We start from the raw sequence: 126,280 nt of genomic DNA on the forward strand, positions 1-126,280 counted from the left end.
AAGAACCAAAAAGTACAAATAGGGAAACAAAGATGATCTCATAAAAAGTTTTTCCCACCTTTTTTTTTAAATCGAAGGATGAAATAAATTTCGTTTCCTTTCCGTAGAACTGAATTCAAGGAGAGCGAGGCGAGCCCCCCCCCCCCTTTGCTCTGGTTATAGTTTCCGTTCCCATTCCGTGATATGATTTAGGGGCGTAATTAAATATCTAATTGTCTACTGAATGTGTTTTTATTACAATTTGAATCATTCATATTTGATAATTACTTTTTGACAAATTTAATAGCAAAACTACGTTAATGCCCTAAGCGAAATCTACAGTGAACAGCATAAAAAATAACACTCCCGGCATTTTATAATTATGTTTGAATTACATTAAAAAATAACTTTATGACTGACAAAGAATAATGAAATGCACTTGAAATAACAAAGATTCACTAAAGTGTTGTTTTTTTCTCAAATATTATCCAGACGACTCTTGCGAAATCATACCAGCAGACTAATTTTGAACCGAGTGCGATACATTAATAAAAGAAACCTTATGAAATATGCATTTCTAATGAGGTTGTCTTTGATAATCACAATCTTTCACTACATGGAGATCAATTGTATCGCAAGATCATATCTTGAATTTAAAGACTGATTCAAAGAAGATTATAAGTCTTAACAGCGAAATAGTTTTCTGAATAGTCATAGGTGTTTCTCGGAGATAGTGAATATGACATAATTGCACTTAATCTTCTCCGTTTCTACGACCAGTCAAAATGTTTAATTGGTAATTATGGAGTTCTCCTTTAAATGCGAGTCAATAAGTTTAAGAACAGGACAGCGATATGTTTTCATCATAAACAAAGTAAAGTTTATAAACATAATTTGAAGAAACATGATATAGATTTATATTTCTCATGATAAACATACATAGTCAGTATAGGCTAATCTTAATTGCACATATTCATTTTCAACAAAATATCAATATCAGTATCTGAGTATGGTTCCATAGTCAAACCCAAATATAAATAAAATATTTACATTGTAAAGGCGACTGATAATTGTTTATTTTGATTAAATGGGGGTAAACTTATCCTGTACTGTTGATCAGTATATCTTATTTACATGTATCGTGTGTTTTTTCTATAATAAAATTTCATTTTTCATGTCACCATGAAGCACTCTGGCAAGCGAGTGGAACGCTACTTTTGTCGACCTGCAATTAAGAAAAAGGAAACGGGCAAAAATAGAATGTTAAATAAATAAAAAGAAACAGACAAATTAAACAAAATTTCTCAGAAGAGCTTTCACTCGTACGATGGTACAAAATAATGAACTATGCATATTTCTAGTTTAATCGTGTTTTTAATTTGGAGCCATTTGCTAAAAGCACCCTTTCGTTATTGGACTTTTATAAGTGTACGCGATGGACATAGGCGCAATTATAATAAAAATATGCATGAATTATGGGTCTGTACTATTTTGCAACTGACACCACTTTCGAAAACACGGGCCAATGTTTAGATTATCCATGCGCAAACAAGACGCGTATCCGGATGCGCGCCGATTTTTCATAAAGCTTCGTCACAATGGACACAAAACCAAAGTGGGTTACGATGCGCGTAAATATCAGTTGGGGTCGTGTTTACCCACATTTCATTGAAGACGGAATTACAGGTCGATGTTTATAGCTAGTATTGTAAAAAAAAAACAGAAGTGAGCAATGCGTATTGACAACATAGGCTGAACCAGCACAACAAGTTAACGATGTACCATCTGCGATTCGAGATGATTTTGATTAATAGACTGAATTGTAGACTTTCAACTTACGACAAAGCATGATAATTCATTTACATGCATTTTTGGTGAGCAGAATATAACAACTTTCTAATCAAATCATCTGTCTGCAAGGGGCCTATCTACTGAAATTGGACGCCAGTCCCACATCAGCACTTTCATGTGAGTAATTCTCCAGCATGTCTTTTTGCCTTTCACACTTGACAGCCCTTCAACTGATTGATTGCTGTCATTATCATTGTCCTATTGCACTTTTAATCGAACTACTAAGTAGTGCAATGAACCTTGTCAACAATCGAATACCAATTCATTTTCACCTGGAACAATAAAAAGTTGATAAAAGAACTACTTGAAAACGGGGATATTTAAATGCGATCACTACGCTCAATGGACTGTAGACAAAATAGTTCTTGGAATTAAAACTCATTGGGGATAAAATGTGACCAGCCAGCCCACAATCAACGATAATTCGCCCCCCAAAAGAACTTTGAGATTTGTATTGACCATCATAAAAAGCACAACACAAGCATTTAAAATGATTGCAACGTGTCAACAATAGCCCACTCGAATGCTTGATTTAATGTGGAAACAAGGAAAAGAAAAGCGGATAAGAGTTGAAGGAATACGGAGAAAACAAGAATTAAAGTTCGGAGTTCACTCAAGCATGAGATGTGTGCAATGTGATATACTACAATGCCGTCCCCCCAAAACAGTGGTGTCAACATTTATATCCAATTCTATTAAAGTTTACGGCTTATCTTTTTTGACAGTATGAAGAATAATTACTCTTATATTTTCTTTTTTTGTGCGGATGTGGGGAGGCAGAACCTACAAATATCCTTTGTCATTCCATGGTGTTTTCACATCTTCATCTGATTTCATAATGATTAGACGACCATGGTGTGGTTTCCGGGGGTGGTTTAATATATTCATATATAAAAAAAAATCATAGGTAGTTTAGAATTATCAGAATAAAATATTGCTATTTCATTGTTTACCTTCTGTTGCAATTTGATGCAATATTAAAACCGGACGTTGATAAAATATTATCAAACTTTCGTTTATAGCTGGCGCAATTTAGATCAGCACAAATCTGGAAAAGAGTTTTAACTTCATCACGCATAATACCTCGTTTTTTCGCCTTGTCATGGTTTATATTCGAATAAATTACAATGTCCAGGGAAAGTGCATCATTTCAGATAGAACAAGGGATGCTTAAATGTGCTCAGAGGAGATGAATTTCAATATTTGACGTCTTTTGGGGACTACGTCGTAAACGTATCACGTGATATTTACCATCACATGATAATTATTGATCTGATATATTGTAGTACCGGTCGTTATAATCCACTATCGCAGACAACTTCTTTCCTTTCTTCCTTTTTTTTCTTTTCTTTTTTTTCTCTCTTTATTTTCCTTTTCCGTCTGCTTTTCTTAATTTGTTTTTGTATTTTTTTGTTGTACTGTCTAATTGTTTTATGTCTCTTCTGTGTGAGTCTGTGGGGGGGCACTCGAACCCTTTTCCATTATTTTTATTGTAAATTTCATTGAGTTTAATCAATGTTGAGTAATAAATTTTCTACATAACTACTGTATGATTTTGTGAATTTATATTGGTTATAAGTGGTTCAGTTTTGTTACTGAATTTATCCATTGTATATGATTATGTTAATACCATGAGTATTTGTACGATGATTTGTATTGAACTGAATGATTAATAAATACTATTACAAAACAAAAAAATATCGCCAATATACATGATATAGCCGAGTCTGCAAATTCAATATTTACATTATAAGGGAAGTGACCACTAGCGTACCTACCGGGGGGGGGGGCAGGGGGCAGTCTACCCCCCTGACGAGTCACAACCCATGCAAGTGATGGCGCATCCCTGCCCCCAGCCCTGACGACCTTGAAGACTTTTTTTTTCATTCTTTTGAAATTTTGGGGCGGACGAATTTGCCCAACACCCCCCCTGTGAAAAATCCTAGGTACGCCACTGGAAGTGACTGGGATGAAAGCCAAACTTTTATCAGTGCTCGTCCATGAAAAGCAGGAACAAAGCATTATCAGTCAACGGATAATGATGATTATTTTGTTTATAATTGACAATATTTCTGTCATTTCGTGTTACCGCGTTGTATCATCATATCCCATAATTTCAATTATGTTGAAATATTGCCTATCACTAATCTGATATCATACCTTCGCGTTTGACGTAATCCATTATTTCTCTCAATACATCGTCATTTTCACCGGGATGTAAATCTAAGGCGGCATCATCTATAAGCTGCTCGTCCTCAAAGGCATCGTTGATTTCTGAAGAAAAAAAAATATAGATATCAAATTAAAATGTATCGTAAGGGGCGCTCTTTGTGAAGTAGAATGACGGGTGAAGAGCACAGACATGAAGAAAATCCTTGGTATAAGTGTTTTTACTAACTACCTTTTGCCGTTTGATGTTCAAAATGATCATTCAAAGGTCAAGTCCACCCCAGAAAATGTTGATTTGAATGAATAGAGAAAAATCAAATTAGCATAATACTGAATATTTCATCAAAATCGGATGTTAAATAAGAAAGTTATTGGGTTTTAAAGTTTCGCTATTTTTCACAAAACAGTTATATGCACAACTGAGTGGCAAGCAAATGACAGAGAGTCGATGATTTCCATCACTTACTATTTCTTTTCATTTTTACAGATTCGACAATAAGGACTTGACTGAACCATATCGTATTAAACAATGCTAATTCCATATGTTCATGGAGGAATTAATCATTGTTTCACTTGACAATGAGGAGAAAAAATTAGAATATTTGATATATCATATAATAAAATACAAAAGAAATAGTGAGTTGGTGACGTCATCAATCTCCTCATTTGCATACCCACCAGAATGCACATATAGCTGTGTTGTGAAATTAAGCGAAACTTTAAAATGTCATGACTTTCTTATTTTACATCCGATTTGGATGAAATTTTCAGTGTTATGCTTGTTGGATTTTTCTCTTTTTATTCAAACCAACTTTTTGTTGGGGTGGACTTGTCCTTTAAGAAACAGTTACACAATCATTTGGAACTTACAATTAATAAAATTATTTTTGTGGGAGATGGCCTTGTTTTGCATTGGTATACTTATTCTCTTTTCCTAAATTTCACAATTAAATCATTTAAATTTAGTTCTTTGAAATCATGTAAAGATACATTCCTTTCTCTTTTATTCAGCTTGCTTCGAAAATACATGCCTCAGGCAAATATGACCTTAAAATGATACACAACATAAAGGATATGTAACATAACCGTGTTTATTTTTTTTTTGTTTAACATATCACTGATACACTAAACAGCGCCATCTGTAAACACAATACGAATTGAGCGTTTGAACTTGTTTTGGCGAGCACTTGACGATTGCAGGAATCTAATCCAATTGTAACATTTTGGAGTTCACGAATAGATCCTGTAGATACAGAGTTCGAGCCATGGTCATACCTTTCCCATGGTGTCAGAAAAAGTCTGCCCCAGATGTAAATAATCATGTCTGGTGGAAAGATAACTGTCGTCATTTTGTTCACTAATAAGGTTTAGATTTATGCATTATTGTGGCATTTTGCAAAGTTACAAAAAAAAATCCAATAAAAAAAATGGTACACCACGGGAATTGAACAAAGATAGAAGTTGCATCAATCAATTATTTAATGAGAAAGCCATTGAAATCAAGGTTGATTGACACTATATTTTCATATAGCTAGAACTGTAATATTTTATGTAAACTTGTTTTTTTAGTGAAGTCATGAAATCTTTGCTCAAAACCAATAATTTTGATGATCACTAACACAGAAAAGCATACGTGGGACAGTGTATCAAATATTGCTCTGACAAAAATACCCGACATTGACGGAGTTCCGTGCTTGATTTGACTAATTTCTCAGGAATTACGCATTTTCTTTCAGAAACACTTGACACATATTTTGTATTCATACATACAAACACTTGGGGGCAATTTAATTGGATTCTGTTCGAACTCTCAATATGGGTTGAAATGCAATCTGATGAAATGACCACGAAAGTGGTTGTATGTAAATTAAAACACTAAAATGCGCCGACTTAAAATATTATGCCAGAATCTGTAGGCATGGCAATAAGGTCAGATGACGGGTATTTTACAAGCAGCAATAACGCTCGTTCCCAAATGCCTCTTTGTTTTTTCTTGTTTTTTGGGGGGCAAAATAAAATTTTGTTCGTTTTTCAGCTAAGTAAATTTGTCTTCAGTCTTTTTTCAGCTGAGTAGATATCATTAATTTTGTTTTCGTTTTTTTTTCAGCTGAGTAGATTTCAGTCATTAGGGAAATTTACGTTAATGACCGAAGTAGATTTATGAGGATGTAACGGTTTTCTCCCGAGAGCATTGCCTGCTGCATTTTCGACTTTTCATTCTCTGCAATGTTGTATGTTGTTTCTTCATAATTTTTCAACTAGAAAATATACTTTGCCGTGGCTTCATGAGCCACGCAATTATTATGGACGGGTCTTTTTTTAGTACATATTACGGCACAGGGTTGATTTCATGCGCATCCGATCCTCCGTTGAAGCCAAAATATGTGTATTGTCATCTGATCGTTCCCCCGACTCAATCTATCGTTCAGATGACGAGTTTATACTTTCAAAAGACCCATTAGACTTTCAATGAGGTATCCTCGTTTTCGCAGGTCCCTGAGAAAGTGTGCTTAGTGAATTTTTAATGATGTAAGGAATGGTGTTACTTGCCTTCTGGGCTCAGCACAAAGCCCCAGTCCCTCTTCGCAACCCCTGTGGACGGGAATAGATTTGGTGGGAGAGAGATCGGAAATAAACGTTAAAGAAAATCGCACGGTTGATACAAAAATAAACATACAGACGCAGTAATTGGCGTACAGATGTGGGGGGGGGGGGTGGGGGTGCTCTTGCACGACCAATACAAACAAAAGTGAAAATGAATGGAATTGAGGTGAAGTATGATATTGTTAACTGAATACAATGCTAAAATCTTTCAAAACTTGCATTGTAATGAAAATGTCGAAATTTTTGCTCGCTCGCTTCGCTGGCTTACAACCTTTTATTTATTTATATTTTTATTTATTTTACACGATACACCAGATTTTCGGAGTTCTTATATTTGTAAAACGGGGCCCAGGGGAGCGTTTCATCAATATTTTCATTCGACATGATGTCAGATCTTACATCTTTCCTTGATTTTGATTGGCTGGGAGGAGCTGTTTCTATGGTAACTGTCGGATAAAATGGTACTTGTCGGATAAAACGTCCGACAAGTCCTTTCATGAAACGCCCCCCCCCCAGGAGTCTGATCGGTGTGATTGTAGCGCACATTCTAAAAACAGAGAGTAACAAATATACGCTATATGGGGTAGAAAGGGAACATGATGCATGTTTGCTGTGTGATTTCTCCCCCAATATTGGACAAAATGCGTTTTAACGCAACATTGCGTAAAATTTACAAAACATTTGGTATCTTTGTTAACCCCAAAACATTCATGTTCCCAATTTACCCAATATTGGGTAGACTTTTTATAGTGTATAGGGTGACACGACCACTCCTCCGACATTTTGGTCCGTTCTTGATATCTCAGAGGGCAGTACGTAGGTATGAGGGGGCCGGGTTGTATTATACATGTAGTTTTTGGTTCAGAACAATGTAAATAAATTACTTGTGGAAGTTAGGGTTGCTGTCGCCGGAGCAAATGTCATGGAACCGCTGCATAACCCTAGACCCCCCCCCCCCCTCATTTACGGCACAGTTTAAAGTTTCCCATTCTAGCGTGCAAAAAATCTGATTCCCAACATGCACAAATATATGGTGATATACAGGGTGTTTCTGAAAAAAATGTAAAAAGATCAAAGGTCAGCTGAATCAAGTATACATGGTCTATATTCTTGTGATTTCTATACCTACAATACAAGGTAACTCATCAACTTTAATTTGACACCTTGCTGCCATCACCACCGTCCCCGATTACGAAGGCAGAGTCCTTCGAAGCAGTGAATGATGCAAAACCTACCAGTTCCAGGTTTTGGGGTTGTGAAGTACAAAAGGATTTTATCTACAGGTTTTGGATTTCATGAATGCTGCCCCCTGTGTTAACATTTTTTTCTGAGTGACTGTCATTTGCAGTGTGGCTTCGTTCTCTGTTGGACACGTCATTCATACCGACCTTTTGTGCCAACACCTTAAAGGGGAATGAAACCTTTGGAACAAATAGGCTTGTGTCGGAACAGAAAATAAAAGAATAATAACAAAACAAATTGAGAAAAATCTGACAAATAAAGAGAAAATTATGAGCATTTGAATATTGCAATCACTTGCGCCATGGAGATCCTCCTATTGGCAATGCGACAAGGATGTGTGATGTCACATGTGAACAACTTTCCCTTTGATGGACTATAAAATACCTTGAAAATGTTTCTTTTTGCTTTTTCTTATGGTGATACAAACTCTTTATCCATGATGTATTCTTTAAAAATCTGTATTACATGCCCTCCTTTGACCTTAAGAAAGAACACATGCTCTACTGATAGATGTGATAAAAGAGGCAATTTAAGTGAAATATATATATACTAAAGAAATGGGGAGAGTTGTTCACAAGTTACACCTCACACCTTTCTCGCATTGTCAATTTGAAGATCTCCATAGCATTAGTGATCGCAATATTAAAATTTTCATAACTTTCTCGTTATTTGTCCGATTTTTCTCAAACTTTCGTTATCTGTTTCTTTGATTTATTTTTTGTTTTCACACATGCTTTCTCATCCCAAAGGTTTCATTCTCCTTTAAGCATGTTCAACATTTCAATAGTGTCTCCCTTGTCTTGCGCTACTCTTCTGACCATTGCCACGATTGTTGGATCATAATGGGCGAAGAACATCAATATCGGTGCATGTGACTGCAAGTCAGCAAGCACGTGCCCAACCAAAATCGCAGCCAGACACCAATTATGTAACATTGCATTCGTTGACAGAAAAGATAACATTTCACTGAAACTTGCTCGGGGAAAACTCCCCGGGGGGGGGGGACAGTCAAATATATTGCTGTACACACGCGTGACCAAAAAACACCCCCTACACGAGTTTTTCTCTGTGTGCCAAATGACCTCCTAAACAAGTTTTTGCGGGCTTTAATTACTTACACATTTTGGCATCTAAACAAGATGTCGCCAATAAATGACCTTGGGGGGAAAAAATTATACCCTAAACACGATTGGCTATATTCTTTATTATTTATTTATTTTGGGGGGAAACATGCCCTAAATACGTTTGACCCCGCGATTGGCAATTGACCAGTCTCTCGAAACCACCCTTTTTCTTTTCTTTGTCTTTGATACCCTTAACGAGTCCACGCGCGGACCGCGTCCAAAACTGAAAAAGCACCCCTATTTAAACGCGTGTTTTTGTGTGGTTTTTTTTTGGTTACGCGTGTGTATAGCGATATATTTGACTGCCCCCCCCCCCTCTGATGATACCAATAACTTATTACCCAAGTTGATTTCGTGCGTGCATACATTAAAACCCCAAAACTTGGAAAATAAATCATACCGGGTACCCATTCACCTCACCTGGGTCGAGTGCGGCACAATGTGGATAAATTTCTTGCCGAAGAGGAAAGCTACAAGTATAATCCAGTGTAGCATATAATTTACAAGAATAAACCTTTTACTCTTGATATAGATGGCCTTTGAGCTTCAGATACCATCGCGGTGCTTTTTTTTCAACTTTTCAACATACCCTCTGCACAGCAAAAACTGCGGTGTTAACCGGTGTACATAGAGGACCATGCCAGTTATTTTACACCGGTGTTAAATTGGTGGTGTTAATTTTACACCTATAGGTGTTATTACAACACATTTTGTTACATGTACACTCTTTGGTATTATGTTTTATCTCTAGGGTGTAGTTTAACAACTCAGGGTGTGGTCCTCTATCAACACCAATTGGTGTCAGTTTTAACACCGCAGTTTTTACAGTGTGTATGTTAACTTGTAGCTATGACACTTACCGCCTACTGGGGGGCGAGGCGACCAAGCAGGCCTTTTGACGAATGAATCAAGTTCAGGAACTGCAAGAGATTGAATGAAATTGAGAGTTCGATTGTTAGCTAGAGCTGGACTATTGGCCACGATTGGGTGAGGGTGCACAAGACCTTAGCTACTCTCTTGCCTTTTTTTTTTACATTATTGCAAAGTTTTTAGGAATCAACTCGAAAGTCGTCATTCGATGATTATTATTAACCAGTACGAATCTGAGTACGCATTCATTACCATTACCGAAATCTTTCATATCACAAATAATATAATCATTGACGTTATTGCTATTTATAACAATAATAATATGAAGTATAGTAGATAAACAAACGAATGAAAAATGAAGTCAAATGTTCGTACAACTATTCACAATATAAACGCAAACGATGGAATAAGAGGACCATATTCATTACTTTCCTGAGGTTGGGGGCACATAGCCCCTACTTTTTCAACAAAAGTGTGCAAAAGAGTGAAAAATACGATCTGATTGTGATATTCTACATGCTCAGCCCCCAGTTCTGGTTCGCCCCTCCCCCTTGCCCCCCCCCCCCCCGCCACTCTATTTTTCTACTTCACAAACCGTTCGTGTTCCCTGTGAATGAACGGCATGGATGGGGGGGGGGGGGGGGGGATATCCCTCGGTAACTTACCAAATCTCTTCCCTACTCTTGTTCGTGAGTTCCATGCTCTCGTCTGAATATTTGATTGACCATTGTCTCTTACTGTAGGCCCGTCTGTTGTTTTTATCAAAAGATAAAAAAAGGGTTGCATGATCAACCATAGAGGAACAATGTTTTCTTTTCAAGGTCAAGTACACCCCAGAATGATGTTAATTTGAATCAATAGACAAGAAAATCAAACAAACAAGCATTACGCTGAGAGTTTCATCAAAATCTGATGTCAAATAAGAAAGTTATGAGATTCAAAAGTTTCACTTATTTTGCACAAAATAGTTATGCACAACTCAGTTACATGCAAATGAGACAGTCGGTGCTGACATTCACACATTATTAATTTTGTTTTCCTTTTTTTAATTATTCAATGTTTCAATTTTTACAGATTTGACAATATGGACCAACCTCAGACTTAACCATATTAAAACAATCGCAATTGTACATTATATATTTCTTAATAATAATATACAACATAAATGAAGGATAGCTGACGTCATCAGTCCCCTCATTTGCATACCGACTAGAAACTGCTTTGTGAAATTAAAGAGAAAAATCAAGGATGTCATAAACTATCATTTTACAACCGATTTTCCAGTGTTATGCTCGTTTCACTGTCTCCCTTTATCATAATTAACTTCAACCGATCTATTCACAGGTTCCCATTCACCATACACCCATGTCGTATTTAGTACCTAATGGATGATAAACATATGACATAATAAAAGCATTTATGAGATTTCTTTACTGATCACAAGTTAAAGATCGCATCATACTTATTGCTTTTTAACATTAACTTTAATAGTGTTTCTGTACCTCATTTGGAACCTGTATTTGGTACCCAGTGGATATTGAAACATGTGACATATTATTGTTAGAGTGGACATGCGCTTTAAGAAACACCTTTTTTTAAATACAATATATATGTTTAATTGTTATGTTATATAACAATCTATGTATGTTGCATGCACCACTACATTATTTTTTTTCCATCCAATGAAAATAAAAAAGAAATAAACTGGAATTCAGAAAAAATATGTTACTAAATACTTACATCTACTTTCTGTCATTTTCGTCCATCCTCGATACTGAAATAAAAAAAGAGTTGATGACCATTATATCATTTTAACAGTAAGTTGACGAAAGTACAACAAAGATTCCCGAAATAATGTTTTTTCCTGCCGAAAAATATAGAATAAAAGTGTTAAACAAATGATGTTCAAGGATCACAAAAATGCACATAAGTTTGATACTCATACCTTTAGAAATTCATCGTTTTATCAATTCGACTAATGCCAGCAAGCAATAAGCAACTCAAAGAAAGAAATTGTCAGAGTATTATGAGTTAAATTTTATATATCCGAAATTTATATGCCATTAGCAATAAATGAGGTTTTCGTAAAATACACACACACATTACAATGCCAGCGGTAAAAGAATAATGAATCTAAAACACTATTGAATACCGAAATGTATTTCTTTGAACACATGCAAGATCATCTGAAATTTCAATATTTGTGATCTTAGGTGAACTCCAACCTAATTCTAAAATAGTATCAATGTTAATGATGGTGTATTTAGCTTTCACCTATAGAAATTGACGCCAGGCCTACCGGCGTGTGAAAAATAAGGTTTCCGACGAACGGATGGATTTTTTTTTTAGATACTTGAAAAACACTATTGGGCTTCCCATGCAGCCGTGCTTCATCGGAGCTGTGGGGCTGGGAAAAACCAAAATTGATTAAAAAAAAGAAGAACAATGAATAACCAAATAATGTAATTGAAAGCAAATATAAAGGACAACAAAAAATGCACATTAAATCCTGATATGCTCATTAAAAAAATCTAAACCAAACGAATAATCGGCAACACAATTAAACACTGCATATGGGTTGGGCAAAACCCATGTTAAATGTACGATCTGCTTTGAATCTACACACTAAGAAATAAAGGTACAAAATTGAACCCCGAAAGGTTGATGCAAAATCAGCACCCTATGGGTTCAAAAATTGAACCCCTGATTTGGGGTTCAAAAATTGAATCCTACGGTTGGGGTTCATTTTTGCACCCTGCGGGTTCAAAACTGCACCCCTAAATTTTAAAATCCCTGGGGTGCAGTTTTGAGCCCGCAGGGTGCAAAAATGAACCCCAACTGCAGGGTTCAATTTTTGAACCCCAAATCAGGGGTTCAATTTTTATCTATTTTATCTATCTATCTATCTATCTAGGCCTATCTATCTGTCTATCTTTTTTAACATTCCGACCAAAATACTGGTCATTCTAAGCACTTTTTTAATCATGAAGAGGAAAGGTAAATGACTATACACTCGATATCTATTTGTCCTTATAATCTTTGATTACCCACTATCTTTTATTCCCAATGAACATGTCTTCGATTCAATCACAAGTTTACATATACTTATATGTACCCTGTCAAATATTTACCGACCTATACAAATTAAGATCAATTAGGTTATCCTGTGTTCTAAAAGTTTGCAAAATCGTTGCAACCTCCTTAAACAATTAAAAACTCGTTGCTAGCAAATAAACCCCCATTTATCACCAAACTTCAAATTAAAAACTGTATTTATTTGGTAGCAATTAACGTAACCCAGGGTGGTCTGTAAATATTATGACACGTGTTGCTTTTTGCTGTAGTGATCTCCAAAACAATGTGACAACAAGGAGTTACGAAAAGGCTCGTTAATCTACCATTTTGTAAGTTGTATTTACAAAGGCGTGATTATCGACATGTATCCATTTGTAGAATTGATACCTTTGTTTGAATTGTCAGTTCGATTGTTAAGCCACCCTCCCAATCACGTTTAAAATTTTGTGGATTTTTCATCCCCAAATTGCTTTGCAATGCTATTCCTGTCAAGTGTGTGTATTTGAGTTTTGTCAGACGTGTATCAATCAGATATGATTATTTACGTCTGGGACCGACCTTTAACGTCACCATCCGAAAGACGTGACCAGGGCTCGAACCTCGAACCTCTGCATCAATTTGTAACTTCCCCAAAGCTTGGATTACAGGCGCACGCCACAATGCCCAGTTTTACAATTTACGGTTTATTACTGGCCTCATTTCTCCGCTTCGTAGTTAAACATGTAATTTTCACTCAATAGAACGTGCTAATTGCCAATATTAATTCTGAAAAGAGGTTATTTTTGTTTGTTTGTTTTCTTCCCTTAACGTTATTAAAATCGGAAAGTCAACATGTTATTATTTCAGTATCTAAATTGGGTTATGTAATGAGTCGAAAATGAAAGGGGCGTTTTCTGTATACGTTTCAAAAATTTCATTTTGGGCATTCTTTTGTAAGACATTGGGTCACGTGTGTATAGTGACGATAGCTCATTGGCTCACAAATGATGATGGTTTCACACTACAGACCGAATTCGTGTTTTTTATACTAGTTCTTTTTTCATTATGGTGACGTCACTAACACTCTTAACCATGAGAGATAGTCGACCAAAGTGTGCTTAGCACCATGTATTATCAATAATATTTGTCTCCTTTTTTTAAAGTTATTACAACACATACACTCAAAAAAAATTGTGTAAAATGGGAACATGCATGTTTGTTTGCTAAAATGATACCAAGTATTGTGCAGATTTTACGCAATGTTGCGTTGAAATTTACCCTACATGCATTTTGCCCAATATTGGGGGAAATATCGAGCAAACATGCACGTTCTCTTTCTGCCCAATATTGGGCAAATTTTTACTCTCTGTTCTTAGAGTGTAAGGTTTATATTATTTTGTGTTCTCTCATAATTAATATATTATTCATCCATGTGGTTAGGAATCATCATTCACTGTAATATTTTTTTTCGAATTCTCATTCGCGGTCGGGTACATTGTCACTCGATTTTTTTAAAATTTCCATTGGCACTCTACGGGGACCATCTCTTGTTTTAGAGGTGTGGCTCAGTGGATAAGTCTCCGGACTGTGAACCACAAGGACCGGGGTTCAAATCCCACCACAGCACTAGCGTCCTTTGGCAAGGCGTTTATCTACATTTGCCACACTCCACCCAGGTGTAGTAAATGGGTACCCGGTAGGAAGAAATTCCTTGGAATGATCGATGCACCCGATCACGGTAGCCGTGCTTAAGCCGGGGTAATAGTATGCAGCGCTTAGAAAAATTTGTATTAAGCGCTATATAAATGTTGCATACTATTTTCATTATTATTATTTTAAATTTTGGTGGCGCCTGTCTTCAAATTTGAACCCTATAGGGGTTGGTACAATTATCCCTAGGGGTGCTTTTGTGTGAAATTACAGGGGCCGCGGAAGCGGGGGGGGGGGTGGCTGGGGGAGGGGGGTTAGGCTTTAGCCCCCACTTTTTTTTCCAAAACCGTGTACAAAATGTAAAAATGACCATATGATTGTGATTTTTCGCATGGTTAGCCCCCCCCCTTCCCCCCACTTTGAAAAACCGTTCCGCGGCCCCTGAAATGTGTTATTTTTCATCGTTTTCTAAAGGGTGTAATATTACTATATTAACACCCTATAGGGTGCAAAGTTGAACCATGTAATTGAGGTCCAAATTTGGCCATTTCTTAATGTTTGGTATTATGCACCTTAAAAGGTGAACAGTTGAACTTTTAGGGTGCAAATAATAATGAATAGGTACATTTTTGCACCGGTGTTCTACTTAGGGTGCAAGATTACACCCACAAAGTTTGGTAAAAGTGTTACATTTAGGTTTCAAATTTGTTTTGGGCCGGGTGTATGAAAGGCACGAATATAAATTCACGTTTCCGTCACTCACCATTGGCTTTTTCTGTACCTGTCTTGGGTTGTCTGCAAAGGCCAGAGCGATGATCACAGCCAGCAATGTGATGCCGACTGCCTTTAAACTGAAACCCAAATTCATCTTTGATCTAAAAATAAGAGAGAAGTAGAGTAAAAATGATAATAAGATAAGAATATAGGATATTTTTATACCGCACATATCCACCTTGTAGGATGCTCAAGGCGCTCCTATATCATACCGGCTTAAGCTAGTTAACGGATTCAGGTACTCGTAACTTTTTGAGGAATTTCTGCCGATATCCATATACCTCACCAGGGTTGAGTGCAGAACTTTGTGGATGAATTTCTTGCTGATGGAAATTACGCCATGGCTAGGATTTGAACCCACGACCCTTGGATTCAAAGTCCGGGGTATACTACGCAGGGAGTAAAACGGGGTTGAGGGGGGGGGTGTGAGATGAAGAGAAGAAGGGGGTCGAGTGGAATGTGTGTGTGCAATAGAAAATGTCATCTTTATCATTAACGAACAGGATAGTGGTGATAGTTTCAGGATCGTTTATAATTATACTTTATTCCCAATGTCATGGTCTTCCGACAACTAATATTGATGTTCAACCATCAAGGACCCTTCGCAAAAAAGAGCTGTGTTGACGCATGCACAAAGGTTGCGTCAGTCATGCACTCAAGTTGGACCTACTTTAGCAAAAAAAAAACGCATGAATCCATTGCCTTTTAAATTAAATTTCCATTAATACACTAATTTTTTTATCTCAATGTGTAAGTATTGTGCTCGTTACTTAACGATAGATCCACAAATAACTTCCTCGCAACAGGTTCACCTATTTCAAACAATTGTCTAATTTTACAATTTGCCCTGAAATTTCTACCAAAAAAATGCTTCTGTCAGATAGTGTTAGAGAACGAATTAAAAGATGATGTCATGAAAATAATACACCATACTTTTGTAATGTCATGCAGGACGAATTGGTAATGTATTATATTACATGACTGTCAATAACGGAGAGAGGATACGAACATAGGTGATTCCTTAAACTTCACTTATCTCTCCTATTCGTTTCCCTCCCATTGTCTCCCTCTCCCAGTCTATACCTCCATAGTGATATCTATTTAAAGAGCTCAATTGCAAAAGGGGATAGATCCATTTTTCATAACATTGTATTGTTTCTTTGTCGCACACTTGCACTGATGATACAAAATACAGTTTGAAATTTCCATTAAAACGTTAATAAAAGTGGCAAAGAAAAACCACCTTTTTTATTCAAAAGGATTGGATGTATCAAAGTTGGCTTGCAAAAGAGATTAGATCCACAATGGACATTTTTGTTAAAAATATTTTTGAAATTGAAGACAGGTAGATTTCTTGTATACCCAATTATAAGTTCACACGACAGGGTAATACATGATGGAAATTTAGTTTCCCGTAAGAATAATGCAATATGACTGTATAGGAGAATAAAAAGCATGATTTTTCTCGGAATGGTCCAAACTGGATTTAACCCCCTTTGTAACCAAACTGTTAATTTCTAAATCTTCCTTTCTTCTCTCCTCTCTTCCCTCTTTTCTCACTCCCCTCTCTGTTCACAATGTTCGGTAACACACCTCTCGTATACCAATGGGGCACAACGGTGATACCACGTTATGCAGAATATGAAAACGAAAATGTAACTTTGGAAAATTGGGGCTCCTCCCTATTATCCCCACCTCCCTCTGCCCATATCTGTCAATTTCCATCTCTCTATCTGTTGTTCTACCTCCCCTCATCAACCAGTCTCTTTCTCTCCCTCCCTCTTTCTTTACCTATATCTGCATCACTTCACGAATAGGTATTAATGATGTAAACGAGCGTATCTCGTTTCTTTTCTCAAGTTTCTCTCATGGTCTTCATGTATGAAATCCAAACAATTGAATAATTGATCACTTTTCATCACGCTATTGAAAGCGATAGAGGTAAATTTACAGTCATTTGTAGAAAGGATAGAAAGGTAAAAAAGTTACAAGACAAAAGCAGCAGAATCAATTTTACGGTGCCTTAAAAATATGGTGAAATAAGCAACAATTTCAAACATACTAATTACTAAGACAACTGATTATCTTTATTTTTGTTTCTTCAAAAGTTTTTTTCAAAATATAATGCACACGAGGAGTTTAATTCCAAATTGATTAAGGAAAAAATAGATGTATCAAATAAACAGTCATTAAATTAAAGTCATGTGTTGGGTTTGAAATCATTTTCCCCAATTATCCGGTTAGAACTAAAGTACACTAAAAATATTGGGTGATTTATCATCACGGTGAAATTTACGTGATTTTTGTCGATTTTAGATTAATTGATGAGGTACGATAATTTTGTTCACTGTATCTTTTTATTTTTGTACGAAAGTCTACGGAGTATCAGTGCGATGGAAATTACCAATGCATCTGACATCTTTCCATATAATCCATGAATTAGGAAATAAATAAGGATTAACATAATGTCCCAAAGAGCAAAATATGCGAATATTACTTAAATTTCCCGAGGGAAAGAGCATTGTGAATCATCTAATTCATTCAAAGCCGCTTGCTCATATATGGAATCTGTTCAGGTCTTGACCCTAAATTACAAAATGCACTCAATCCTAATGAAAATGTCTCACTACTACCAAGAAATTCGGATTATATTACTAAGAAAATACATTATGCGATCTAAATCTGTCAATGAATAATGGATGGCATTCGAATATTGCATTGAAAAAAGCTTATAACCAACATTTTCGGAAGAAAGAAAAAAATGGAACACAATAATCAAGATCATTCACAATTTGTGTTCTTACTAGTATGTTATATTGTTTTTACTTTGATATTTTGTCTGCATGACCCCCCCCCCCCCACACACACACACACACGGATTTTAGATTAATTTTGAATAATATCCGAGCCTCACGTGTTTGTTCCGTGTTTTCGGCTTTTTTAATAAGAATCGTTTTCCACAATAAATTTTGAGATAGTTCTCATTATATTCAGTACATTGTAAGTGCAATTGATATCATTGAGTTTGAATTAAAGGGCAAAACAGTTTCAATAGACATGATAGATATAGGCTTTACAACCTCTCTTCTTCCAAAGGAAGGATGAAATCGGTAGGGTGCTCCCACACCGCAAATAAAATTAAGATGGCTGACTATACCTAGAGGATTAGGAATTAAAACTGTAGGATAATCCCATGTCTGATATAATTGCACTTGTATATAAATATAGTGGATGCCACAAAGCCATAGGAGTACCAAGGCGATTATGCAGTCCCTTTTCTATGTAAATGCGATTATGTGATTATCTGTTTGATGAAAAAAAAATCTTAGAATAATATTTTTCTTTAATGAGGATTTAAGATGAAATAAGAATATGAGCTGGATATTTTGTTCTTTACATTCATAAAATCAGAAATTTACGACTTTTCTTATTTTTGGTCTCGGATTATTATCTTTTAAAGTTTGTCATTAACGTAAGATCTAAAAAAAATGAAATGTGTGTTTATGAAGTCAGTGGCGTACAGACAGGGAGGCTTGGGGCGCTTGCTCCCGCCCCGACCCCCCCCCCCCCAAAAAAAAAAATAAAATAAAATAAATAGATGAATTAATGAAAAACGGGACCAAGGCAAACAAAAAAAGAGAAAAGGAGAAAAAAGAGTCAAGTAAAAAAAAATATGCCAAAATCTATCACAAAATGGATTCTTTGTAATAAAGACTGTCGAAACTTTTGCTCCCTCGCTTCGATCGCTCTGTTTTTCAAATGAAATTTGCGCGATAAAGCCCCTGCTCCTTCATTTTTGATGGTTTGTTGTGGTTTAGATGGTGATGGTTCTGTGAGATAACATGGTTCGAATCCTGGTTTGAAATACCCAAGCATGTCTGTTATGTGTTTTCTTGTGCAGAGGTGTGTTTGATTCCATGTTAATAAGGTTAATAAGGTGTATGTAAACCCACTCATCGCCACGGGAAAAAAGGCAGAGAAACAGGGACTTTCAAAATTGTGTCATTTCGCAGCTTTTGAATTTTGACCTTGCCTCACATTTCAGGGAACTGCACCTCCATGTGAACCATAATCATATCACATATGGTATCATTTTTATGATGATTAAATGATATATTCATTAGCATCAATTGCACATTAATATTCACTAAAACCGAGGAGGGATTATCGCTCAAAGTCAGATTTTCAAACTTCTTTTGAGGAATTTATCTCCCATGCGTAAATTCTGTCTCTGATCTTAGATAATTAAGTACGAATTCTAATCATCACCAGATTTCGGTAGTAAAGAATATGAGGTAAAACAAAGACGGATCAGGAAGGCCGCCATCGATAAACAACTTTGGGCTGTTCTACTTGACTCCTGTTCCTTATAACCCCATTTCATTACTAATAAAATATCAGAAACAAAGAAATAGATATATTTCGATTAAATTTTTGATCAGTAGTGCTGACCTTTGTTGAGAGCCGGAAGCCATTCGTCAGGGTAATGGACAATGAGAGTTGATTTTGTTTATTAAGTATTCAACACAAATTATTAAGTATTTAACACAAAATTATTAAGTATTTACCACAAAATTGAGATGACAATACCGTCTCGGGTATCTAAATGATCTACTTCTTCAAGGCGAGACACCTTGCCGCAAGTTACTTACTGAATCATAAATGTATATTCCATTTTCTTTTGACCTTCTCAACGTTGGAACTTCATAGGGTTTAAATAGCATGGGGTGCGAGAAATAAGGCAAACACATATTCATTCTCGGGAGCTTTGCAACGCACTATGACAGAAATATCCGAATAATACAAGAATAGTATAATTGTGTAAAAATAAATATATGACTTATCAGATTCTGACACAATTGATTTTAAGTTACAATTTATAAAATGTAATGTTTGATACATGATATTAATTTGAAGGGAGGGTATATCCCCCCCCCCCCCCCGTCACCACTTATGATTTTCAATCCGCCATAAATGAATGAAGTTCTAGTTATAGGGAGAAAAAGAATGCGTTTATTAGTCATAAAAGGGTCGGACAGCGCCCTCACTTTTAAATCAAAATGTTTGAGAACCAAAGGTGTCAGATTTCGTCAGATACAATTTACCACTGTACATCTTCCATGCATTTATATTTTGATAAAGATGTTTGCTATTGATCTATCAATTTTGTCATGTTTTCCATGTATTTTGTATAACATTCATGCATTACTAGGGACTTTGACGGCGCCTGTGGAGAAATCCATTTACTTAATCTAATTGGATTACATGTTTGCCTAAAATCAATTTAGTATGACTGATAATAATCATCATTTTTGTGAAAAGGGTAACTTGATATTTTGTTTCTAATATCGTGTTGTAATGCTAATGGCATTTGAGCAGTGGTCCCAATATACTAAATGTAATTCGAAACCTTTGGAGGATCTCTGAATTTTACATTCTATTAAAACATTATGATTGACAGCATTTCGTTGCGATTAAATTCTAGAACTCATTTAACAATTCACCATTATGTCAATCGAAATCATGGCGTATGTACATTTCGTACTCATAGAGTGGTGGGAGGCAAAAACGATTATACATTTTTGAATAAACTCGAAAACGAGTGAACAAAGCGACCGAGCAAGTCATGTGAGTGCGTTGCATTTACTAAAGTGGCATTAACAGATTGCATGCATATATTTGATAAATTTTGTGAACAGTTTCAGTAAAAAAAGGAAGCATACCCCCCCCCCCCGCTACGTAAGACCATGTTTGAAATACGAGTTTCTTCTTTGTCTTTTCAAAAAAACTTGACTTGGGGGTCAAATGAGGTGAGGGAAACGTGTTTCGTTGACATTCGTCGTGGAATGAGCATGTAAGATCATATCACTGGGGAATAAAAGAAATATATGTATTCAGAGCTTATTCTTATCTGAAGACTTATTGACAATTAACATGATAAATCTGGTATAACTGTAATTAAACGACTGAATATGTATATGTACTTCAGTGTTGATTGTGTGCACTCAATGTTTTCGGAACATTACGTTCAATTATTGTAGAGGTCAATAGTTATCGAATTTGACAGTGTTCACAATGACAGTTACATAACCTCTGTCGATTTCAAAGTATTACTGTGTATATATTTGTTTAAATAAACGGTCGCTTACATAATATATCTGTCAAAAATTGTGGATTAAGTTGGTGAAAATAATATGGAAGTCTTATATTAGTTAATAAGAAATTGAATATAGCTCAGCAATCATTTCCAGGGAAAAAAGATCGATATAAGAAGGATGGGGAGTCTCCAAGATGAAAATAAAGAAAATAACGGAAGACTTTAACACCAACCCACAAAGTATATTCTAGACCGAAATTTATTTTTTTAATGGTTCCATGAGACTTGCTCCGGCGACAGATCTATATTCCAATTACTAATCGAATGACGAGCTTCAACCCTGGGTTTAACACTATACCCTACACTGCAAAAACTGCGGTGTTGATTTATATCTGTCCACACCTGTCCAGAGAAGTATTGAAATAACACCAGTTTGGAATCAAACCGATGCTGTTTTAATACTAATTGGTGTTGTATAAACACATATCTGGTGTTAGACCCAAACCAAACTGGTGTTGTTTAACACTTCTCTGGTGTGGACAGATATATATTCCGGGCTGGTGTTAAATCAACACCGGAGTTTTTGCAGTGTATACCCTAAACCTATATCCCACTGCCACCCCAATCCTAAACCTACATCTTAGATGAAATTAAACCCTGAGCAACGTTGCAGGGGCATATGTCGTGTCACCAAAAAGGTTTTAAATAACGATAAGTCAAATTTCTTGCAACTCCTAGATGGTATTCAGGGAACTTAAGAAAAAAAAGCTATGATTAAAGATAACGATAGGGTTGAACTTACCCTTGCGTAGTACTGTTAGATGGTCACTGGTATCTAGTGTCGTCGCCGGGAACAAATATAATTCGTTGAATCAAATTTATTCTTGTAATTAACAATCTTCTCTCTTTTAAATCGAATCCAGTGACTCCCTCTCCGCCCGATCATCTAATGCCAAATTAAGAAGTAGGTTTTAGTTTATAATCTTTTCCTTGGTTTGTTCTTGTGACGTCAGCATGAGCCGAACCAATCAGAGGCTATGATCTGCATGTTTGCTCGGGGCGGAGGAAGAGGAGCATGCAAGTAGTTCGACGGTGTTCGGAAGTTGTTCACAACGACTTAGTGGGCACTGACGAGGGCGACAATGAAGGCTTAACATGGGGTCTTTCCTGTAGAACACCCCCCTTCTCTCTCTCTCTCTAACCACTTTCCTCTTATTGTGTTAAACTGATCCGTCCATGAATTAAGTGTGTTTAAACGTCTTGCACTCTGTCTCAAACGCTCTCCTCCCATCTCTCTATAAATCCCATCTACTTATTCTCATCCTTTTGAAACCGTCATCCAACATGATAATTTCATATCCTTGTATGCATAGGGAAGATATGGGTGCGGGTTGTGGCTCAGTATATAAGTCTTCGGACTTTGAACGTTAAGACTCGGGGTTCGAATCCCGCCGCTGCACTCGCGTCCTTTAGCAAGCCGTTTATCTACATTTGCCACTCTCCCCCCAGGTGTAGTAAATTGGTAAATGGTTAGATGTACTTCCTTTAATGCTCGAGCGTCCGATCGGGATATTCGGGAATAATGTATACAGCGGTTAGAATATGATATTAAGCGCTAGAAATATGTTTGATATAGAACTGGAAACATATTACATTAAGGTGGGGGAGGTGATGACTACGGAGCCTTTAAAGTGACATCGACTTGACGACTTGTCGAGATACTTTATCTTGCCGTGTCGACATAAAAACCTTGCTATGTATCTCGCCAAGTCGACTTATAAAAGGTTATGTGTAGACATGGCGAGATACGTTTTCTTGCCAAGTTGACTTATACAGATTATGTCAACATGGCGAGATATTTTATCTTGCCAAGTAGACTTATATAAAAAGTCATGTGTCAACTTTTCGAAATATATGAAGTCTCACCGAGCCTTTGATATTTCATATCTTGCCATGTCGACATAAAATGTTTTATAAGTCGACTTGGCAAGATAAAATATTTCGCTATGTTGACATACATGTATAACGTTTTATAAGTCAACTTGGCAAGAATCCGTATCTCGCCATGTCGACATATAACTTTCTATAAGTCTTCTTGGCGGGATAATACAGCTGGCCATGTCGACCTAATTAATGTGATTATGTTAACATGGCAAGATAAAGTATCTCGCCACGTCGTCAAGTCGATTGCACTTTAAAGACCCCGTAGGTGACAAACCAGCCCATAAGCTAATTTTAAACTCAATTAGAGATTAAATTATTACAACATGGGACTTCCGGGGAAAAAATAAATAGTTAAAATCGCCTTCCTTTCAATGCGAAAATTGTTTATTTAGGATCTTAATCACACTCCCTTTAGGGTGATTTAACATCTCCTGAGAGTAGATTTCAGTTATTTTTTTATCAACTAGCATTTCTTTTAAAAAATGCGAATTTCGCATAATAAACCTAATAACAAACCCAATCATATGTATGAGGATATATGCCTACAGTTAATGTGATTAATGATAGATTAATTATTTCCAATAGTAGATTCATCTTAGTTTTGTCCACTTTACTTTGGTTGGCTTTCTTGTCTACTCTCTCTTTGGAAATGGGGGTATAAGAACACATAAATAAATACACTTGATACAGCTAATTGACCCCAGTCCCTTTTCTAAGTGAATAAACATGGTCACGCGAACTCAAGGGTTAAGGGATAGAAATACATGTACATCATTCTCCTCCACTATACATCATTAGATCACCCAGGCACAATGCAGGCATATATAACCCCCGCGAATACGGCTCAATTGCTTATATTCGCTTAATAACTAAAATACCAGATGAATAACAATGTGTATAAGTGTAAAAATATTTTCTGAAATCATATGTAGGTATTAAGATTCCGTTATGGCTATTTATGTGGTCAGTGAACTCGAATCAGATAGTCGAGCTGTTGTTCCTCTCCCTTAGATAATAAGAATCATAGACACGATATAGATTTTAATGGATTAGTAATCGAATCACTTTCCTAAGATTTATATACGAAAAAAAACCCAAGGCAGGCAAAAATTAGGTCGGGGTATTATATGACCACAGTTTTATATTTGTAGCGTTTTTGAACGAAGGTTCTCATCCGCCTTATTTTACTCAAATTAATTTAATGTTAAATAGTAGAACTATATACTATGTCAAAATGTAATTTTTACTGTTGAATTGTTCATACAGGTATGAAATTCTGGAGGGGATTTCAGATAGTGTTCCCAGCTGTGAGCTTACTGTGAACACACTATGAATACAATGTGAGCAAATTGTGATCCCACTGTGAAAACACTGGGAACATACTGTGAACACACTTTGAACGCACATCGAACATCCTGTGGGTGCACGCACTATGGGCAAACTGTGAACGCACTGTGACCGCAATGTGAACACACTGTACAAACCGTGAACGCACTGTGACTGCACTGTGAAGACACTATGATTACAAAGTGACTACATTATGAACACTCTGTGAATACACTGAGACACTGTGCACACAGAACATACTGTGTCACATACTATTGGACCAGTGGCGTACCGTGGGTCACGGCATTGGGGGGGCACCAGCAAATTTTTTTAGGCACTTAGGGACCGCGCGAAGCGCGCTCAGTTGTCAGGTATACTGACCCATAGGCGGCGGAAGCGGGGGGGACAGGGGGGACTTGTCCCCCCTAAATTTGGGGAGGGGGGACGGTCCCCCCCCCCTAAATTTTTAGTTGATGACCTTTTTTTTTTCTTTTTTTTTTTTCTTTTTTTTTTTTTTTTGCTTGTCAATTTATTTTCCTACACCCTCCCTGAAATTTTTGGGTTGAGACTCTTTTTTTTTTTTTTTTTGCTTGTCAAAAAAATTTTGGTTGTCCCCTCCTAAAATTTTTTGCTTCCGCCGCCAATGTACTGACCTAACAAGATATTTTATGGACATGCAGTGCCATTAAACGGATATGTATCTCACTGATTAAATAATGCGAGCGCGAAGCGCGAGCTGAAAATTTTTGATATTCAGAGCTAAAAAGGGACATTATAAGCAATTTGGTTTAAATCACGATACGTTACTGTCTCGCTAAACAAACAGTGCGAGCGCGAAGCGCGAGCTAAAATTTTTGTGTATATATTGACCCTAAACAGGGAAATTTTAAGGACTATATGCCAGAATCCATTAGGAGTATAAATATCTCACCATAGTCATCTAATGCTAGTGCCATCCTTTGCTGATTTTGTTAGAAAACACATGAAGTACTTTTTGAAGTAATTGTAATCATGATTATCATACGCATCTCACTAATCAAATACTGCGAGCGCGAAGCGCGAGCTGAAAAATTATGTAGGAAATTCAGACCTGAAGAGGGGCATTCTAAGGCTTATTTGTGGACATTCACTAAGACACTACGTATTTCACTAACCAAGTGATGCGAGCGCGAAGCGCGAGCTGAACATTTTTTATATTCAGATGAGAAAAATCAGACGTTTTAAGGACTGATTTAAGTTCATGAAGAGCAGAAATCTCACCAATCTACTTATGCGAACGTTAGCACGGACAGGAAATGTTTTATATTAAGACCTTAAATTAGGGCAATCACAAGAAGTCATAGAAAAGAAGAATATGTCACTACGTAAAACAATAATAACTCGAATTACGAGGAAATATATTTGTTGTATATTAATTTGAAAACGGGATGTTTTAGTACAACAGGATTATTTATATAGTTAAACAGTCTATGCTTGCACCAGGAACAACACGAACAATGAAGACATGCACAATGAAGCAAATAATGTTTTATAAAGTTATGAAAAAATGCTTTTATAACATAACATTATAATGAACAATAATTTCTTCTTTCCCAACTACGTTTCTTTTCCCTTTTCCCTCTTTTTCTCCTTTTCCCCGTTTTTTTTTTTTGGCCAGCCGATGGGGGGGCACGATGGGGGGGGGGGGGGCACGTGCCCCCCCCCATGCCCCCCGTAGTTACGCCACTGTATTGGACCCTTTGTTATTACCAGCAAGGATAATAAGGCCACCTTTACTGAATAGCGTTTATCTATTCCCATAAGTCACTGTCGAGTAAATGCGTAAATTTGAAAATCTCTCGACGTACACTCCTGGGCGATACAGGCATTGATGTTTGTCCAATTTATAAAAAAAAGATCTTCATATCAACTGCCAGGATGCCATTCGAGTCACATAAATTTCATTTGTTTCGAGCCATTAATGGGATAACGGGGCGTCTTTTGCAATCAGAAAATATCTTCGAAAGCAGCATGCCTCGAATATTTTTAGCTGAATTAATTCTGATATTTAGCATCGGGCTTTCCCTTTCAGCTTGATTGTCTATAAGTGTCGGTTCCGTCCATGGCCAGAATAATTAATGTCATTATTTCACGCCTATTTTTGTTTTAAATGAACATATATCGTATTTTGTACATAATCACCTTCATAATCATCACGCCACGCTTCGTAAGTTCGATCATACTCCATTGCTTATTGATGAACAAGGAAAGATATATGTACATTATAATTTTGAAAAAGAGACTTGGATGGGGCCGACAATAGGTGTCAAAGAGAAAGAGAAAGCATTTTGCAAAACAAAAAAAATCCAGAATGACGCCACTTTTAACGCTATTTTGTTAGAATTACCTTTTCTCAAAATATTTTTTGCTTTTCCACAATAACTCACACCATGAATTATATTTCAAGTAGGATATAGTGTTATTTTTTTTAAATCACATTTTCATATTTCCCTTTATAATCTGCATGTATTTTCTCAAACAATAAATAAGAAAATCGAACTTAACAGTGAAATATGGGTTGCTCTTTTTATATCGGAAACGTTTGTTCCGGATAAACCATAAAAAAGTGTGGTCGGATAACGTTGATTTATATTCACTTTTGTAACTTTGTTTTATAACAATTTGGTTAAAGAATATCTGTCCATATGATGTCCCCAATATGACACAGTATTTTTGTTTCATTACATTTATTTGAATTTATTCCAGTACTATGCATTGATAAGTTCTCACATGGGACATAACAAAAGTTTCCATTAAACATGATAACATCTGATATATGCTCTAGTTGTGAATGAGCATTGTTGACGATCTCGAAAAAAAACATTAGTTCGCTCTTTAAATCATATAAAAGAAAACGTAGTGTAACTGTTTAAAAGTGGTGTAAAAGAAGTAGTGTAAAAGAAAGTACATTGGGGCGTTTACAATCGATCAAGCGCCCCGAAAGCATCAGAATAACATGTATGACTAACATCTACAAAGCAATTATATTGAAGCATCTATTCAGAAAAAAATATTAACATACAATGATACTGATATACATTGCTTTTATTTCATTGATGTACATGGTAATTTTGGCAGGCCAGACAATACGGATCCCCTAAATGCATCGAAATGTTGTAACGTTTTTATTTTTGGAACATTAATTTTAGTGAGGATCAAACCAAATGGTGATATTAGAACCCTTTCAAACGTGGTTTCGGAATCAGGTAAAATCCGCATTCTCCCAGAACAATGTAACGTTATACAACGAAATCATTTTGAGCATCGAAACGATCCGTTTTAAGAATCGCAAACATCGCTGAAGAGTCAATCAGTGAGGCCCGCTGATTCATAACACCCCAGTGAGACGGTCATTGTCAAAATTGATATTTTTTCGAGCTGTTCTGGATGAACAATTCGGTAATTATCGGATTCAGATTGTAAGAGAGGATAGACAAACACGGGGTTGGAGGAGCGAGGCTTTCATTGGCGATTCCGGGGAGATTTCAGCTGTAGTCTGGTTACGCGACTTGACGGGAGGGATCCCTGGAGGGGGTCACCCACACCCCTTGCATTACCCATCAGAGAACTCAGCGTGACTCGAATGATAGATTATCATGAAGAAAGAGTGTGCAGCATTTTCACCTTCGTTTCCTTATTTCGTCATATCCATCTTTTCTAACCCTCCTTTCCCGTTTTTATTCTTGTTTCGTCTTCTTCCCCTCCTTCGCCTCAGTTTCGTTCTTATTCATGTTCTTTTTGTATCTGTTGCACCCAGGGTTGTAACAGCAACAGTCAAACGCAACTCAAATTTTAAGCTAATGAAAATCATGCATTTGGGGTATAATTGGACCTGAATTCGATTTTCTTTTTTTCGAGTTGCATTTACCGGAACTATTTCTTCGAACGTACACTGAATGACGTTACTGTTCCCAGCCAACATGATCGATCCTCGTTCACGTCTAAGTGGTAAATTCCTCACTTAAAATCTTAATCGTAGAGGTTAAGACTGCATTCATCATTATTATCGTCACCATGATCATTATCGTCGCCGTGGTGGAGGTGCCGTGGCCGAATGATCTAAGGCGCCTGGCTATACACGAAAAAGTCCAAGGTTCGATCCCGGTCGCGGCAGCTATGCCCGTGAGCAAGGCATTTAATCTACAATGCTCTTTTATCCTGCTTTCAAATAAATGGAAATGCTATATGCATTATTGGTAACTAGGTGTGAACTTGTTTTTTTTATATCTTCATCTTCATCAATAGAATGTATAAATAGATTTTGAAAAAAATATATATGAATAAATAAATGAATAAAAAAATTAACAAGTGATGATCAGATAATCATGATAAGAATAATAGTAATAACATTAATAATGTCCAATAATTACACTAATCCATGAATTTATAACATCTACACTATGCTTTTACTCCATTGTGCTAAATACTTGGTATCATAACGTGTCTTACCAATACATTTTTACCAATCATGGTGCCAGTAGATGGTGCAAGCATAACATTATCTTTTTTTTCTTCAAAATAAAAACAAAATTACGTAAAAACGTGTATTATGACGGATGGATGAATTGTTCTCTTCTGTTTTATCAACACAATGTACGCCTAAACCGCTTACCAGAAGGACTGTACGACCATGATACAATGTCACCCAGTTCTATGTCTGAACCAGAGGTCAAATCAGATATATATAATTCACAAAGCAATCTTAGAAGTGACTCCTTGATTAATAGTGTATACCGTTACATCCATTGTCTGTTTTGCATTGGTCATCCGCGGTGTTCTCTCTTAGAAACTTTTTCCATGAAACATTTACAAGTCGAATAGTGTCCCCGGTTTCATTAATATATTTCAATTCATGAATTTCAGGGGAGCCCTCGGTAGAGGGATATGAGATGCGCGTTTCCTCCTTCAATTTGGCGTTTTCCCACTGTTTTAAATGACTGATACTGTACATAAGGGGAATATTTTTAGGAAAGAACTACAGACATCAACGCCCGTCATTATTCATAATGTTATTGTTGTTCTGGTATTTATTGTTTTTATTATTCCCAATATAATTGTCATTCTCATTATCGTATAGTAACACGTAGTATCATTACTATCATTATCTCATTCGTATAATCATCGTTATCATAATGACCACCCCCTTTAACACCAAATATGTATTTTAATTTTTGTAATCATTATTAGAAGCAGTATAAAGTAGATCGTAGGTGTATGATATGAACAAAAATAGTTTTAGTTGCCCTCTTCCTTCCTCCACGATCTATATTCTTCATGCAATTAATATTCATTTCCAAAGGTTTATATATCATGATATACTACATTAATGTAATTCTAAGTATACATTCGATACTTGAGTCCACATAAGCTTTCGTCGGACCTCGACGGAATTCCCCTCACGATTCGTGTAGCGCCACCCAAAATAGATTAGATAATATCTGGTTTCGGCAAAACCTTATCCGTTTTTGACGCCTTCTTCATTTCATTATCCTCTTGAGGATTGGGTAGCAGAAACACCTGAAATGCTCGATTCCTCACCGTTGGTGTAGGCATAGAATACTTGTAACAAATGTCCGAAAGTCGGCCATACTGCCGTTTGAGTGACCGTAATGTCGCCTCTGAGGTGGAAGGCTAGTGGGGATATGATGAATTTAGTTTTAAACTCATTTTGTGCGCTGAAATAAAAAAAAAATAATTTCACAATTGTACTGACGTTTATTTATCATTTCATTTCAGGTTTGAATGAATTTTTTTCGTTCAGAAAGAATAAGCTCAATAATGCAAATCCTATTAAATGTTAGTCAAAAGCTAGCCGATAAAAATAACATTTTGAAAATTTAGCCGTCTGCAGTTAGGTTCTAGGTATGGTAGGGTGTCACTTTAGTGGTTGACAATAGCAAATTAAGTTTTCAACCTAATGTCGTTTACTGCAATGAAAATAACTGCTTGATTACTTATGCTCCTATTTATATAGAGAATTGGCATAAAGTACCAAAGAAAGATATGGTAAGTTGTGGCTCTCTGCCTCTAAGCCACTGGAGGATCCGTGCCCCCTCCCCCATTGAGAAGCATGATACAAATTATAATGTAAATATGCCGTTCTAACACCAGTGTGCCCCCCCCCCCTGCTTGAAAGCAAGGGGTTTTTTTCGTCTTTCTTTTTTGCTTGTTAATATTTCTCGTCAACGAAATTGTAATTTATGGATAAAAAGACCCTTTTTTGTTTTGCTTGTCCAAGTTTCCTCGGGGGAAAATGTGCCCCCCCCCTTTTTTTTAATTAGAAAATCCAGGGTCCGCCCTGTTACAAGACGTTAATCAAGTCAGCTAGATTGTCTTTCGTGTGATTGTATTGTAAAGTAAGGCCTTGGAAATTACATCAGCAATGGGCTACGCTGTTAGTGTTCAACGAATGGTGCCAGCGGAAAGAGATAACGGCATGATTTTACTTTGCATTTATCGTTTCAAAGCAGTAATTTCATATCATTTCCAGTTAGTATTTTCTATGTATATTCCAAATGAACTTGAATAAACATATCTATCAATAAATACTTGAATAATTAATGAGAATGCGTGTGTTAAAATAAACCTAAAAGCTACTATACAGGCCTTTTGCCCCCCCCCCCACCCCTCCTGCAGGTCAATTGGTTTTTATTAGGTTTACAATCACATTCGATCAAAATGCCCTATACTTTGTGAACGCTATATTGTCCTTAAGATAAATTATAATGTTCCTTTACTTACAAATGACATTTCTTTTGTTTTTCGGTGTCGGATTGTTATTTTGCAATGCAATTAGTAAGGTGTACGCGTTTCTATGGCAACGCCTTGCCCGCTACGCAAGGTGTGAAATTGGGGGCAATAGTGAGAAGAACTTGAGCATTTAACATTTTCGTTTAGCACGTAAAAGATGTAAAAAGGGAGTTTCGATGGCGTTTTGAAAATGATCAACGGTAATGGAGAAACGTTTCGACCTTCTTCGGTTTACTTCTCTCACCGATCGAGGTCACAATATTTGCAGACATAGGATCAGATGGCCGTTTAGAAATGAAAATTAATGAATGTTTGAGATAGGACGTTTCGTTATTATAAAATCAAACATTGCGACCGACATCATGATCAACCTGCTACAATCACTTCATTTTGTCTCAAACCTTTCATTCTTTTTTTTCCTACAGAAAACATTTAAAGGCAACTTTTTCTGCAATTTTAGGGGTTGTTTTTCGAGTATGCGTTGGTCTACAATTATTTTTTTTTCCTTCTGACACCAATGCGTCGATGTAAAATTGCAAGTGCCAAATGGCACATTGTCAAATCTCATGCGCGTGCGCAGAACCTAATGTCAGACCGGCTACCTTGGTTATTTTAAGAAAGGCGCGACCGGTTCAGTAATCCACCTCCTTATCTCTTCATATACATATATTTGTGGTTATTTATCGTTGTATCTTGCATCATTAAGCTAAATGACGTAATAGGCAGTATATTATTATACGAGTGAATAAAGTTCGATTTCTTTATCCTTTTGGCTCAATGCACATGCTGGCTTGTTTGTTATAGCTAAAATAATGAATCAGTCATTATTGCAGTACAAAATGATTTACAACCATATTGCGCAAATGACCAGAACGTGTACCGAAATATAATTGATGAATAATTGAGTATTCAAGTACCATTTTGCGAATATACATGGTCGTTTGTTTAAGGAACTCTTATCGTACTTAAAGTCCTTTCTTTTAAGCAACTGATAAGTATTCAATAATTGATTTCTGTGAAAATGTATCATTGTATAGAAATATTGATTGTTTCCTCACACGATCAAATTGTTTACGCTGTATTCACAGTTCGTGGGCCATTAAGAGATGATAATATATGGCTGAAGGGTGCCTTCATAATGATGAACATCACTCACTTAATCCTGGTCACACAAGCGAAAGTGACCCAAAAGCGATCGATAGCATGTCATTGGGAATAACGTATTGTGTTTGGGTCGATCTCGAGTTGGTGTATTCAGTGTGACCGCAGCATGTGAAGATCGAAGCGCTCCCACATCATTGAACAGTTCTCGAATATCGGTCATAGTGGTCTACAACGGTAACGTAGTCCTGCCGTAGTACTGCCGCAATGCAGTCATGGTAGACCGTAATTTAGCCATTGTAGACGTTAGTAGCCAGTAGAAGAAACCGTTTTCTGCCCAGAACTATCTAGGGCGTTCACCGTTACTGTTTAGCATTTTAATGCTAAGATCTATTATAGCTTGGACGTTTGGATTTTAATAAATAAGGCATGTGTCTCATTTTTCTTTTATTGAAATGAGTTTTGAATAAAAGGAAACGGAAGGAGCTGAAATTAAATCAGTAGACAGTGTAAGTGTTCTTGAATGTTACCTCTCATTACCACCTTTTTGAAACGCATCATTTTCTATTTCCCTCTGCCATATTATTACACCTGAAGGCGACAGATTTTTTTTTGTTCTCAATCGAAATATAGGTGGATTATAATATCAAATAACCACAAAAGGTATTTTTTATATACACTCTCCTTTCTTCTTTTCCCCACTTTTTAAAACAAGTTGCCCCTCTGCCCATCGGTCGGTTCCACCCCTTGGATCCCCCTGTATCCCCCTTATCTTTGCACATTCTCTATCTTATTTGACACTTGGATTATTATTAAAGTTTAACCATTATTCGTTATAATCTGTAAAATTATAATATTGAAATCTCATTATTTTTTTCTGATTTGTCTTTATAAATTTTAAAAGATTTCCACATTACCCTTCATCTGTTTATTATGACTACTATTCGTCGTATTCTATTTTCGTTAGGTTTATATAAATTTTCTTGTCTTCAATGCCCTCTTAATGGCTTTAGAGTCCCGAATCCTTCCTACCAACCCTCCTTTCCCCCCCCCCCCTCGCTCTCTCTCTCTCTCTCTCACACACACAAACTCACCCACACACACCCATCCCCACCATTACGCACCCCTCGCACACTTTTTTTTCAACACCCCCTCTCTTACACACACACACACACACACTCTTTTTTTCAACACCCCCTCTCTCTCACACACGCACATCCACACGCGCATCCTCACACGCACACCCCCTCCACACACACACACACACGTCTGCAAGTCAAGCCTGTACCATTTCCCGGGCGCCAATTCAAACATCTCCTCCCCTTCAACAAACACGGGCGCTCTTAATTTTGTCGCCTCTCCCCCTCCTTGACTTCTCGCTGCAGCCGCTGGCTTGGAGCTGTCATCATCACGTCCCTACACAGTCACGGTAGCGGGGCAGCCAAGCGAAAACCTGTAAAATTTCGCGCGCTCTGTTATCGAATAATACACTTGATCGGGCCGAATTAGCATCAGAAATCACTATGACGCGAGCCCCGTTGGCGAAGCCGAGGAAAATCTAGATGCTCTATAATCTTGGAAAGGTAAAAATAGGTTTGAAGCCAGGACGTGACCATACTTTGTTCTGGATATAGTGACATGTATATAGCTTTGGAAGGTATATCGAAAGCAAAGCGTGGCGGGATTTAAAATTAACAGAGACACAAATAGTCATATTTGATTACTCCCTCTCGATATAAACTCTCCAATCTATTTGATATCCGGCTTAATGTGATGGTCTAGTGGTTAGATAACTTACACATTTTGTTCTATTTTTATTTAGAGCTCATATGTCATTGTATTTCAGTAATAAAAAATATATATATCATTTTTTTCTTGTTAAAATATTGATGACAAAGATCATTAAACGTTATTAATTGCCTAACCTTTAAATTTGTTTGGAGCAGGGTGCTACATATCTTTTTAGAAGCGCTTGCCCGGTCGGGCAAGTAAATTTTTAAATAGCTGGAATATAGGCTTCCATGAAAATGTATTTCACTTGCCCGAAAAATTCCTTGAAAAAAAAGGTTTACCTATTCGAAAGAAAGTTTTGCTTTTGTTTTTAAACCATTGACCCTTTTTTTGGTCATTAATCTACTGTCAGAATTTTGCTTTCTACTGTGTGAATTTTGCTTGCCCAATTAGGGCCAGTAGTTTTGGTCTTTACTTCGAATTACTTGCCTGACTCTAACTTTTACTTGCCCTGGGCAATCGGGTAAGTGCTTATGTAGCACCCTGTTTGGGGGCTTGATTTTCGTTATGTGTGTGTGTGTGTGTGTATATATATATATATATATGTATATATATATATATATATATGTAGCACTTCAACACATTTTTATTTTTTTTTAGAATAAGGCCCTATTGTTCAATTCAGTATTTGTTTAAATTCAATTTCTTTAAAACGTATACAAATTAATATGAATCAGAACAGCACCCATACAAAACGAAACAGTGGGGAATATCATGGAAAATAGTTGACTGTCCACTACAAGCAGTGGCTAATTTAAGCGAGGACGCCCGCCCACCCCCCCCCCCGGGTATTTTATCCGAGTGTGTATGAACGACAGGAAGTAGAAAAGAAAAAGGTTGAGATGGGACTGGGTAATCAGTGTTTTGAATTGCAGTAATGTCAGGCATAACCATTATACAGCAATATCAGAAATACATATATGTGCACTGAAAAAAAGGAAGTGCTAATTTAGCACTCGTAGTGCTTTCACTATACAAGCACTGAAAGTGCCTAATTAGCACTTCATTTTTTACAGTGCGTGTATGTTTTGTAAACGGTGAGAGTGTGCGTTTTTGGTGTGGGTAAGTGATGAGTGCGCATTGTAGCTGCGTGTGTGCCAATGATATATTTTTCAATGCATATGGTTGGCATATTTTCCAGGACTTTTTCTCTGTCTCTCAAATCGGATAAAGTATTATTCTTCTTCTTCTTTCCCTTTTTCCAGTTTTTCCCTTTTTCCTTATTTTTCCCTTCTTTTCAATCGCCGTATACCGTTGTAATATTTCAATTCACTCATTTTATTCATTAAATGATGATCAATGATCCTCTCTTTGTCAAAACAAGCGTTAACAGCGAGATATGCAAATGCCGTATGTTATTCCACCATTCATAAGATCCCAATGGCGCTTCCGGTCTAATCATATACCACGAAATCCACCAGAGAGTAACAATCTGATAACATTAAAAATATGTCATGAATTATGCATCAAAATCGGAATTGTCTATATGAATTGCATCATGGCACCGATTGGCGCACACTTCATTTCCTTGATTGGCTTTCATCCCCAATGCATAGATGAAAGAATCACGGAATATATATATATTTTTTTTCTCGTCACCAGCAGCTCAACTAAAACGCAAAAATTGGGTTACCATATTAACCTTTTGTGTCAAGATTTCAAATAAGTCCTCAAATCTCGAGTACTGCCCGTAAGTGCATTGTATCACAATAATACAGAATATGGCTATGTGGCAGTCGTTGTAATGTTACTACTTCTACTTCTACTACTACTACTACTACTACTACTACTACTACTACTACTACTACTACTACTACTACTACTACTACTACTACTACTACTACTACTACTACTACTGCTACTACTATACTACTACTACTACTACTGCTACTACTATACTACTACTACTGCTGCTGCTACTACTACTACTACTACTACTACTGCTACTACTACTACTACTTCTACTTTTACTACTACTAGGTTACTAGTGGTAATCATTACTCCTATTATCATAATTTATTATTGTTATTATTATTGTTGTTTTTATCATTATTATTATCAATATTATTCGTAGTATTAGAAGAAGTATTGTTGTTATTATAATTAATATATTTGAATTAGCAGTAACGTTTTCATCACTACATGTTTTATAATTGTAATCAGTTTCATTTTCATTGTTGCCGTTATATACTACAGTGAAATCGGTATTGCTGGTAAGAGAATATTCAAAGATCATTCTTAATACCTGGCCAAATATAATCTTACACATGTTCACGCTATATGACTCCAATATATATATTTTGATAAAAAGATCCTAATTATTATCTAAACATTATTAAATGCACACTTTGAAGATGCAATTGCTTAGGGCACCTGTATGACCATTTAAATGTTTATGAATGGCCATTTCGATTGTGACGTCATGAAATGAAATATAGTACTTTCTATTGCACCTCCCCCCACGAAAAAAAATGTGCATTGATACGTCCCTTCCTTATTTTGTCAACCTATTAAAACCATTTTAATACCAATGTTGACTATCCTCTTTAAAGGGATGATGCAGGCTAGATCCACAGAGCAAAATGCTAAAAATATTGATCAAAATCGGATAACAAATAACGAAGTTATTTAATTTTAAAGATTTGTATTATTCCGATGAAACAGTTCTTGGCATGTCTTCATGAATATTCATTAGGTGGACTGATGTCATATCCCCACTTGTTGTTTTGTATTTTATCATAAGAAATTAAGTTTATTAAAAAAATATCTGCCAAAACTAACACAATTTGATTGAAAAATTATTGAGTGCATTAGTTATTTATTACCACAACTTATTTCATCATTTACACATGTATGAACAGATGAAAAAACTATGATTTCATGTAATAACATAAGAAAAGGAAAGTGGGGTATGATATCATCATCAGCCCACCTAATGAATATTCATGATGATGTGTATATACCTGTTTTCACAAAATATTGATATATTCTAAAATTCTATAACTTTGTTTTTTGTTTTCCGATTTTAATGAAATTTTCAGTATTTTGCTCTGTGAATATGACTCTATTTATTTAAATATAAATATTTTCAGTCCGGACCACTGCTTTAACGGACAAGTCCACCCCAACAAAAACTTGATTTGAATAAAAAGAGAACAATTTCAACAAACATAACATTATAAATTTCATCAAAATCGGATGGCATTTTAAAGTTTCGCTTCAATTCACAAAACAGTTATATGCATATCTCGGTCAGTATGAAAATGAAAAACTGTTTACATCACTCACTCACTATTTCTTTTGTATTTTATTGCATGAAATATTTTCATTTTCTCGTCATTGTCATGTGAAATGAAGTTTCATTCCTCCTTGAACACGTGGAATTCCATTATTTTAATATTTTGTGCTTCAATTCGTAAAAATTGAAATATTCTATAATTCAAATAATAAAATACAAAAGAAATAGTGAGGGAGTGACATCATCGACTCACTCATTTGTATGTAACTGGCTCGTTCATATAACTATTTTGTTAAAAATAAGCGAAACTTTGAAATGTCACAACTTTCTTATTTAAAACCCGATTTTGATGAAATTTCCAGCATTGTGCTTGTCTGATTTTTTCTCTATTGTTTCAAATCAACATCTTTCTGAGGTGGACTTGACCTTTAATTAAACTGATTAACTGTTGTCAAAGATACACCCCATTCCGGAGGGATGCACGTGAAGTCTTGATGGCATTTTTCGCAATATCTTTCCGAGAGAGTCGGAATAGTCGTAAGATGACACTGGAATTAATCCCATGCGGATTTCGCAATCAAAACAAGTGATCCAATGCCATTGCACCATACCCATCTTATTGAATGGATTAAGTTATGAATATTTGATGTGACCCATTTTTATAGCAAGAACAAGACCTCCCATCGAAGACGGTCGTAATAATCTACGATAAAGTTCTCGACAACCATGACAAGTGCGAGATGTGTCGTTAAAATCTTTTGAAAAAGAGGCGTCATTTCGGAATTTTTGCAACTGCAACGGAGACGAATTTAAGAACAGGGTAAAGGTATTGAAAATGCCCATCAGATGACAAAGAACAGCTGAGAGCCGGTGATTGTCGAAAATCGGTGATTACGCACAGAAGTTTCGTTACGCACAGAAGTGTCGAAGCTCACGAAAAAATTGCAAATACGTCTCTTGTCAGTAGTCTAGGACGAAACTGCTGTTCTGGGGAGCGTTTCATGAAAGGACTTGTCGGACGTTTTATCCGACAAGTCCCATTTTATCCGACAGTTACTATTGTAACAGTGCCTCTCAGCCAATCAGAATCAAGGAAAGATGTCAGATCTGACAACTTGTCGGACAAAAATGTTGATGAAACGGTCCCCTGATTCACCGAATTTCGACAAAGACTTCTTGGTAGTCCCTTTTCATGTACTTAAAGATAAATTTCATTTCTGGTAACGATCTCAAAATGCCTTTTTGCAGAATCTGATATAATGACCACCCAAGTGTCTGTTTGTATGGATAAAAAAATATGTGCCAAAGGATTCTGAAAGAAATTGTGTAATTGCTGAGAAATAAGCAAAATATTAAAGCGCGGATTCGGTCACTATCGTCGGGTCTTTTTTCCAACAATAATAATACACTGTCCCGCGTGTGCCTATCTGTGTTGGTGATACTCAGTGTGAGCATTTTTCAGCGTAGATTTCAAGATTTCACTAAGTTTAGTTTATGTAACTGTACCAGATCTAGATCCTCGATGATAAACTGACAATTAAGCCTGCATGGTTTTACAGACTTTCTCATGAAATCAGTGTTTACTGCAACTACTGGCATTTCTCTTTAAAATCCGGTGTGTCATGGAAAAGAAAACCCCCTATTGCATATTACTACATGCGATCTATGTGCGTTGCAATACTCCAATGCACCAGATTGAAATAAATACTTATTTTTAGACTTGGTGATAAATTGTTTAAATTTAAATTTTAAATGGGTGTCGGCAATTTGGTACACTGGTTACAGGACACAGTGCGTCATTATTTTGAGGCGCAAATGGGAGTGATGCATCTGTACATTGTTTGCTATTCGTTATACACAAATGTGCGTTTGTAGGCCTTACATCACTTTCACACGGTGAAAAAAATAGTAATTTGAATGATGATTCCGGTGAAAAATAAGGCTTATGACAAATTTTAGCACATGTGAAACAAATTTTGAATCACGAATTGAAATTCTACTCCAACTATGAATTAGAGTTAATTTTCTCCCTAATTACAGTACGAATATTTCGTGTGGAATGTCGATTATTCTATAGACGAATTACAATCATCAGTAGGACCTATATTCCGTTTGCCATTTTCAAGTACGATTCGGAGCCCGTCTAATAAAGAATTAAGATTGATTATATCACTTGTACCGGTCGTAACTGAGTTACGATTGATGTAATCAATCATAACTGAGTTACGATTGATGTAATCAATCGAAAATCTATGAAAATCCATCAGCGTCATATTTTTTTACAGGAAATTCCCAAAATGTCCTTTGTAAACAAAGGCGAACACACCAAATTGACAAGAAAACAATGAATTTATGTATATCATTATATTAGAACACGCGTTTTTAGATGTAGGCGTTGCTGGCTTGCCACACTTGGTTAATCAAAGCAATCGAAACTCTTTCTAAGACGAGGCCCAGGTCACATTCACCCACTTGATATTAGTAATTATTAAGACCTCGGACAGCTTTCAACTTTCGAAACTTTTCGAATTTTTATACTGCGGTTGTAGGATCAATCTGAACAACAAAATGTGTCTTAACAGCGCCATCTGACGGTGATTTTTTGTTATTTTCTCCATTGGTCACGTCTTTCGGATGGTGACGTTAACGGTCGGTCCCAGACGTAAATAATCATTTCTGATTGATACACGTCTGACAAAACACACACATTGGGCACACCCACACACTCACAAATCTAAACACAGCTCTTAAACACAAAAATATTCAAACATACAACATCTTTAAATATTCTCTGTATAAACAGGCCCTGATCAATCCAAAATGTCCATCAGCGGACAGAGGAAAAACAGATTTTACTACATCTTTTTTTAAGATTGGAATGTTGGGTAGTGTAAAGCTCTCGGTACACATTAAATTGTTACCAAAGCTTCAGAAAAGTGTACGTAAAGTTATGTCTTTCATTGCGTCTAATAGACATATAAATTCATATTATATACTGTAGTAATTAAAGAAAATGCTTGCCAGATAAAAATTGGTTCATTGATGGCTTACCTAATCGTTAGGTCATTAGGCAAAATGGATAAAGCCTGAATTAAAACTAAATGACATGAGAACAAAACCTTATCGCGTTAACTCCTTGTTGATTAAGAGCTTGAAGACTTACCGAGGATTTACCTACATTTTAATCAACCCCCCCTGCCATGTGCATCTCTCATCCCCCATCCCCTCTCCCACCCTCTCTCTCTCTCCCCCTCTCTCACTTTCTATCCAAATACCCCTCTTTTTCATCCATCTATCATGTCTATGTTCATCCCTCCCCCTCTCCCCCCCTCCCCCCCTCTCCCCCCCCCCCTCTCCCCCCCCCCCCCCCCTCTCCCCCCTCCCCTCTCCCACGCTGACTCCTCTCCCTCTCTCTCCCCTCTACCCTCCCTCTACTCTCTCTCCATTTTACACGTCAATTATCAAAAACATTATCAAGATATTAACATTCTTCAATCATTCTCATTGGTTTTCGTCGAAACTGAGATTGAATAATTGTTAACACAAGTTATATTTCAAAAGTAGGGTTTATTACATTATTTTTTTTCAGTTTTTACAATATTGGCACGGTGTGTACAATTCTGCATAAAGATATTTAACTTTCTTTTCGTTACAGTTGCCCAAGTGATATATTTTTTTTTCTTAAATAGAATTTCACCCTTTATCCATTTAAATGGATGGGATTAATGCAACCTGAATCATATTGTACCTTTTTCATCGGATCATAACATTATCTTTTAATTAATGGTTTCGGATTTAAAGATTTTTTTAAAGTCCATTATGTGAAAGTACATCCCATAATTAACTGATAGTTGTGTCTTTTAAGAAGAAAGCAGGCAATACGTTTTCCACGCGTTTTCGAGAGAACCCGTAAATATGTTGTTTACTTCACCCATTTGACCACCGTCTTTCAAGAACTAAATGATACATTCTTGACATCATTTTTCGTACACAGGTGTTTCATTAATCTGGTAATCGATTACATCGTATCTCCATTCATTTAAAAACACCCTTAATTTCTTAAGTATTGGTCTTTTTTAATCAAATGTCTATATTCTCATATACTTCAGACTACGTTTAAATAATTTCGAAACAGTTTAAGCTTTAGGCCCAAAATCCCAAAGGTGGTTTTAAAAACCCACGGTTTGAGTCCATGGTTTATGCAGATTTTCTGTATATATTACGCTTAATTTGGTGCCTATCGGGTACGAGTTAAAAAAAATGTCCAATGCTGATGCGGGCTTTTGTCACAGTGCGCCAAATTGACGCCGTTACCATGGTTAGATAAGCTATTTTATTCATGAGTCTACTGTTTCAAGAGTGGACTCATTAATTAAAAACGTTAGACCATGAATAAAATAGCGTGGATAACCACGGCAACAGGCGTCAATTTGGCGCACTGTGACAAAGGCGCATTGGGCATTTTTTTAATATACGCGGTAAAATAAGCGTAATTTATGCAGGAAATCTACATTAACCATGGACTCAACCGTGGGTTTTCAAAACCACTTTTGTGAATTCGGGCAATAGCGTTTCCTTTTGCTTTTCTTCACAGCCTTGTTTTTTTTTGTATTCGACATCTTGTAATAGACTTGAGATCAATAAAACATTAACAAAATATAACGTATACATCAAAATAAACATGAAATTGAAATGAATTTCATTCCTATCTTTAAATATATTTGTTCTATTGATATTACCCAGCAATGTATTAGAATAGGGCATTTTTAGTTGTAACCATAACCGTTATGAAATTATCATTAGTATAAACTTCTGATGTAATGTGCAGAGCAATCGCATTGTTTCCACAATAAGATAGGCATTGGAAAATAAGTGTAATACCATGATATCCATTGTTACCTAAATGACAGAGGGCATTTTTTTTCCTCCAAAGGCTGCTTAGTGCTTTACAACATTCCGAGCCAAGTTAATTAGAATTTAACACACACTCAACATATATTTATATTTGTATACGTTCTAATAAAGCTGCATCTATATTTCAGAGAAAGTGCACTTTGTACAAATAGCCACACCTAATGCAAAATATTAGAGAAACAATTCGAGCCTATTTAATATATATATTTTTTAGTACTTCACAATAAAATAGATAACCATCTGTCATGCAATTAAATATGAATATCTTTCATGTCTTTAGTCAAAGTAAATATTACAGATTTACATACAGTAGAACATTACTGCGCATGAAGGATTGTCGTTTCGCTGAAATCTAACTTAAATTTTTAAAGGGGAGTAATGCACAATGCATATCTAAATTTATACCAATATTGGTGAAAAGGTGGTCCTTACAGTATTATGTATAATAATTTTGAATATTTGTTCCTAATTCACATAGCAACTGTGAATAACATATAACGTCATTATTTCCTTTGAAATGAATTTAAAATTGTGTTGATATCGTAAGGAAAAGATACAGGCTTAGATATTTTCTTATATATATATATTTTTTTTTAACCATTTAGTAGCGTGATCACAATATGATGATTTTATAACAGAATGAAAAAAAAATGGACCAATCATACTCATCAATAGTTTTTCTACTCGACGTATTAAAGAATTTATATCTTTTCATTCATAATTGAAAATTTATAGGATTAAGCTTAATAAAGCAATATTTAACACATTTAGAGAAAAAATTACGGTCTTGATTGGAAAAGTGGTGTAACACCAGAAAGTTTTTTTAATTGATTTAATATCTTTTTTTTTACCATGACCTCTTTTGTAATCAAGATCCCGAAAATTATGAAATATCAAGGGAAACTAAAAAAACGCATGAAAAGCCTATCTTTTCTGCAAGAAACGTTAAAAATTAAATGAAGCAGGTTTGGAGATATTTGTTGTAGGCTTCACACTGGGCAGTCACATTTCATACAACTCAGAATGTTCATTTTCTCAAAAATGGGCCTTTATATTTCTGATTAGAAATCACAATGATTTATTACATGCTTATAACATGACACGTTTTACCATAAGCCAACCATTTTAGACAACACAAAAACAGTCTGAATTCCAAGGATTTTGAATTAATCCAGATCGGCGATAAATTGTGACCGGACGAGTATTAGATTTGAATTTTAATCTAAAGCTGATAGATTTACATTTGAATATTTTGAGACATGAAAGTTCATTCTTAAGATTAAAAATATATCCAACAATTAGCTGGTCATTACAGCCGATTTATTATAAATTCTTGAAATTTAGAGTGTATGCATTTGTGTTGAATGATTTTTATTTCTTAACAAATGAAGCATTCTCTACAAACTGATATCATGAAAATATACATGTATGGGGAAAGTAAACGTGATAAATCCGTCACAAACTTATCGACCAATATTACAATATAGATTTCGAGGATGAAAATAATTCCATATCGGCTTGTAATAGTGACCAGCCCAATATTGGATTTAGATTGAAATATAATGCTAACAGATCGGAATTCAAATTTTTTTTTAGAGTTAAAAGTGAATCCTAATGATTGAGAAATTATTTCAATATTCGGCTGGTCCCTATTCAAAACCGATTTAGATATATTTTAAATTCTTGAAATTTAAAGTAAACGTTTGCATTAATTCCAAAGGTACACCCTAGTGCTCTTATTATCTCACAATGTTTCCATAAAAGGGCAATTACTAGAACTCGGACAAATTTGACCAGATAGCTTTTTTTAATAATGGCGTTCTAAAGCAGACGGCAAACTAAATAATGTTAACATGGTTAACGCACGTAAAACAATTCCAAAGCATTTATTTTACAATTATACGAAACATTATAGAAGTTCCCGAGTTACTAAACATATGTGAGGGAAAATGAGTGTTCAGATTAAACATTTTGTGCTTACTTATCGTATCCATTTTTGCAGGCTCGGCTGGTCGTTGAGGAATGGGAATTTAATCGTAGATTCTTAATTTGAACAAAAGAATAATGTGAAAAACTACTACAAAACTGATAATCTTAGCTTTAAATTTAGAGGCCTTAAATATATGGGAAAATTTAAAGCCCATTACAGCTTTGGTATATACACTAATGAAGATTTTTTTTATTATTATTATAATCCGTTATGGTATAATTCCAAGTTTGAATTAAGTGATGTTTCTTCAGCCATTGATTTTCTTTTAAAATTCAAATTTGGATCTATTCCTTTTTTGTAATTTTCATTCACCGCCTCCTCTCATTTATTATTTTTTCTTTGAAATGGACTATTTCAATACCTATCTTGCAAGTAACTGTATATCGCACGGCTACATACGGTACGGTAAGGAACCGAACTATGATACTACTTTTAAGAATTTAAGGCCTACACAATGCATTCATTTATGTATACAAGCATAACGTGCTTATTATGAGTATTTACAGTAAACATGGTACAATTTATAACCAATGCGCATGCGCATTTTGTCATGTGCATAAACTATAGTACCAGCATTTATGCTAAAGTAATGATGATTTTACAAATATGGATCAAAATCAACCTTTGACGAACTTCAAGCAAGAAAGTACAATATAAGAGAATCATGAAATGAATATAAAAAAAGACGGTCCTATCAAATAGGCTAACACTTTCCGAATGTTTCATGAAACCATGATTGGCTAATTTATTCACTCCCTATTCTATCTGATTTCTATGGGATAGTCACCGGTTTAGGTTGTTTTGATTTATTTTTTAAATATCATTTTTCTTTTTCCCATCTTACCATGCAAGCTCAAGATGGAATTAACTGTTTTTAACTTAGTTTCAAAATGAGTCTCAAACTCATTCTGTGTCCAGATTAAAAATGGTTCAAAAAGAAGCAGAATCTGGCGGGACTGACATTTACTCGAAACTGTTTCTTTCCTTGTAACTGAATCTCGGTTCACCATCACATCCTAAATATATAGCTACAGCTTTGGTATATATTAGACTATAGCTATGAAAATAGCGAAACGTGTCAGTCTGACGTGCTTGTCTAAGACAGAGTTGCAATTCAATCAAAGCGATCGTAAGATTTCAAAAAGTCTCAACTTATAGTTAAGATCAATTTAGGGGTTTCAATTGATTTTAAATGATCGCTTTAATGCGAACATGATACTTTATCCTGAATACTAGAAGATACCAAGTTGTAAAACAAGGCGATTGACTTAATCTTGTCAGTTAAACTTCATCTTTACCGAGTAGCTCTCATTCTCCAGCTTCTTTTAAAACTATTTTAGTACATGCTAAATTACTTTGAGTAACCGCCATACGGAACGCACACTTTTTTTGTTTTGTTATGTTTAGCGATATTGCGATCTCAACTGAGATCATAAATGGGTGTCCCAAATAAGTTTCAAATGGGCCTTAAGCGATTCGCATCCATTGATGCCACATGGTTGCCATGACTACACGTCATCGAAATGTTCATTATCAAGATCGTCTAGCATCGCCCTGATTAGAAGCAGTTCCAGTTCTTTCGTCCTCAGGTCCTCAATCTCTTGCTCTCTCGTGTCCAGAAAGGCTTGCGTGTCCTCATCTAAACCCTGCCAGTCGTTAGCGGGCGCCCTGTCAGCGAAGAGTTGTTCTTCTTTGAGTTCTGGCTCGTCTTCCGTTTGTAATTCCCTTTCCCAGTCTTCTTGTGTGTTTGCTCCGTTGGTTTCCGTTCTATGAAATGGAGAGAAAGTGGGGGAAAAACGAAAGACAGAATGATGGACTGTACAACAAAATGCAGCGCTTAGAAGCGTTGTATGAAGCCCTATATGCAAGTTGTTTACTATTATTATGTTTATTATAGATATCATTATTATCATTATTAGTACTGTTATTATCATTATTATTAGTCGTATTAGTAGTAGTAGTGTAGTAGTAGAACTAGTAGTAGTAGTAGTAGTAGTAGTAGTAGTAGTAGTAGTAGTAGTAGTAGTAGTAGTAGTAGTAGTAGTAATACATTATCATTATTATTATTATTGTTGTTGTTATTATTATTAATAATATTACTAGAATCACTATTAAAAGATGAAAATGACAACCATGAATTATTCATATGAAAGTGATAGGTTTTTTCCCCTATTATTAGACATTATGACTGTTGTTTGATTCTGGTTGGACAATATAATTTGTGGAAAAAAACGACTGAATACAAAAATTTGATAATGCTTATTTTTGCTGATCTAGTGTTGAAAAACCTCCTCATTGAAGTGTCTAAAATAGTTATTTATGTCGACCAGCAAAAACGAAGGCAGAGAGAAGGTCCGAAGGAAAAATGATGGATGAAGTTTGAAAGGAATACATCATGAATAGTTTCTTTGCCTTACCTTTTCATAATTTCATCGAATAACCTTTTTGAAAGTCCAATGTTGTTGTACTTGCAGCCTTTTTGCTTGATAAGACCCCTTGTGAGAAGGAAAGGAAAAAATACATACTTGAGATAAAATAAGGACAATCGAGATGAATATTAAACATTGGTAATCATCACGTATTCCAATTTATCCTCATATTTATAACAAAACTACAGCTCGGCTATGATTCCATCAAAATATCTTATTTGTCCGAACCCATCTCATCTATTCTTAATACAGTTCATAAACTGTCCAATCCATGATATATTGAAAGCAGCAGCATGACTTTTCGACATGTTGGGAGCTGGAAGTACATATTCTAAAATCAAAATGTTTGCACCCCTCCCCCTTATATAAATAGCGCCCTCTATGATTGTCGTTCCATCCCTACATCTGAAACTCCGCTGATTTATCGGTGCAATGTGATCGGGAGGCCAAGCACTAAAATCACGCCCTTCCCATAAATACATATTCTAATTTAAAGAGCGTTTTGTAAGCGTAAATTTGGCATCTATATTATATACATGTATATAGCAATTTCACCGTCTGGAAAGTGCCCTTTTTGTTTAATTCTTTTAACTTTTTTTGAACTCATGAATGAGGAATCATTGCAGCTAAACAATTATGGAGGAAAGTGTCCAAAGCTTTTAAAATGGCAGACCGTTTGTCCATTGTATTATGATGAAGTTAATTTATTGATAATTCTCGCTTATTTTTTTCATGGGGGGGGGCGCGTACCTAATATTATCACATAAAGATGTACACGTATATACTTACATACAATTTCTCGGTTTAGGCCTGCCTTCACATATTTGACAGTAGTTCATCAATATGCATATAATAGAAAGAGATGCCCAGAACTTTAAATCCATCTTATAAGTACCTGCACAGTGAAAATGGGATAGGGGAGGATGTAGATAATCAGAAGAAGAAGTTCGTTAGACAACCAAACATATCGAAGGATGAAGAGAGTATAAGGTTAACCAGATGGGTAGGGGTACATGGGGAAGCGAAAGATGATGGGGGGAGGGAAACAAAGAAATATTGGTTATTTCTAGGTGGTAATGATTACTCATTACATTTGACAATAAAAATACTTTAAGAAGGTAATTTAATGCCTCATAATTGATGCATAGGCAGGTGGATGTATGATGTTGGATCTCACTGACAAAATACTGGTATACAAAAGGAAAGCACGAAATCATCCGTCACTCGTTGTACATGGTTTCTTTTGTTACGTCATGGACGAATATCGTTATCGTTGGGGTGAATATTATGAAACCACTCTCAAATACATAACGAATTCTCTTCGGAATGGGGGAGCAATTTCCATGGAAAATAAATGCCGTTGTGTCCCAACTCGAATATTGAAAAAGGCCTCGACAAACAAGGATGAAGTGATGAAAAGATTTGAATTAGCATCCCATTTTCCGATTACGCGTGTAGCTACCGATCCTCCAAATATCGTATTTCCAATTTTACTTCCCATGTGACCGCCGCGTTGAAGAAAGACTAGACAGGGGTTAGCCTTGCCCCAGGCGCAGGTGTCAAACAATTACATTGAGAAGTGGGTTAGCAAAACTAAATTGAAATTGCTATTTTCTATTCTCTTGCGTGGACCGTGGGTAGCGCTCGGGACATCATGAATAATGAACGCAGAGGGCGCCAAACAATTGTTACAATACCGCCTCCAGTTTTAATACTTGTCAGCACCATGGTTTTGAATGTCTCCCTGGTAGGATTCTACGTCTGTTTGCCAGGAGACAGTATAAATATGATATTCAAGTCAAACGGCAAGTAGAATCCTTGGGGCACTTCCTAAGACTTGAAATTTGAATTTCATATTTTGATAGGAATATGAAATATCTCGGGGGAAACGGACAAAATACGTCTTGAAAAAATCATTCTTTCTAAAATATTTTTCCACATTGACTTCGAAGACCCGCAGATATTGTAATTTAATCATTATTCTTTAAAATAAGCTTGTAACAATGTGATATGTTACTTATTAAATACATTGCACTTAGTTGGGATAATAATAACGATAGTCACTATTCGAAGTATTTGAAAAAGGGTGTTAAATATGTATTTATTTATATCATCATTACTCTTTTTTGTTATTATTTTTTCTGTTATAACATTTAGTATTTGTCACTATTTTAATCCTAGGTTATTCTTGATCTTTTTCTTTAAATATATATTAAAGATGTTTAATATTATTGTTTTTGTTTTGATTCTAGGTATTCTAATATTTTGATTGCACATTGTTTAATAATTCGCCATAAACCCGGTCAGTTTTCAATCTGCTTATCTAAACGAGTTATGACTTTATAGATGCCTGAGAACATACTAAGCAAACCAGCATATAACTATAAACCATCATATTCACATAACAAATCTTAAGAAACAAAAATGTTTGCAACACAATTGATCAACCTTAAACAAATTGTATTTTGGATGTCTAACAAATCATACACATGAGGACTGTGCAGCACTCGACCCAGGTGACGTATATGGGCACCATGTAGGGTGCCCTGAGCGCTGCTGATAAAGTGGTGGCTCGAGCTAAAGCCCAGGTAATAATAGGGTAGACTAGACTGGTATTAAAAAATATCATATGGACACTCAAAACCAATCAGAAGTAGGATAATACACATTGCCGTTGGGTTGGAGAGAAACTCTAAATCTCTAACGTGTATGACCATGTAGCAAGCGTGGTAAGCGCCGGTCGTTATTACGTATTATTGACTCAGCCTTTAAGAAACATAATTCAATATGATCAGGGAATGATGAGGGACAGATGTGTATAGAACAGGTCAGTGGTCTTCGATGTTTTGTGAAACGTATTACGGGTTCCCCTTGACCGTCGAGAGCATTATCTAGCCCAAACATTGAAGGGTAGAATGGATATATGAGAGATGATGATGAAGATGAAGAAGTAAACACATCGCGAGAAAGTAGAGCGTCTTTGGAGAGGTTTTGCGGACGTTTTGTCCGATATGACCCGTCTTATCCAACATACATGTATACCAGCAATAGTGCTTTTCAGCATAACAAAATCAAGAAAAGTTGTTAGATCTACATATTTGATAAGACCATGCAGATGGTATATTTTAGAAGAAGAAGACATGGTTACGATGAAGAAGAAAAAGAAGAAGCGGAAGAAGTTGGTGTTGGTGGTAATGGTAGTGCTTATGTTGATCGTGCTGGTGGCAGTGATAGGTCAGGTTCTGGTCGATGTGACTGACCACTGATGATGATAACAGTTGAAGTGATGATGACGAAGACGACCTAGATGAATAGGGTAATGATGATGATGATGATTATGGCGACGACGACGACGAAGACGACGATGATGATGATAATGATGATGACAATGAAGATGATGATGATGATGATGACGACGACGAAGATGATGATGATGATAATGATGATGACAATGATGATGATGACGATGGTGGTGGTGATGATGATGATGATGACGACGACGAAGGTGATGATGGTGTTAATTCGGAGAATAGGGATGGGAATGGAGATTATAGAGGAACACATTTTGTTCGTACTGAAAAATGCCTCAGAAGCCTAAACTCTACACATATTTACAAACAAATCAATTATGATCGGTATTAACCTTTTCATACCTCATTCACAGACCTGACTTTCCACTTTCTTTTATCATGCTAATTGCCAATCAACGCATTGACTAAAAATCTCTGCTCTCTTACATAGATGATAGTGTGATAGTACCACCTCGTTCTGATTCTTCTCTGAAAGAAATTTATTAGACTGGCGATAATAACAATTATTTTGTGTCATCATGCAGTAATGACATAGCATGCCTCATTCTGCGAAGTGCCCTGCAAAAGCTATCCATTCTAATTCACCCCTCCTTAATGGCGATATCATTTTCTATATAAAGCTTTCCTCAGTGACGCGCTTGATTCATAATTGCAAAGGGGAAATTTAAGCAAATTGGATTTTCTGTCCTTATTGTGCGCCTTGTGTGAGGAAGGTTTGGTCCGTGTCTAGTCCGACATGCGTGATGAGCTTCGGAGTAAAAATCTTTTGGTAACCAGCTTTTTTTTCATAAAGAATGACCTGATCGTGCTTCGTGATTAGATTTAACATACGGGATATAAAGCAGTAGCCAAAAACATGCTCGGTACCTGAAACTCCTGGATGAGATGAAAATGAAATACTTTAAAATATAGTTACAACAAATTGCGTCTTTAATCCTTCAGTAACGATATTCGGTGGGGGTGCCAAATTTCTGATAATTTTCATTGAATGATATATGTCGAAACTCATTGCTATGTCATTTAAGTTATTTGTTCAAGGAATAATTGCTCGTTCTGTGAAGTAAGTTAAACTTTCATTGCATTTTTGTCAACATTTTCAGCATGGCGCCCTCTTTTAATGTTGCCTGTTGATGACTGAACGATGTGAATCATGGAAAGATAAGTGCACTATCTCTTTAGGCGATATGACCCACTGAACTCGGAATGGGTTTTAAACTGTTAAGGTTTAGAGATGTCATCCATGTTTTCTCCAAAGTACAATCACAATTATAACTGTTATAATGAATGTTTGACAAACTCCCAATGTATCATAAAATTTGTTATTGCTTTGCCATTGCAATTGTCGAATACTTTATAGTCATTTTTTTAAGCGAACTTTTTTATGAATCGTTTTTATAGCAGTTTTCAATTAAAAGTTCATTCAAAAGAATTCAAGGGGAGCGGAAAACTATTCCTCGTTTTATGATTGTAAGAAATTTCAGGTCTGTTGGAGAATGGTTTACCAACGGATGAACATTCGGTCGAAAGCGATCAATTGTGTACAAAAGAACACTGGCTTTACTTCACGAGATCTTTATTTCTCCTTTACTTCACGAGAAGTACTTTTGCTGTTTCTATCTTTTACTACGTTTGTTTCAAATACATTGTTTCATCCTTTTCCCAATTAATCTTCAAATGATATGTGTCCATTTCTGTTCGTATTCTTTCAAGAAAGGTTGTCCTTGGTCTTTTCCCAAAACTGTCGAAGGTTTCCTCGGACATCCTACTGTAACTTGTTTATGAAACCTGTATCTGGTTACTAGAAGTGCGTAAACATTTTCTTTTCATTATCGCAAATGGTTCACAACCGAGTGTGTGCGCGCCCGTTTGTGCGTGGGCTTGCAGATTGAGGTGGGTGTGGAAATGTAGAAGATATCACATCAGTCTCAATGTGTGTCTCAGTCTCAGTGTGTGCGCGCCCGTTTGTGCGTGGGTTTGCAGATTGAGGTGGGTGTGGAAATGTAGAAGATATCACATCAGTCACAATAGACATGATGGTGGGAACAGGCGTTTATTATTCAAACCAAAGAATTTTTCCACTAAACTCAAAATGAATCCTGGGTATAGTGGTCAGCAAAGAGTCATTTTCATTTAAGATTAATCGCACCTTTGAGATGAGTCAATCAGTAATAATCAACCATCCCGGGCCAATTGAAATATTTGTCGAACAGAACACATGTACTCTATTTTTGGCGATTTCAAAGGTAAATTATTATCATTAAAACTATCATTAGTATCATAATCATTTAATATTATTATTTTTGTTACCATTCTTATTACTATTATAATTTTTATTATTATTATTATTATTATCAATATTATTATCATTATTATTATTAGTAGTAGTATTAGTAGTAGTGGTAGTAGAAGTAGTAGTAGTAGTAGTAGTAGCAGTAGTAGTAGTAGTAGTAGTAGTAGTAGTAGTAGTAGTAGTAGTAGTAAAAGTAGCAGCAGCAGCAGTAGTAGTAGTAATAGTAACAGTAGCAGCCGTAGTAGTAGTAGTAGTAGCAGTAGTAGCAGTAGTAGTAGTAGTAGTAGTAGTAGTAGTAGTAGTAGTAGTAGTAGTAGTAGTAGTAGTAGAAGAAAAAGTAGTATCATTATTATTATCATTTTTATCACATCATTTTTATTACAGGAATAACTGTTTAATAAAAAGATGTAGACAGGTGTAGAGAATATGAAGAGGGGAAAATGATCGCCTGGACGTGAACGATGAACTAATATCAACAGAAAAAGAGGAGAATACGAAGAGCAAAAATGAGAGAAAAAACAATGGGTATTTGAGGAGATGAGATAAAGAGAAAGGAAGAAACATCCTTGCAACATCCACAAAAGCATGAACAGAGAAGACGTGAAATTATGTCACATAGGGTAACGTACAATTTACCTTTAATCAATGATAACCGCAAACAAAAGCCAGGTATCAAAATCCTTCTTAATACGGAATAACCGAAGGACCATCCTCCTATGACAAAGGAAGAGCAAGCCAAATTCGGGCATTGAGCAGCACGAACGTTAAATATCGAGAAGTTTCGATGTCCCCGAGATTTCATTTTCTTGTCTTGAAGACGCCGAATCTCCTGAATCTGAAGGCATCGGATTTCGTGAAGTACGTTGCCTTATGACAATCAGATTCAGACAGGGGGGCCCATGTGTTCTCGTCATTCGCCAAGGAATAACCTCTCATTTGTTTTGCTTTTTATTTCATAAAAGAAAAAGAACAAGACCAAAATAAACGGAAGAGATTAATGCTAAAAGAAGTGAACTTAACAAATTGAAAGAGTCCGAAGGGTAATTAACCCACTGACTACTGAATTTTGAAATTCACATAGGTTTTGTACAAGGAGTACCCTGTTCCAGTAGGCAAATGGTTGACATTGATTACACTAAAAGGACAATGACGATGATGATGACACCAATGACATGGATGTTAGTATCACCTTTCCTACTAGCAGTAATTGAAAAAGTAGAAGCTGTTATAGAAGCCATGTTTGTATTAAGTAGGATTAGGAGTAGAAGTAGCAACAGCAACAACCACAGCAGCAGCAGCAGCAGCAGCAGTAGTAGTAGTAGTAGCAGTAGTAGTAGTAGTAGTAGTAGTAGTAGTAGTAGTAGTAGTAGCAGTAGCAGTAGTAGTAGTAGCAGCAGTAGTAGTAGTAGTAGTAGTAGTAGTAGTAGTAGCAGCAGCGGTAGTAGTAGTAGTAGTAGTAGTAGTAGTAGTAGCAGTAGTAGTAGTAGTAGTAGTAGTAGTAGCAGTAGTAGTAGTAGTAGTAGTAGTAGTAGTAGTAGTAGTAGTAGTAGTAGTAGCAGTAGTAGTAGTAGTAGTAGTAGTAGTAGTAGTAGTAGTAGCAGTAGTAGCAGTAGTAGTAGTAGTAGTAGTAGTAGTAGTAGTAGTAGCAGTAGTAGTAGTAGTAGTAGTAGTAGTAGTAGTAGTAGTAGTAGTAGTAGTAGCAGTAGTAGTAGTAGTAGTAGCAGTAGCAGTAGTAGCAGTAGTAGTAGTACTAGTAGTAGTAAAATTGAGAATAAGAATAATTATTCAAAATTAGTGTTTGATACCACTAAATCGTAAAAGAATCAGAAATTAGTTTGTCCGTTTTAGGGCTTTTTTTATAATTATTTTAAAAGGAATATTCATGACGGTTGGTGACGGAATAAAACAAATAAAACCATAAAGAAATGTTACTTCAACGAAAAAAAAAAAATAAATTATCCAGGAAAAAAACTATAGGGGGTAAGCAATTTTCGCATCCAAATATGCAGATTAGATGTGTCGATCTGTTTAGTCGAGAGAAACACCCATCTGTACCTAAAAAATATGATTCTAAAAATAATATTAAAAGGAACAAGAACGAAAATATGTATATCCACGCACTCCAATATTTATTCACTATATGACTGACCAAGGTGATACATTAATTCCCAAAAGCTGAACCAATATTGGATCAAATCAGTGTGCACATAATAACCTGGTATACCGATTCACTTTGATCACTCCCCCAGTGGGTCGCACGTGGGAAAAGTGACTGGACTTCGGCTACTTCAATTATGGTAATTATAATGAAAGAAGTGAGAAGAGAAGGGCAACATTTTGGAAGCGATTTAGACAAAAAGGTGAATGAAACTTTTAAACGTGTAACTCGCATCAGCAGTGATATCAAGCCCCTGTAATTGTGTGAGGATACACAGAATCGCCGACGAAATAAGGATTAAAATTTACATTTCATGTTTAAATAATTACAACAATAGTCATTGTCCTTACCACGATTATTACACTCTAAAAATTCGAATTCGTTACATCCAACCTTGTATAAAGCTGAATCCAACATTTTAAGTGTTGGGAATAACCATTTAAAGTGGTATATGCAACATTTAGAAAATGTTGTCACTCCTCCAACCTTTCAAATGTTCAGTTAACGTTTCGTTTTTTTTTAGAGTGTATCACTCAACGAGGAATTACCAGTAGTAGTCGTTGTGCGGTCTGAATTTTAATAATTTCAATAATATTTTCTATATTTTTTTTACTATTACACTTATGATTTTTCGACAAAAATACATGTTTTGAGGTATCATTATTATAATCATATTATAATGTCGGTAAAATATTTTTTGATAGATCTAAATGCAGTCTCAACTCATGATGATACAAAGAAAAATTGCTCGTAAAACGTGATGAGTTCAGTATCATATCCATTGTAATTATCAAGAGTCCGATCACTCTCAATAGACGGAATATCACATGAGGAAACCATAATGCACTGCCCTTGAGAAAGACATTGTTAAGCATGATTGATGGATGTGATCATTTAGAGGTTAAACGAAAATGATTGCCGAGTGACAACCTGGATCAAATAGAATATAAAACCCTCCTAGTAGTATTATGCGTATTGCAGCAATCTTTTTTACATTGAGTACTGCCACGATAGCACAAGCGACGTTTTGAAGTCCAACGAAGCGATTTGAAACAATGGCCTTTTAACTTCATTGTCATCCATGATGTATTTTCAGACTTTCAGTTTAATACATTCAGAGTGAAATTTTACTGTCTAAATGACATGTTAAGGGGTGGGAAATGTTACGATAACTTATTTCAGGCATAAGAAAGAATGTAGGAAATTTCAAGATGTCGAATTTCAGTTTCTCAATTTTTAAAATAATAAAGAATCTCGGTCCAAATGTATTTATTGAAATAGGTGCATGTTGAGAATAGAGAACTTGAGACATTGGAGGGAGTGTGTGTGGGTGGATTTGTTTATATGGGTGTGCGTGCATTTGGGTGTGTGTATGAGAGTAGTTAGAAATAGAAGTAGATAGCACACAGAGATATATAGTGTGTGTGTGTGTGTGTGTGTGTGAGAGAGAGAGCTTGTTTTAAGTTAGAGAGATCATACAGAGATCGAATAAGGAGACGGGAAAAAATATGGGATGAGAGAGAGAGGGAGAGAGAAAGATGAAGAGAGAAAAAGGGAGTTCATGGATGAAAAGAGGAACTTAGTTTCAATATGCCCTTGAATGCCCAGAGGGGTTGGTCAAGCGAGAACCCGTCCAGTGTGGCGTTTCCGGTCTTCAAGTAAATTTCAACCATCTCATGTCCCGCCAAGAAATCAACCATGAAATCTACCTTAGATTGTGACATGCCGTGAACCGATGTAATTCTATCACACCGTACATGAACCGGAAATAGAATTATAGATTCAGGATGCGTTCGAAAATGACATATTAGTGGGGTGTGAACTATAGCCGAAGAGATCTGTAATAAAATGCCGGAAGGCTTGCGAGAAGTAGTACAATGTGCGCCATTCATTAACTGAAGTGATAATTTGTGTAAATACCACTTGCAGGGCAGGGTTCCTCGGTATTAGCTTGTAAAAACACACGTCCGTCATACTTGTAAATGAAGTAGAGTTTTACTCATTATGGGGAATAAGTTTTTTTAAGCTTTCGTCCTAAGTCCTTCTTTAAAGGCATACACAGAAGAAAACAAATCAGCACTTTGTTCAAGCCCGTCTCTCAAGCAATAAGTTGATTTAAACAACTTTTAAACAGCATGTCAAAGCATTTAAACAAGTTCCTTAAAACTTTAAGCAATCAATGTAATAGTAACAAGCTTAAACAACGAGCTTAATTTTTTTTACAGCATTGTGACAGTAATATGCTGAAAATGACTTCACATCTAATAAAGATCTACTCCCGATTTATCAGGTTCTTTGCCAATCAGAGACCACATATCACTCTCTGTATGATCGATTTGCAAATTTACCTGACTGCAAGAATGATTTCTTATACAATATTCAGATAGCCTGATGTTCTTAGCAGCTTTTGTGATCTTCAAGCAGAATTGCCCGTTCGAAGGTTACGGTATACAAAAACAGTTAAGCCTTAACCCCCATAGAGATCTCAAACGGTGCTTAGATTATCGCGTATGCTACTTTTCAAAACTCTCTAAAGATCGTTATTTACCAGTTTTCAACTTCGTGAAAGATCATTATCAGCGGATCGACTGCAGTGGAATTAGATATCGAGTCACAATGATGGAGTGGCATAACAGCAAATTGATATTTGCATACTGTTCGATCCGTGGTACAGAGAGCCAACAGATCCGAGAACCGAATAACCCAACACCATGGTTGAAGGGCAGTGCGAACAGACTTCCGAGTAAACCCCGGAGGCTATCAGGATCATTAGGAAGTATGGTGATCGAATTATGATTCGTCAGGTCCCTTGTTTGTCAATAGTGGAGGGTTTGCTACACAACCCTGATCCTGAACAGGGGTGTGATGGCCAGTGAATATTATGAACTATTATGCCATCCTCTGGGCTTGTTGGTAAATATAATTATAAACCATGTAAACATATTGATCTTTAGTCCACTGGGGAACATTTCATGAAAGGACTTGTCAGACGCTTTCACCGACAAGGACAGTTTCATCAGGCAGTTACTAAGGTAACAGTGCCTTTCAGCCAATCATAATCAAGGAAAGATGTCAGACCTGACAACTCGTCGGACAAAATTGCTGATGAAACGGTCTTCTGATCAAGGGCTTACACGGGGAAGTTGCGCAGTGGTTCATAAACCATGTCCCTTACGTCCACCGCACACATTACGACCCGACTGGTCACCGACTGGCTTGCGACTGAGTGAGGAGAAATGAATCGCAAGCAGTCATAAGCCTCGACACCGCACACCTTGCGATCCGATCTGCGACTCACGCATGCGCTTTTTGCTTTTTGGCATATATTTTGAGAAATTGCGCTTACTACTGCGTATGCGCGTTGTTTATCATAATACGCGTTATGCAACTGTTTGATTGGCTGGGGTTTGATTGAGCTTGCGATCCAGTCATAAGGATTCGACATGTCAAATCCTTCCGATTTTCCTTGCGACTTGTCTATGACCGGTCTGCGACTCTCAAGCTGACAAGAGCTGTGACGTCACATCTCCCCTCACCCAGTCGCAAGCCAGTCGGCGACCGGTCCGGTCGTAAGGTGTGCGGTGGCCTTGACGGTAAATGACGAAAGAACACACCTTCAACATGTTTAACACTGTCAAGGCTAAAGCTTATGCTACAGTAGGATCAGGTTTAACTGTCAACTAACTGTCACATCGACGAAAGTAACTCCAGTCCGACCAAAGTTATTACTTTTTTCTCTAACATGTTCAATGACATACCAACGGTTGGTTTTTTAGTAAGTTCTATTTGTGTGACTGCAACCATCTCCTGAGTTGAACCAGTGGAGCACTTGTAGCAGCAGATGTTTTTTGTTTGTTTTTTTATATTCCCACATTTATGATTTTTGATTTATCTTTCTCATCAATCTAAACATACTGATTAGGATGAACGGTCATTTTTTTTACCTGATTGCTAAGAAAGCATGAATGCTTGTAAGCAAGTAACCAGATGACCGACGAATTAAGGTCTTCTCCGAGGGACCTGTAATGAGGATTGATGTCTTACAAAAGCAGCCCACCAAGTGGGAATCAAGTCCGAGTCGCTGGAATCCGAAACACCCGCTCTACCTACTGAGCTATTGCGCCCCCCACGCCCACACCTAGCATGCCTATCAACAATCATTTTAAAGGCAACTTCTATCAACAAAGACTTTTAGATATACTTGTACACCAATATTCGTAACCTTTTATTCTTAGGTCGTGTGCAATCTTGATAAGTAATAAGTTCATGCAAAGGAAATCTAACAACTACTCGTGATCTTACAATGGCTTGGACACCCTACATTACAATCCATTTTAAAGATCCATGAGAAAGTATTCATCGAATTCCTTCTTAAAGGTCAAGTCCACCTCAGAAAAATGTTGATTGAAATCGATAGAGAAAAATCAGACAAGGACAATGCTGAAAATTTCATCGAAATCGAATGTAAAATAAGAAAAATATGACATTTCAAAGTTTCGCTTATTTTTCACAAAATAGTTATATGAACGAGCCAGTTAAATCCAAATGAGAGAGTCGATGATGTCACTCACTCACTATTTCTTTTGTTTTTTATTGTTTGAATTATACAATATTTAAATTTTTACGAATTTGACGATTAGGACCTCTTTGCCTGAAGTACAAAATGTTAGAATAATGGAATTCCACGTGTTGTGGGAGGAATGAAACTTCATTTCACATGACAATGACGAGAAAATAAAATTATTTCATTATTTCGTATAATAAAATACAAAAGAAATAGTGAGTGATGTCATCAGTTCCCTCATTTGCTTACCGACCGAGATGTGCAGATAACTCTTTTGTGAAGCAAAAATGAAGCAAAACTTTAAAATGCCATAACTTTCTTTTTTTACATCCGATTTTGATGAAATTTCCAGTGTTATGCTTGTTGAATTTTTCTCTTTTTATTCAAATCAAGTTTTTGTTGGGGTGGACTTGTCCTTCTTAACCATCGCAGTCTGGTTCGAAATACACACCATGGCGTCTGTTCTGCTCTAGCCGGTAGAGACGTTTGAAGATAATTTCCAAAGACAAATGCGAAACTCTTTATACGAAAGGGCAAAATAACCGTCTTATTCACGCTATAACTTTCACCTCATCATCATCTTCCAATGATATCATACCTGAGAATAGCGGAAAAACTCGGTCATAAGTTGAGAATATCACCGATAATATACCATTAGCATATTGGGGGAAGTAGAGAATTTGGTTCTAATAACTCCCCATTCCCCGGTGAATATAAGCCCCTTGAATAATGAATGAAACTGTAGTAGAATCCTCCAGGCTTCGTCTACCTTTTGCATCCTGGAATACGCCAAGGATATCGTTATTTTTCATAATTTTTGCCGATTTATTTCAAAGTGGGAAGAACATTGAAATATTTCCTTTTCACTGTCATACAGAGGAAAAGAAAGGGTCCCTGCCAGGCAAAGCTTCGTCGGATGTCATGTTGAAAATGAAGAACACTAAAAATAGACGATAAACAAAATTCAGTAAATGAGGCGAGAATCGAACGCCGAGACGTCGTTATATGGTCACTGATATTTTCGTTGTATTTTGAGAAACCATTAGCATTGACGTTGCTTTGGAATACACTCTGTTTCTTAAGTTATACACACTACATAACATTTGATTCTCGAATCACTAATTAATTTCCGAGCTGATTTCCTAAACTTCGTTCCCCTTCAGGAATTGTGTGTGTTGGCATTTTCTAAGATGTTTTCAATGTTACTTTTATGTGTCTCCACTCTGCGGGTTTCGTTACATAACCTCGACCTTAGGACGATTCGGTTGTAGGATGATGTTACACTCGGCCTAATGGATTGCAGGCATATCAATCTCAATTCTCTTATACACCCACTGCTGTTGCACCTGCCGCTTTAAAACAGTTTAAAGCCTTACCGCCGTCACTATTGACACAATTGGTGTGTCTTACATCAACAAAACATGTTATTTGAACATTTCGTTACTTTCTTTTTAGGATATGTGCTGTTATTTGGCGCCCAAAATGTAGTTTCGTCACATTAACGAATTGAATGCCTTGTTGATCATTAGTATGCAGATTAACCCAGCTCAATGATATCACGGAGTAAAGAAACCTGATAGAGTGCAGCATAAATCAATGGTTCCAAAGGCGCTGTCTTATAGCTTCTTCTCAACATTCTCTTTCAAATCTAGGTCCAACATTCTTTTTTTCATATAATTTATTTAACATTACGTTGGGATTTTCGTTACAAGCCTCCGACTTTTGGCTGATTTCCTGGTCAAAATAGTTCATTTGAGTAGACTTAAAAAATAATGTTCGCTTTTTTAGTACGTCGATCCATTCCCTTTCTCCAAAGAGCAGTCTTTGACCATTTTACGTCAGTGCGGCTTTGACCGGTTATATAGGACACAGGTTATCATTAGAAGGGTAAATAGATAAAGATCTGAAGAGCAACCTCACCCCTCCCCTTCCCTCGAATCGCTTTCATTTGTCGCTTCCAGAAACACAGGTGCTTTCTAGACAACTTCTCTCTAGTCTCCGAAACTAGACCCATTCTACAACGCCTGTTGTTACAAACTTTTTTTCTCATTCTCTTGAAGACGACAAGAACACTCTTTTCGAGACATCGAGCATGGACAGTTCTTTTTTCATGACCAGCACATGCCCACGGAACGATACATGGTGTACCGTGAAATCAACTACACTCTTCGTCTTCGTCTTCTTCTTCATCTTCTTCTTCGCCATGGAAACCTTCGCCATGGAAATCTTCAGAAGTTAAAGCCACTTCCGCTTAAGAAAGCCGTCCAATACCAATTTGTCAATTTAATGTAAAATTGATGTAATTTCATGTCATTTATGTTTATACGACGATCATTTGGAACGTCGTGGTGCAGTGGTCCTGACCATCGGCTTTCAAGCTGAGGGTCGGGGTTTCAAACCCTCCTCCAGGCTTGAGGTTCCTTCAGCAATGTATTTATGCATATCATGCTGCACTCAACCCAGGTTATGCACGCACTGAGATCAACTGAATGCGTATTTTTGGAGACCAAGCTGCAGCCGGGGTAATACTACACCAAGAGTAGCTTACCATTTTCGGCATATTATCATGATTTTTATCGTTACTGTTTTTTTAGCCATGGTAGCCAAAGAAATTTTTTGCCATAAGCCAGTTCGTAGTTCCTTTGTGCGCATTATCAAACGATTCTACGCATGATCAGAGGGAGGTCATTTGTACTAAAGTGACATGGTGGTTTAAAATCTAATGGGATAAGCACCAATTTTGATGTCTTGATTATTCATATATTATTTGGAATAGTGGTTTTCATTTACATCAACAAAAACAACAATGCGTCCACGAACGACTGGTATTTCACAGTTTGCCAAGTACATTGTGCAACATGCTATGATATGCTTTCAAAGTAGGAATGCAACAAATACCTTCATAAAGTGTTCATTGGTGTGCTATTCTACTCACCTGGTCTATTCAATTTCTTTATCCTGCTATGTAAGGCAAGCTTACGTAATATCTTGCTTTGAAATCTGCCTATCATAATGAAAGGAAAGAAAGGTCATTTGACCAAACTTGTCACTGAAGTAACTACGAACTGATCTATTCCATAATCTAGATTCCTGTTATGACCTAATGACCATGATGTCTTAGATTAATTTGTTAGTACAATGGTTCTCCTATTACCATCATAACCGTTTACTCTGTATATTTCGGATACATTTAATTTGTATGCTTATTTTGGTTATGGCGGGATAAACACTGGAATTAAATGGAACATTAAAATAGATGCCATTACTGATCACCTAGAAGGACACCTCGGGTGTTTATTCAAATACGTCTTTAACAAACAAAAATTGTCAAAGGAAAAATTGATTGACATTCAAACGTGTTATATGTCCATTTTCTAAACTGTTAAAACCCTGTTTAAAATGTGTATACATCGCTGTTTTCCATATGAGCATTACAATAGTTCTTTAAACAGTCCAAAAATGTAAAACATCGATGTTTAAACAGTAAATATTAATTCTTAATATTCAATTCCCATGAATTAATCATGGTTGTTATAATTAGAACTTCCTTAGTTTCATATAGCGAACATCGTCGTTACTGTGTAAAAGTACACCAAGCCGAAGTAGTGAACGTATGAACAGATACTGATCCTCTGAGGGAGATAATTAAATTTTGACTGTTTATTTACAACGGTTATACATTACTATTCACGCATATGACATCGTTACAACCAACGGCCTCTATTTTTACAAAAGGCGCGAGCAATAATGGCAATTATGCAATAAGTAATCATTCCTAAATACGGTTACTATCGGTTGTTAGGGTGAATATGACTACATCCTTGCTCTAACAAACAGTTCTAACGGAATTTGAGTGGATGATTCGGGGCAGCTTTCAAAAGCAGAATGAAAATATCCCCACTACAGCAAGCTGTCATCGCTTTTAATGGAAAAATAACCCTTTCAATCGAAATTTATGAAATAGAAAATTTCCCCTGACCATCGATTTCTCCGAACCTATATTCAGTCATGGATGACTTTTTAGAAATCTCAACAACAACAAAATGAGTTGGTCAGTTTGCTCCACAACATTTGCTCTGGTGACAATTGCTCCGGAAATACCACACGGTAATGGAATGACAGACTTCAACCTTGGATATATACCCTATCCTAAACCGAACCCTAAACCTAACATAAAACCCTATTGCAACCCTAACACTATATATATCTTAGATGAAAATAAAATCTGGAGAAATTGTCGCCGGAGCAGATTTCGTGGCACCTGTTAAGTAATAAATCAGAGGGGCTACCCTTCGTTCAATAAAAGTTTAAATAAAAAAGAATATATATTTATACACTGTAAAAACTGTGGTGTTAAAACTGACACCAATTGGTGTTAATAGATGACCACACCCTGAGGTGTTAAAATAACACCCTGGAGATTGAACATAACACCAAAGAGTGTAAATGTAACAACCATAGGTGTTGTAATAACACCTATAGGTGTAAAACTAACACCACCAATTTAACACCGGTGTAAAATAACTGGTGTGGTCCTCTATGTACACACCACAGTTTTTGCTGTGTATCAATTTTATGGGCAGTGATATCAGCGATTTCAAGGGGAAAAGGTTTGTGAAACAGAACTACAGCAGAAAACAAACGAGAGGCAAGCCTTTGGCAAGACGGGCGTGTCGGCTTACAGACGATAAGATACCGGGATTCTAGGAGCACAACCTAACGATATCTCCCGCCTTGAGCGTGAATTCACAAAGAATAGCCCTCGACGAGAAGGCGCAAAGGGACTGATACAAGCAAGAAAAAAAAAGAAGCGATCCTTTCCTATGTAAGGTCTCAAACCTTTAGTATTATTTTGTTTTAACAATTTCCTTCCGTCATTTGCGATCTCAGAACCGTCAATTTTATACTCCCTATATCACACTCTGTAGTTCTGAAAAGTTGTGCTTTCAACCCAATATTTTGTTTGACGAAATTTCTATATCCCTTTTGAAAATGTGATCTAATTATTCATGTTTACATGATCAGTATAAGAAATGTTTGGTCATTACGGAGAAAAAATGTAAAACTTGTCCGAACAAATGAATTACCTTTATAGTATATCGATAGTCTTACTATTCAGTTAAATTTCCAACCTTGAATGCAACGCCCGTATTTTTGTAAACTCATTGATCTTAGTAGATAAGTGTTTGTATCTATGTTGAGACAGACACATATTACCTAATATGATGAGAGTGCGATTAATCGCCACCCCCCCCCCCCCATCCCAGTTAATCGGGAACTACAGGCGCATGCGCACCAGATTCATAGAGGTAAAACTTACAAAATCGGCGCAAGTCTTCTGTCCATATAATACCTTTTTCCTTGAATAAAAAAATCTCTTCTGTCTTGTATGTACGGGTAATTAATTTTCCACTTTTCTAAGAACACTTACGTACTTCCTTGCAGTCGCGTGAAACGGCATTGAACGCACATAGGTCTTACGAGGTCCGTACGATGTAATCAAGACTTTAAAGTGTTGCGCTGCGGTTGATAGGCAAGTGGTTCGGGTTTCTACTGCCACGCGATACCGGTGCGCGATTTGTGTTCGACCAGTGTTTTAGAAACCGGCATTTCGTGATTACTTCGCGAAAGCGCGTGATTGCAAATCTAACAGCAAAATCTCTGCCCGGCACTCGCTTCAAGTACAATAACTCATGGCATTGTTTCTTCTATACATAGAATATTATATTAATAATACACTACTCTGGTCAGGTGTGAGAGACGTGAGGGACAGGTAAATAATTTATAGCAATTTTGTCGCCTTAACCCTGACGGTTTGTTGGACAGTTCGTCGGGGAAAAAGCAGGACCCTGGAAACGATTTTCCTTATTGGGGGTGCTGTTGTAAATTTGGAAAGCAAAAAAAAAAGGGGGGTCACAACAAAAATAGAGGTTAAATTGGTCCCAAGATATTTGAACAGCAAAAAAAAAATGATCACTACAAAATGACGGTCATTTTGGGTTATATTTTTTCACATCCTCAAGAAAACCTGGGTTGATGTCTATGGACATTAATACACTCAGCCTCCCGGCCCAGAACCCCTGCTCCCCAGGGCCATGTGTGAAAGGGTTATGCCGTGTATACATGCGTTGCTTTCGATAGAAAATAAAGCATGTAAAGAAAAGTTTGTACTATTTCATATACAACATAATGTCAAATCGCTAACTACATTCACAGTAATATGAGAACCAACTGATCACGGTCTATTTGATTGGTGTGTAGGAAACAAATAACGCTCATGTCGTAAAGAGAATGTAGGAATTGTTAAAGCTGTGGCAGGGGATGAGAAGTCAGATAAGAGGTAGAAAGGTAGTAGTAGAAGTAGAATTTGAAGTGAAAGCAGTATTCTAAGGAGAAGCAGTAAAAGAAGTATGTTATTCAGTAAGTTGTAACGCCAATGGTGGTGGTGGTGGTGGTGGTGGTAGGAGAAAGACTAACAGCTGTAGCAGTAGTAGCAGATGCAGTAGTAGTAGCATTATTAGACAGTAAGTAGTCTTAGTAACAGAAGTAGTAGTAGTAGTAGTAGTAGTAGTAGTAGTAGTAGTAGTAGTAGTAGTAGTAGTAGTAGTATAGTAGTAGTAGTAGTAGTAGTAGTAGTAGTAGTAGTAGTAGTAGTAGTAGTAGTAGTAGTAGTAGTAGTAATAGTAGTAGTAGTAGTAGTAGTAGTAGTAGTAGTAGTAGTAGTAGTAGTAGTAGTAGTAGTAGTAGTAGTAGTAGTAGTAGTAGTAGTAGTAGTAGTAGTAGTAGTAGTATGTCGTTGTTGTTGTAGTAGAAGTAGAAGAAGAAGAAGAAGAAGAAGTAGTAGTAGTAGTAGTTAGTAGTAGTAGTTAGTAGTAGTAGTAGTAGTAGTAGTAGTAGTAGTAGTAGTAGTAGTAGTAGTAGTAGTAGTAGTAGTAGTAGTAGTAGTAGTAGTAGTAGTAGTAGTAGTAGTAGTAGTAGTAGTAGTAGTAGTAACAATAGTAGTATTTCGGTTTTACCAGCAGAAAGAGTGGAATATTTCATTATTGTAATATTTATATAAAAAGAGTGTTAAAGGTACGCGTCAACATCTTAAAAATATGCATGATACGCCTGATCACGATTTTAAAAATCAAGTGAAATTTTACGGGGAAATAAGGTCAAAAGCAGGTTCCGTGTAAGAAATACGGAATATACCAGGTAGGAAGGAATTATTTCAAAGAGTTGGATACGTACCTTCACCGCAATGATGAAATGTGCGTTGGCAAGCGCGCACGCAAATGTTTGATATGCGTTAAAGTACCGGACAAACACAAGAGCAAATAAGGCATTTTTGTGAGTAAATTGTTGGTATTAAGGTGAGGTAGTACTAGTAGAACAGGAGGAATAAGAAGAAAGGAATTTATGTTGTCCTTGCCTTAACTGGCCACTTTCAATTTGTCTATCGGCTATAGGGTGATGAGTGCGGTCAAATCGATCTCTCTTTCCTTTTTCTATTTCCACTCACATTTATACCTTTCAAATGGCGTCGTTGAAATGCCCCCCTTTTCCCCACTCACTCGCAGCGTGTCGAAGGTGCGTCGAATTAGCACCTGATTCGATGTGACACGATCTTATAATGTTATTAAAATGTTTGTTGGTTCGCTTTCGGGTGCGCGCCTTTTTTCCGCCCCAAACCGAAACCTCTTCCTCAAATAAAGAACATCTCAACAGAATTACTGGAAGTGAAGTGAAAAAGGGGAATTTGAAAGTGAAAAAACAGAATTGTGCACGTTCACTTTTCTTTTCACGTGTTCAAGTCGCAAGTACGTTATAGCGACCGCCTTTTTAGCGAGATTCCTAGATACACTTTTATCTCATTCATAATTAGGAATAAAAGCATTGATCTAAATATATTCCGTCTCCGCACATAAATGACTTGCAAATTCCTATTCCTCACTACCAGCGCCAATCAATACATTGTGCCCATTGTCTAATTTCTTTTATGTCATTTTACTCTCCTATTGTTTACAATGTGAGAATGGTTAGTTCTGTAAATGATGGAAATCTGTAAATGCCTTCTTTGGCGCTCTGCTCCCCTTCCCTCCCCCCCCCCCCCCCCTAGCTCTGTCGTTCTTTATTTGTTTATGTTTCATTTTACTCCTCGGGGTATTTATTTTAACTATTTTAACCTACACTTGTAACAAATATCAAATATAACTGTCACTTTGCACATCTTAGTCTGAGATAAAAACATCTGCGGTTTTTTTTTCATTCTTCTTAATTTTGATTGGCATGCATGTGCCAAATGAATTCTATAGTCTGGCTTGAATATTATCTCTGTACCATTCTGCTTAGGTTTCAAGTACAGATAAACCTTATAAAGATAGAACTGGAACACGTAGACAATGTTATGGAAAGAGAAAATTGTGGGGCCCTCAAGCCCCCCCCCCCCCTGTACGCCTGTGATATGCAGGGTATATTGGAATATGATTAATGGAGAAGGGGTATTCAATAATAAGAACCGCCTTATTGTTTTGAATGGATGTGTGTTTTATTGAAATACCTGGGGTCTGTTGCAGAAAGAGTTGCGTTTAAACGCAAGTCAAAAAATCAATCGCAAGTCCCAAATGCGCGCTGTTGATTGATTGAAAATCAAGTTGTGCATGATTTTTCGAGTTGCGATTGATTGCAACTCTTTCTGCAACGGAGCCCTGATCGCCTAGACCAATTTTCGTAGTGACAGAAATTTTTTTAATTGCTTAAAAACTCCATGACTTCATATATATTCATATCAGCTATTTGATTAATACTTCCAGGTAAGCATATAATTGAATTTGTACATGTATAGGTATTTCACCCGTATCTTTATATTTTATTATACGTTTTAACACATTAAATTTCAAATGTATGTAAGATTGTAAGCGTGTTTGCTTGTGACGAAGAAAGGGTTGGTACATTTCTACTTGCACTAAAATGACTTTCGCAGATTAATAAAATCACTACCTCAATATAGCTGACTGCTTATTATTGAAATTGTTTCATCCATCATAAAGGACGTGACTGCCAAGGGAGCTAAACAGAATTAGAATGCAGAGTCACATTTTGAGACATTGGTGCATTTTGGGGTTCTTTCAAAATCCATTACGTATGCCCCATTTTGAACGTAGTTTGAACACAACACACACGCGCGCGCGCACACACACACCGAGCCCACCCTCATCTACACACTCACACACTCGCCGCCATGCGCTTCCTATAATCGTAAACTGGCATAGTTATTAGGTGTACATTTAAGACAAATACCAGTAATTTTATGGTAACGATCTCAAAATGAGATCAAACAGAATCCAATGAAAATTCCACCAAAGTTTTTGTATTTATAAATAAAAAATAAGGGGCAAATAGCTCTGGAAGAAAATGCGTAATTGCTGAGAAACGAGCAAAATAAGCACGGAATTCTATGAAATACCGGGTATTTTTCAAAGCAATATTTATACCCTGTCATACATAAAATGCTTTTCTGTGTTAGTGATCATCAGAATCATCGATTTTGAGCTCAGATTTCATGATTTTACAAAGGTAAGATTAAATGGATGTACCAGATGTAGATGTATAATATTTTGACAACTAACCTTCATTTAAAAGACTTTCTCATGAAATTAATGTTTACTGCAACTACTGTCTTTTACTTTGAAGTGTTATTAATAATCAGATGGTGGGGACAAAATCATATATAGTAATGATAGCAAAAATGATAATCATCAGCAATAGTAGTATTACCAATAGTGTACTTATATGGATATTCCGTATTTACATACCGCAATGGACATGAACAATACTTATAATCGCTTTAAAAATAATCGCGTTACTTATGTCATCATATCAGCCGCATATAAATAAAACGCTCTTATAAAGGACGGTGAGGATAACAAAACCATTATTACGCAAATCAATAAAAATGCCTTCTTCAAGCATATAGAACTACTTTATCAATAAAAATTAATATCATCTTTATTCAATCCACTTTATTACCAGGAGGCATTTTTGAAGCTGATTGATGATAGTAATTCCCATACTACTTACACTTGAACGAAATCGTGTTTATGATAAGATATTTCAATTTCTTTCATTTTCAATTCATTTTAGTTGCTTGATGTGTTTTTAATGTTTTTTTTAAATTCTAATCTAGCAAAATATTAATCTTTACACAAAGAAAAAAAATGTATTAATAGTAAGTAATAATTCAATCGTACTAATATAATGATAAGAATCGCGATAATAACATCAATGAAGGCAAACGTCTGAAAAAGCTCCTAGAACATAATTAAGTTAAAAAAAATGTTTTGCCTAATTCGTAATATTTATAAACTTTATAGATACAATTTAAAAGGGCACAGTGACCATGTATTGATTGTACAAATTGTTCAATTATGAGTATTATATACCAAGGTCATTTAAAAAAAATCAAAATCACTGTGTTATGGTTATCACTGCCACAACAAAACGTGCATTTGTCGCTTGGCCGGTTAACCAAAATAAAACATTCGGTATGCAAATATGAATATCTATTATTTAACCTTCTCCGTGAATGCCTATAGAATTACACTGTGAGGAGTATGGGAAGTGGGTCTTTGGCTATATTGTGTATGACCTAGAAACAAAATAAAGTTTAACTAGTCTAAAACAGTCCTAAGTGTACCTTTTAAGTGCATGTGCAAGCCTGTTAAGAACTAACCGGTTGCTTAAATCCAAACCAACCTTTGATTTTCTGTTCTTGCTATCTTGGTAAAATCAACCAACTAAACCGACGATTGCCCACCCCCCCCCCCCTCTAAGAAATGTATCAATACGATGTTAACGTTAATAGGAGCAGTGTGCTAAATAACACAATTAAAATCTTATATCTAAAGCAAATGCTGCTACCTTACAAACTGTTAGCTTGCTTGCAGTGACAATTTCGATGCAAAGCAATTGAATCATTCGAAGGTAAAGGCATAAGTTTCTGTTCCTTCAGGCCTTCAGAGGTAAGACATTTTAAATCTACAACAGCATAACAGACTTTTGTCTGTCATATAGCTCACTTGAGTGTGGTTAACTTTGTACTGGCCATGAGGAGACCAATTTTCTGGGTCACCTGGTATATGTAATTGGTACATGCAGTGTCTCCACAGTGTGTCCCGCGGTATGCTCAGTGTTGAACACAGTGCGTTCACATTGTGGGGTACAGTGTGTTCACAACGTGGGACACCGTGTGTTTACCATGTGAGATACAGTGTGTTCACATTGGTGGAAACAGTGCGCTCACATTGTGTGGCACAGTGCGTTCACATTGTTTGACACAGTGTGTTCACAGTGTGCCTCTCTGTGTGTACACTGCGTCCCCCGTAGTGTGTCCACATTATGGAACACACAGTGTTCACAATATGTAATAGTCCTCACTAGTAGGGAACACAAGGTGAAATCACCTTCACCGTGTTAAATTCTAATAGTCTCAATGACATTTCGCATATCCCACTAAATCCATGGTTTTGTGGGCACTATCATTGTTGACATGTACATAGTGTGTAGTTTTGTCCATCCAGTTGAATTTGAGAATCAGCGGGAATCACGTCTTCGCATAGTAAAGGTGCCGTTGCAGAAAGAGATGCGTTTAAACGCAAGCCAAAAATCAATCCGCAAGTCCCAAAATGCGCGCTTTTGATTGGTTGAAAATCAAGTTGCGCATGATTTTAGAGTTGCGATTGATTCTCTCTCTGCAACAGGCCCCACGTTATGCTTTATCATGCATGAGAATCATCAATTAAGTTGATATTGCTCGTAAAAAAATGTAAAAAGTTGCTTTAACGACAAACTAATAAGTCACTTAACCTTACAATATTAATGTGAAACGATAACCTATTATCATTTTCTAGTTTAACGCTTCTCCTGTACTCCAACCATGCCAACTCTCCCCTCTTAAGGAAGGAAATTAAATAACGATATCATCATCATGATCATTGACAGTGCAACTCATTAAGTTTAAGAAATAATGGTCTGAATTTTCACTCTAAAGGACTTGACTTGAATTTTCACCTGGGCCCCGCTGCATAAAATTTACCAATATCGATTTTAGTAAATTTGACATGGTACACTGTTAGAAAAAACAGAAGATTTTACAAAAGAAAAAAATAACAGATTCTACAGAGAGAAAAACCAAAATCATTCTGTAAATTGTTATTACAGGAAATATTTTGTACATTTCTTCTACAATTTTACAGAACAGCTCTGTTTAAAAAAAAGGGAAAGCAGTTATATTACAATAAATTTGCAAGGTTACAATGCACCAAATACAAATTTTCTGTAATTTTACACAAATGCATGTAACGTTACACAGTGCAGTAAGATTACTAATGTTCTCGAGACTCTGCTGCAGGATTTTTTTTTTAAGGTAAAGTCCACCTCAGAAAAATGTTGATTTGAATGAATAGACAAAAATCAAACAAGCACAATGCTGAAAATTTCATCAAAATCGGATGTAAAATAAGAAAGTTATGATATTTCAAAGTTACGCTTATTTTTAATAAAATAGTTATATGAACGAGCAGGTACATCCAAATGAGAGAATTGATGATGTCACTCACTCACTATTTCTTTTGATTTTTATTGTTAGAATTATACAATGTTTCAATTTTTACGAATTTGACGATTAGGACCTCCTTGCCTAAAGCGCAAAATGTTAAAATAATGGAATTCCACGTGTTCAGGGAGGTATGAAACTTCATTTCACATGACAATGAATAGAAAATCAAAATATTTCCTATTTCAAACAATAAAAAACAAAAGAAATAGTGAGTGAATGACATCATCGACTCTCTCATTTGGATGTAGCTGGCTCGTTCATATGACTGTTTTTGTGAAATGAAGCGAAACTTTGAAATGTCATAACTTTCTTATTTTACATCCGATTTTGATGAAATTTTCAGTGTTATGCTTGTTGAATTTTTCTCTTTTTATTCAAATTAAGTTTTTGTTGGGGTGGACTTGTCCTTTAAGTAGAGATTTTCTAACAGTGTAACTTGCATGAAATCTTTGTTTTTGATGGTCTGTTGATCATCGTATCCATGGTAATTACCATTGGATGACAATATTACCACAATAGTAACTTTTATACAACGGGGCCCTGACGTGCACTGAAGGCTCCTCTTCCAAACGTGGAAACAAATTGTTGCTAGGCTTGTGTCAAGACCCATCTGTTGACCAGATTTAAACCAGGGTCTGGACCTGCAGACTACTAACGACCCTTGGACCAATTGAACGCTGGACAGCGACCACTAACTCGATTGACCAACATACGAGACAATGTGTTATGCCATTTCTACCCGACTGGAGTGGGCCAAAGTGTAACAATAGATTTCTAAAAAGTAGGTCGGTTTGCCTAATTTAATCACCTTTATAGTATACCTTTGCGAAGCACCTATTGAGGTTGTACAATAATTTGTCATATGAATGCAGAAGGAAAAATATATTTTATTATGACAAATGGGTAAATGGTTCTAGCCAATGATACTTACGTATATATTTTCTACCAATCTAAAAGAAATATTGTGGAAAAAATGGCATGTCTTTGGTAACAGTATACACTTTATACCGACGCGTCGGTACATCTACAATACGTTACCATACGTTCGAAAATTGAATCAGTTGACCCTAAGTAGAAAACCGTTTTACAATGGTTTTCATTTTCCCCGTACATAATGAGATAGATCAACTAAACTTTGAAAAAAATATTTGTTTTTGCTTATTCATGTGTTCACACGAGTTTAAAATTAAGGTTTCCAAAAGGTTACATTTAATTGATGCAAGAACCACCTGACATCGTGGCGTTGGCAAAAACAACTGAAACTGCTATTGTATTTGTATGATATTGTGCGTAATTTATTAAATGTTACTATATTGATATCAGTTTTAAAATTAAATGAGTTTAAGGTGCCACATAAATAATAAATAATGAACAAATCAATAGTACAATGTTCCGCGCAAATCCGACTCTCAATTTGTAGCCAACACCAAGGCGACACAGAGTAAGGACAACACCAAGATGAATAGAAGAAGTTTACTGTTTTCATTTTCGATAAGTAGATATAGCATACATAAGCCTAGCCCAATTTCGTTTGACAAAATCCGTACATAGGATTATACCATTAATACGAACGCAGTATCATGATCATCATGATCATGTAGGGTCCACAGCGGCTTTACTCTTTTGCCCCACACCCAAATCACGTCACCTCAGAGGGACGCCCCGACTTAATGCCTTGCACAGATTCCCGGCCCCTGTGTATATTTCCCCTCCTGATCGATCCGAAATAGCACCAGGAATTAAGCAGTCGATAATGCTTATTATTTATTGTCATATAGCACGGTGTACAAAGAATGACTGGCCCAACGCGTCACGTGGCGGTAATGAGGTTATTTCTTATTGATTTGCCATCACCGGCAATGTCCACTATAACGTAATAACATCGTCATGAGTCAAGGGATCATCATAAAGCTTAAGTACATGTATGAGGCGGGCAACAGCGAATTCATTTCTAAAGTAATGTTTATCCAAATATAACCTTTATCATGGCTTCAGGACCAATTTCGGTTAGTATTTGAAAAATGATTATTTTTTCTACTAAAAAAAAGAAATCTGACTCCTCGAAGGGATGTTTGGCCTACTGCACAATGAAAAAATATCAATTACTGTCTTTTAAAAAAAAATGTTAACCTGTAAACTATTGTACCTTTTGCGGAACGTTTTCGCTTTACTCTTTACTTACTCCAATAACTATTTTACCTTTTGAGGAACGTTTTCGCTTTACTCTTTACTTACTCGAATACAATGGGGTGAAAATAAGGTAAACGTGTGATGTCACATATTTCGGTAGAATTAAGGGGTTGCTTAGGTCCTGGATAAACTGTTTTCTTTAGGTCCCTCAGATAGGAGTTGATATCCCCTCCCCACTCCACCACTTTCACTATTTCTAAAACTATCAAAAAGAACAAGTATATGTTCATTCGGCTGTCACAGAACAATTTAGTAAAAGGAAAAAAAAACGGGAAAATACTATTTTAAAAAACCCATCACATCAGAGCTTCCTTCTCTGACGAATGAGGTCATATTGATTTGATTTAAATATACCATATTACATAATACCTGTATGACGTCACAATTCATCGACAGTCAAGTCTGAGTACAACGAATTGGTTTTTAAAATAGACTTGTCATGACAAGTAAACATATGGCATTCAATATTTGTTTTTTGGTCTATTTGGAAAACAGTCATTGATTCAAACTATAAATATAATCCGCCTCAATTTGAAAATAAACCTTTCATTGAATGAAGGTGATGGCGATATGCAAATTCATATAAGCATTCGCGAGGTTACAATGATCTTATTGTAGAAAAATCATTGAGACATTTTCTGATATGACTAACGTCATTAATACGTTTGCAACATAGTGAGTCGATATACAGTGCGTCCCAGAAAAAACGAAACCGAGATTTAGCGATCATTTATCATTACTTAATCATAAACAAAATAGACAAATGACCTACCAATTTAAAGCTTAGAATCTCCTCTTTTATCTGATATCACTTACATTATTTCTCATTCACGCATGAGTGAGCAAATACAATTTGAAGAAAGGATATCAAAAACTCATTTGGCGGGGGTATCTGGGTTTCAAAAAGAAAACCACATTTTTTAAAAGTTCAATATCTGCTCTTTAATTTGGTACCTAAATTACAGAAAATGGTCAAGAAATAACAAAGTTCTGGTCATTTGAAATGAGGCTTGATTTTCAATAATTTCATAAAATGAAGAGGTTCTCCAGGCTGGCTTTCAAACTCACTCATCACTCCGTTTTGTTGACGATCAGCCATGCATTAAATCTTTTGTTCACCATGCGAAAGCTTCTGTGGGAAACCGGTGAAAACACGTTTATCTCATGAAATTATGGAAATACAAGCCTTATTTCAAATGACCAGAACTTTTTTATTTCTTGACCATTTTCTGTAATTGAGGTACCAAATTAAAGAGCAGATATTGAACTTTTCATAAATGTGGTTTTCTTTTTTAAACCAAGATACCCCTCGCCAAATGAGTTTTTGGTATCCTTTCTTCAAATTGTTTTTGCTCACTCATGCGTGAATAAAAAATAAGCTAAGTAATATCAGATGAAAGAGGAGATTCTAAGCTTTAAAATGGTAGGTCATTTGTCTATTTTATTTATGATTAAGTAATGATAAATGATCGCTAAATCTCAGTTTCGTTTATTCTGGGACGCACTGTATATATAGTAAAATGTATATATAACAAAGAAATAAATAGATCGAGAGGAACAGAAATCTGTAATTTTACAAGCAAATTATTAACATGATTAATAAATAAATAAACATCACAGACAAATGAAGAGGAATGCTTAGCTAAATGCATATGTCAACTGAGACGCATATTGCTTGATGAAGGATAAATAGGAATAAATAGGCCCATAACTATACTGTACGTCTTTCGACTCTTTGAATAGATTAATATGACTTATGCAAGATCAATTTTCTTTTCATAATTTCAAATACGTCATTAGATTCGTATCATTCTGGTCCCTAGATTGATAAGCGATTTACTCGTTACCTGGAATAAACCAGCATGCTACACATGTATATCAAAAAAAAAACATCGCCACAGGCCTTTAGCATCTATGTATAACTATCACATAGCTCGTCGAATGATGACAACATCACAACACATGAACATCTTCATTTAGTAAATGAAGTCACCACCCCCCAAGCCCAATCTACAGCATCCGGTGACTTTTGCTTTTAAAAATATTGAAGATATCTTTTTTGATTGACATCGACAACACTTACCCTTTTGCAGACGACGTTGCAGACCTCATAAACAGCTTTTTCTGCGATTCTTAAATCTTATCAGTCCTCCCTTTCTTGATGTCTTTAATGTGCTGACCGTCCTCGATTGTAATGTACGATCCCCAGACACCTATGCAACAGAATGTTGTTGTTTGGATACATGTCAGTTTATTTTGCAATGAAAGAATAATAACATAAATGGTAAATATATATAATGTCAACGGTCGTTTAAACGATTTTGCAATGACGTAACAATGGAAATGTTTCGATTTATTAACATGCAGACATCCCAATTTGACCTTTAATATTTCATCATACATAGTCTATAGAGCTAACTGGTTATTTTAAAAGGTTTAAATCAATTAAATTTCTCTGTTCAACTTGAAAGTAATAAGTAATCAGCTATCCTCCCATACGATTATTATATTACCGTTTGTATAAATTTGAATGGAATTTATCTGTTCCACTTTGACAACAAATAACATGTCTTTACGTGAGAAATATATTCTTAAACATAGTGTTTCAAGATTTAAATAGTTTTTGACATACATGTAAGGTACACTATCCTGATTAAAGTATTAATAAAATTCATAATCATTGATTTCATCCATGAATAATTCATGGTTGAAATTAATGATACTCATGGAATTCAATAACAAAATGTCATTTTGGAATCTGCATTCAAGACCCCCCCCCCCCCTCCATGACCGGACAGCAGAACAGCAGATAAGACAGACTTCCGAGTCCTGAAAAAAAATCACAAATTCGCGATTTTCATAAAATCTTCGGTCTGTCGATCAAGTCTCGGGTAAGACTTTGTTTTGTAAAAAAAATCTAGCTGTCAGATATATCAAGATGGCAAGTATAAACTCATTTCAAAATATGTGTAAAATGTTTATTTGATAGCGCATACCATTGGCATGCCATTGTCTATAAAATTCAAACTGAAAAAAAAAACAGTCACGTGTTCCCGAGCTGTAGGCGTAAGCTATTCCATCAACATTTGGAATTTCTTTTCTTTTTTTGATGGAGAAAGCAAAAGTATTGAAAATTTGTTTTCACATACACATTGCACTACATTTCTGCGCATGACTGGTCCGTCAATACGCATTTAGAACTAACTCTATGCGAGTATATCATCAGATCAAAACATATTCCATCATGTCAATTCAAAAGAAGATGAGCCGTGTCTTTCAATAGATACTTGACTTTCTGACATATTGAAAATGATTTATGAGCATTGCCAGTCCCGTTGTCGTTCCACAAGAGTGACATGTTCAATTGTTTTTTTTTTTGTTCATTGAGCGCCATTAAAGTCATGAGAGTGGAACTATGACCTAATGGAGGCATCGAAATATAAGTGAAACAGTTCTAAACAAACACACTCATGTTAGTCCTGCCAACCAACGACGAATGAGACTTCCGGTAGACTAAAGTAGACGTCACCTGATAAGTGTATAATTATGATGAGTGCCATCATATCGTATTCATACTATAAATGGTAACAAAGATGATAAATTAAAAGTAATTTCAAAATAATTAATGCAGGATTTGTAGAGCGCACGCATCCACCTTGCAAGGTGCTAAAGACGCTCACTGCATAACCCGAGCTAAGCTAGACGACCTATTCCAGTGCTCACATCTTTTTGATGAAATGCTTCCTGCCTGTACCCATTTACCACTCCTGGGTTTAGTGCAGCAAAACGTGGGTAGAAAAATACTTGGGAGTCGAACCCACGTCCTTCAGGTTGAAGGAGAGTCTTAACCACTAGACCACGATGTCCCAAAAGCAATTGAAGGAGACAAATTGTGCTCTAAAATACTGCAATATCTGATTAATGAAATACGAACAGGAATCGCGACAGCTTCATCATACTTCATTTGGTCAAGGGTTTCTGCAAGTCATAGTGGATGTCATGTTCTAATCACCATCATCTCTCTCTCTCGGAAGGAGCTTAAAAATCCTTTTCTGCGAAATGAATAGGAAACCCCATATAGATCGATTTATCCCTATACCACACATCAGCATTCGTTATCAATACTGAATAAATTTATCGAGACGCTCCTCTCCCTAATTAATTACTGATGCCATCGAACCGTGGTAGTAAGATTAATTCAAAAGCAAAAAAAACGCCAGTTCATTATGATCAAGGATGAAGATATATTGCCTTTAGGAATGTGATTTTCCTAAAGGAAGGGGAGTAAGCAAAATGGTAAAATCCATGCCCCCTCCCCCTTATGACCAAGAGGACCTAATTAAACGAAACGTATCATTTTCTTCCTTCTTATAGATGCTCTTGTCTTATCGTGCACCGCAGTTGAGAACAAGAGTTGTCACTAAACCGGTAAAATTACATGAAACGATAAAAATTTGCATGGATGTTTTAGAATTTGATTTACTTGGCCAAAGTTACGTTACCTTAGAGCGACAAAATCTGTAAACCTATAATCCTTTCTCCAATTCCAGTAACGATATTACTGTCCTGTATTGACACTGAACGTTGTCAGAGTTCTTGGAAGTTCTTCATGTGCGTCATGCAGCATGAAGAATCACCATTGAAAAGGCACATGCGGAACCGAACCAAAAGTCTCAATGAAAGTTGGGGTAATATCATTCATCAACTAGATAACCAAACTGTCCCCTCCATCAACTCATCTTAGGAAATGAAACCTCCTTTGCAGAATGTAGGTTCGAAAAAAAACCAGGAGAGGTAGTCCAATCGCGTTTAATGGCGCGCTCGTAACTTAATGAAGAGCCGATGTTACGTCGGTACTAACTTTAGACAATGTCCTGACAACAATGTGTTAATGAGCGTTCAATCAATTAGCATCTCTTAGATCAAATAACGAGCAAGTGCAATACTGCTCATAGTATCCTGACACAGGCAAGTGTCTTAGTCAGGCAGTTAGGACGGCAGTATCATCCGACGAGCCGTTGCACAAATGAAGAAGCATGGGCTAATTCGCCTTGTCATATCCCTATTGGTGTGAGCATCGTCAGTTGCATTGATATTTAAAGGTAAATGCCCAACCTTTTGCAGTATTATCGTAATGTAATTATTTTTATGCTAAGTCACCCAAGAATAACTTTTGAAATCAGCAATAGGACTTGCAACTAAAGCAAGAAACATATTCAGTGTAACGGCCATCGTACACTGTAAAAACTGTGGTGTTAAAACTGACACCAATTGATGTTAATAGACGATCACACCCTGAGGTGTTAAAATAACACCCTAGAGATTGAACATAACACCAAAGAGTGTAAATATAACAACCATAGGTGTTGTAATAACACCTATACGTGTAAAACTAACACCGCCAATTTAACACCGGTGTAAAATAACTGGTGTGGTCCTCTATGTACACCGGTTAACACCACAGTTTATGCCGTGTAATAAAATAATTATTTTATATTAGTATTAATTGTATTGACGTTGATAAATGTAACAATATGGTATTGTATGTCCAGTACTCATGATAATAATAATGATCTCCAACAGCCTTTGAATATTAGTTAACACATCCATTATACATTGTTTAACCTATAAGATGAATACCATTATTTCTTTAAATCAATAAGAAAAGTTCGTTTCTAACGCAGGGGTGATACAAGGGTCACCTTGATGTATATTTTGGAGAAAAAAAATCAACTTATGATTGAAATATAGATAAGTAAGCAGTTCCAATTGGTCTAATGCCACTTCGCCCAGTTAATAACTCGTCTACTATCATTTGGTCTACCGTCAGTTCGTCCACTATCCACATGGTCTACTTTCCATTTCGTCTACTCCTAATTTCATCTAATAACCAGTTGGTCCAATAGTCATTTAGTCCATGTACCATTTGGTCTAATTGGAATGTTTTGATTGTGCAAAATGACTGAAAAAAGTGGATATTAGACCAACTGGTTATGCGACGAAATGGTCATTGGCAAACTGGTTATTAGACTGAGTGATTACTGGACCAAATGGTTATTGAACCAAATGTTAATAGACCAAATGGCACTAGACTAAGAGAAGGTAGACCATGTGAAGAGTGGACGAGATGGCAATAAAAAAATCGACAGTCTAACGTTTAAACGGGGGTCCGTTGACGTTACGGTTATTATGACAATAAAAATAATAACAACAATAATACTAATAGATATAAAAGTAAATAATGATAGTTGTAATTATTACAAATAATTTTCAAGCTCAAACAGGAGTAATGATACAGCATTATCATAATAACAACAATTATAATAATAATGATGAAAAGAAAAGTATTATGTAGACAAATTATTATTATGAAATATCAAATATTAGTCAATTCAACCATCATTGTAAAAGAAAGAAAAAGAAAACGAGATGAGCTAATGAAACACACATGTTTACTCCAATCAAAATGATACCAATTTGTATAGAGGATAGTCAACCCTTTAAGCAGTGATTTTCCACCTTCCTGCTTTTAACGCGCCTCCAGATGAATACACACATATTCCATGTATTCACACATAGCTGGCGTCAGAAATTCCTTTGTGGCAATCAAAATACAGCCCCAAAAAGCCATCCGCTGGTTTCATTCTCATATCATACTAATGACGAAGAGACTTACTTTTTGACTCAAATTAATCGATTTCTTGCGTTTTTATTTCGATCCAATGATGATCACTGTCTTGTTAATAGTTGCGAAGAAATGGGTTATTCTATCCTTTCTGAGTTGGTGGCCATGAAGTCCGACAAAATAAGATGGACGCGCTTCTTTCAGCAGTAAAAACTTGAGGACTAAACATTTCCCACACCACTCAACGTGCAATGCATTCATTTTTTTTCTTTTTTCTTTTTTTGTACAGTTAGTGATGCATAGTTTCTTCCTTAGCCACGTATAATACATAGCCATGATAGCGAGAATTGAAGTGACTAGGTAATACTGGGTACATCTGATTAAAAAAAATTGAAAGCCAAATCCTATACATTTTCCGGAGAAAAATATGGAATCATTGCCAAAAGAAAGCAAACCATAAAAAAGATTCTCTTGCAGCATTTTGTCGGTACAGTGATGATGCTTTTTATGACCACGCGTCATTGAACACCATTGTTCTGAAAATATCATCGGATGCAGCATGTGCAATGAGAAAGGAAATAAGCTCGGAACAAGTATACAAAAACATCGTCACTTCACTTCTTTCCATCTCATATTTTCTTATTATCATCATTATTGTCATTGAGGGGTTTATGCAGAGATCGTTCGTCGACTGTGGATGTTCAAGATAAAAGGAAAATCAGCTTCTACCAACCAATTTTGTGTGCGACTAGTACAATGCATCGGTAAATTGCCAATTCGTCTACTGCCAACTCGTCCACTCATCATGTGGTCTACCTTCACTCCGCCCATCAACATTTCATCTAACAACCATTTGGTCCAATCATCACTTCGTCTGATCACCAATTCATCTATAACCATTTCCTCTCATAACCAGTAGGTCTAATTTCCATTTCCTGTCCATTCATTTCACCCAATAAACTCTTAGTCCAATTAGACCAAATAGTATATGGACTAAATGGCTACTTAACCAACTGGTTATTAGACGAAACGGTCATAGACGTATACTGGTGACTAGACGAACTGTTCGGAGACCAAAATGACAGTAGATGAGTTGGTAATTGGACGAATTCGCATTAGACCAACTGAAAATATACCAAGGCAATGTCCACTCGAGCCGATCATATATATTTTTCTCTATATATTATATCCTTCGTGTTCTCTCTTATATTTGCACCAAATGCATGGAATATTTTTCAATGCATTAATTATTTCAATTATCTATTATTATTTTCATTTCTTAATTACCATGAACATACCGAGCACTCCTATAAGGCATTGGATAATATATTTGAGTTTGTCAACATTTGGAACTCTACGCCTACTTATTTCAATAATGTTTTGGCTCATATGGGCCTACATACAGTAACTGTCCAATTATATCTATGTCTACCTGTCCTTTAGGGGGATCATTGGCTCCATACGACGAAAGGTGAATCAGAATTGCTGTAAAAGTACATGATTATTCATAGCAATGGATGAGTACTATGTACAATCTCACCTATGACCACAATGATAATGTCACGAAGAGTTGTCAAGTCGAAATTCGAATTTGCATTTATGATGTTCATTTTGCCTGATGCCTTCAAGTTTAATTGAGATATCTTATCCTTAGTAATTGTCATTCCATTCTGGGAGTGTTTCATGAAACAAAGAGCCAGTGGGTTTCAACAGCTACTTTGCTCTGAGCCAATCAGATGCAAGAATTTCGGTAGCTTATAACAACAGCAACTGAAAATCACTGGCTATCTATTTCATGAAACACTCCCCCACATCATACGCGTCACGTTGATATTTACCGGAGAGAGATTATCAAACTATCAAACTCAAGAGGCGGTTCTCAAATTATTTTAGGATCGTCACATCGACTAAATGTAAAGAAGCCGAGAGAGAAATGTCGTCATTTTCCCGGTGATACCTTGCCGATCCTGTTTACATGTGCTAAACACTCAACGGGGTTTGATAAGGTGCAGTGCATGACACCTTTTGGTGGAAGAGGTGGTATTTGCGGAGGTAAGTATGCTGAAGTACCCGGTACTCCGGCGGGATAAGGGCCTCAGACAACATTCCGGAAGGGCCACTCCAAAAAGGACAGTTTCATATTTACTGCGAACGCATCGTTAAAGGAACAATTCAACTTTTATATATGTTTGAAATATGAAAAATAATAATAGAAATATGTTTGTAGAATATTTCTAATCACCGGATTTGAAAAATGAAATTCGAGGAACCTCGTAAAATGGGATCGGACAGGAAAGGTCAATATCCATGACCATGCACATACTCAAGTATTTAACATGATTAACTCATTCGTAGTTAAGATACAACTTTGCAACGGCATGGTTTCGAGTGATATCGCTATCAACAGGATTAAAGATATAATCAACAACTTTTTTAATAAGATTTATTTTACTATATCAGTATATGGATAGAATAAGTAGGTATCGCTTTTCGACAACCAAAGAAATATAAATTTCAGAATTAAAGTAAGCTCTTTCCCCCCACCCCCCCCCCAAAAAAAAGATTATATATAGTAATAAAACACTAGAATAAATATGTATGTGTTCGTGTTCAAGTACAGGGATCGTGTCATTGTGATGCTATCAAGAAAAATCCACTTTCTAAAGGATTGCATAAACAACACACATTATGTGATTAAAGATAAGTGAGATCGTGCCAAACGCTGTTTTTATTAATACTACCATCATGGCAACTTTGGTAAACAAAAATCAAGATGGTGCATTCTTTCCTGTAACTACGTAGGATTTTCATAAAAGGCGAAGCTACCACGCTCTATTATAATATTAAAGTTACGAATAACAGCATAAGGCTTGCTGTTGCTATGGGTCCCATATCTTTTTGTCAGCGAAAAAAAAATAATCATGCTAAGTGGCTTTTCCTTGTTCAACGGGTTAATCAGAAAACAACAGATTTTTTTTTCATTTTGAATAAATGGGTTTTTCAAGGTCCAGCATTGTCCCTGCAGGATAATGCGATGGCCAACTTTACAAGTGCGATGGTTAGAATTTCATTCACGATCTGGGGACCGTTTCTTGAATCAAAGTTGCAGTGACAGTTAAAAGCTACTGAAATACTCCAATCTGATTGGCTGATACTAAATTTGTGATAGAAATTGTGCATTTCGTTTATAATAACATGTCTTTATAAAACGGGACCCAGGAATATCATCGGAATCCACATCAAGAAGCCACTCCTTTTTAAAATCCAAATTATCTAACGTTTGTTTATATAAAATTAAATATTCATTACACAAACAATATACATATATATATATAAAGCACAGTGTGTTTTTTATTTTTTATTTTGCGCGCGCGGGAGTGCGTGGGTGGTGTGTATGAGTGTTGGGTCTATACGCGTGTTATGATGTAAGAGTGTGTGCTAAAACACGTGGGTGTGAGGTATGGTGTGTGCGTGTGAGTAGAGGTGTTGTAGATGATGCGTTACTATATCTTAACATGCTGCTGTCGTAAACTAGCACGCAACAAATGGTACGCGTAAATCACACAGAGCTCCAACCAGTGTGGTTATACAAAGAGTCCTTGGTTCGAATCTCAGCACGGTATTTATGTCATAGAGCACAATTTCTACATTTCTCTTTCGCTATACATCGAATAGTAACAAAAATGCTATATGCAATATTTTGTTCAATCTTGTTTACATGAGGATGGGTGTGTATGGCACACAGGTATGTGCATTGTGATTGTCTTGGTATTCACATTGTCTATGCTCCCGAACGTCCCCTCCTGCAAAAACGGTTGCTTCGAGGCAGTCAGGCTTGTTTACAAAATTTAAGAAATAATTGCATTTCGTTGAATGGGGCGTCAAGAGGCATTATGCCCCCAACCTACACCCACCCCATCCGATAAATGTTCACCATACCAACAAATACACTTCATGAGAACACGATTTACATGAATCAATTGTCATGCCCTCTCCGTCCAACCATGACATCAAACGAGTAAGAGACACAAATTCAGAATGCTCGATTAAAGAATCAATCGCTTGGAAAAACACAGAAATCGTCTAACATTCCAAACCGTTTCCGCCGGCCATTTACTTAAACAGGCATCTCGATAGCCTCTTTCCCCTTGCCCGACCATTGGGCTAATTGACGACCCTACATGGGGAAATGTCGGAGAGGTGATTTTAGGTAATTAAGGCGGCGATATTCAAGCCAATTTGGGCGGGAAATGATCGCGTGATGACCCCTTTGCAAGGGGGCGAGTTAAGACAGAGGTAAGTGGAGATGTACCAACGATCGAATTGCTGAAGAGAAAAATCGAAAGTAATTTGATTCATCGTATCATGTGCATCCGAGTCCCCTTCTTCCGACGTGTGACTTTTTTTTACTAATATATATATTTTTTTTATCCTGGTAGCGGTTGGATAGTGTGATAATCAGTTTGTATAATCTTTTTAACAATTGCACATTTTTTTAAATAAACAAATCTCTAATAGTGAAGACGGCGACTTATTTAAATTTCAAAAAAAATCTAGAGGGGGGTAAGAACGTCGCCTGTGACAAATTTTCTTTGCAGTCCTGAGCAAACAGCGCGAGCGAGCTGAAATCTTGCTTTTGAAGCACTCATGTCAACGCACACATTCACCCCCCCCCCTCACCCACATGAAAAGTATCTTCTTAACATGAATTATAGAATAGTACCTCACTTCTTTGATGGCATACATTTACCCTTCCACCCCACCCCGCCCGCACACACACACGCATACTGACACCCACACCCCACATCCACAATCAATCTCACACTTTCAATCAGATTTGGTGACAACTTTCCAATATGAAAAGTGAGAACTACAATTATTCAACTATTCTTAATGGCTTTTTGTAATAGTTTGTTTTCTTGTGACTAAATTTTGAAGCAAAATAGTTTTTTTATTTTGCAAAGCATTTGGTGTAATCTTCTGAATGTAGATCGAATATAGGGTTATTTCATTTATTTGTGACAAAGCCATTGTCTCTTTTGCCTTATGTAAGTCTCTTTCATCTCGCTCCATCGACATTCATCTTTATTCATCTATTCTTCACTGCCACTGTTTAATCTTCTTCTATCCGGACTGCTCTGGCCGTATCAAGTAAATCAGTTAGGGTCATGTCCCGGCATTTCGGATGTTCAGGAGAACAGATCATCATTCGAGGTAATCAATCCCGGTTTCAACCCTCTCCGCGAGTTATCTTGATCTTGAATAAGGAAGTGTCATTGCGATAGATGGGGGTAACGGGGGGACTGTTTTAGAATTCAGTTTAAGTTTGATTTGCGAAAATTTTAGATTACAGTTCGTTTAAGTTATATTGATATCCATTAACTAAATTTACAAGAAATTGTATTTTGATACTTCTAAGAAATCCATCGAGCTTAGCTCAGATCAATTCATATATTTTCTCAGCATAAAATATATATAAGAATGAAAATGGCTTGTATATGAGAAAAACGGAAACTACTGAAAAGTTTGTAAATAAAGTTGTATCTCCCAGTAAGTTAAGGTAACATACATATTAATAAAAACACTCTATATAATGAAGTATATTCAGCATAACGTTAGTAATGCCTTGAAAATAATTAACAATTTTTACTTTTCTACAATTTTTTGTCATTTTGACATACTTTACAAATTGCTTACATCAAGCGCCAATAAACAGGAGCACCTCGTATGCTTTTTTAATCTAAAAAGAGGTCCCGATGAAGCCTAAGTTTGGGGCACCTGCAGCCTATTACGCAATTATTCATGTATATCGCAAAATAATTTTTTCCGATTGCTGGCTTAGACGGATGTCGATGCCATTTCAATAAACAGGCATTCTTAAGATTGCCTTCTACATAAAGATGAGTTTGAAATGCTCTCTTTGCGTATGTATACGATAACACCACTTCAATATGCCTTCAACTTCAGTGACAGAGTATGAACTCTGACTTTCCGGTTTTCAGTCTATATCATTAACGGACTTTGCGTTTAGGATGAAGAGCAAAGAGGCCACTGACCTGTCATGCCATGTTAAATATTGAATTCATGGACCCTGTAACCATGGTAACAGTGTAATTGTGTCTATCAGCGGCCGCAGAACAGAGTTTCTGCCCCCTCCCCTTATCTTTTTTTATTGAGGAAAGTGTAAAACGTAAAATAAACTTTCAAACGTAAAAAAAATGACGGTCTGATTACGATTTTCTCAATTTTCAGCCCCACCCCCAAACATAAAAAATCAACACCTTTCTGCAACCCCTGAATTTGTGACCATGCAAAAGACGTATCCCTGCCCCCCCCCCCCCCTTGACAAACTTGAAGACCTTTTTTTGGCTTATCAAATTTTTGGGCGCACGAAATTGACCACCCCTGTGGAAAATCTTAGGTACGCCACTGAAGAAGACATAGTATGGACGTTGATATTAATGCAGTATCATCATGATTGCACTTACTAGATGGTAAAAATTTTCACCTCACATATTTCTTTAAGAAATGGGAACACCGGTACAATTCTTTTGAAAATATGAATACGAAGTTTCCGAAAAGCGGGCATTTCAAAGGTTAAATAAATGCCAGTTTGATACTTTGATACTCTTTTCTCCAGTTCCAGCATATAGTGAGTTTTGACCCATTTCATTGTAAAATTGTGTCAAACTATTCTTTTATCAAACTATATAGATTATTTGTTGTTATTTCCTCTACATTTTCAGGGGATCAGCATTCTTTTTACTTACGCTTTTAGGATATTTCATTTTTGATTTATTACTTGTTGGTCGGTCTTAATAAGTTTTGTCACTGCAGATCCAACTATGTCATTCGCCATTTATAACTCCGGGTGTTATTTTACGAGTAATTATCATCGATACAGTGGTAAATAAAGATAATATTAATTATAATAGTTATGACAATAATAATAACGATAATAAGAAATGATACAATAAACATACAAATTATATAATTCATTATAATAGTAAATAATAATTCCGAAATATAAGAGAAGGACGATAGCACAATGTTCAAGGACAAAGAAAATATACATTGCTTATCAGGGCCCATCTTACAAAGAGTTACGATTGATCCAATCCACCATAACCTCGGAAAGCCAACATCTACACTAAAATACATGTTTCCTCAATGTGTTTCTTAGATATACTGTATATTCATACATTCGTAGTTTTCTTGAAATGTCATTGTACTTCTTTTTGTTTTCAACAGACAATTTTAAAATGTCCTTAAGAAGAAATTAGGACGTAGATGGATTTCCATATACTTGAGACTGATTGGATCAATCGTAATTCTTTGTAAGACGGGGTCCTGATCGCCAACCCCCCCCCCCCCCAAAAAAAAGGAATAGAAAATGAATGAGATTCTGATAAAGTGAATGCACGTCGGAAAGATATCTCCGCTCCTCAATCACTTCCTCGCCGTCAAATGTCGTTATACTTCCGATAATTTTGGGGACCTCTCTTTTCTTCAGCTGCTTCGTTGTTTTTTGTCCTAGATATAATATTTATGTAGGGCACGCCCGGTCCCTTGACAATGATGATGGGAGATAACAAGCGACCTATCGCGTCCTGACACTGCTTTTTATTGAGTTTGAGAATATTGAGTTTAGAGTTCATTAACATTGTCAATGCATTTTTTTTCTTCCTAGGCAGTCAACTGCACCCCTCCCCCTTTGATTTTACATTATGGTAAGAAAGAATCATGCCTTCGTCCTCTATCCTTCGCTCTTTCAACCTCGTCATTTCGCCTTCTCTTTTTCTATTCAGTTTGAGAATGTTCGAGTTGAGAGCTCATTAAAACTAGCAATGTATCGCTTAAATTGCCTAGGTGGTCAAAGGCATTATACTTTTGCCATTTTGCATTATTGTAAGAAGATAAAATTTCTCCCTTTCAGCTTATCTGTCATCCTCGCCCTTTCACTCTCGCCTTTATATGGAGGAAAATGTTCATTAACATTTGTAATATATCGGGAAGCATAACTTTACTTTTTTGGGGGGTGGTCAACTGCATGCCTCTTACTATTTTGCATTAGGGTAAGGAAATGAATATGCTTTTGCCCTAGCACCTCATCAATTTACCTTCGCACTTTTTATCTAATTTGAGAATATCGATCGAAATGAGCAATATATCGAGATGCATTTTTTTTTTCTTGGCGGTCAACTGCAACCCTCTCCCCTTTATTTGCATGACGCGAATTTCTTTTTTCTACGTGGTCAACTGCAAGAATTGTCTTTTTTGTATGAAACAGATAATGTCTTCGCCCTTTCCCATCCGTCTTTCTGTAGAGTTTTTATTGGGTTGAGAGCTTATTAACATTTGAAATTATATATCGAGAAGCATTTTTTCTAGGACATGAAGGAGACCAACTGCACGTTTGTCTTTTTGTATTTCTGCCCCCCCCCCCCCGTTTGTTTCCATTATAGAAAGAATATGATAGGGTTTTCACCTTTTAAATTGAAAGGAGTGATATGTGTCATGTGTATGATAATTGAGGGATAGAACTCCATCTAAATCTATATCTATCTTAAGGGTGGAATGGTGACTTCTATGTATGCGTCCTATGCATATTATGTCTCGATTGAGTCTTACATCCTTTAAAACATTCAAAACAAAATGCAACACGGTCTTGCTGGTCACAGAAGACAAACTTAAAATTTTAACCAACAAATATGAGGCAGTATTTTACCCAATGCGGGAAGCATATTATTCAGGAATGTTGAAAAATAACCAGCAATTACTTAAAGTTCAAGTCCACCTCAGAAAAATGTTGATTTGAGTCAATAGAGAAAAATCAGACAAGCATAATGCTGAAAATTTCATCAAAATCGAATGTAAAATGAGAAAGTTATGACATTTTAAAGTTTCGCTTATTTTTCACAAAATAGTTATATGCACAATTTACTCACATGCAAATTAGACAATCGATGATGTCCCTCACTCCCTATTTCTTTTTTTTTATTGTTTGAATTATGCAATATTTCAATTTTTACAGATTTGACAATAAAGACCAACTTGACTGAAACATAATGTTAAACAATAGTAATTCCACATGTTCAGGGCGAAATAAAACTTTGTTTCACAGGACAATGAGGATAAAATTAGAATATTTCATATTAAAATACAAAAGAAATAGTGAGTGTGTGATGTCATCAGTTCCCTCATTTGCATACCAACCAGGATGTAAATATAACTATTTTGTGAAAATAAGCAAAATTAAAAATTGTCATAACTTTCTTATTTTCCATCCGATTTTGATGAAATTTTCAGTCTTGTGCTTGTTGGATCTTTCTTTTTTTATTCAAATCCACTTTTAGTTGGGGTGGACTTGTCCTTTAAGAATGGGCAAAACTTTAATCACAATGGATAACAAAAAATACCCAAATGAAATGTCCAATGTTGGTTGGACACATAATTACCCTCATGGAGCATTTTTACCCAATATTTGTTTTAGAGTGTACGCATTCTACGGATTATGATAAATTCTTAAATTGTGGACAATTTTGGGGATTATCTTTTTGTTTTTTTAGAAACACATATACTACACACAACGTTATATTGATGTATTTATATTGTTATATTCAGTGCATGATTCTAAAAGGAAAGTTTAAGTCTTTAAAGCTCGTATTAGTCAACCAACCCTGCAAACGGAAACAGGTTTAGGACGATCACACAAAGATTTCCGGGAATATTACTGATAAATGAGGATTAGTTTTAGTGAATTCGGTTGTTTTAACAGGTTTATTGCTGCTCCACCTAACCACATGCGCGTAGCATTAGTAGACAAATAGATGTAATATATTATCATGATTATACTCAAGATCCTTCCAGCGCAATTGGATAAAGTTAGCCTTAGCTACAATGGAATTCATTCGGAGCTTGAAGAAACCTTTTAATAGATCGGCTCGCGTTGTATGTAGTGACTCCCAATTAACTTACTGATAGTTAAAATGGCGGCTGTCATACATCCTCCTCTTTTATCTTCATATTTATAGCCATATTCTTGATAGTATATTCACGGATGAATTCTTATTGTTACATATTGGCTCTTGGCGCGTTCTGACACTTAGTTTCCGTCACTGTGTCCGCACCACGTACGTATATAGGTCATGAACCGCACTATCTTCTGTCTGCCTTTAGATCATCACTTGTCCCACGCATGACTTTTTGTGTTGGTCTTCCCGACCCTCTTCCGGGTGAGTTCATAATCGAAATTGAATTAAGCCTATTAGCGATTAAATCTAGTTCTAATGATATGAGTAGTTAGCATGACATCCATGGTCTAGATTGGTAGTTTTTTTTCGTAGGTGATTCGAAAGACAATGAAGGAATAATGATATGGTTTGGGATCATTTTTTTAAAATAGGATTTGGCTCGATCGCCTCCAAATATGCATGATAAGTCAATCGTAACAAGTTGATGATGATTCTACTATTCTTTTATCTTTGGAAATTCCATGGTAAAAATGCCTACATTCTGGAATACGTTCCTTTCTAGGCAACAAGTTGATCTCAATACAACTGTCCATTGTATATAGGACTACTGAAACGTGTCTACGGATATGCGTTTTATTCTGATTTTTTTTTTGGGGGGGTGATTTGTTTTAGGAGTGAGTGGAGCAACATTGGGTTCATCTCCGTGTTTATATTAACATGATTGTAATGTTGAATAAACACACATTATTTGAAATACCGAAGGCCTATACTTGCATAAAACTAAATCGATTTAATGCAAGGATTTCGCTAATGAAATCAACGCCAATGTCATCTTTACAAAATGTTAAAAGACTAATGAAACATTAAAAGACTGATTTTTACCTGAGATTTTCTATATTCAAAGAAAAAGAAATGCACCCAATAGTCCCACCCTACTTTAAGTCGTGTTCAAGCCAACAAAAGAAATATTCCCCAAATGACCAATGTTATGTCACTTGCAAAAAATGTAATCGGTAATAGCTCTTGGATTGGTCTGAGTCAGTTTTGTTGATGTGATTTAACTATCACTTCGGTCAGGTAGAGAATTGCAGGTAAAAGTGAGAATATTATGACTCTTGAAAAGGTACGTTGGTAGTTACATTTTTGTTGCTGATGTTGCATGTTTATTTTATTTTTTGTTTACTCTGTGAGTTTTGTTCCGTGACCAATATAACGCAATAATCAATCACAGTTTAAAACAAATCTACAGATTAAGGAAAAATCTAAAAGGAATATATGATGAGCATGAAACTTTTTGGGGGCGGGAGCGTTGTATATGCAAAATTATCTCTTTTTTCAGGGTGTTTGTTTTTCCGTGGTTGTGGTGGTGAAGGTGGTGTTTTACAACTGAATAACCCTCGGTTCTGTTGAATTTCATTTCTGTTTCTGTTTTTTGTTTATGGCAACTCTCGCAGGAACTCGACATGACAGTATTTTAGCATTTAACATTATGATACTCAACAGTTGATTTGATATTGTTTGTCCTACAAGTATTCACCAAACATTTAGACAAATAGATGTATTTAATAAGAAATAAAAGGGGAATCATAGAAATTTCTATCTACAAAATGCCAAAATAAACATACCCGTGCATTCTTATTCTCATCCAAATTAGATCGTGTAAATATCCAGGCATAATCAATGGTTTGATGTTGAAGAGGGACACAAAACACTTGCAGGGACTCAAGGTTCGTGGGAGGGACTACGAAAATTAGCCAATTTGTAAATGTTTAACGTCTAATTGCAATACGGAGGTCACGGCCCATTTACATTCCTCGTAACATACCATGGAAAACAGGGCGAAGGCATGGTGATTACATTACCCCAAATCACTCATTCGAGGCTTTGGAAAGGTAAAACAAAAAACTGCGGAAGATTGAGGGAGAAACGAGGATCCGACTCTCTGTCTCAAAATTATCAAGTCTTGGAATAAGGAGATGAGAGAAAGAGGCAAGAAAGTGATCACTTTTCCTGTATCGAGATCTAATTCAATTAGACGGCGAATTTGCCATCATGCCACTTGTATATTCCAGCACAATTCTTTTGTTCAAGTGTTATTGGGAATGTGTCTGATGTTGCAGATGACGATATAAATTTTCTAATATTATCTTTCTTGAAGATACTGAATACGGGTTCGATCATTATCACCTCTCTCACATTCACTTCATGTCATTCGTGTATTGGATGAGTATAAATGTACATACAAACTGAATTACAGTTATGAAGTATGGAGAAGCAAAATGATGATGAATTTAATCGTACGATATTATTGTAAAGGAAAATAAATTGAAATGTTTCTCCTTGGATGAAAAAATACTTGTCATTTGATTTCGCGATTATCATTTCCAGTGTTCTCATTATGGTATGAAATATCGTGATATTTTGAATGAAATTCATTAATTGCCAATGACATGATGTTGCCACAAATTTTCATTAAGCCCTTGGTATTATTTTATAGTCCGAGACTTGAAATGGCACAAGATTAATAGAAATTTTGTTTTAATACAAACTCGGACAATGCCCTTTTGACTTTTTGAACTGGCACCGTGGCGCCGTTTTGGTGGCGCCAATTTCGATCTCCCCTATTAAGTTATTTATTGTAGATCTCTTACAGTGTAGTCTTGGCTAATGGAAACTTTTAATTTTCAGCACATTAACCCGCTATGAATTAATACCATTTTTTACAGAGAACTATCCTAGCTCTAAAAAAAGAAGAGATTTAAAATCATGCTGCAAAATAAGTAAAATGGCGACAAGGAATACTACAAAGTCAGTTTGTACACGTAAGACAAAAATGTGTTTCGTTTGTATAAGTTATTATTACACTCTAAAAAATGAAGTGCTAATTTAGCTCTTAAAGAGCGTGTATAGTGACTGCACTTCATTTTTAGAGTGTATTATTATTATATTTAAACCTAAATCTAATCAATACTTGAAATAGAAGATGACTTTTTGTTTTGAAACTATATACAATTAATGTGAATTCAATGGCAGTGCTATAAAGATATAGAGAGTTTTGGGTGGAGATCCTTGTGGATTTAGACACGTTTTGTTGAAGAACATCATGTAAGTTTTAAATTGCATGATGAAATGACCTCATGTGGAGCAAATTCAATAGGTTAACCGAGAATTTATCAGCAGGTGAAACATGAAAATAGAAATGCACGGACAGAAGTCATGTTGCAGAAAATGTGTATATTGCAATAAATGACAGGGGAAAAGGCGGGTAGTAAATTGTAGGCAAACGATGATAAATGAAATCTAGGAAAGGGAAATTCGCAAGAACTGAAGCGAATAAGTAGAACGAAGCCACGATAAAGTGATTTATCAACTTTTTTTGCCGCAGAAGAGGCCATGGGATGTGTCAATTTGCATTTACTTCTGTAGATGGCCTTGTTACCGCGTAGTTTTGAAAGGTTTTCAGATACATTTTTACTATACTCATATGGACCTGATTCTGTTTCCCCCTTTTATTTGCAGTGCATTTTCAATCTTTAAATGCACTCCCCTCTTCGCCTACATCCAGCTCGTCTCTTATCCCATCCCACCCATCCCCCTTCTCTGTCACCCCACCCCCCCCCCTCCTCCCCTCCCCTCCCCCACCCGTTTCTTTGACATCCAGGTCGACATTTTCTTCAAACACGGGACTGCATGCAATGGAACCTAATAACACCTGGAACCAAGAACACACGTCTGTAATCCAATGACGCCTTCGTTTGGAGACCAACGCAAAATGAGCCCAGATTCATGTCCACGGTTGTATGGTAACACATTATATGGTCCTCGGTTTGACAAACCAATTGCTATACTGGAAAAGAATACAATCGTATAAACATGCATATTATATACATGTATGAACCTATAGAGTAAATTTTATATGTTGTATATAAATTTATATTGTGTTTGTACATGTTGTATGTATGTGCATATACATGTATTATTTACGCTCTATTCATCATGCTCATTATATTTACGTTTCTATAAAATAATTGTTCCCCTGTTTAACCACCCCCCCCCCCCCTCTCCCTAAAAGAAAATCTGGCCTACACTGTGATCATCCCCATGTATATCAAATGGTTAATATGGCGATGCACCCGCTATCTTCATATCTTTCTTACGAATCAGACTTCATGATCGGCAGATCAGTGTCGGGAAGGACATGTTTTATGAGGTGATCACGTTTACAGGAACATCAAAGTGAAAAGATGGTACAGAACTACTGGCCCTCTACATGCAAATTCAAGATGCCCTTCCAACATACAGTTTGGTATTCATGTTACCTGAATGAAATATATAGAATATCATACATGGACTTTTGCCTTAATTTGAAAATTAATGTTGGTTTATTTGCTGTCGAACAATTTTCGAATGATCAAATCATCAATCCTGATAACACAAGATAATGAAATCGAAGATGATGACGTGAATGGCCATGAAAAATGATGATATTAATATCCAACTTCATAAAACAATGATGTAAATAATAATAATTATCATTTTTTCATTAACAACAGACAAAACAACAGTGATTACCGTCATGGCAGTCATGGTAATAATGATATGAAAATCGGTTGTTAATTATTTGAATGAAGAAGGTTGCAAACATTGCCACTTACCACTACTCTACAAAAGGTTTTAACCAATATTGTGTAAAATGGGAAGATGTACGTAAAAAGATTGAAAAGATTTAAAAAATTATTCTTCAAACATGCAGTTTGCTCAATATTTAGGGTAAAAAAATACAAAGCAAAAATGCATGTTCCCTATCTACCAAATATAGGGTCAATTTTACTCTCTGTTTTTAGAGTGCATATTTACTAATTTTTTATGGGTTCTGTGATACAGTTTGCGATAAATCTTTCAAAATTGATCCCTTTTATTAACTGTGTTTATTCTATCAACCTTTGCAAAGAATCGACAAAATACAATGTAGGGCGATGCAAGTCCGATTCGACAAATATACAAAATTAGATTATGACATTTAATCAAATCCGCCTACCTGAAAAGTGAACTACATTGTTTGGGCACTTTTTTCAGAATTGCTCAACTTCAGTTGACTTGAACTTCCGTCATTTATATTGACTACTTTTAACTATTATAATTACTTGTTCTTATTATTATACAATATTCTCCTCACTATATATCTATCTATTTGCATATATGTATTTATATATTTATTTAATTTCATTTTTGTAATGTATTTCGTTTCGGCGATATTAGGTATTAGGTAGCACCTCCAGCGGGCAAGATCTTATGGCGCCACTATTAAAATAGATTTGAAATAATAGCGTGAAAATGTACTTGAAACATAAAATTAGCAAACGCTAATCAATTGCCAGGACGATGGAATGACGACACAATCATTGCATACTCTAATGGTAAAAAAAAAACAGTTCAAGAAAGGGTCATAAGACCGTTTCTATAACAAGTTCAATTATGGTTCGTACTATAGGATCCATCGTTGGATTCATGATTTTTTAATGTAATTCTGAAGAGTTTCTAGCCTTGGGAGCTATGGCAAACCATGGATCCTGTTCTAGTAAGATCCATGGGCAAACTAAAGGCTGTTGCTTTTATCAATAGATTTAATTACCCTGATTAAACGTTTACCCTCAACTTTGAAGACCGACAGTGAATGGGGGACTAGTAAATGCGAATGGAATATTGATGCGCTATAATTAGCGTGAAAGACAACTGTTACCTTGATCATAATCATGAGATATTAATTATCAACAGTCAATTTACGTGTAAAGGCCGTTGGCTTTTGTCATCCCAGTTGTCAATGTCGCAATTTCAGCGGACAATTGAACTGGTGACATCGCCTGATTACATGATACAATGCAGTATCTTCCGAATGAAAGCAATAAATTGATGAGCCTATAAGCTTTAAAGCATCGATTATTGATCCAGAGCATGCAGAGCTAAACGAGTTTCAATTGTCCATCACCAAGAGGCGGCTGGATTCATTACACTAATTAAACCCTTAAACTTTATCAAACGTGTCTGCAATCGTATGCACGTTCCACATTAAGCTATTTTTCGAATCATAATTAGATCACGCTTAACATTTTCCTCTTCTTTTCCGTCAAGCAGGACAGAAATTAACGTTCGAAATTCTCCTTTACGACATTTATGACTCATCAATTAATCAATAAATGTATCTGTTTAACTATATAAATGTCTTTATGATCTTGCATATGATCTGTTCCATCAATATTCATGTTCACTTATATACATAAATCGTGTTTCGAAATCTTTAAACAAAAATGCTAACTTTAGATTTATAAAGTCGTGGTAATATTATGTTTAACTTTATCGTCCTTGAATTGACAAATTATCATATGACAAAATTTGGTTCCTTATAAAAATCTTATTTGGATGATGAGCATCTTTACGATGAGTACATAAGAAAATATAAAAAATCAAATGAATCCATTCGTGGATGGTACTTCATCCTAAAAGAGACCAAAGTTTCCTAATTCCGAAGGTGAGTTCGTCAGCTACGTCACAAGATAATTCGAAGGAGCAAACCTTTCCCATCACCATCATGATTGAAGGGTATATAATAACAGACATGGCCCGATTGGACAGTCTGTATAGTACACCCACGCATTTCTAAGAAGTCTTCCTTCAATCCATTGTCCGATGTAGTTTGTCATTTATATTTAAAGATTTCTTAAAAGTCATGAAGAGTCTTGAGACGGCCATTGTCAACGGTGGTAATGACTTTTTACATTTTTTTTCGAGAGTGGACATCTTGGCAAAAGCGAAGCATAACCGATTTTCATGATTTTGGTTGATGTTCCCCCCCCCCCCTCCTTTTTGGTTATAATTCTTCACTTATACTTTGAGTGTATTAATCATTATTGAATTTTCTCCTATTTGAAAAATAAAATACTCTCTTGGCCAGGTTTCTTCTGGGTGGAGTATCAGAGGAATGAAGAACTTCCTCCGTGGGTGGGGTTTAACGCGTGCGCATACATTCGTAATTCCGAAGGTTCGTTAGTCCGAAAACGGAATGATTAACGAACCTTATTTCGTTTTTGGATTAACGAACCTTCGGAACAACGAACCTTATTTCGTTTTCGGATTAACGAACCTTCGGAACAACGAACCTTATTTCGTTTTCGGATTCACGAACCTTCGGAACATCGAACCTTATTTCGTTTTTGGATTATCGAACATTCGAAATAACGTCACAAATGTTCGGATTAACGAACCCTTTTAGGTTTTCAGATTAACGAACATCGAGGTATAGGCAATTTACGTGTTTCGGAATAACGAACCTTCGGAATAAAGAACTTTCGGAATTACGAAGCGTAACCAACGCGTGGGCGCCCAACACATAGGGCGTGGTATGTTAAAAAGATCAAAAGCATAAAGACAGAAGAAAATAGAAAAAAAAATGTTCATTGAGAGACTGGAACGTACACTAAACTTTGTTCACATGAAAGTGGTGTCACATTAATGCTGCATTCCCTAGCCATCAGAATACGATACGCCATTCTTGACAGGGCTATAGACAAATTTGATCAGATGATACGAACATGTTGGATGGTAAAAAATATTGCACCTTCGTATGGAAATGTTGGCAAACTTATACCACAAGTAACGCATCAAGTACGAAAGTAATATTATCTTCTCAGGTCATGGTATCAATATAAACTATTTCCAGTATGTTTGTACAGTCACTATGTAAACATATCTCAATGCAAAGTACAATTTGCTGTCGGAATTGAAACACCGCGTCTAGGCCTTGTGCCTGCTTTGTACACAATAATAATTAAATCAATTATCAAAGTTTCATAGCAATCACAGTAGTACAAACATGCCCAGCGGAACTAGGTTTATAAACGATTATAAAACATGTTAGGTTTCCGTTTCGTTTCGATCAATGCATGGGTGAAAACGTTCGGAAAATGTTGAATCACGGGCGTGTCTCTTTATACATGTTATATTCTATTTGTTCGAACACTCTTAAGTGGATCGTCAATGTTACCTACGGAAGTTAATGGAACGTGTGTCCCTATAATTTAGAAGAAAGAGTTTATTAAAGTAAAGAACTGTTCGTGACAATTACAGCGTACTGCTTGAATGGCACTGACGAAAACTGCACACACAATAAAAGAATATAATGTAGTATAATAGATGTTGGATATTATGAGCTAATTCCAAGCACAATATACATTAAAGGACAAGTCCACCCCAACAAAAACTTGATTTGAATAAAAAGAGAAAAATTCATCAAGCATAACACTGAAAATTTCATCAAAATCGGATGTAAAATAAGAAAGTTATAGCATTTTAAAGTTTCGCTTATTTTCAACAAAATAGTTATATGAACGAGCCAGTTACATTCAAATGAGAGAGTTGATGACATCACTCACTCACTATTTCTTTTGTATTTTATTATATGAAATATTTCGATTTTCTCGCCATTGTCATGTGAAATGAAGTTTCATTCCTCCCTGAACAGGTGAAATTCCATTATCTTAACGTTTTTTGCTTCAGGCAAGGAGGTCCTAATCGTCAAATTCGTAAAAATTGAAATATTGTATAATTCAAACAATAAAAAACAAAAGAAATAGTGAATGAGTGACATCATCGACTCTCTCATTTGGATGTAACTGGCTCGTTCGTATAACTATTTTGTTGAAAATAAGCGAAACTTTGAAATGTCATAACTTTCTTATTTTACATTCGATTTTGATGAAATTTTCAGCATTGTGCTTGTCTGATTTTTCACTATTGATTCAAATCAAATTTTTTTTTGAGGTGGACTTGACCTTTAAGCAAACATTATTGGTAATCTGCAATACCTTACTCCCTTTAACTTTTTTATCACTCTGTGCCTTAAAATAATTTCATAAATGAATAACGCATGGTAATTGCTAAATATTTGAAATATCACAATTGCAGGTTTCACACGCCTATTTACAGAAAGAAGTTAAATTGTGTTGACCAATGCGTATGAAAATGATTAGCCATCTAATACTGATATAATTATAGGAAATCACTGAATATCACTCAGCTTTTGGACAGTTTGATAGAGGAAAATTAGGGCTATTTTTTTGTTTCAGGTGACGAATGAGACCTCGCCAAGACTTATTTTCATGTGTGTTGATTTATTTCAAAAAATGAAATGATCAAAATACCCTTTTTGTGGGCGCGTTGTGGCCTGGTGGTTCTGAGTTTCGCCTTTCAACTGAGGGTCGTGGGTTTGAATCTCAGCCATGGCTTGTTTTCCTTCAGCAGGAAATTCATCCTAACTATGCTGCACTCGACCCAGGTGAGGTGAATGAGTTCAATGCAGTATCAATTCCTTGAATGCACTTAACGCCGGTGATGGTAGCTTGAGCTAAGGCCGGGGAAATAATAGCAACGCAGCGGCTTTGTGTCCCTAAGCATGCTACAGGCAACTGTTACTATTATTTGTATGAAATTTCGGATGTATTTGTGTACTAGTAGGAATGATTAGTATCCCTAATCAATTCCTACTTAATATGATTTTTGTTTATTTGCTGCTATTTCACACACGTGTCTGTGGAAAATGTTTAGAGGTGTAACACCTATAATGTACACTGCAAAAACACCGGTGTCAATTTAACATCAGCACGGTAGCTATATCAGTCCACATCAGAAAAGCGTTGAAACAACACCAGTTAATAATCAAACCGACGTTGGTTTAACACTAATCGGTGTTGCTTACATGCCTTATTGGTGTTAACCTAACACCATCCGGTGTTGTTTCAACACCTCTCTGATGTGGACCGATATACATACCAGGGTGGTGTTAAATCAAGACCGGTGTTTTTTGCAGTGTAGTCACGTAATACCGTCGGCAATATAGAAGAGTGACGTCACCAATTAACATGTTAACCTACAATGATAAAACGATCAGTATAATGAGATTAGCGAAATGGTTTGAAACTATGTTAATGTTAACTCTTTCTAGGCTGCATCGAAAATCGTACTGCAAACGATTTTGATCACGTGCTCTGTATAATTGCGTTGAATTCCGTGATTTTGTACCAGATATAACCTTGAACCTTGAGTAGTCCATTAGTGTTCAATATTGAAAATTTTGAATTTAATGTCATTTTCACACAATGCCATTGATGGATGAGCACAAAACGCCATAATTAGAAGCATACACACTAAGAAATAGGGGATCAAATTTGAACCCTCCGGGTTGGTACAATAGCTGCACCCAAATGGGGTGCTAATGAGTGTATTATGCTCATTTGAGGGTGTATTTAGCTATGTTAAGTACCATATAGGGTGCGAAGAATGTAATAAAGGTTCAAATTTGAACCCTTTTTAATGTCAAGTACTATGCACCTTAACATGTTCATATTTGCACCTATTAGGGTAAGAGCGAACATTTCTTGGTGCATTTAATGATAAAAAGGTGCATTTTTCACCTTTTGCCACTTAGGGTGCAAGATTACACCCCTAAAGGTTGGTACAAGTGCTTCATTGGGGTTCAAACATTTCTTAGTGTGTTTGTTTCTATGGAAATTTCATTTTCAGCTGACTGGGCATGAATTACCATTACCACGCTTCATAAAACTAGATTTTTATCTATATTTTGAATCATATAAATAAATATATTTAGATAAATTGACTTGAACACCACTAACACGCTTTACAGAACATTATATTAATCATGTTAATGGTAATAGAAATAATGCGCTTTATTAACCCAGGGTAGCCACTTCAGTTATAAAAAAGCAGGTCCTTCGTAACAGAATAATATTTGGATTAAACATGCAACCCCATGTGATTGGTTGAAAGATCTTCACGTGATTATGCGTATTTTCAACCATTTTAGAATGTTGGCATGATTAATACCCCGTGATATATCGATTCTAAAGTCACTTTTGTGACATTTTCTTAATTTTAGTAAACCATCAAGCCCAGTTACATCAGTAACGAATTAAATCTTTTCTACAGTACCGACCGATGGTTATTTGTTATATTTAAATGTAACGTATATGTTACATGGTATGTGATCGTGAACTCATATAGTCATTCAAGCTGAAGCTTGTTTCTCAATGGGTTTATACTTCTCCAGGTCCAATGCGGAGAAACATGCAATGTGCATTTTACGAAGACTATTTATTTCAATGACTTGTATACCTGTTTCGCCAAATCTAGTTCTGACACTGGAGTATATTGATAAATCAAACCTTTTTATGCAGTAAACGAGGTTCAAATAATAACGGTTTTATAGTTGCAAGCTTCTACCTACACTGTAAAAAAACGTGATTTTACAGAAAAAAAAGATTTTGCAGAAAGCAATAACAGAATCATTCTGTAAATTCATAAAACAGAATTTTTTCTGCAATTTAACAGAACGGGCTGTTTTTTTAAAAAGGGGAAAATTTTGTTTTATTTAACATGTTTAAGGAAGTTTGTAAGATTCCATACACCAAATACCAATTTTCTGTTTGATTACGCAATCTGGTTAGATTACAGGTGTTCTCGAGACTCTGCTGCAAAACGTTGCTGCAAAATTTTCTAACAGTGTTTAGCCCTTTTCCGAATATGTATTTTTTTGTCACCACATTCATTGTTCATGATGAAAAAGATTCAACACACATTTGTGAGGTACACACGCACACCCCCCTTCTCTCTCTCTCTCCCTCTCTATATCTCTCTCATTCCCAGAACACATCTATTTCAGCATATCTCCTTGCCAGGGTGACTGTTCCCGTCGTCCTTACGGGAACGACACCTCTGCATAATTTAATACTTTGAGTGGTGCGTGGTATATACTATTTAAAGTTCAGAGTTTTGCCTCCTCCCTCTTGGGGCACTGGAATAAAGCAAAAAAATACACTTTACCGAATTGAACAACTCTCCAATAGGAAATTATGAAAATAGGAAATTTTGAAAATGTCATTTTTTTATTAATACCATCTTTGCTTCTCTTTCGAGATGCTAAATCTATTTTTATCGTAGGTTGTTTCGAAATAGAAAAAAAAGATATTAGAGAATTCTAATTCTGATAATAATGAAGGTTTGTTTTTTATTTTGTTATGATGTCTTTATCTTTCGAATTACCCTTTTCTAAGAGAATTATTTGGAATTCATGAATAGTGCTTAAGGGATGGATCAGCCAGCATGTAAGTCATGCACGAATTAAACATTTGAAAATTTAATAACTTTCTCTTTGTTATATATTTAAGCTTTTTATTGAAATGAATTATCAGGAATCAAACTATTCACAACTATTTACATGATTAGAGGTGTTGTGAATCGAAGGATAAGTCTGCGGACTTGAACCACAAGCTCCCGGGTTCGAATCCCCCGGAGCACTGTAGTCCTTTGGCAAGACATGTATCTACATTTGCCGCTTTCAACCCAAGTGTTGTTAATGGCGTGAATGGGTACCCGGTAGGAAGAAATTCCTTGAATGCTCGAGCGCCCGAGTAGCCGGTTAAACCCGGGCTAATGGAACACAGCTATTTAAAGCGCTATATAATCCTTGCATATTGTCATTAGGGCATTTCCCATAAAATACGTATGTCCGACCCCCTGTACATGGGAACTTTATTTTGTCTCTGATTTATGATTCTTTTGACAGCCTGTAATGTTCTCAAATGATAATGACTTGGACAGTTTATGAAGTGAAGTAAGACTTTAGAAAAAACCGGGGGTCGGATGTACAAAAAGGTTGATCACTTCAGGGAATTGCCCATTATAATTATTATTATATTATTATCATTATTATTATTATACTCAAATATTGAAATCAAGGAACATAAAGGGAGGTAAAAAAGAAAGAAAAACAGATAATATTAAGTAAAACATAGTTGTATTATTCTTTGATGGATTTTCATCAAACCTTTTCCGATATTTTCCCCCAGAATATTTCTGCTTTTATCAAAGAGCAACTTATTTCCAGGGTGAATTTCCCCTTTTAAATGTTAAATTAAACATTAAAGGCGGTACCTAGCAAACAGGTTTGCAACGAGACGCCGTATGAGCTCATTGCCATTGATTAGAATAATAATGAAATGTAAATTTCTGATTTTATCGCGTTTTAACTAAATGGGGGACACATGGACACCTGAGTAGATAATTCCGTTCAATAATTATTGTGATTTAAGAATTGTGTAGCTCTTAATTCAAATTGCGGTGAAATTATACGATCGGGCATTCTCTCATGATGTTCTGATTAATCGTCCCTTTTAAAGTCGTCAGGGCCCTGGGAACGATTTTTTAATCGGAAAGTGCTGGTGAAAAGTTAACTAGCAAAAATGGGTTTTCACTTCAAAATGAAGGTCATTTTGTTACATTACAGGAATTCCAGTGGGTGCTGCCTATGGGGTATACACTGTTAGAAAATTCATCCTTAAAATAAAAGAAGTTCCTGCAGCAGAGTCTCGAGAAACCTGTAATCATGGTAATCTTATGAATACTACTTCAAAACAAAAAAAAGTTGCGTAACCTTACAGGAAATTGGTATTTGGTGTATGGAAGCTTACAAATTTCCTTGAATATAACACCCTTTCCCCTTTTTATACAGACCGGTTCTGTTAAATTGCAAAAATGTCATATTTTATGAATTTACAGAATGATTCTCTTATTGCTTTCTGCAAAATCTTCTTCTTTATTCCCTGTAAAATCACGGGGTTTTTTATCAGTGTAACACACGCCGCATCCCGCATCCCATGGCTATGTAAGTCGTTTTATTTCATTTAATGAAATATATAAATGATAGTATCATGCCTATGTATATTGATCTGGAAAGGAGACCAAATTTGAGGATAAAATTTTTTTTAAAGTTTTATCCTAATATTTATCATACACTGTTAAAAAAAACTGATTTTACAGGGGAAAAAAAGAAGATGTTGCAAAAAGCAATAACACAAACATTCTGTAAATTCATAAAACAGGAACTTTTCTGCAATTTAACAGAACAGTTCTGTTTAAAAAATGGGAAAAGGGTGTTTTATTAAAGGAAATTTGTAAGGTTCCATACACCAAATACCAATTTCCTGTAAGACTACGCAATCTGGTAATTTCACAGGTGTTCTCGAGACTCTGCTGCAGGAACTTCTTTTATTTTAAGGATAATTTTCTAACAGTGTACTCTGAAATCACTTACGTTTAAGATCCAGTTAGCATTGCAAAATGATAAGATGGCTTTAATCTTCCATCACAAAGAATGGCCAAGTGTCAGTAATGCCGTTTCCTCTAGAGAAATAGTGCAGACAATCTGAGGTTCGTGGTTGACTACTAACATGTTGAATAAGTTATCATTTCTTTACGCTGCCTCAGAAGGGTAACATTAAGACATTAAACCCGCTCGAGCTATCGAAGAAACGGTAGATATGGGACTGATGTCGATCTAAATCTACTCTTAAATCAATCAAAATAGATATGACAAATCAGATGACAGTTTCCCCAGCTTAATCAGTTATTCAGCATTTTGTTTGACATGACTGAGTGTAAGGCCTTGAGGTCTTAAAGTATATTTCCATAACCTAATATAGGCACATTTGAAACATTATGAATGATCTATTAATTGAGGATTATCTTATTTATCGTTCCACGCGCTTTGCATGACGGTTGATTTGTTAAAATACATTTCCAATCGAAAAATCCGTCAGCTGATGAGCTCCCCTTATGTCTTCCGTCTTGTGTGCCTTTTTGTTTAATCGCCACCACGAATGCAATTATATTCAATTATATTGAGGTAATTGCAGGTGATATGTTTCTTAGATTGTTAGGGATTTCTTCTTTATATCGTTTCAATACGACCTGTCATGCTGAATTTGGTAAGAAGGCTATGTCTTGGATACGATTTAACAATTAAGCAGGCCTAGAAAGGTTCAATACTCTGTTAGTCAGAGTAACCTTTCGGTTCCATGACATTTGCTCCGGCGACAATTGCTTCGAGGCAAATTTCACTCATTAATGCAATTACTTTTTTATTGTAATATGCATTTCCCTTATTCCCCTTTAACATTGATGTCACGTTGCTATTATTTTCAGTGATTTTAACACTTTGATATAGTTTTAGACATACATTAATAACTGATTGTCATAGTTTCACTCGATTTTCTATATATTTCTTATAATAAATGATAATGCCACAATCAATCCATTGCTATCATTTCAGTGATTTTATCAGTGAATAGATTATACTATTGGTAGTTTTATAATAATGTTACTGTTCCCTTTTGATAACTTAAATATTTCAGTTTCATTCATATTATCATTTTAGTAAAATATTTATTTATGTTCCCAAGCATGGTTATCTTTGACTAAGATTTTCACTTTATTATAATGCATGATTTTTGTTGTTCTTTGTTTTCATCAGGTCATTGATGAAAAACAGTTTTACGCTGATATTTTGTACCTGAATAAATATATTCTAATTAATGAATAAATAACCAACTTCAATCCTGGATTTTACACAATACCCTATCCTAACCCTGACATTAAACCTTACTGCAACCTAAACTTTTATCTTAGACGAAATAAGACCCGGAGCAATTGTCGCCGGATCAAGTGTCGTGTCACCCCTACCCCCTCCCCTTTCCCTCCTCGCCCCCCCCCCCTTTTTAATTTATTTGTTATGTTCCGTTATTCAATCATTTTTGTTCTACCTTTGGTAGAAAATACTTTACGTTTCGCGTATCAAGCAATGTATACATTTGTTTGCAATGTATGGATTTACAAAATCATTCTCGCAAATCACATTACACATCATGCACATTCAGACAAATGATTGGAAATCATTAAAATAGACAGTGAATTATTTGCCGAAATATAATTTCTTATGCATGAGTTTTAAAAACATTTAAGTCAAGTTTTCTTTCATCATGATAATTTTATCAGATGGTGAATGCATGCAGATCAACTTATCGACTTTGACCAAGCAACTAGAATGTTTGAGTGTGTGGGTAAGGGTGACAGGTATAGAGGATGTGTTTTAGAACGAATAAGCCACACCTTAGAAAGGGAATGTAGAGAAAATGTCTTAACATCTGGGAAATTATTGCTATTGTGCAAACCACGCTGGTAAAGTATGCAGCGACTTGAAATATTTGTAAAGCTCATATTGTAATCGTTATCATAGTTATTATAATAGGACAAATGAATGCTTGGAAGTTCGGAGTATTTATAGCCAAGGGTATAATAGTCTTATTGTACTCGGCAAACATGATTTTCATGCGTTTTGGTAACGAATGCATAAAATGCACATATTTCCAATTTTGCGGTTTGTTTGAACTTTATTCATCAGAATTTCATTCCATCAACGACATCGCAATGGGTAATGTGTATCGTACCGTGCATAATGTGTATAATAATGGGGAAATTAAAGGTGTCGTATATTACTTACATGTATTTCAGGTAATTTGGGAACCTTAATCAGAACTATCATACACCCCTCCCCGCCCCCCCCCCCCCCCCAATGATTTTTTTTTTCAGATCGATTTTTTCCACGATATTCAATATATTATAACAAGCGGGAACATTTCCATGATTTCAGCGACAATATATGAGTTAAAACACAACTCGAGTCTGTATTGGTTTTAACATTTTAGGAAATTACCTTGTCTGAAAGTGGCTCTCTGATATATCCATTTCTCAAGATAAGAGCTCAAAGTGTCCCTTTTTAACTAAATATTTATTTTTCTTTATTAAAAGAAATGATGAACGTACAACACGGGGTTGATAAAGAATACAAATAGGTGTAACTAAGCCCTTTCCATTCATATTTTGTTTTCATTGTAAAAGCACAAAACGTGGTCATCTTTGGTGATCCTTGAACTCGTCATGCTCGTACACCTGTCATATAGTTTACAGGATACTTCACGATATATCTTTGAAACATGACAAAAAATCAATATACCTATCATGACCAATGTTAGCTGTAATCGCAGGAAACAGCACACAATACACGTGATGAATAAGTCAGAGTAACACACCGAAGGATGCATTCCTTTTTAAGAGGCTTAAGGCAGAAGAAAGAAGATGTGTTTATTTCCTTAATGGGCCCATACGCAATACCCTGGCTTCCTCGTGGAAATATCAACAATGAAAAGCTGTATAGTATGGGAGTTGGCATTAGTAATGTCTATTCTATACGACTGATTACTATTAACTACCGAGATCGGGAAAGCAAATAGAAAAGTAAAAGCGAGACACCTTAAGTCAACTTAGAGCGCGATCCACATCCGTAGGAGGTTAGAGTAGATTTTTTTTTTACAGGGTAGGATGTTAGCTGTGATATCATATACCTGAATTGGTGTCTGAATTTGAAAGGTAATTTCTTGAAGGGGTGGACATTTTTTCCTGGGTTAGAAGTTGTGATTATACATCGGGAATAGGCCCATAGAAAAATATTAAGTCATGTAGATTATTTCACCTGTTACATTAAAAGGCTACACATGGCAACTGATTCAGTCATGCCAACGATCCTATGAAAACACGCACAGGGGATATTAAGTGTCTATTTTTAGACCAAAAAGGACGGCAAGGGGCCTGTTGCATAAAACTTTTACTATAAAAACTCGTGTAAATATTCTGCCAGAGTGTTTTAATGTGTAATTTTCAATGGCATCATTTTGTTTGCCAGAGTTTTTTTAAGGCAAAAGTTTAAGGCAACGGGCCCCAGGTCAATAACGCACTTGAAGATAAGTTTTATTATAAGTAATTGATTCTTTCTCCATTGTGTGAAGCAAAGACGTATAATTGTTTAGTATGGAATACGAAAACTTATTTTTGTTCACTTCGCCGAGTAAAGAAAAACAATGGATTTCACATCAACTTGAATCTTTGACTTCACACGACGTTTTCATTTATTGATTTTTGTAACTAAAATCAATAGTCACGGACAGCTATCATTTTCTGTTCAATTCATGTAGATCAATTGCATTTATTCTTGATTTTTTAATCTAGTTACTAGTAGTGGCCTCTTTTCATTCCCCTCAGTTGAAAAAAATCCCGCCAATTATCTATCGAAACAATCATAACAATACCGTACCTTTATATACATTCAAACCGAAAGTGAAAGAAATTACGAATTGAATCTAAATGCTCTACATTAATATCATTTATCACAATGATACCGTCCGGAGGATCAATCAATATCTAAAAATGAAAGGATCTCACTTACCTATTTAGGTGCCGTAGATTTACCTCGCAACGAACTTCGTAGAGTTACCTCCTAGTGAGCTCCTGGATACGGGGGTGGTATTCAGTACTTTGGAACAAATAAAGCTATCGACACCGGTAGCAATTCCAGAGAAAGCCAATTCAATAATCTATTCGGATTAAACGATTTGATGAAGGACCGGTTATCTGCTCCGATGAAAAACTTGAATATAAACCAGTCGGGATTAAAAACACGCGTTAAGCCGTCAAGCTATACATACGAAAACCCTCAATCCACCTCTTTAGGGCATACAATGTTAAAAACTTGAGCACCTGAATAGATTACGACCGTGTAGCACTCAATCAGTGTCTTTTGACTAGGTTCGCCGATGAATGGACGAGGGGACCCGATGACAAATGTCTTACAAAATGCCTTAGCATTGGCATCGAATAGGGATCCAGCGTTCACTATTTACTGGCACTCGAGTGGGAAGTTTCCTTAACAATGGGTTAAGGGATAAGTAACGCCTACGTAGCCGTGATTGGCGTGCACTCGGCCGTGCTGGCGTTTGCCTTCTAGTTACTTTTCGCCAGGCGTTCCGTGCAGGAGTCGAAAAAAGATATCAGATTGTGGTTTGATTTTAGCAAATGAGTTATTTCATGAAATGAAAAATATATATTATCTCATGTATGTTTTTTCCTAGTTTTCATTTCCCATTCACTCTCAATTTATTAGTATCATTAACATTTGAAATTAAGAAAAAAAATACATGCACGAATTAAAAAAATGAGGAGAGTGAAAGTTTGACTGGTAGAAAACATTAACTGGATGTGTTTTGTATATATATTTTTTTCAGAAAAAAAAGAAAATGACTATACCCCAGCATTCATCTTATAACTTAGATTGGCCTACATCATTCCATACCCGCATTATGGAGCGTTGTGGCACAGTGGATTGGTGATTGGACTATGAAACAGAGGGTCGTGAGTTCGAATCCCAGCCATGGCGTTATTTCCTTCGGCAGGACACTTTTCCACATTGTGCTGCACTCGACCCAGGTGATGTGAATGGGTACCCGGTATGATTTATTCCTTGAACGCTTTAGCGCCTATTAATATGGCGGCTCAGCTACAGCCGAGGTAATAATATGATACCAAGTATCAAAGTACATATATATGGACATATTATTATCATTATAAAAAAACATTTTCAATCAACAAACCGTTGATTTTAAAAACAACAGTTCATGAAAGATGTATAACATCTCATTTTGTGCATTCTGCTCGCATATGAAATTCAAAACATTGAACATTCATTTAATTATGATTTTCTTCAGATTTTTGATAATAGTAATTGTTTTGCCTGCTGTCATTAAAATGAATTTAACATCATGATAAACTTCCCCTCAAAACATTCACATGAAAGCATTAAGAGTGATTGACTGAATTATTGTAGACTCGTGTATAGTTCTTCGTTGAATGAGTGGTTATTGTGTAAATTCCGTTCTGTGCTCAAACATTTACAATAGGATTGTTTAAGAGTGCACAAAAATATATTAATAATTGCTTACGGGTATGTCATTTTTTCAGCATTTGATATTCGAACAAAACAACTGTATTAGAAGCCTAGAAATTCATATCGCCCAAGGGCTTCCATTATGCTTATAAAAAAGTTGTATTATTATTGTGACGTCACGCGAACAGAGATCAATTGTATATTTGCTTTAGTTCCCAGTGAACTTTGACAACAATATGAAACATTTTCTGTTTTGTCCTCAAAATTTGTGTGTGCATTTGAGGGTGTGTGTGCGTGAATATATGCGTGTATAATCTATGAGTATAGTCAGATAGTGTATGGAAGGAATGGCCACAGATGTGTACCATGTGAATAGTATTTACTGACACCGATACGTGAAGGAGTGCAAAAATGCAAAGTTGTTTTAACAACTACAATTGAAGAGCAAAATATAAATCTCATGCTTGAAAGGTGCAGCCATCAATGTCACATTTGAATTCATTCTGATCTTTTAAGTAAACCAAAAGGTACACTGCAGAACATGCGAATTTACCCAAACAGCGACAAACAAATAATAGTGACTTTTAAAGTAAAAGGCTTCATTTATATCCCAATTGACTATATCCCAATCTAGTATTTGAAGAGCTTGATTCTAAAAGGAGCTAAACCCACTTTTGACCAAAATTTTTTTTTTTTTCAACAAAAATATATGTATCTTTGACATGGGAATCAAATGCAACATATCGCGTTTGATTTCTTTTGGAAAGGTTGGTATAAATTGATTGCAAATTTGAGTTTCATTCCAAAAGGAGCTAAATCCAAAACAGTTTTGTTCCAAAAGGAGTTAAATCCAAAACAGTTTTGTTCCAAAAGGAGCTAAATCCACTATGCGGTTATTAAAAATTTGTTATTTTTTCCCTATTTTACATATTTGTTGGTACATGTGGATACAAGTTTACACCATCAGTGCAAATTTTGCTGAAAATTACTGAATTTTACAATTTTTATGAACAAATTTGGAATTAGCTCCTTTTGGAATTAGATATTGAAAAGTCGCCGTCCTTAGAAAAGATGACAAAATATCTTTCTTTTTTTTTCTTTTTGTATTTTTCAACTTTCATACGTCAGAAAAGATGTTAAATGTATTCTGCTAGCCATATTTATGTGTTTCGTGTTCAATTTTTAATATCAAGCATGTTTAAATTGGCAAAAATTGACATTTTATTAAGGTTTTGTTCCAAAAGGAGCTAAATTCATGAAAAATCAAATTTCAAAAATTGACAATGAATGCTAGATTTTTGAAACCCTGATTTGATTAATCTAAGACGATAGTATTATCATATATATCAAAATTTAACAGCAGTAGCTATGAAAAAGTGGTGGGTTAAAAACCTTGATTTACAGAAAAATACCCAAAGTGGATTTAGCTCCTTTAGGAACAGAACTCTTCATTTATACGCATATACAGACATAATGGTAATCCATCCAGTCTCTTCATAAAATTGACTAAAATTTTATTATTTTGTTGTTGCTTATTATTTGTTTTCTGTTCTTCGTTTTGTTGTGTTTTGTTTTGCTTCTGCATTGCTTCGCTTTGCTAATTTGATTTGGTGTAAAGGAGTCAATTTCCTCCAGACGTGTTTAAAATGAATGGAAAAATGTCCAAAAGTCTCATTGGATGAACAGACGTCATTTTGAATTATTATCTATTCGGAATGAACTACCAGGGACTTGTGTCATTATTTTTGTCTTATATTCAACTTCACTTCTATTTTTGTCAAGGATTCGGATGCTATAAACTTTTCATGGATACGCAGAATGACCTAGCTCTTGAACTCATGACATCTAAACATCCCGCTATCAATCACAATAAAACATCATCCTCATATCACACAACACCTGGCGTGGCATCAAGGAGGTATTTAGTGTCCAGGGACCGGTTTCAGAGACACCTGCGCTCAAACGCATTTCTAAAAATCAAGCCCAACATGATTTTTAACCAATGAAATGAGGGTATTTAAAACAGCTGAGCTTGCTTTTTTAAATTCTTTAATTTACTCATTTAGCTGCGTTTAAACTCTTTAACGGGCCTAAGATCAGTTATCGTGATACATTTTCACAAGGCGGTGTTATGTAGGGGCGGGGTTACCCCCCCCCCCTTCCCCATTTCCCCATGATTATTCACGTAGTGACGAAAAAGTTAGGGGGAATGTAACAAGAATAAGAACAGGAAGGAGAAGAAGAAGAAGAAAAGAAAAAGAAGAAAAGAAGAAGAAAGAGGATGAGAAGAAGAAGAAGGAGGGGGAGCAGGAAGAGTAGGAGAAGAAGAAGAAAAGAAAGAAGATGGAATAGGAGGAGAAGAAGAGAAAGAATAAGTAAAATTTAAGAAAAAAGAGGAGAAGAAGAAAAAGAAGGAGAAAAAGTAGAAGTATAACATGTATAAAAAAGAATAAGCAGCAGCAGCAGAAGAAGAAGAAGACGTAAAGGCGTACGGATAGGATTATCTATATACAGGTCTCTGTCATGTAACCTATTTCCTCCTGTATTTCATGTGAAACAAAATAAAGTCACAGTTATGTTACATTCATGTCACCTCACCCCTAAAAAATTCTCTCTTGATACACTTGCCTTTCCAATGATCCCGTTAAAGACAATCAATCATGCGCAATCACACTCATTGCCCTGGGAAAGTAACATGAAAAGACAGTTGAAGTACCTCGAATTTATCATGAGATATATTTGCATTAACAAAAGGTCAATTAAATGCTTTCAAATACATTCAGTATTAATGTTTGTAAGAACGCTGGCTTATGCAATTTTACATTTGTGCCACGTCAAGTGTACCACAGTGTGGAACACAATGTGAAATCCCATTCTCATTTCAACAGTGTGAATCACATATTCTCATGGTCGACTGTGATTGTGGACACGCTGTGAACAGTCGCACTGGTGAGGTGTCCGCAGTGTGAAAACATCTTCACATACTGTTAAAGAACCCTGATTTTACAGGAAAAAACAAGATTTTCTAGACAGCATTAATCGAATCATTATGTAAATTCATAAAACAGGAATTGTTCTACAATTTAACAAAACAGGTGTGTTTAAAAGGGGGAAATGGATTTTATTTAAGGAAATTTGTAAGGTTCCATACACCAAATGCTAATTTCCTGTAAGTTTTCATGACATAATGTAAGATTATGCAATCTGGTAAGATTACAGGTGTTCTCGAGACTCTGCTGCAGGAACTTCTTTTATTTTAAGGATAATTTTTCTCACAGTGCACTGTTGGATTTGAGTATTTTAACAGTGTGAATAATAGTTTATATCGTCAACTATGTGAACACACTGTGGTCGCACTGTGTCAAACACTGTTCTCTTTCCAGAAGTGTAACAACGCAGAGAGATGAGGTCAGTTGGATAAAAGCGTTTCTACGAAAGGCTGGAAATTATAAAATATCAAATGGTCAGATTTTTTTCTCCAGTGACTAACTAAATGCAGCAAATTATAATCTTTGCCATTTCAAGTTATTTTATAGCGTTATAATAGCACATTTTGATTTCAGGTAATCAAATATCGTGCATTACATGTACCCTAGTCACTTAGGATGAATCGGAAGGTAAATATAACTTTACATGAAGTATGTAAAATAATCAGATGATTATTATTTAGAACCAGAATAGCATCGATTGGATCCAAACAATAATGCTTTCTCTTTTTAATATATTAAGGTGTGAAACTAGTACCAGGTCATTTGGTTACACTTCGTAATTCCGAAGATTCGTAATTTCGAAGGTTCTTTATTCCGAAGGTTCGTAATCCCGAAACATGTAAATTGCCTATACCTCGATGTTCGTTAATCCGAAAACGTAAAAGAGTTCGTTAATCCGAACATTTGTGGCGTTATTCCGAAGGTTCGATAATCCGAAAACGAAATAAGGTTCGTTGTTCCGAAGGTTCGTTAGTCCGAAAGCGAATTAAGGTTTGTTAATCATTACAATTCGAACTAACGAACCTTCGGAATTACGAACCTCATTTCGTTTTCAGAATTACGAACCTTCGGAATCACGAACCTTCAGAACAACGAACCTTCGGAACAACGAACCTTCGGAATATCCAAACCTTCGGAATAACGAAGCTTCGGAATTACGAATGTATGCGGGCCATTTATATTTTGAACGCTAAAAACTTCTTATTTCTTGAAGGGGCATACGAAATATCTCGAATCCCAACCCACCCCTCAATACCGCTAGCATTGGTCGTCATGTTGCTATCGTAATTTTGAGACAGATGAGTATACGATATGGGATTCTGAAATTTAACCAAAGGGATCGGGTATACCATTTCTTTTGAAAGTGTATCACATGTTCCTTTGTGCTCGGAGCATTGCTCATGTGATTCGGAAATGTAACATTCTTCCCACCAAGTTCAATAACTTATGTACATTTACATAATTTTATGTATTGAAATTATCGGAATGTCCACCATATACCCCCATAAAACGACTAAAACTTATGAATTACACAACGGTTAAAAGATATCATTATTCAGTTCAATTCGTATTTATTTGCACTCATAAAAATCAACGACAAACATAGAAACATACAATATACACGACTACACATAGAATATGAGGTGAACATAAGTGAGGGCAGTGGCAAGAAAGGGCAAACCTCATAAAAGCCAACCGAATATACTTAACATGGTAAAAAAAATGAAATAACATAAAGACATTACACTAAAAATAAGACAACAAAAAGGCGCACAAATCCTGGACGAAACAAGCCTATAATGCTTAATACAAGTAACAGCGGTTATTAGCTCATAATTCATTAAACTGTTAAATGCAAATGACGTATCTTTTTACACTCCTGAATAGTTGTTAAACCTTATCCTCGCCATGGATCCTCAAAGAAAGTTTGATTTTTTTTTTAGTTCTGTCCTTTTCTTTTAACATTTTTATCTTTCAATTTCAGTTTTCGAATTCATTTTTTCGATTTTCGACTTTCCACGATTTTCTGAAAAGCAGCCACAGCGGAGAACCCTTTGCAGTGTACGAGATATCCAATTCCGTAGCATGGCAATTGAATTTGAAGGGATGGGTCTGAATCATGTGCATACACGGTCCTAGATTCCTTACGGAATTCTTTTTAAAAAGAGCTTCATTTTATAGACGAATTTACAATGACCCGATGTCTATAGTACATTTCCGAAAGTTTTGTTCCTGTTTTTTTTTCTCGTTTTAATATTCCTTTATATTTCTTTGTAAGACTTCTCATATTCTTTTCCATCTTCCTTTTGAACTTGCTTTTTCTTATTTTTCTCATTCGTCTCTCTTTCTCAAGGGATCTCCATTTTCAGCACATCATTCAATTTTGATCTTTCGGGCGTAAATACAAAAAAATGTAAGCTTTGGTAATCGTCACTCTTAATCATAACATTCCATGATTAAAATTCGCAATTGTATGGGGAAGAAAATAGGCAGTTGCACATTCTTCTTTACGAAACTAGTTAATAATAATTAACATGAGTAATGTGGATGAAGGAAGGAAAGAAGAAACGAAATATTGAGGAAAAAGAACTCGATTCTAGAACTACGTATACCAATATTTTCATTCACAGAAGAAAAAAAATAATGACGTCAACGTTAAGTCGTCTCGCTCCGCCCCTTGTCAAAACATCATTGTGACGCCACTGACATCAGACTCCATGTTGCGGGGATAGGAGCACAGTATTATTAGAATGTCCTCTAATTGGTGTAAGATAACAAGAATATGGGAGAGAAAAAGAAGTCAAATTTGTTAATTTACCCCCACTCTACTAGCTAATGTTGTTTCCCCAGCTATGCTGACGCCACGCGCATCGTTTGAACGCATCACGTGATCCTGGCGTGTTATCCAATGGTATGACGTATTACTGTCAAAACGGACACTATTGAACCGCAAATATTTACAAGGAGATTGAGTAGCTTGTTGTATAGTTCATATTCAATAAAGGCAGACCACTTTTGTCGAGGGAGAAGAGAAAATGAGTTAATTTCTCACAACACGCTGAGAGACAACTCTGTATCATATTTTTGAATTTCCCATCCACATGAGGGTAAACTGCCAATTCGTCTATTGCCAACTCGTGCACTCATCACGTGGTCTACCTTCATTTAGTCTAATACCATTCGACACTTCGTCTAACAACCATGTGTTCCAATATTCACTTCGTCTAATCACCAGTTCGTCTATAAAAATTTCGTCTAATAACCAGTTGGTCTAATACCCATCTTCTTTTCATTCATTTCGCCCAATAAACTCTTATCCAAATTGACCAAATGTTTTATGGACTAATAAATGGCTATTGGACCAACTGGTTATTCGACGAAATGGTGAATGGATGAAAGGGCAATTAGACCATGTGGATAGTGGATGAATTGATGATAGACCAAATGATAGTAGACGAGTTAGTAATTAGACAAATTTACATCATTAGACCAATAAACTAAATTTTATGAAAACAGTATAAATCAAACATGTAAGAGTTTCTAATCAAACGATTAAACGATATCTTGTTTTCTTTGTACATTATTGGTCGCTCCATTGCATCCGTGGGATACATCAATAAAGATTCAGTTGTTTCCATTTGCTATACTGTATAGTTATGTATATGACTGGCAGGTAACTATCAAATATCCTTTTTTCTGTACATGTGACTGTTCAATTACTGTTATTTTGTATAATTTTGTTTTTAATCATTGCGCAGAACTAAGTGGGATTGGCCTCGATAGGTCTTTGGCCTTTGCCAATCCCCTACATCCACTGCGTATTGGTTCTACCCTTTTCTTTTGTCATATTGATTTTTAATCATGTATTTATTGATTTTTATCATTGCTTATGTTATTATTGTATGTTTTGTACCTTTTTTGATGGATGTGAATAAAGTGAATTTGAATTTGAATATGATTAAATGGATAGAGATATGTAAAACTAACATGATGCCAGTCATTCTGCCAAGAACATAAGTTCCAAATCGATACATGCTCTTAAGCTCCATAAGCATTACAGTCGAGTAAAGTATTCCTTTATAGTTCCTTTTGAATTTTTGTCAGAGTCAAAATCATTCTCTTGAGAAACTTTGCTTTATGCATGTACATAATATCTTCTCCCCTCTGCCTATATTATACTTCTTAATAATATAAACTTTGCAAACTAAGGTTTTTTTATGTTTGTGTAGTAATGTAATATTTTCAGTCTGCCATTTAGCGAGTCAGAAATTAAAATAAATAGCCGACTGTTATACATCCAATTTGACAATTTCTCTAATGCAGCTAACAAAAGACACATAGGCTTCTATATGCTACAACGATGAAGAGATAATCAAAATTTCAGGTCAGCAGCTCGTAGCAGACTTTTAAACCCATCTGCAATGCAAATTGAAGCAATATTGGGGCAGCGAAGGTGTGGAAAATTCGATTTAAGAGCCCCGTTTCGTTTACTTTTTTAGAGAGCCTCGCGTCGACCGGGGAAAGCAATGTTCTAAGGACGGGGTAAAGTAATGAGCACTGTTATGTTATGTGGGTTCTGATGTTATTAAGGGGAAACTATTCTTATTACATTGAGTATATTGAAAGCACCGTCATTCAGCTCAGTGGCGTGGTTCGTCATCCGTATGAGGGTTGAAGGGGGAGTGGGTGTGGGTCACCTAGTCTGCAGGCCCGGACCCAGATGGAAGCCTAGATCAATTGGCGGTCTTTACAAACCCAGATTGGAAACCTTGATCAACAAGCAGTCTTTACACAAGACTACACAAATACAGCTTCTATACAGAAGTAATTGACAGAGACTTGAGGCTGCATATGCTCAGGTAACTTCCCTCGTCGAGTAAAGGGTCTGCAAAGCAAACTAAATGCCACCCGTTCCATTTTACAGTGCTATGTCAGGCATGCTCACATTGGATTTACGTGTCGAGTGAAAGACAACATATAAGAAAATTTGTTGAAATATTATAGTAGTAGTAGTAGTAGTAGTCGTCTTCGTCGTCTTCGTCGTAGTAGTAGTAGTAGTAGAAGTAGTAGTAGTAGTAGTAGTAGCAGTAGTAGTAGTAGTAGTAGTAGTAGTAGTAGTAGTAGTAGTAGTAGTAGTAGTAGTAGCAGTAGGAGTAGTAGAAGCAGTAGTAGCAGTAGGATTATTATCATTATGTCTACGTCGTTAACAAACACTACATAAGCTTCACAAATAACAAGTTTGCACTGTGACTCGGCAGGGGGTTCGACATGCGAGCCGTGCTCAATACGGCAATTTTATGCTGTGCCACGCGATTAGTGTGATCCGCGAGCCGTGTCGAACATGGCTATTTTTGATCTGCGAAAATGGTAGGTTTCAATCCGCGAGCCGAGTCAGACTCGCCTAGTTTTTCGTGTGTAAACAGAAAGCCATTTTGAACCCGCATGACCTAGATCAAACACGGCATATCCGTAACCGTCTATTCGACTTCCGTTCGTGATTCGCGGGTCGGGTCGAAAACGCCTTTTTTGTTTCAGTGTAAACGCGATCACAGTTGCCTCTTCGCAGCGTTCGACCTTGCTTGAGGATTCAATACTCCAGCCGAATCGTGTGTAAACACGGTGTGAATCGCGAATACAGTCAATTGAAAAAAAAACACTTCCTATCCGGTGATTTGAACCCTGATCGATATTGTGTCATCAAATACCGCCCTCATCGACATATTGTCCCGAAGCTCTACCCGGTGTAACCCTCCAAGAAAATCGTAGCATTGGACCTATCGATTTTCTTTTACTCTGGTTGTCTTATTCTTCATGCAAAATTGTGTAAATTGCCGCACACTTTGTTACACATGTAGACTAACGAAGTGATTTCCGTTCGACTCTCTTTAAACGATTTAATACAGCGATGCTTCAGTCACAACAACAAAACCGACTGCAGGCCGATCAAAGCTATTACACTGTACAAAAATATATATTGAGTAAGATTTTTACCACCACGTGGGTAATGAGTCCAACCAATTTGTGGCAGTATTTTACCAAATGGGGAAAGCATATTGGCCAGTAAGGTTAAAAAATAAGTAGCAATGGGCGAAATTTTCATCACATTGGATAAATAAAAATTCCCAAAAGAAATGCCCAATGTTGGTTGGACACATATACCCTCATGGAGCACTTTTACCCGGTTACACTTCGTAATTCCGAAGGTACGTAATTCCGAAACACGTAAATTGCCTATACCTCGATGTTCGTTAATCCATTTGTGGCGTTATTCCGAAGGTTCATTATTCCGAAGGTTCGATAATCCGAAAACGAAATAAGGTTCAATGTTCCGAAGGTGCGTTAATCCGATAACGAAATAAGGTTCGTTGTTCCGAAGGTTCGTTTGTCCGAAAACGAAATAAGTTTCGTTGTTCCGAAGGTTCGTTAGTCCGAAAACGAAATAAGGTTCGTTAATCCTTTGGTTTTCGTACTAACGAATCTTCGGAATTACGAACCTCATTTCGTTTTCGGATTAACGAACCTTCGGAATTACGAACCTCACTTCGTTTTCGGACTAACGAACCTTTTGAATTACGAACCTCATTTCGCTTTCGGAATAACGAAGCTTCGGAAATACGAATGTATGCGCTTTTACCCAATATTTCCAATAACATATCATCTGTCGATTTGGAGTCGTTCGTAGATATGACGGGGGCATGATATGGGTTAGTGGGTATGACGGAAATGACCGTGGAATGACCAAATGTGAATAAGCTTAATACAGTGCAAGACGTCTTTATTACAAGGTTTGGCGGGGAGAATAAGTGGAGAAACAGAAAGGACAGGCGGGGAATGATATACAGTGCGTCCCCCTCCCCCCCCCCAAAAAAAAAAAACCGAGAATTATCTTTGATTTATCATAACTTACTCACATATACAACAAAAAAAGGACTACATATATCTTAGAAAATTCTCTTTCCTCTGATATATCTTCGAAGATTCTTTATTCTTACAATCATGAGTGATGAAAACAATTTGATGTACGGATACCAACAAGTCATTTGTCGAAGGAATCTAAGTTTCACTAGAAAAGTTTAATATCTGCTCTTTGATTTAATAACTTAATCGCAGAAAATGGTCACTCATTAACGAAAGTTAGATCTCTTTTATAATGACTGCACTTCTTTGATATCATTTAAAAGATTACCTACTTTAAGATAACGCACAGTTAACAAAAAACTTTCTGCATGGCTGATCGTTGACAAGACGTAGTCAGGGGCGGCGGAACAGGGAGGGGTGGGCAGGGGCATGCGCCCCCCCCCAAAAAAAAAAAAAAGAAATACAATATCACAATTTTTCAGCTAGCGATTCGCGCTCGCATTGTTCGATCGGTGAGATTTGTAGTCCATATCCTGGTCATTAGTCACTAATGCAGTCTTTAAAAGGTTCCTTTTCTGGTCTGTATATTAAAAATTTCAGCTCACGCTTCGCGGTCGCGGAAATTGTTTACTACATTCACATTCTTGTTCACTACTACAAACTGCTCGGAATGTTTACTTTTCATCTTACTCCATTAAATTTTTACAAGTTTGAGCTCGTGATTCCCACTGGCATCATCTTGAAAGGATGTCCTTTTAACCACAATTAGGTCCATAATTGACCAAAAAGCAAGATTTACAATTTCAGATTTAAATAAAACAATCCAATCCGCTCGGTTGCTACGCTCGCTCGCAAAAAATAAAACCTAAGTATATATATATATATATATCACCAATCATAAATCACTTTAAAATCTGTGTTCAACTTAATTACTACAAAACACACAACTTCTTCACACGGATGATAATCTCGTTGTGAAAATATCCGTTGCACCAAAATGCCCTTTTTGGCATATGAGTGCAATTTTTTGGCTTTGCCACCCCCCCCCCCAAAAAAAAGGGAATAAATAAATAAAATTAAAAAAAAGATATGTCCCGCCACACCTGGACATAATTATAGTCTGACCTGTTAAACGTCTTCATTAATTATAAAATCATTGTTATCTTGAAGTAAAACCTAAGCTAAGTCCGATGTGGCATTACCTCCCCCCCCCCCCCTTCATTGCCCTTCATGAAAAGTAAATCGAGAGAGAACTACAATGTAGGATACTTATAGCCATATGCAGAGCAATGACTACAAAACATGCAGCGGCCTCCAACCCACATTGCCACGCATATCCCACTGGGGCGGTCCCAATATTAAGTATCTACATGGCTTGGGGACACGTATGTATTTTGATGGCGGGAAAATGCATAAATAACATGTATTTTTCATTCTATTTTTCATTCGATCTCAGGGTAAATGAGACAAGAAGCGTCCTCAATCGGGGTAACCTTGATTTTCTTGGGCCCTGTCTCACAAACTGACAAACAGTCACCATTGATCCAATCACTCTCACCTATGGCGATATGTATACACACACACACACACACACACACACATATATATATATATATATATGAAATGTACACGTTGTCCCGTTTGATACTCTGGGTGATGAGTGATTCACGAAGATCTAAATGCGTACTTGAAGTCGCACTTCCATGTCCAATTTGCGGTATACAAGGCATCGCCATTATTGGTTAAATCATATTTAAGATGATGCGCGCTATACCGCCTATTAATCAATAGGAATGCGCGTTACACACATGTCCAAGTAGGAATGTATGACTGTAAGTCACACTTAAGACTCTATGACCCCCCCCCCTTCCTAGATTTGCTAGAACAATGAAGCATTTTTAATGAGCACACTTCAAAAAAAAAGGGGAAGGGCTACATGGAAACCTAAGAAATTAATTGTGTCTGAAAGAAAAAAAAATTAATGTCACGAATCATCAAACAACGGGAAAAAAGTAGATATTGAAACGAATGTAGGCATCTTAGATGCTAGGTTTGCTGTTTTTCCACATAGTTGTGACTGATCGAATCAATCGTAACTCTTTCTAAGACGGGGCCCTGGCGGGTGTAATATGAAGCTGTTCGTTAGTTAAGAGCGACTTTAAGAACCGTTAAGACTGGTGTTCTTTTTTACGCACTCAATAATCTACAATCACCATTTAGTGGTGAATATCATTTACCACAAGAAAGGATCACCAGTCGTTCTTGAAGTCACTCTTAACGTATGAGCAGCTTTATGAAACGAACCCCCGGTTTATTTCAGTTTGGCTGTCGAATCCCCATGTGTTTGTTGACATGGAAATATAATATAAAAAAACGGTATCCCTTGGCAATGTTGAGAGAGCTGAGAGAGTCACCAGAAATCTTAAACCCAGATTTTAAAGTCATATTTCCAGTGGCTATCGACGGGATGAAAGCAGGTGAAGATGTCAAAGTAACGTCTAAATCAAATGGCAAAAATGAGAATAATGGTAATTCTTTCACTATCCGTGGCTGGGTTTTTTTTTTCTCTGAACGATTTTCTCTTTTTCCATTTTAATGGGAATACCTCTTCTCTGACAATAAATGTATTTAGTTTTCTTGCTGCTTCGATTCGAGGGACGATGATTTATATGATTATTCACCATCATGATAATGAAGTTAGCAAGGAGTGATAATTTTATAAATATATCATTATTAGCATTACATCTACGTCGACCGAGATACTCGTGTTGATGTGCAGGGTAAAAAGCGATTATCTGTACGTACCTCAAGGATGTACAATGTGACCAACTTTGTTTTATTTCACTGCTAGGATACATATGAAAATATTGTTTCAGACATATATAGTTATCATGAAAGGAGGTCATTAAGTCACAAATAAATATTGCATATTAGTCTTGCAGCACACAGTTTTAAAATTTTCTAAACCTTGAAAACGGATTTTAACTGAAAAATTAGAGGGGAGGAATTTCGATCAAATAATGTCAAGATCAAATCAAAATGTTTTTTTTCAAATATTCTTATATAAATACACGGGAGATCCCCTATTTGAGAATGGAAAATGTGTTTTTAAGAGGAAATAAAATTCGAAAATGATAGATAGTAAAATGATAGCTCCTTTGTACACACAAACACTTTTCAGTTTGTCTGTCTCCCCCCCCCCCCCTCTCGCTATCCCTAGTTCCTCCTCCCTTCTCTCCTTCCCTTTCCTATTTTCACTTTCTTTCAATAATGCTTCTTTTCGGAAATATGCAATATATTTAAACTAAAAATCGCTCTCTTTCACTGGCGTACAGACAAAAATCACGACCAAGAAAAAAAGAGAAGAAAAGTAAAGATCAAAATATATTGTTCTTTTAATATTATGTCAAAGTCTATCACAGTTTTCAAAAATAATATCGAAATTATTGCTTGCTCGCTTCGCTTGCTTGCAACTTTTTTTATAAGAAAAATTAAGCGAAACGCAATAGCTAACCCCCTCAAAACTGTTGGCTCATTACGTCACTGCTCTCTTTCATCTACTCTGTGTATGTTTTATTTCAAACAATTCATTTTTTTTTTACGTTGACATTGTAACTCCTACAGCAAGGATCAAACCCGTCGGTCAGTTTACTGCTTAAAGGAAAACACCTCACTTCTCTTACCAAGGCCATTTGTACACTGTGGCTTTTAGAATGCTTATTTGTCTGTTTGAAGACAATTTGCATTAATTCATCGCCATCAACGACTTTGACGAGAAAGAAGAAAACGGGAAAAAAAAAAGATAAACTTCCGTTAAAGCCCCGCCTTTTCAACTGTCGCAATCTGCGCCTTGCATGGTTATTGCGCCGCTGAGGAGACGAAGGAAGTAATCGGTACACGCCCCCAGCGATGAGGCGTATCAAATAAGCAGTCTATCATTGTTCAGTGTTGTTAGGGGGCGCTCTGGCTGCGAGTTCAATTGCAAAATTGTGACCTGAGACGCCCAACAGTTGAAGTAGAAAATCGATAAACTGCAAGAGGAGACTGTAAGGGAGAGATGGGAAAAAAGTTGGTTTGACAAACTGATTTCTTGGAGGAAACGTTATATTCTCCTTGTTGCAGTCGCCGTGGTCACTCCTTTTCCATTCCGTTTGTTTATGCTTATACGCACACATTTTGTTTGTGTTGTAAAACTGATTATTTTTCGTTCTTTACGGCTAAAAGCGGAAATCTAACTTGTATTTAAATACTTGGCGAGGTATTAATACGACCTGTCATATTTTGGCAAACTAAGATACAACATTTCCTGCGCAACTTTGACTACTCATTCATGTTGAAATTCTTATATTCTTAAGAGAAGCAAGAAATGGATGGTTTAAAATATATCATGATAAAATGCCTCAGAATATGGCGCGTCTTTATTAAACAAGACTCGAAAGGTTGGATGACCCCTTTATGTCAATTTGTCACCCGCCACATAATTTTGATAAACGTTGTTATAGGTGTAGAAGGTCAGACTTTTCTTCAAAAGAAGAAAAGAAAAAAAAATCCTTGGGAATGATGCACGTATTATTTCTATAGGCAGCATCCCTTGGAATTCTGGAAGGTGTGTAAAAATTATGAACATGTGAACACGAATGCCCTTTTTTTTCTTTACTTTTCAATTTTCCCAAACCAATTTTATCTCCATTTGGTGGTGATTTTTTTTATTTATTTTTTTTTTGGGGGGGGCTTTTTCAAATTTATAGTTTATTTGATTTGATTTAGTTTTCTAACTTCTATTATGCTTCTACCTACGTCTGTATATATCCCCACTCCCTATTATAGAGCTGTTCATCTCGTTATGATCAAAATGATTAGTTAAAAACATGTACCCCATTAAGGTGATTTCCCAAGCACGGTTATTTCAATATATTGACCAAAATTCATAAGCCTTTGAAACTATATTTCCGCGGGCTCATTTTAAACAGACTTGTTAAAGTGTTCCTTCCCTTGTCAGATGTCCTTTTACTTTAATTGGATTAACGTGAGTTAAATATCCCTATGGAGCAAAAGGACGACCATGAGAAAAACGAAAGAAAATGCTCAGTGCAGGATGCCAGTTGGGTATGCAATATGTATGTTTCAATATGCATTCAATATTCACTTAATTTGTATTAATGATGCGAAGGGCAATGTTATGTATTATCCTAAAGGATGTTTGAAGTTCTTGCAAAGTCTATAATAATATAGGAATCGCGGAAGCGGGGACTGTGGTGCTTCAGCGCCCCCCCCCCCCTCACACACACACACTTCTTTTTCAAAACCTTGTACAAAAACGAAAAAAATGACCATATGATTGTGATTTTTGCACGGTCACCCCCCCCCCCCATTCGAAAACCGTTTCGCGGCCCCTGTAATAAGGCTAACTCAAGCCCACCTCGTAAGCAGAGTATATCATAAAACAGATAAAGACCCTTGTAGTCACTGACCACTGTTATAATCTACTTAAATCCTCGCATCTGATTGGCTCAGAAGCAATCAGTCTATTGATTAAGCTATTTATTCGTGAAACGCGGCTTCCCATGACAAAAATGTGATGAATCAATCGATTTTTACTAAACTGAGTGCTGTGATTATTGTGCAGCGATTAGAATTCGGCAGAACAGGAAAAAGGGTCATTTACGGGGTGCGCATTGCGGCATTCTTTTTGGTCCATCATTATTCATGTATTTTCAAATTTTTCGGGATGCTCCTGAATCTTTCCCCACCCCTTAGAACCTCCCTTGCTCGGAGAGTATTCCGAGAATGCTTTGAAAAAGTGGGTCAAACTGATCAAAGGACAAGTCCACCCCAACAATAACTTGGTTTGAATACAAAGAGAAAAATTCAACAAGCGTAACACTAAAAATTTCATTAAAATCGGATGTAAGATAAGAAAGTTATGGCATTTTAAAGTTTCGCTTCATTTCACAAAACAGTTATATGCACATCTCGGTCGGTATGCAAATGAGGAACTAATAACATCACTCACTCACTTTTCTTTTGTATTTTATTGTATGAAATATTTTTTTATTTTTTCGTCATTGTCATGTGAAATGAAGCTTCATTCCTCCCTGATTACGTGGAGTT

At 36.1% G+C, this 126,280-nt stretch overlaps 2 protein-coding genes across 3 annotated transcripts; both read right to left on the reverse strand.

The window, feature by feature from the left end:
- Positions 1 to 1,134: 1,134 nt before the first annotated feature.
- Positions 1,135 to 22,387, reverse strand: LOC121422157. 2 transcript variants are annotated; one of them, XM_041617055.1, is made up of 8 exons: positions 22,217 to 22,386; positions 15,307 to 15,418; positions 11,580 to 11,613; positions 10,505 to 10,588; positions 9,830 to 9,889; positions 6,550 to 6,591; positions 3,991 to 4,104; positions 1,135 to 1,204 (listed from the first exon to the last, which is right to left on the reverse strand). In XM_041617055.1, exons 2-8 carry the CDS (start codon positions 15,409 to 15,411, stop codon positions 1,191 to 1,193), a joined length of 453 nt encoding a protein of 150 aa, XP_041472989.1. In that variant the 5' UTR covers positions 15,412 to 15,418; positions 22,217 to 22,386; the 3' UTR covers positions 1,135 to 1,190. The 2 variants fall into 2 exon arrangements, with proteins under 2 accessions (XP_041472989.1, XP_041472990.1); XM_041617056.1 differs by lacking the exon at positions 6,550 to 6,591 and having other exon boundaries at positions 22,217 to 22,387.
- A 20,149-nt stretch (positions 22,388 to 42,536) lies between these two features.
- Positions 42,537 to 76,260, reverse strand: LOC121421362. Its single transcript, XM_041616059.1, has 4 exons — positions 76,131 to 76,260; positions 47,726 to 47,831; positions 46,925 to 47,002; positions 42,537 to 46,274 (listed from the first exon to the last, which is right to left on the reverse strand). Exons 2-4 carry the CDS (start codon positions 47,818 to 47,820, stop codon positions 46,016 to 46,018), a joined length of 432 nt encoding a protein of 143 aa, XP_041471993.1. The 5' UTR covers positions 47,821 to 47,831; positions 76,131 to 76,260; the 3' UTR covers positions 42,537 to 46,015.
- Positions 76,261 to 126,280: the final 50,020 nt, after the last annotated feature.

This window comes from Lytechinus variegatus, chromosome 9, assembly GCF_018143015.1.
Source record: "Lytechinus variegatus isolate NC3 chromosome 9, Lvar_3.0, whole genome shotgun sequence".
Classification (NCBI taxonomy): domain Eukaryota; kingdom Metazoa; phylum Echinodermata; class Echinoidea; order Temnopleuroida; family Toxopneustidae; genus Lytechinus; species Lytechinus variegatus.

What these genes read in the sequence shown, in the direction of transcription:
- LOC121421362 (XM_041616059.1), bottom strand. Translation starts at nt 47,820, where the DNA reads ATGGATTTAAAGTTCTGGGCATCTCTTTCTATTATATGCATATTGATG. An exon ending in CCTAAACCGAGAAATTGTAT is followed by an intron (nt 47,003 to 47,725) that starts GTAAGTATATAC and finishes CCTTCTCACAAG; the next exon opens with GGGTCTTATCAAGCAAAAAG. An exon ending in TTCGATGAAATTATGAAAAG is followed by an intron (nt 46,275 to 46,924) that starts GTAAGGCAAAGA and finishes TCCATTTCATAG; the next exon opens with AACGGAAACCAACGGAGCAA.
- LOC121422157 (XM_041617055.1), bottom strand. Translation starts at nt 15,411, where the DNA reads ATGAATTTGGGTTTCAGTTTAAAGGCAGTCGGCATCACATTGCTGGCT. An exon ending in AGGTACAGAAAAAGCCAATG is followed by an intron (nt 11,614 to 15,306) that starts GTGAGTGACGGA and finishes TTTTTATTTCAG; the next exon opens with TATCGAGGATGGACGAAAAT. An exon ending in GCCTCGCCCCCCAGTAGGCG is followed by an intron (nt 6,592 to 9,829) that starts GTAAGTGTCATA and finishes TCCCGTCCACAG; the next exon opens with GGGTTGCGAAGAGGGACTGG.